This window comes from Falco biarmicus, chromosome Z, assembly GCF_023638135.1.
Source record: "Falco biarmicus isolate bFalBia1 chromosome Z, bFalBia1.pri, whole genome shotgun sequence".
NCBI classification, from domain to species: Eukaryota; Metazoa; Chordata; class Aves; order Falconiformes; family Falconidae; genus Falco; species Falco biarmicus.
The window spans coordinates 12,598,582-12,742,760 of record NC_079311.1 but is presented as its reverse complement, the minus strand read 5'-3'; the positions used below and the strand labels follow the sequence as shown (position 1 = coordinate 12,742,760).

Genomic DNA, 144,179 nt, shown 5'->3' with positions numbered 1-144,179 from the left:
CAACCATGCTGAACCTGCTTATATACATAACTTATGGGTCTCACTTGACTCTGACTGGTAAACCCCTCCTAATCCTCAGTTTAGTTCTGCCCTCCTGTGTCTGGAGACCCTCAGGAAGTCAGAGGGCTAGTCTTGCACCACAGTCTCATATGGGTAGCAGCTTGCAGTGGATGTACGTTGTGATTCTGTGCTCTCTTTCCCATAACCATATGGCCTTAACCATAACCCAAATGCTAAACGAGCCTCTCAATGACCAAATATTTGTGGACTGAAAGTAGTATGAGCATCAGCTCTTGCACTATTGCTTAATTCAGCTTAATGATGCATTCTCCACTTTTAACTCCAGTTTAACATTTTACTTTGATTTCTGACCCTAGCTGTAAATTAGCTAGCATAGCATGAATTTAAGAATAAGTAAAAAGACCCAAAGAGAAGTGCTGCAGAAGCTTTTAATTTAATTAAATGGCCTTCAGGTGTGATACCGATGACACTTAGGATTTTTGTTTATTACAGTCTTAAACCGACACATAATTCTCATACTACCCCTAGATACAGCTTTAGTCTTAAAACAGCTGGGAATCTCAAGCCTAAAAAAACAGCAAGCCAGTAGGACAACAGGCCTCAAATTCTCCTTGCAGACCACTTACCACCCTTTTTTTACCAGAGCCTTTTAATAAGCAGAACATTCTACACTGCAAAGTTAATGTAAATAAAAAATTCAATGTGTAAAAATGCTGGGAGAAGCACCCCACTGTGCCTGGTGGGTCATTTCTCCTTATCAGAAACGTACTTGAAACTGAATGCTGGTTAGGGACCCAAGCTTTGCCAAATGACTGACAAATTTAAAACTAATACTGAGACCTATGTTGTGATCAGTCACAAATTTCCCTCTTTAATGTCTATGCTTTATGGAAGCATTAGCCCCTATTTGTGTCTCATAACATAAAAAATCCCAGAAAGGTTAAAGTATTGCAAGCACTCTTGTTGGAAACTTCCTCCAGGACATCATTAGTATTTCTTTGCAGTATAATAATTTCTGAAAAACAGAACCCTAATCTAAGGTTTCTGTTATTCCTTCCACACTCTAATGATACCTAGAAACTTGAAGTTTAAGAATTAATACATACACCTATTTTGCAAACACCCATCAGTTTTTTGCCACCCAGTAGCTGGTATAGTGCTGTGTTTTGGATTTAGTATGAAGTTTTAGTTGTTGCTAAGTAGTACTTACCCCAAATCAAGGACTTTTTAGTTTCCCATCATCACCTGTGAGCAGGTGCACAAGAAGCCAGGAGGGAGGACAGCCAGAACACCTGACCCAAACTAGCCAAAGGACTATTTCATACCATAGAACATCATGCTCAGTATATAAGCTGGGGGAGTCGGCCAGGGCCTGCCAGATGCTGCTAGGGGACTGGCTGGGCATCGATCAGCAGGTGGTGAGCAGTTGTACTGTGCATCACTTGGTTTTCTTGAGTTTTGGTCCCCTCTCTGTTTTGTTATCTCCCTTTTCATTACAATTATTGCTATTATTACTTGTATATTTTACTTTATTTCAATTATTAAACTGTTCTTATCTCAACCCAGAGGTTTAACCTTTGTCCTGGTTCTCCTCATCCTAGTGAGGGAGGGTGGAGGTGAGCAAGCATCTGCATGGTACTTAGTTGCCATCTGGGGTTAAGCCACATCATTGGGCAACGTGGGAGCAACAAGTCTGTGTTAGGAAAGCATAGAGTAGAAAAATAGTAATTTTTAAGACACATGGGATAAAGCTTCAGGAAAGATTATTCCGCAGTCCTCTCTCTCGGAGAGCACCCATGAGAACACAAAGGAGCAGTATAGGGCACACAGCCGACTGCTGGTGACCAAATAAAGGCTCCTCCACATCCTGGAGGGCTCTGAGCCTCTGCAGGATTCATGCAGGTCCTGCAGAAAGCCAGGGCAGCTGAAAGCAGCTCCCAGGCATAGCTGGGTCTGACAGCAAAAGAGGTCAGTGCACACACTGATGTTGCATTTTCACAGTAGAAAACAGTGTCTTCGATGACAAAGACTGCTAATGCTATCTGGCACCAACTTCTAAGAGGTTCACTCTAAAAATACATTGAAATATATCTCTCTCTCATGTCCTTTGTGTGGCACTTGAAAAAGATTGTACTAGGACCACTACTGCTAAGATACTGCAGAGTAGTTTTGGGCTATTCTTCGTTATTCTTTTCTCATAACGCTGCATTTCTGTATTCACCACATCTCTTCTTTAGCTTGGGGTTGTCTGGTTCTTAAAAGAGCTTAGTCTAAGCTATATTGTCATTGTAATGACAGACTGGATCCCAGTACCAAGCCTGTCTAGGAGAATGTGCTTGTGTGGTTATAGAAATCAGGAGAGGCAAGGCTTGGATTTAGAACATGAAAGGAGTCTCCCCCGAATGCATGAAGGCTGTAAAGAGTAAGATTTATTTTCAAAACAAATGGTACAGCTCAATCATGGCTGACTGAGGATTCCTGAGAACCAGGATGGGTGAAATGTCATTGTCACTTCAATAAGCTTTGAAGGAAGGTTCTATAGTCCTCAAGCAAGGGGAAAGTAACTCAGAAAGCCAAGCCCACAAGGTGCATCCAAAGAAGCAGTACAGGAGATGAGGGGAAGGGGCAGGACCTGTCAGTAAAGGGTCTTTGAGCCCCTGTGCTTCTTGCTCCCATTCTTGTCCAATAAAACCAATGCATCTGCTACTGGGGCCTGTGTGACAGCCAGCTTGCGTCCCCCTTGACAGGGGAGTCCCACACTGTTGGCTGCCACCGTGGGTGATGCATGCTGTGAGCAGGCACTCTCTGCATCCCCGTAACAAACTGCATTCCCCGCTGGATTACTCATACTCCACTGGCTGCTGTTTTTCTTCATGTGCACTCATTTGCAAGCCATTAAACAAGAGGCACAAAGCTGTCTGTAGAATTAGGTCACGTGTGTTGCTTTGTCAAGCCATTGAGCTTGCCAAAACCAGGATTTTCTACCATCACAAGGGAGTTTTTAAAGCTCTGTCCATGGCAAAAGAAAAGAGGAGGAAAATAAAAAGGGGGGAGGCGGGGCAGCGGGGGGGGGGGGGGGGGGGGGGGGGGAGGAAAAAAAAGGAAAGAAAAAAAACCCCAAAAGTAAAAAAGAAAAAAACTTTACCCACCTCCCCCACTCCAAAACCTGTGCTAGCAAATAATAAAGGTGAAGTTAGTATCCTGTGACACTTATGTGAAATACTGAATTACTGTCCTTCAACATGACATTTAATTTCCAACCCAAGCAGATGTTTCTTACCATGCTTAACTCCCTTCTCTTCTAACTAAGCTGCATGTGGAAAAGCAACTCCATTTTATACAGAATATTGTTTTTGTCCAGCGGCATCTCTCCCTTTCATCTTCCGGGCTAAACATGAACTGAACCCTAGGAGCAGAAAGCAGATAAGCATTGACTCGGAACAGATGCCAAACTGGCCAGCTGTTGATATTCACCCAGGACTTCAGACTCAGGACATCCAGCATCTCTGCTTTTCCATGAACTGCATGTCCTTCCTGATCTCAGGACTCTGGCCACCTTTGCTGAAAAACAGCTCAGGTTCAGTGGCGCGAGAAAAGGTGTGGGGTGAGGTAGTCCCTGAGGCAGGCTAATCTTAAGGGGAAGCCCAGCAACGCAACCTTGCAAAAAAAGGATATTGTTGGAATATTTCCGTTTAAAAGTGTTTACACAATGACAGACCCCTAATAATAGGGCAAAGCCAGGAAATTTGGCTGTAAGTGCTGTTGGGAGAGTAGGAGAGTGCCTGGTAGAGGGTGGAAGGGGAGAAGTAGAAACAAAGAGGTTGTCCTGAGCCACACCTGAGAGATTTCACTTTGGGGTGGAGGAACAACCTCAAAACAGGGGCAGCCCCCACCCCCTTGCATGGGTCTAGATTTCACTAGCTTTTGTGCAGAAATCATATGTTAACCAAGTAGAAAAGTTTAAACAAATAGAAAAGCTTTTGCTTCCCACTTTGGGTTGCTGTTGTCCTGCACCAGGGGACTATCAGACCAGAGGTGTGGTGGAAGCATTGGGTCCTGGAAGCAAGACCGCTGTGTTTCCCACCTAAGCTTGGGTGAGAGCAGGCAGTAAAACTCAAGCCTGCATTGCTCTGGACAGTTAAGCACAACCTCTGTGCTGACGGTGGCTAACATCACAAAATTACTTTTAAGACCGAGAGTCCAGAACTTTAGCAATGTCAGATGTGTGCCTGTTGCATAGCACTGAAGCCTCTCTTGTTTTCTGCCTGGCTGACATCCCTTCTGCAGCCGGAACAGAAATACCAGCTAGAAACGAGCGACTTTCTTCATTTCTGTGGTACTGCATCCTAGCTGCTGGGACCAACAGGGGAGCACAATGACAAGGTCTCCATTGTCAGCATGTTCTGGAGAGCCAGAGAAGGCTGTTTCACTTGAACCTGTGCCAGATCACAACCACAGACAGAATCCATCTGAAATTTAAGAGGATGTTTGCATAATTTCAATGAAACATTCAGCTGCAGGGAAACTGAAGATATAGCTTGGGTCCAAAGTGTGCATGGGAAAACCTTCATGGCATTACCTGATAATTGGATGGAACAGCATCATCAGTTTGGTTTCACTCCTGCTGTAGGAGTCGGGCCGGTGTTCCTCCCAGCAAGGTGAAGCTGCTGTTGAGTAGGCATTTCACTGCTCTGAGTGTCATTTTAATTAGTATTAATGTTTTCAACCTTCACTCTGTGGATCAGATTCTTTTTGTTCTTTTATAAGGTAAAGACATTAGTTCTAACTGTTGGATCCATGTACTACGCCACTCTTTATACCTTATTAGCTGTATTTTTCGGATGTAATAAGTTAGTTTCAGCTACTGCAGCTCTGTGCCTGTTGGTTGTGGTGAAGTTACACCAGGAATTAACTTGAGTCAGCGTTTTTAGTAATACATCTAATGTTCTGTGTTACTTGAATGGCTGTGGCTGGAAGGATAATACTAGACATTTCATTTTCTCATTGACAATTATCTCATAGCTTTCCTTTGCTAGGCAGAAGTCTGGGGGGAAAAGCCTCTGGCAGGGCTGGCCTACCCCCACTTACTATCTCTCCGGAGAGATTTTGGAGGGAGGAACAAGCAGCTAGGCGATGCCGCTGTGTGCCTGCACTATCTCTGCTATCGTCCTGGTCCATCAGGCAAACTGCTCCTCTGGCTGTGCTGCAGATGTGTGTGACCTTGGCAGAATCATGCACTCCTTGCTCTTGCTGCTTCATTCCCATTTTGCAAAACTGGGTTTTGGATAGCCTTGGTTTCATTATTAAAAATGTTCAAAAATTCTTGTTGGATGGACTGTCCTACAGCTACTCTTTCTCCCAAGAGAAGCTTTTCCTTATCTCCAGTGGCAATGACAGGGGTCATTTTCCCCTGCCAACAAATAATAGACAACAATAACTTGTTTCTAAGAACAGAGGAGACTGGAGGAAGTGCTTGTGTATTTCTTAGAAATCTGATAACAGGAAAAGCTTCTAAGCATGAAAATACATATGACCTTAAATGTTGTTGTGGAATATCTCACAGATATTAAGCACAACTACTGACCCCAGCATGTAAGTATTGAAAGGGTTACATATGGGATGTGACCTTTCTAGGGAGCGGTTGTGCAAGTTGCCTTGTAGGTCCTGTGTTGTTTATTGAAACACTGGATGTGTAACTAAAATACAGCAATAGATTAATGGAGAAAAGACAGTGTTACCTTAATATGAAACTCAGTCTCATGAACATAGGTAAAATACCTTGACAAGGCAGAAGACCTGTGCCTGAACATCTTACTATCATATACATGTTTTTTTTCATTCACAGTGAAAGACTGACTACATGCATGCACACACATACACACACACAAACACCTAATGCTATTTCATCCTGAAATAATAGCAAATATACTAAAAATATCAATAGGAAGGTGATCAAACCTGCTATTAGGAAGAGGAAATGTTTTAGAAGTAGAAAATGTAAAATGTGCTTGTTTGTTTTTCTTCTCATTTTGGTCGTTTCTGAGTGTGATGTCTGAGATAATGAGCTCTGTGCCACTGAGGAAGTGTTTATCCCTTCAACTTAGGGGTAGTTGTGCATCTGAAATATGCACATTTCCAGGCAGATTTTGCTGTCATGGAGAACAGTAGTGAAACTTCTGTTAATAGGAACAGGAGCATACAGTGATGTCTTAGTATTTTGCAGTTTACAAGGCACAAAAGAAAATAACTCTCCATTACTGCTGTGAATCTAGACATCATACAGGTAGCTGAGGCTTGAAACTAGAGCCATCCTCTTGTGTTTAAACATTGGTCGTAGGCAGCCACCCCAGACAATATGCAGCCCTTTTAGGAGAAGATTGGAAAAAATGGTTTTGTTTGAAGTTTGTTTTTTGGTCCCCAGAGGATGATTCTGAGAATGGGTATGAGCTTTAGGGTCTTCTTCCAAAACTGGTCCGGAAAAAGGTTGATCATCAGTTGTTTGGATCCGATAGCATTTGTCTGACATTGCATAAATTCTTGGGCAGCTGACAAAACACCATGGCTCAAAATAGAAATCAAATGGTCCAATGAGATGGTCTGTTACCTGTAACTTCTTTTACAGGGCAGTCAGTGGTAACCCCTCAGGAACCACTGGAACCAATTTGTTGAACTGCATGCCTTTCCTGGAGCCAGTTTACTTGCAGGACTCTGGCCCATGTCTAGATTACACTTCTCTTAGTAGGACAGTTTACTTACAAAAACAGAAAAACTGTCTTTGGGGAGATTCAGCGTGACTTTCCAAGCCAGGTTTCCTGAAGCTACAGAATAATCACAATGCACAAAATATGCCTGCCCATTATTAAGCTCGTATGTGATCTCTGATCTCCTGCTCAAGTCTCTTAGAAGGGAGAGCTGGATGTGGGTGTGTTTGCAGAGCTCAGACACTTGAGCCTGACCGATCCATGCCCTGGGGAGGCTGTCAGGAGCCTACCAAGGCATCTGCAGCTTCCAGAGGGAGAAATATCATAGTTTTGTAAAAACAGAAGAAAGAAAGGATTGTTATTTTGCAGCTGTTCTTTAGCTTATTTACTATCTGCAAGGGGAGAAAATGTCCTTTTTTCTCATTTTTCTTACCTTGTAAATTTTCCTGCCATTTTTTTATCCTGAGTTACTTAGACTTCGCAGTCTTTATGTCTGTGGTCATTTAAATTTGGTAAGTATATATCTGTTCTGTAAATTTCGTGCTTCAAACATGAGAAATAATACAGGAAAAATGATCACATAGGCATAAAATAGCCATTACATCTTACTCATTTTGAAAACAATGTATAAGGGAATTTTTTAGTTCAGTTTCAAATAAGGATTCTCCCATCCTCTAACTCTCCCTTTCCAATGCCAAATTCAAGCTAGCCATCTATAAAGCCTGTATTTTATGTCTGAAAGTTCTTAGTTTTCATATGTGAGACAAAGGAAAATTAATATTCTTCCTTTTAGCTTTTCGCTACATTCCCATATATATTAAACATATGTGTGGCATGTCCCAATGGTCAGGTCTCTCTCACAAAATCATGCGTGTTTGCATCCACAGCTGTTAAGCGTGTGTTACCTCAGTGTGATTTTGCTGATGATCAACAAAGCAAGGTTTACTGGGAGGGATGTTACCCTTTATTAGACAAACTGATCCAGTACTGACGAAAAACCAGATCTGGTGACAGGCATACAAGCCTTTCTGTATGTCTGAAACAGGAACAACAGACTGGTAGCTAAATGCATGTGCGAATTAGTTTAATCATCTCATTTCCATAATTAAAGACATTTTGTGTCTGTGGCACAGGGTGATGTCAACAAGATTATAGGACTTTTGATGCCTGGGAAGGTCACAGAAAGAGAAGGAGTTAGCTTTTGCCTCTAGACAGTAATTTCTGAAGTGAAAAGACTGTATTTTGTTGAGAACTTTAATACAGCTTTAGAGAAGAAAAATAGTGTAACACACATACTCCTGGGTCAGTCCAGTGGCTTCTGTGCTCTAAAACACATTTGTTTTAAAAGGGAAGCTGAAAAAACACAAGTCAGTCAGATAATGTCTCTGGATAGATCATGTAGGTAGGAAAGGGATCATTAGTCATCATTATTCAATGATCTTTGCAGGATACTCCTTTCCCTTCTTCATGCAAGCTGCAGGTTTCAAATGGCACGTTCACTTCTGCACCAGCCAGGGGACGGCATTCCTGCAGGCTAATAGGAACCAGCTGCTTGCCTACAAAAAAGGACAGAAGGAAGAGGTCATGAAAGTTAGATTTTTGCAGCCAGAGGAGACATCCCTTTAGAGATAGGGATGGCTTTGCCAGCCATATTTACCTCCTATTTGTCATCAAAACTACTGCATTATTTTTTTTCCTGAACAGCTACAAGGGCTAGTGGCCCTATTTCTGTGAAGAGTGAGAACATTTAAGCCCTTTTTGGCAAACAGTAATGGATTTTTTCCCTCCAGAGAAGCAAACCAGTTGATATGCACTTCAGAGGCCTGATTTATACCAGCAGTTTTAGGAGAGCTTGAAAGAGGCATGAATAGTGAGAGAAGAAACTTAATACTAAAGTGTGAGTAGTGAGAGAAGACACTTAAAACTACACAGATTCAGTTGGTGGACAGATTCCTCAAATTTCCTACTTGGAGCTCAGGAGGCCTTGGCAGGAACATGCACTGGCTGCTTCACTTCATGGAAGATGGAGCCAAGCAAGAGCAACAAGATAATTAGAAAAAATTACCTGGGACAACTAGGGGTGCTTACTTTAAAGAAGAGAACGTGCAATGGCACATAAACCTTCAAACAAGTTACAAATAGTACAAAGATCAATTGTTTCATGCATGTGGTAAGAAGTGAGATGGGAAGAAATAACCTTCATTTTCACCCAAAACTTCAGGAGATGAAGCCTGCCCTGGGAGGAGGAACGGGACCTAGCGCAGCTGACAGAGGGATTCTTGGAGGTGGTAGGAAGGAGCCTACGTTTTCAACATTTTGTAGGAAAGGAACTGTGATGCTGCTGTGGTATTTTCCTGCAGTGACTTCTTGGAGCTTGCAGAGAGTGGTACAACAGGTGAAGATGCAGTATCAACTTGGCATTTTAAGCAAGTTGCAGTCAGCAATTACTTCAGCCTTATGACTTCTACCTAGCCAATGTCTGTATGAGTTTCACCTCAAATTCAGATTTAGACAAGCACAAAATCCCATGGGAAACTTTGTAAACACCAAGCCACACATAATTTTGGTTTTCTTTTTTTCTTTCATCTCAGCAGGAGCTTATGCTTTGAAATGAACATGAGCTGCATCTCTCTGATAACAAGCCCATGTTTGACCCAAGTCAGACACTGCTTCTGAACTTCAGCAAAAGCATTCCTCAATTTTAGATTCTGTGGCAGCCCGAAGTCAGGATATTTTTCTTTTGCCTGTGGTTTTCCCTTAAACGTTTTTTAGCTAAGTTGCACAGTTTTGTACCATTCTGTAAATGAACTGTGTAAGGTTTTAGAACTCCTCTGTTGCCTTTGTGCTTTTCACATGTAGTATGGGGCTTGGTCAGCAGAGATGAAACTGTGTATGTCTTGGATATATTAATTTCATGTGTATTAAAAAGGAAAAAATGTTTTAAGTATAGAAGGGCAGAGGACTGCAAATATTATCTGGAATCTAAGCAAGGAGTGAGTAAAGTCGATTACTATCATTACTAGATGACCCAAACATCTTTTCAGTATCACTGGGGTCTGTCCATAATTTTAACTGCAACAGATCATGAAACCATGGATGATGGGAACAAACTGGAGTATAGGGACTTGCAACGTGCTTACAGCCAGAAGTGGGTTATTGGAAACAGTGGTCAAAAAGCCAGGATATGCTGACATGGGACTTAGGTGTTGCTATTGAATTAATGATATCACCAAGAAATGGGAGGGTGGACATGAGTAATGCCCAATGAAATCATTGAAAGCATCTCCCAGGTTGACTGACACCGGCTATATCAGTATATTGTCTGTGGTCCCTTGCAGCATTTCTCTTCCTTTGAAGAAAATACGGAGGGTGTCTTTCTTGACCTAAAATACCTATGCCAGCAGCATTCTGATGCTGAATGTGTATGTTAATCAGAGGAAAAACCTTCAGCCTGATCTCATTTCTATGTCCCACCAAAGGAGATCAATTGGGTACTTGTTGATGTTGTAGTTGTGTTCCTGCACAAGGGTAAAACAATTGTGATAACACACAGTTCTCCCCTGAGAGACACCAAGATGTCTTACCTATGCTAACCTCAAATGTAAGAACTCTGCCTGATAGCTCTTGAGAAAGGAAACAATGAAAGAAACAGAGCAAAACATTTAAGGGGGAAAGCACCAGACAGGAATTTCAGAAGTGGTTCAAAGCATGTTCCAACTACAATGGAAATTTTAGAAAAAAATGAATTAAAATAACTGCTCCAGCATTCTTTAGATAGTCTGCATCGTTTGAGAAAGGATACACTAAAACTATTTATTTTAATTAAAAATAATAAGATTCCAGGGAAAGAAAACCAAAACTTACAACATCATAAAAAAATGGAAAAATACAAGGAGGAAGGAGTGAGCCCAGCCAAAGTTTAATATACAGCATAGCCCAGGGCTTGATTGCATTCATGGAAGACTGAACATAAGATAATGTAATGTGTGTAATAACTGTTTAAGGTTTTCATAAAATAGTGGTTTGGGGATAAAAAATAATGTGAGTGTAGAAGTGCAATAAATCCTTGGACATCACTTATCTATGTGCTTGAACTTCTGAAAGCAATTAATTGTTTTTCAAATTTGTGCCCCACTGTACCCTAACTGCCCAGAAATATTTGCCATGTTTTCCTCATTTTTACCAGTTTAATCCATGCTTACGCCTTGTGATTTGTGTCCTTCACATGTTTAGACTGTTGCTGCTGCTTTCTTGTGGCAGGCAAGGTCACACTTCCAGATCCACAGGTGACAGCTCCCACTTGTCCTGCTCATCACCCCTTCGGATGTGTCATTTCATAAATGGGTAATGAGGTGGTGGTCCTCCTCGGGGCTGGCTTATGACCTTTCTGAAGCCAGAAGATGTTATACCACCTACTTGGGTGTGACAGATGTGATTTTAGGCTGTGTCTGTGTAGTTAAAACATCTGCTAGTGTTTTTTACAAGTGTGTTGGTAAATCCAGTGGAACAGACAGTGACTTTCTTCTCCACCTCACACAGAAGCCTTTGATGTGTCTGGGGTTACTGTTTATCTTTCTAGTGAGGAATAGTCCCAGTCAGGCGATCAGATCTCTCTGTGCTTGATGGTAATTTCCCACTCAAGCAAAAGGCATTTTTTGTGCTGTGACCAAAGTAGAATCCCAGCCCAGAAGTACCCACAACCCAAGGTGGATGTGGAACAAGCCGTTGGCAATTTATGTTGCCCATCGTGACACAAAACCCTGGGACCAACAACAACAACAAAATATTAAAATCTGCAAAAGTTTCCTAGAAGCTGGTGCCTCATGACTGGAGCCCGGTACTGGATCATGGGGTTGTCAATCACATACCTTCTCCTGCAAAATCATGAGCTGCCAACAAGGCATGCTACCTTTCCTGGTGTCAGTGTAGTCTCAGCCTCACCCCCTCTTCCTTTTCTTTCATTAGTGCTGAAGTGGCATGGGGTAAACCGTGCAACAGACTGCTCCCTTGGCCAGGAGCCCACACCTCACATCGCTTAACAGAGGCTCATGTGGGCGGGTACCTCTCCGGCCATTTTTGCACTGAAAAGGAGAGGAGCCAACTCTTACCTCACACCAGGAGTCTGGAAAACATCTCTTCTCTCCTCCTCATTAATTACTTGGAAGGAGACGTGCTGCAGCTAACAGCTTGAGGTAATTCACCTAATTCACAGCTGGCCGGGAGGCACTGTGATTGTGGGGGCTGGAAGATCCATTTTTGAACCCAAAAGCTGTAAAGAAATCTCTAACGGCGTGATTTATGTAGAAGGCTGCATCAATAGTTTATGGTGCAGAGTGACCCCAGATCATGACATTTTGAACCCTTCAAAAATGCAGGAAAAATCCAGGCTTCAGGCTGGCTGACCTGAACTAAAGCATCTTTGCAGACTGACCCTGCAAAATGCTTATTGTGCAGAGTGAGCTGTATAGGAATGTGCTGTAGCCTGATGGAAAGGACCCTCTTAACTGTGAACACTGAGGGACACTAGAAGGCAGGTTTTTCAAGTGTCACCCTATCCAGCCTGCTGCAGTAGTCATCATTTCAAAACACCCCAAAATCCTGAGTGAAAGCCTCAAGATGACTGGATTCAGCTTAGGAGAAAATAACCTGAACAACTTTTGGTACTATGTAGTGAGTTCCTTTCCCTTTATTTTACAGTTGCAAGCCCTGTAGCAATCACTTTACTCACATTTTTGAGCTTTTTTCCACCACTGTGAACAGTAGAAACTCTTGAAAAATACATTTCTGTGAGCTCCATTCATGTTCATTCATTTAGTGTAGCCTCAAGCAAACAGCTGAATGAGACACAGGACGAGCAAGAGAAATACAATATTTGATAGGAAAAATATAGAAGAAACCCAACATTATTAATGTCAAATTGATATTTATCTTTACATTTTCAATCTGATTTTTGGAGAAAATTGATTAACTGCTTTTGCTCGCTGCTGCATGTCATTACGAAGGCAACAATAGCAGCAGCAATACATGGTCTCGTGCTGTCTGTGGAGTTTAAGAAACAAATTCATGGGCATACGGGGGCTCACAGCTGGGTGTTGTGCTCCCGAAAAGGTGACAAACTCGCCTTTTGCAATGATAAGCAATCAGCTTGGGGTCATAGTGCCACAGTGTACTTCCAGTGAAATTACACCAATTTAACCAAATCCATTTCTTCTTGTGTTAAAACAGGTATAACACTTTTGTGAAGTATTTAACTTTTGTTAAGAGTGGTTCAAAATTATTTGCATCTAAAATAAGCCCTAAAAAGGGCATAGTCTTGATCGGGAAACTTTTTAGGATGTGATGTAGGAACTGCTCAATTTTCTGAAAAGACTTCCTATTGACTTTGTTGAGTTTTGATCAAATAGTTGCAGGACCGGCATGAGACTTATGTCTCCTGATTTTTAGTGCCCCTGTTAGTTTGTATTCAGTGTGAGATAGTTACGCTGTGAAATTGATGAAGTGTTTGTAGTTGCACATGCAAAATTAAAGGACACTTTTTGGAATGTTGAATTTGGTGGTAAATTCCTCTGAAAGCTTTGGCTTACACAAGGCCTATCATGATTATTTTATTACTCAATGCCAGGTTTGCTATTCCCTTAGCCCATTTGATCTTAATGAGATCCACATTGCAAAAACCCCATGCAGTCTGTACGGAATATATACAACCTTGCATGTTTATTTAATGTTGCTTACTTCAAGACCACTTAGGATGAGGAGAAAGAAGGTGGCTTGGTTCCTGCATGTGCAAAAGTAAAGGCAGATACAAGCTGTGTCAGGAAATTAGGGGCACACTTGGAATTAATTAGTTTCTGTATTGCTTTGAGAATATTATATGCTGGGCTTGAGGAGTGCTGCTGATGTCATCTGCCATGAAAGCACAGCTGGAGCACAGCATGAAGGCAGCAAATCCCTGAGACAGAATCACACTTGGTATTTCAGCCACAGCCACGTGCAGTTTTCTGGGAACTGATGCTGTCTTACAGGCAAGGAAGTTGGTCTGGAAGCTGAGAAGTAGATCCACCCCCATAGGCAGGAGGGATTCCTGCCCAAAGGCAGGGTGGCCTTAAGAGCTGGTGTGGCATGGCCATCCACTGGCTCCTGTGCACCCACCAAGCCCTAAGTCATTTGGGCCTGCCTGCACTTACATGCTGATTTCTGCGTAAATAAACAATGAATACTTCTTGCATCAGGGTAACAGAGATGTCTCCACAGCTGAATGGTAAAGGTCCCTGCAAAGCATCTGCAGCAATAGGATGAGGCTGGCAAAAGGCAAGAAGGTGAGGAATGACAATCCCAGTTTAGGGACAGGAAGGGAAGGCTTTGGCTGAAATGATATCACTCCAGGTCCTGCAGATTGCCTTGAACCACAGACTGGGAACTGAGCTCCAAGTGGTGGTCAAATCCCCGCTCGGTGTGTAAATCCTGAGCCAAACACTGTCGTTGTTAGGGTAGATCCTAACCAAGGAGAGGAACGAAAGCCCTGGTTGAAATGAAGGCTGAATGTATTCTAATTTTCCTGTTGCTGTCATAGTTTAAAACTTGGAAAAAGAGACAAATGGACCAGGTTTAGGTCAGGCAGAGCTCAGTATGAATCAGAATTAAATAGGCTCTGCATTTGTTCATCTGCACTTAGAGCTCAGTAAATGCAATGTCATCTTTCAGCTGAAATTTGGCTGCACTGTGAACTGTTTTGCTCTCTTTCCTTTCCTGCACAGCTGGAAATGAATTCCTCTTCAGTCCTTTTTGGGATGTGGTGAAGAGTGAAGAGAGAGAGGGGAAAGAAATCTGGCAAGCAAAATGCTTGTTCTAGATAAAGTGAAAGAAGTTGAAGTTAAACAAGGCAGTGTCACCTATTTAGGGGTAAGATGACACTTGAATCAACACTGGACCAGTGCAGCAGCAGCTGAAGTGGGGGAAGCGTAAACTAGAAGCATTCAGCAGTTTGGGGAGAAGGGGAGTGACTGCTGACCGAGGGTTTGGGCACAGGTCTGTGAAATGTTCATGTGCTCTCAGTGCTCTGAAGTGGGGGGGACAGAGAAAAAGTGTCCTGGAGTTTCACGCAAAAAAAAATAAATATGTTTGCATTCATTAGAGGTGGTGGAGCTCTGTCTGGGTATAGCAGTGCAGTCACTTTCCTCCTTCCATGGGAACAAGGAAAAAAAATACAGCCCTAATAAGGCATTTGACACAACTGCAAATGATGAGAGCATGCCACTTGAAGTGAAGCTGCGATCCACAAGGCTCCTCCTGAGCCACAGCTTGATACCAAAAACAACTCAGAGAGTGACTCAGAGGTGAGTCTTTTCCCCATCACCACTATTAGGGCTGCCGGACAGCTCTGCAGGCAGTGGTAGGCAGAGTCACGTTCTCCCTTGCGTTTCATGACGCTTGCAGAGGAAGAAAGGTCAGACCATGAAGCCAGCAAGGTTTTGTTGGGGTTTTGCTTTTAGAAAGTATGCTGTGGGGTTTTGCCAAGCTTGAAGTTTTTCCACAAGTCATCTCAACAGCCTGCTACTTCTGCCAGACAGCTCATTGCAGACATCAACTTGAGCATGTATTCTGCTACCAGCTCACGAAACCTAAAGCTTCCTACAAAGATTTTAAACCTACAAGCAGCAGAAGCCAAACCAGAAAGCCAGAAGCACTAGCCTAATTATGCTGATGCTGTCTGGAGTAATGCTAAGTGACACCAGTTGAGAAGTTTCATGAAGATTAACCACCCACCTCCTAATTGCTTTGAAATTCTTCATTCTCACTGCAAGGGAATTCACCTCTGCAAGGGCTGGTAGAAAGAAATGTGAGGAACCACAAAGAAGAAAAGGCAGGCTGAGTGGAGTTTCTTTTTAAACAAGAAAATGGGGGAAGCTGCCTTGCAGTTTGTGCAAGGCAGTACTCAGGAATTAACAGGACATCCCTAAGGCTCCAGAAAGTCAAAAAAATACCAACTCAGACTTTTAGATATGAAACCATTTTCTTCTGTTTGGCAGCATACAACTTTCTTATCAGAATAAGCAGCATAATATATATAAATATCCATAAAGCTAAGGAGGAAAGTGTATTGCAGCTGTTTGCTCATACAGCATCTCTTTAGACTGGGACAGTTTTCTTTGCAGTGATCACTTGCTTTTGGATCATACAGTCTTGCTCTGAGTTTATAATGCTTCCTGAGTTGTGGGGGTGGAGGTGGGGGTGCAGACAGATGACAACACAGATGGCACGTGGACGATGACTGGCACTACAAGAAAAGAAAAGCAAAAGAACAGAGTATCAGCAAGAGTCAAACACAAAAGCTTAATCTAGAATTGCTGTGATTTGACCTGGCTCTACTGTTGGGGCCATTCCGAGGGGTGAAGAGAGAATGAGAAAGCCTGTAAGTCAGAGGCTCTCGATCCTTCTTGTTTAGACATTCACTAACAATTTAACAGTGTTTGCCTAAAAACACCAACCAAGCAATACTGGCACAGCTCTCTATGCCTACAAAAGCCTACAAAAAGGAGGAGGAAGAATATGAGATAAATATTAGTCTTTAATTAGTCTTTAATTGGATTTCCCACAATACAAAAATCGTTTAATGGTCAAAGACAAGGGGGAATCAGGGAGATCTTGAAAGCGACTGAGATTCACACTTGCGCTGTCTGGCCTACCATGATGTATTACACCATAAAATGTTTTCTTGTCCTTTATTAAAGAATATGTGCCACTCCATCCCACTGCACTCTTTAATACTCCCAAATGAGCCATCTATGACTGTCATAACATTTTAGTAGCTTGCTTCACCTGCTTCAGTATTCCTATGCCCAATTCTGCTTGTGCACCTTCATGTGAGGGACAGTGGGAAAACTCTCATAAAAAGGACAAGTCAAGGGAGAGACTTACAGACAGCTCCCGGCACCTGCAACTTTGCATCTGTAATTGATCTCTTCACCCTGGGGTGGTGGTGCCCCTGAAGAGCATTTGCCAGAATTTTCTTCTCTTTGTAACAGCCCCATTCACTCATGTTGTCTAACTTTATGGTGTCATCCATAATTTCATCTACGTTCTCACTGTTATTTTTTCCTAAGCAGATTTACTTCCCTTTCTCCCAGAGCTCTCAAATAAAGCACTGTCTCCCATTTGCAAGCAGACCAACACACCCACGAGCCAATATAGTCATATAATGGTAATCGTAACTTACAAGAAATCTAGCAATCACCGGCAGGCCTGTGATAGCTGTCTCCTGAATGTCACCCAGTGGGAAAGGATAGGTACTTGCTTCAGTGACCCGCTTGCAACTGGCATGCCTCTTATTTAGGGCCATAAGAAACAAATTTACACTGCACCACAGAATGTAAAAATGTCACTGTGTAATGTTTGGGGTTTATTCTTTCCCCATGGTCTTAAAATCCTCATTGTATTTGCAAGAATGCTTCAGAGTTACAATTTCACAACCTATTCCACTTCCCGTACCGTCACCCAAAATAGTGGTTTTACAGGCAAAACTGTTCAGCAGTCACAAAAGCAGAAAATAAGCAGCATCACCCATGTGTGTGCAAGGAGATATTTTTCTGGCAGCAAATGAGTGCCACCGGGTTCGTTTCCAGTAGAGGGCAGAAATCGACACAAGGTTCAACAAGCACAAATTTGATGTACTTAGGTTTTGCCAAAGCTGCTCAACAGAGATGGACCCAGATCAAGGTTTGCATCCAAAGGAGATTTGAGAGAGTTCAGTGTTGCATATGGAGCTAAACTCACAGTTCGCTGCAGTAGCAATGCTCTAAAGGAAAATTCTGCATCTAAACACCGCCAACCTTTTGGGGGGATATTGTGATCTCAGTTTGAACTTGACCCTTGTCATTCAAGCCTCTCTCAGCTGTATGGTTTCTTGTTTCCAGAGATGTGAAAAGCCATTATTTCTTAAAGCATACTTCTCATTACTCTTAATGCACTTTTAATTTCTTAAACTTAATGCCATCATATGGCCTGCATAGCATACTGTTCAATGGCACCTTTGAGAGCTGTGGTACTGGTAGCATCTAGATCATGGCAAGACTCAGGAAAAGAAGAAGAAATTCTAGTTTGGAAAATAGTGTCTATGTAAATCTGGTGATACAGGGGAAAAAGCATTTTTCATGCAAACAGTACTTCCCAGACAGTGAAGTTACAATACATATGTGATAAACTCCAGTTTGGGAATGAGCTGTGTTTCGAAATCCTTCTTTCCTTATCTCTCCTTTCCCCATGGGATCTTTTTCCCATGTATCTTTGCTACCATCTCCTGTCTACTGGCAGCAACTCTGTCAGCCTTGCACCAGAATGAAAAAAAAGTCCACAGAAGATATTATTCCTACCTTCCAGGACTAGCTGATGGTCTCAGAGAGGCCCAAGATCCTCATAAGGATGTGTCACCCTGTTCCCTGAAGAACATTTTTGCGATAATCTGGTTGAAAAATATGCACAAAGGGGAACATATAAGTTGTCACTATTACCTCAAGAAGCATGATCCTGTAATTAATTCATATTCCTAAAGATTATAACAATTTTCTAAAAGTTTGGTGGTGGTTCTTAATATTGTGTGTAATCTAGAAACCCTGTGGCTTTCGGTTTTACCTTCCCTGTGACCTCAGCCTTACAGGCTTCCTTTCACAAGTGCACTCTCTTGTTTAGACTTGGCAAAGTATGGGATGAAAGACTAATCAATGCATTTGCTTCACAACTTTAATTTGGTTGAAAATCTTAACTGCTTCCATTTAGCGGTGGTAGTGGTGGTTAATGAGAAAAATAAATAGCTGAGTACTTCTAGCAGCTGAGGCAAGAAAATTACTCCAGCCAGGAAGAAGAAAAAATCTTAAAATGTAGATTAGTATCTAGAAAAATGAAGGAAAGGAATATTTTTCTGTTCCAGAACATACACTGGGGAAAACAAGGAGGAAGCATCACACCCTTCAATAAAAATTCTCATTTCTTTATATTTATGATAGCTTTTTGTTACTTGCACGCACACAGCTACTCCCTGAGTATCAATAGCAGATGTTACCCCTACATATAAAGAGGGGAACCACATATAAAGAGGCTGAGGACTGCCTCTTCTGAAATATTTTGCAGAGCTGTGGTCCTGGTGACAGCTGCCTTTTGGAAAGGGCCATGCATGAAGAGACAGGAAAGGTATGGCTCCTTCACACCACACACCCTTCATCCTTACCCACAGCTTATAGCTCTCAGTGACTGTAGCCTCCAGTTTTACCAGGAAAACTGCTTTCCCTCCCACCAGGTCAAGCAGTTAGAGGTGAGTGGGGAGGAACATTTTGCCCACATTGACTAACCTTTTTTGTTCTACTGGTCTTCATGGTTGAGAGCAAGGGTTCAAGGTCGCAGCTGCAAGTGTGCTTGCTGTGAGAAGAGTGACCACAGAAGCAACACTGGTACAGGAACTGATAACTAACACTACCAGAGCCCTTGAGAGCTCAGATGCATAAAGCTGCCTTGTGTCATGCAGTCTCACACTGCAGGGTAGCTCTGTGTGTGGGAAGTCCACAGTGGCGTTGCAATATCCGTAAGCAATTGCTTGGTCATACCTCATTTTGCAAATTAAACCCAATTTTGTTCTCTGGCATTAGTAAGCAAATGTGATGGCAGGTGATTTACCAGATGATGCTCGCACATTTGGAAATTCAAAATAGTTTATAGAATCTGAGAAAATGTACAAAATTCATGGGGGATGATTAAATGAGAGAGTTGCATGATATTACATATGTCTATCTACTGGATTCAAAACCTTACTTCCTTCTTCTCATGATGACTATTAATACATTAGGTTATATACGCTTAATATCCTATGCACACTTACTTTCCTGCTTCACACCATGTGCTGAACTGATCTGTCTACAACTCACACTTGAGTTCTGCTGACTGCTCCCCTTGCTCCTTTGTCCGTGCTGATGGGTTCCACTCATGCTCTGGGCTTTCTCACGAACGTGGGTCTGAGTCGATGGAAGCCTCCACCAGAGGCAGGGAGTCCACCACGGTTTGCTCCTACGTCCCTGGGCTGCCTACTTAGTTCTAGGAGTCCGCCAGCACAGGTTATTTGCAGCAGAGCAGCCTGTTGTTTCAGTGTTGCAGGAGCAAAAGAGCGTTCACTTTCACTGTGACCACCCACCTCCTAGGACAATTAGTACTGCCATAATGACAGTTGTAAGGGTGAGCTTCTTACAATGCTGGAGTGATCTTTAGTAGGGACAGGCTTGATGACAGCAACCTCAAGATGTCTGAAATACCACAGAGATCCTCTAATGGGATTCAGGAATGCCTTTATCCTCATTTGCTGGCTGCAGCTGGAAAGACATATGATTTTAATTTTAGCTAGCTCTCCACCATTTCAGAGACATATTTACAAGAGCACAAACTGACAGAACAGCTCTGCAAAACAACAGCTCATTGAAGTACTGCACAGCATATAAAAACCAAAATGGCACAATATAAGACCTACCAAATAACGTGTGATGGAATAGGCATAAACAAACACAGGATGGTTCTGTGCTTGATATGTGTGCTTTTGCATATTTCTTTCTGGTTGTGTAAGTGGATTTGTGCCTCTCCACCAAACAGCCAGTGGAAGATAACTGCTGGACTGGGCATCTACAAGTCTTTATTTAAAAAAACAAACAAACAAACAAACAAACAAACAAAACCACCAAAAAAACCCACAACAAAAAAGTAATCTGCTTTTCCTCTTATCATTTTGTTGGATATCCTATAATATATATTTTATGTATTTATATATTTATTAATCTGTCTTTCTTTTTCATTTTCTGTGTTAACAGGTGTTTTTGTATGGTTGCCATGGGATTCAAGCAGCATTTGTTATACTAATGAAGACAGATGAAACAACATTCACATTCCATGTGGCCAAAGAAACGATAGGATATTTTGAAGGAAGTGGCCCTACTGCTGCAATCTTGAAGGTTTCTGAGTACATTAATGGTGAGAAGTAGAAAGTAAATCAGTAGGATTAAGAAGAGGATCACAGTTTAGAACAAAGTAGACTTACTGCATTAGCAGAACAACAACAGTGATGTGTCAGGAGGCCTAGAAACACACTACACACACACACCCCTCAAGACAGTTTGGCATTGGAATAGCTCCAAGTCCAGAGCAGCAAAGATACCAAATACTTTGTGAGTTAATCTTGTTAGCCAGGAGTAAGGCACTGAAGGGAAAGAGCCTAAGCCCCACCAGATATTTTTTAGATTTTATTTAATTTTACTTTTTTAACTGGCTGTGTTTTGTCTATATAGCCAAAAGCTATAAAAACCAACAGATTGTTTCTAAATAACATGTTGAAAGCACTGGTCAGGTCCCTCGCTGTAGGGGTTTCCAGCCTTTCAGTCAGGGCTGTTGCATCTGACTGCGTAAATATGGTATGGCTTGCTTGTTAGGGGTTAAACTCTCTTGTTTTCTAAATAAATTCTGGGTGCTGCAAACCCAAGAGAGGAGGAATCCAGAGCTTCAGGGAAAAGAGAAGGCTCAGTCTGAAAGCTCACACTGGAGTTGGACAATATAGGACTTCGCCTCTGGCTGCTGCCTTGTTATTTGGAAAGATATTTAATTGTTCTTAAGCGTTTGATTGTGAAGAATATCTTGAAACTGTGACAGAGGAAAAAGAACATAGCAGGAGGAAACTTGGTTTATGCATCCTTTCAGCAGCCAAGTGTTTTGTAAAAAAAGAAAGCAAACAAAGATAAGTTTTTTTTATTTGTCTTGAACTGTGAAGAGCTCCTCTTCTACCCCCAAAGCCAGCCTTGCCAGCACACAGCTCTTTCCTATCTCATGTATATACCCCAAAAGAAGAGGAAAAGAAGTATCTATCAACTCTTTGACACTTTCTCAACAAAGTACCACCCAATCTGATCCCATCCCAGGCTTGGCCACTGCAGCAAAACCTGACCTGACACATGCTCGGTCATTGCATGCTGTTCCAGTTGTCCTGTGTGTTCATACAGCACCTAGATAAGATGACACGTAGATTGTATGTGGGCAAGGCACCCACCTCCATCATGGACTTGTCAGGCAGGACTTTTATCCCCCAGCACTCCTGCTCTTACCTGTGTGAGAGGGGCAGTAGTACTGTTCCAGTGTGTGAGGGGTTGTGAGATAAGTGACATTACAGGCATAAAAGCGCTCAGTCCCTGTGGTGAGAGAGGTCACAGTGATTCAGAAGGGTCAGCTGAGCTGAAAATCTTAAAAGGAAATCTTGCCTTGTAGATACTGACAGGGATAAGTACATGAACAGCTGCAATTCACTTAGATATGTGTGGTACCTAATGTAATTTCCTTACCTAAAAAGCAGGAAACAAAGCAACAAAATACTCCTTGACATGTGACATCACTTCTTAGCTCAGTTGTAACTCCACACGAGGCTCACTGTGTGAGTGTTGGTTATGCCTTTCTTTTGTTTGGATGTGGATATTGTGAATGTCCCACCCTGTGCACACAGGTACACACGTGTGCATTCCGGAATACACTTGCATTCCCAGGAATGCCGTGGCTTGTCCAGCCAAGCTGCAGGGTCCAGTCCACTCCTAGTAACCCTGTTCACCAGCTAGCATTAGTAGTAATGACAGAGGATTTGCTTCCCAGAAGTACTGAGTTGCTTTCACTTAACATTTAGGCAAACTTACCTTCCCAAAGCGCTACTGGAAAAGTATCTGGAAAAGTCAACAGAGGTGTCAGGGGTTGTGTTAGCTTGTGCTCTTTCAAAGCATTGCTTGGTGCAGCACAGGACTGAGCAGATAGTTGCCTCCCTGAGCCCAATGGCAGTGAATGTTGAACAGGAAAAGGTAACTGAGGTTGACTGCACAGTTTTCTATTTGCCATATTGATAATGCTTCGGTCAAGATAATGCTCTATCTAGTGGTTAAATTGCTGTGTTATCTGAACACCAACCACTGCTGAAAAACCCAAAGGCAAATTAACTTCAAGGTTTCACCACTCAAAACTGTTTATTTTAGCCACAGCAATGTGTACCCAGTGAGACCATCAAACGAAGGCACAATCAGCAGCAGCTCCAGAGGTATCTTTGCAGTGCTCATGATAACAGTCACAGGTTGCAGGCAGCTGACTGCAGAACAGGGTCCTGTGGCAGTTACTGGGTGGATTGCCAAAGGAGAGCGCTGGGTAGAGAGCAACGACATTACGCGGTGAAGCTGCTTCTTTAGGGTCCTTCCTCCGTGCCTTGTCACAAAGCTGCAGGGAACAGTATTGCTGGGGTCCCTTCTACTGGCTGCCCTTGAAAGAACTTGAAAGTGAAAAAACACTCAGATCCAGTCCGAGACAGGGGGCACCTAGATCTAGAAGACAGGGAACAGTTACTTGCTGTATTGGATTTGCATAGCAAGGTTGGGTTGGGTTGGGTGGGGGTGGGGGTGGGGGTGGGGGTGGGGGGGGGGGGGGTGGGGGGGGGGGGGGAGGGGGGAAGGGCACGGAGGCTGCAGGGGTGGCTTCTGTGAGGAGGTCCCAGAAGCTGCCCCCGTGCCCCACAGAGCCAACACCAGCCGGCTCCAGGCCGGACCCGCCGCTGGCCGAGGCCGAGCCGGCAGCGAGGGCGGTGGCGCCCCGGGGGTGACAGCTGGGGAGGGGGAAAGTCGCTGTGCAAAGGCGCTCGCAGGCAGCGGGGAGCGAGAGCGTGAGCGCAGCCGCCCTGCAGGCACCCGGGCCGGGCCGGGCAGGGCAGGGGCAGGGGGGGCTCCAGGCGCCAGAGCAGAGGTTCCCCCCCAGCCCGTGGTGAAGCCCCCGGTGAGACGGGCTGTGCCCCCAGCCCCTGGAGCCCCCGGGGGAGCAGCCCCCCCCCCCCCCGCAGCCCGGGCAGGGCCCCACGCCGGGGCAGGGGGACGCCCCGAGGGGGCTGTGACCCGCGGGCAGCCCGCGCTGGGGCAGCTCCGGGCAGGGCCTGTGGCCCCGCGGGGACCCGGGCTGGAGCCGGCTGGGCCGGGGGGGCTGCGCCCCGCGGGGGGGCTCACGCTGGGGCAGGGGCAGCGTGAGGAGGAAGCACCAGCGCGGGAAAGGTGTGATGAACCGAGCACAGCCCCGTTCCCCAGCCCCCTGCACTGCTCGCGAGGAGGAGATAGAGAAATCAGGAACTAAGTTGAGCCCGGAAAAAAGTGAGGGGGGGGGGGGGGGGGGGAAGTGTGGGGTCGGGGGAAGGTGTTTGTAAGATTTGGTCTTATTTCTCATGGTCCCAGTCTGATTTGAATGGTAGTAAATTAAACTGATCTGCCCAAGTGATGTCTGTTTGTGCATGATGGTAACTGCTGAGTGATTTCCCCATCCTTGTCTTGACCCACGAGCCATTCCTTATACCTTCTCTCCCCTGCCCAGCCAAGGAGGAGAGGGACAACTGACAACTCAGCTTTGGTGAGCGCCTGGCATGCTGCCAAGGTCAAACCACCATACTGGCACTGGCACAGACTTGTAACCATGGGAGTGTGACTCAAGTGTAGGATCTCAGAAGAGTGTAGGAGAATAAATCCACTAGATGCTCAGTTGCTGTTGCAGTGGAAATGCAAGTAAGTGAGAGTTGTAACGGGAATGGACATCACCCATGAGAACAACGCCACCAAAGTACAGCAGGTCTGGATCAAAGTAAGGGAGCAGCTGGAAAGCAAATCCGAATGTAGTTTTAGGCATCATAATTCCTGAAGACATTAACAAGAAAGTTTAGAAAACTTCTTCCATACATTATCTCCACAAGAACAGTGTTTATTGATAAAGCAGTATGTTTACAGCTTGGTAAGGTAGAAGCTATACAGTAAGAATTAGACTGCAATTGGATAATGCACCTCAGGTATACTAAGGACTGATCCATGACATTTCTTGGGGAGAAAATGGGGATTATAGTTCCACAGGGTATGTAGATAGCACCCAGGAGGGTGAGGCTTGGAGACAGAGGAACAAGAGGAGCTGCCCAGCTACCAAAATGATATTGGTGAAGATAAGCACAAAAGACAAGAATTGGTGTAAACATATATCAGCCCTTCCCAGGAAAAAAAAAGAGTAACAAATACAGCCACTTGTGATAACACAAATCAATAATAGTGATTAGACAATGAAAAAACTCTTTTCATCTGGAAAAACACTCTTCTGTCCTCAGGTTCACTGCATGCTGAGCTTCCCAGCAGCAGGTACACTTTCAGCAGAAAGGAAAGATACAGCTGTAAAAAGATTAGTGATCTTTCTTAATATTTAAAACCTTCTAAGAATTAAATCACTAAGATCCTTCTCTTTCTGCATATAGTATTATACGTCCTGGGTATTTTTTCATTAACTGTCATTATTCAGTAACTGTACTCATTCTGTTGTGTTCCAGTTATCTTTTCCACTGAAGAGCTCTCAAAGTCAATTCTTTAGAAGCTAATTACAACATATTTTTGGGACAAGCAAGATCAGGTTTCTCAGTGAAATAATGAAGGGTATGGCTGGAATTAAGATTAGTTTGCAGCTTGCAAACATCAGGGCTGAAGAACAACAGTAACTGTGCCACTGCAAAGTAGATCCACGTTAAGTTTAGGCCAGCAGCCACCAGATTTTGCTATTAAAGAAACACAAATTTTTGTTCCATACTGTATCTCTGGCTCTAGAACAAGCATAAATTTAGGAAGAGAATTCAGGAAGCAGCAGTCAGGATGCCAGTCAGGAGACTGCACAAAATAAGCTCAGGAGAGTAACTCTTAGGTCTTAAAATAACAAAATTAGGAACTATAGTAGGAAGTCCATTTGAAAGGTTCAGCATTAAGTTTAACATTGCAGCAGAGAGACTGTGTCAAAGAAATGTAGTATGAAGCTGCTCAATCTCAAGAAGGGAACTGCAGAAAATGAAGCAAACTGTAAAGCACATAAAAACATCTAGGGCAGAAAAAAATTAGAGCCTATGAGCAGCAAGGGAGCTTTTAAAAAATACCGTGTTAGAAGCCAAAGTAAATTGTGTGCCACAACTCAAAAAGAAAACAAAGCAAACCAAGTCCTTGATAGATCACAATCTACAGAAGTTAAGGAGCTTTCAAATGGAGAACATAGGCATTTTAAAAAAGAAAAAGTTTCTCAAATGAGAACAGCAGAAAAGTTTCCAAAAGGGATAGAGGCAAATTCACAGATGACAGGTCTGTCAGTGTGCTCTGTAAGGCATGGGGAAGTGCTCTCAAACATCCCTGACACAAGCGGACAGGCTGGGGAGTAGTACAAGGGGAGTGGACTGCAAAGTGAGGCCAGGCATGCATACTTTCCCCATGCTATTCAAGACCAAAAACTGAGTTAGATGAACCACTGGCCTGAGCTGGTAGCATATTCCTGAAATTCTTATCTTACCTTAGTTCAGGTTTAAGTTTTTGCTATATTAAAACTTACTGAATATAACTGAAAGACCAATAGGAAATAAGTAGATATTTTTCCGTGGTAGAAGTGCATCCCTAGGAATAATGCTAAATCTCATTCTGGTAACTGGTAAGGTGGGGTTGGGAAAACTTGTTCCTTAAAGCAGAAGTTAAAGGCCTATAGTAACAATGACATTTTTAGTTTTAAATAAAAGTTCCCCCGACAGTTTGCCCCTAGTATCCACTTGAGTCCAGACTAGTCTAATGAGGGCTTGGTTTTGTAGAAGCTATTTCTGTTGAAAAGGTTTGTGCCATACACACAGGACAAGAGAATTTGAATGGAACAGTTTTTATTTTCTAAAAAAAAAAGAAAGAAAAAAAACCAACAAAAAAACCAACCTTGCTTTTTGCAAAAACACCTGATGTGACTGGAACTCTGGCTGTAAATGGTTAGGGCTAAATGGAGAGAAAAGACAGATTCTAAAACATTAATCATGATGCTGCTCAGTTGTGGATTGTGAGTGGGTATATTGGTGAGGCTGTTATTTTCATACTAACAGTTTTCTCACCACTGTCTCTCTGAAGCATTTCTAAGGTGGAGGCTGCAATTACATGCTCCTAGCACACCTCAGACTCTGCAAAACTTTAAAATAAATTTTGGAGGAAGAGAACTCAGGGAAATAAAGAGGGATTTTGACTTCTTGTAAGAAGAAGAAACTAAATTACTCAAAGGAGGGACCTCCCATCCTGGAAAACTGGACTTCTCCCAGGGTTTTCTTAATCTTTTCAGTAACTTTGAGATGGGAATATTAAGATGGAGAAGGGAGTTGTTTCCATTAGACAAGAGCAATTTGTGCTTCCAGCCAAATTAGCCTTACAGAAAAGCCTAACAAGGAAGGATTTGTATGCATGATCCCTAACCCAATTCCACAGACTTAAAGGATCCATTAAACATCTGGATGTTTTAGTGCTTTTTCAAACACAATTCAATTGTGTTGAGACTGCAGATTACTCTAAACCATACACAAATCTGTCCTCAGGTCAGAAGAAAAGCTGCTGCATTCACCTGCTATGCAATTGTTCCATGTCCTCACTGAACTATGCAGCAGCAGGACGTTAAATGGCATGAAAAGCACTTGTGGAACTGTGATTTGTTACACTTATTACCTCTGACCTGCTTGGAATTCAGTGCTGAAGGCATATAGCTTACTTTTACTCAAGACCCTCCCACGTCGCACAAGTCTTCTCCACTCTGTATTTTACTTGCATCTATCTCTGATTTTCCCAGTACTTCAAAAATGTTGTTGACCAGATGCAAAATACCGGAATATCACAGTTCCAACACAACATCTCATCCCCTACTGAGGAATCAGAGTCTGAAGATTACCCCATCCTTTCTTTGCTTGGAGTGTGGCTTTACTCTGGAACATGAAAAATGTACTATCTCCATTCCTCCCTGTTCTGTTCCTGGTCTGAATTTAGAGTCATGCCTGCATGCTTTAGGGACAGAATTATTATTTTTTGTTGGCTTTCATTCTAGCCACCACTCAAGAGCCACCCAGGGTAAACGAGAAGGAGCCATCTTCAATTATGTTCTCTACTTGCTGCACAATAGCAGTAGTGTACATTAGCCAACATTTTGTTACTTTGCTCATGAAATCAATCAGATTCATACCAAAGTGACTGCATCATTGAGACAAACAATATCCATAGAAACAGACTTCTAACTTTTTTGTGCATGAAAATATTTGGGCTTGTTTTCCTCTTTCCACTTCTGAGAATACTGAGACAATTTTGGCTAACACACATGCGCTTTGAAACACTATCTTTCCTAACTGATGAAAGGAAGAAGAAGGGATGGCTTCTTTGCTGGAGGAAAATGACACTTGTCATCAAGAAGGATGTGCAGCGCACTGCTGGGTACAGCAGTTCTTCATGTTAATGTCTGTCATCCTCTCTCTAACCTTCCCAGGTTTTGACTGAGTATAGAATATATTGCTAAAGCACTAGGGCAGTTTTCACATTTTCCTGGTGTCTTGGAACCTTATTTCACTTCAGGCATGGCACAAAGTTTCCTTGCGGAACTGTGTTGTGCAGAAGCAACTGAGGTCAAGTGAGTACATAAGAAATAGTTCTGCACACATGCAATAGGCAAAGCCTTGCTCTTTGAGCTGAAGATCAAGGAAGAAAAAAACTAACAGCTTGCTTCTTCAAGCAGGATATGAGCCAGAGACACAAAATAATTCTGTGTAGACACTATGTTCGGTGCAGAGTCATGAGCGGTGAAGGGTGTGGACTCCTGTGGTGCTGTTTGCATGGAGGACAAGCAGAAGGGAGCTTTACATGACTTCTGCTTGCAAACTGGAATGAGTTTTTCCTTTAAGAAACTGGGTATTGGAAGTTACAAGGAGAGGCTGAGCAATTCAGAGTATATTCCACTCTAAACAGGAGATTCCTTCTCCTACTGACTGATTAAATACAATGGTTAAATATGGCAGCTCCATTGCTTGGGGTTCTAAGGATTGCAAGGATTTAATTAACGTTGGGATAATCAGTTATATAACTGCAATGTATAAGCAATAATTAGCCCTTGGCAAAAAAAGCAGTGAAGCAAAGCAAAAGGAGTTTCTCCCTCTGCTGCATAAGCTTCCACAAAGTGACAGAGATCAGGGCCAAGGAAATCTTCATTAGAAAATATGCTCACCTTTGCTTGTGACACCATGTTTTTTCAACTAAAGCCAGCCTGCAGCTTATAGCTATTGGCAATGGCAAATGGTTGCAATGTTAGCTTTGCCTGTCACTGCAGCGCAAGCAGATCTTGCACTCCAAGGAGTGGCCACACTATTCCCTCAGGATCTGCTGTCTGCATCACAACAAACTGATGGAGGAAAAATATCCATTACAGCAGAATCACCCCCCACAGAAGCCCACATGTTCACCACGTGTTTTCCTGCCTCACCCTTTGAAGATTCTACTGGGAGCATATGTAAAGGTTTCCTGTCCGTATTGGAGGAGGCCATGGAGTCTTACATCCCTGAGTTAAACTTTGCAAACTCTTCAAGAATCTCAACCTGCTACTGAGTTAGACCTCAAGTTGTAAGCAACACTAGCAGAAGGGTTGAGATATGCTTTCCTCAAAACAATGGACCTTCTTACAAATGTCAGTGTGTTGTTAAGGAGTTAACTACACTGGTGCTCTGAAGTGATTGCAGAATAAGTATGAGAAGCTAAGCATCACATGGCAAATCTGCTGATCATACATCCAACCTGTTGTCAGGTGCATAGACAAAAAGAGGACAGCAATGAGTTACATTTGCATGGTTATTCTGCTGGTGGTCTGCCCCCAGTTTTACCCAGAGGTCTTTCAAAGCATTCAGAAAATTCTGCACGTGTGCAGTGCAAACTAAGGTTGCACAGTGGTTTACAGCCTTCAGAGAACTACTAGATGTGTTAAGCACATTGAATAGGTGTGACCACAGCTCACAGCCATGGTATAACAACTGTCTTCCGTCAGCTAGCCAGAAAGGCTGGAAATTTTAGTATGGTTGTTTTTATATCTTCTAAAGAACAATCTGTGTAGGGTACTCTAAGCAGCCATGCAAACATCTAGCTTTTCTTTTCCTGAGAACTCCTGAGAACTTGGACACTGTGACATGTTGTGGCAATGAGCTGTACCTAGGGGCATTTGTGCTGTCAAAATGGAGAGGTAGTGTCTCCTCATAAAAGACGTTGATGCTAAGTGTGGGAACTTGTCTTTTTACCCTTGCTTTCTCCTTAACGGCTGATTCTATCCCTTCTGAAGATGAGGTCAGGTATTTGTTCTCCCTGGGGAAAATTCTTCTTAAAGATTTCTCCTACACACCGTCTTTTCTTTGTGCCTCTGGGAGACTGCTGTGTTAAGCTGACTGAATACTGCAGATATCTTTGCTGTTCTTAATTTCACATCTTTCTTGTGGTTTCTCTTAGCTTTTACTGTACTACTCAGGTAAAAGTTTTATCTTCTTGACATCTGCTGAGAACCAATTTTTAAGAAAAATATCTTTGGCATAATGGAATCTGAGCTTTGCTTGACCTGTTTTTTTCTTTTTCAGGTGTCATTCCTTGTCATTTCTTGGAGTTGTTGTTCAGTATCATGTTCATTATCAGTATCAGGGCAAGTCCTAATATCAATGGAAGGGAAATGCAGCCATGTTTTGTAGGCGTGTTCACAGCACATCACTGCTTACTCTTTCTCTGCTACAGCACTTCACTTTTATCTTCCTTATTGTTATTAATAACAGCGGCCAAGCTTCTCTTGGACCAAGAGACACGCCACAGCAAAGATCTCCTCAAGCTATTTTGGGAGCTTTGAAAGCCACTGAGATCTGTTTTGCATATATCTACAACAGGCTAAGTGGATGTATCTGGTTTATACAGGGCTGAGCCTATATCCAGACTGTTCCCAAAACTTTCCATCCACTGCTCCTTTTACCCCATGGGGTGCAGCGCTTACAGAGAACTTTTCAGATTAAATACAGCTGATAACTGATTTCCAGATGTCATGGTTCCTATAATCCCATTTTGGGGCATTTTGACAATAACTTCATGTTTCCAGTGTGCTGCAGGGATCTCTTTTTTTTTTTTTTCTCAAGCATTGCTGCTGAGCTGCCACAGTTTCTTTTAAGTGATGGATATCACATACCCTTAGCATTACTGCTAGGACTTTTTTGACGGCTGTTCTATTGTTTTTCATCTTTTGAATTGCAGCTTCTATTTCTGACATTACTATTGGAGTAATATTAATGATATCTTGGCTATGTTCCCATATTTCATTGGATGTTGTATTAAGGAGGAACTCACTCTGTTTAAAAGTCTGTGCCTTTTTTTTTTTTTTTTCTGTGTTGTTCTAACTGAATCTGAGGATGTTTTCCATCTTTACTTTTGATTGCCCAAATTCTTCTTTTGCAGATTGTCTGTTGGCAGAAGGCTCCCCATTTCCCCACTTTACTGCAGTTTCTGCTTCAGTCATTAAGTCTTCACTTGTCTTTCTTGTATTGTTTTTCCTTGTTCTGACTGCTTCCCTGGACACTCACCCTCCCCCATCCACACCCCCCTCCAGTTTTTCATTGAGCTTTGCAGGAATTTTCATTGCAGTGCTTTTCTTTCCTAAGAAGTTTTCCATGTCTCTCAGCTTCTCCAGTTCCTGCCCCCTGGGTCAATATCCAGTTGGTCAACATGCAGCTTGGATTGTGTTGTCTCTGGATAATATCAGTTATTCTTCCGGTGTGCCTTGTCTCCTTTCCCTCAAATCTATTCCTCAGTAAAGCAGGAGCTTCTCACACCACTGTCTTTTCTGGTACATGCTCTGCCTTATGTTACTGCATCTACTCTGCATTTTCCCAGGTGTTTTCCCCTGATCTCTAAGGGTTAAATCCTGTTTCAAAAGAAAAGTTGGGGTCATAAAGGTGTGTCCATACATTCAGTCTAAGGAGGTGGTTAGCATAACACAGATCTGATAGCACAGGTTTTGTCACTGTCCCAAGCAGATTAAGTTAGTGCCCTTTATGCTGTAGGAACAAGAAGGTGTAACTTAGAATAAATCTGAATGTTGATACTTGAAGCATCTGATCAAGCATTTTCTATGGCTGTGTCCTGTGGAGATGTGTTTGGAGGTCACAGTTGCCTGGTGTGCTACTCCCACCCGCCTCCAGCTGTATTTTTAAAGACCAAAAGGGGCAAGAGGATCTGACCTTCAAGGATTTTTTCTGATTTTTCTTTGCAGGACCCTAGCTGCAGTGTTAGCTTAGCCCACTCTGCCATGAAAAACTGCTTAAAATAAAATCATATATTTCAGAGAACTGACTGTTCCTCTTATTGTGACTGTGCAACAGTGCAACATGATCTCCTTTGTCACAGAAATCATAATGCCTTCTGGTTGAGGGACAGGAGTTCTGTTTCTGCTTAACGGCTCCTTCTGCCAGCTTTATTTGTGCTGAGTAGTGTCTTGCTCGGCAGATTCTACTCTTGAAACCAAAAGAAGAACCTCAGAATGAGGAAGGGCAAAAGGATTGGTCCCACTGTTGCATACTTATTCCTAAAACTTTTGCTCAAAGTGGTGGAAAATCTGTACAAACCTTCAAAAACAAAACAACACAACAACAACAACAACAAAACAAAAACAAAAAACCCCTCAGCCCCAACACCAGAAACCAGAGCATGAGGAATCTGTTCCATTAGGAAGTCAGCAAGAAGGTGAAAAGTTTAAACAACTGAAAAACAGAGTAATAGACAACAGTTGGAGATTGTGGTTCAGATGGGTATGTACAAAAATATTAATGGAATATGTTGTCAAAGACATAATACCTCTAGTTCAGCCATATGTAAACAAGCACATCTCCAGGGGAATAAACCAAACTTCACCCACTTAAACTCTGAATTCATCTTTGTATGCATCTGTACATGGAATCTGGGTTTGAGAAAGGGGGGGGTGGGGGATTTACTTCTGTGTCTTGCTACATATCAAACATAAAACCATTAGGTTCCTTTTTTAAGTTATATTTTTATTTCCTTTAATCACAGCTGAGCAAATTTTGTACAAGTCTAGTTTCTTTGTTCTGGCACTTGGAAATACCAGTGTTCTGCTTCCAGTTCTTAGCTGTGACAGCAATTACATGCACAACTTTGAGCAAATCACTAAATCCCTCATTTCTTACTGGGGAATATAACCCTTCCTTCCCTCCTGCTCTCTGCAGGTCTTGCTTATTAAGACTGCAAGCTGTAGAGACTATGAATTTCTGCTCTAGCATATACATATCTGGCACAACACAGTCCTGATCCCCACGAGTGGAGCCTGGGAGGCTGGAGAGAGCGTAGGAGGTGCTGATACAGTAAAATCCATTTCCAGATCCGCCAGTAAAGGATTAGGCTGCAGTGAAAGGTAAGCAAGCAGGTAAGAGACAAGCGCTTAAGTAGCCGTGAGTCACAAGAGCCTATCGCTCGCTTCAGCAGAAGGCAAGTGCTGCACAGTTTAAGATTCAACAAAAAAGCAGAGATGTGTAATTGCTTCCTGGTGGTTTTTTTCAACCTAGGCACAAATCCTTTAACATTGCTCTGGTTTGTTTTTATTTATACATTTGTTTGTTGTAAAGGAATAATGGCTTTCCCACCTGTGCTGGTGATGGTCCATTCTGGCAAGGTCAGTACTTGTTGCTTCTGTTGTGCGCACACCTCCCAAAGCCACAAGAAGGAAGTCTTGTCTGTAAGCCACCATAAAGAACTTACTACAGACCATACTCAGTATGACAGAGATGTTTATCAGACTTAGCTTAGAAGTCTTTTACACAGCTCAAACTGACTGGCATTTTTAAATAGACACAGATGAAGAGACAAAGGAGGTCAGTGACTATACGTGCTTTGAAAGGAAGAGATGCCAATGAAGAGGAGGCATGTGTGTCCTTATGCATGTACATTTCTCTTTCAAGCAGTGACCTCAGCCTTTGAATGCCAGCCTGTTTTTTTTCATTGAAATGCTCAGATACACTAATCATATGTTGATCAAATCTTAATGTGTAATCTAAAATCACTCGTGGCTGTAGGGCAAAACATCTTTTGCTGCTGGCAGGAAAGGTGGGGAGTTCTTTTCCAAATTTATGGCATCACTGACAACTCTAGTCTTCAAAAAAGTGTAAGAGAAATATACTTTTTTTAAAACCTTAATCTTAGGGGAGGTTTTCAGGTACAGCAAAAGTGTTCTTTAGAAAGGACAATTCATCTGTGCTGCCCCCTTATTCTTGTAGCATATAGATGACTGTAAAATGGAAATTTTGCCTGTTCTCCAGATAACATTGTTTGCAAGAGGAAACAATGAAACCCATGGGATGATTTTGCAGACAAAAGGCTTTTTATCATTATTGTTTGGTTATTAGAGATATTTTCTTTTGCAAAATTCAGTTTTCTTCCTGTGTCTTTATAAATCTCTGCTTTATAATCTCAGAACATTATATAGCCTTCCAAGATTTCTGCTTTGTGCCTAGTCTTTTTGCTCTGTGTAATTCCATCAAATGCATCTCCTTAGCACAGTTTTTCTGAATAGCATCAGCCAAACTAATGATGGTGGAGTTAGAAGAAGGTTTGATAACAAGGCTTGCATCTTTGGTGTTCCCAGCCCCCAGTCCCAAAATTTCCATATCTCATGTTCTTTGTGGACAGAAGGAGGAGGGATGTTTAAAGTCAAGTGGTTTTCAAATTTGCTGCAGGGTAGAAGGTTCTGGGCTACAGCTGTGCTTATTTGATAGTTTCCTGGATTTTTACAGTTCTGCCACCCGCAAGCCTTCAAGTCTGCCATTGCCCAGTGGCAGGTTGAGATTTTATAGAGCAGCTCCAAGCTGTGACATGATCACTTTAAAATCCCAGCACAAGCTTCGTTTTGTTGTTGGAAATTGGCCTCCTTTTGTCACAAAGGCCCCTATTTCATCCCCTCGTTTTGCGCCCTTGCACCATGCATACTGTCTTCTGCATCACTGGAAGTCAGGAGTGAGACTTCCACTGCCAGTTAGCAAAGTGAGGCAAGTTTCGTGACTATGATGTCATCAAGGAGCTCTAATTCATGTCTGTGACATTACAGCAGTGAAATGCAAGTTTACGCTGAGCTTAAGCGAAACCAGGACAACGTCTGCATTAGTAAGAGTGGGTGAGGGGCAAGGCATGTGGTTAGTAGTAATGATACTCATGGACTTTTTATGTCACTTGAAACTCAAACCCAGGAGTCACATGCTTCCAACAGCCCTAGATGTATGGGGTGGCAGTGTATGAATTGCATTTTTCTTATTTCCTTTTAACTACAATACTTGCAGTTTCCACTCAAAACTGATGTTTCACCCTGCTAGAGACTGGCAAAACACAGTCTGTGCCCCAAAGAGTGTATAACCCCTGCTGTTGCTTTCACTGAGTTTAGCACTGATGCTTTTAAATGGAGCATTTGGAAGGAGACTAAAAGGCCTTGTATCTTTTTTTCACTGTAGAGATTAATTTCAGAGGTTTTCAAAGCTCACCTCTGCACTCCATATCCTGAGGGACTCTGTTCTCAGTTTCACTCTCACTGAAACCTCTGACCCTGAGTTCCTCCAGGAGTCCTGGAAGCTGGTCTGGATTGCAGCAGGTGCCCAGCTCACGGAGGGACCACATGGACATACCACTCTCCTCCTCCACTTCTCCATCCTGCCTTATCTCCATTACTTCTAGCTGATGGTGGTTTCTAAGGGTGTTTTTCTAGAAGGCAGATGCTATTTTTAGAGACAACCCCTCACTATGCACCTGAAGATAATCCTCCTCCAGATGAAATCCATCTGTGAGTAGGAAAGAAGCAGATTTATTGTTCTTTGTAGGCTCTGGGAAGCACAGTGGAAACCAGAATGGGATGCAAGACAAGAGAAGCATGTTCTCATCATGCCATGGATGCTGGGAGGAGCTTTTCCTGCTCTGTACAGATAGCATCCTTACTACAAAAGGAAATCTGCTATTTCTTGTACCCGCAGTCTTCTTGTACTTCCAGCAATGTAAAGCCTATACATCTTTGGCATAACAAAGTTCAAGCTTCTGATTCAGTAGGAAGCAGAATGGAGAAGTCCTGCTACATTTTATTCTTAAACTTCATCCCAGGGAGCACGGGTATTTGTTCTGCTGCATGAGCAGTGTGAAAAGAGTTGCAATTTGAGGAGCAGCACTGCACACAATCCCTGCTTAACTGACTGACCAAAAGAGCATCTGGAAGCCACCCTTCCCAAGTCACAAGTAGTGCATTGCTCCAGACTTCCCAGGAATGTGCTAAACTACTAGGGTGTATTCCTATTTTGAAGATGAGGGATTTTGTTGTCACACTCCTTTCAAGTGCTAATGGAAGTCACACGCTGAGCTACTTAGGCATGCAGACAGTGGTGTGGATGAGGACTTGGTGGTCTTACAGGTCTTTTCCAACCTAAATGATTCTATGATTCTATGTAAAGCCACGTGATTTATGTTAGCCCTTTCCTGACACTGAGAACTTGATTTTGACCTCAACCATTAACTCATCATTGCCTCTATATGACCTGTGTATTTTGGGGGAGTAACGAATTTCTGGAGTTCACAGAAGTTATGCATGTTACTGTGTGAATGACTTTATGGATGCCTTCTTGTTAGGTGTTAGGTCTCCACAAAATGTAATCTTTCACTCACTGCAGTAAATAACAGCTTGGCTGAATCACACTAGGGATGAAGAACGGGTCACAGTTCAAAAGGCAAAAGAGAATAACAGGGTCCAGAAGTGTTTGGCTGACAATATGTCCTCTAATGCAACATATTTAAAAGCTATCCTAACAAAGTTCATGAAGGTATAATAAATCATGGTATTTAAAAAGCTTACGTAGCACATTATACACAGTGTTATTTAAAATGCAGAGACTATACATGATATCAGTCCTTTCATAAATAGGGTTTTTTAGGCATTTTGCCTCACAATTTTTCGGATTTCTTGCACAATATGTAACTTCACTTACTCAGTGCTTATGGGACCACATAAACTCACCTTATCTGAGTTGCAAGATTTGCTGCCATGCATCTGCGTTTACCCTTAGCTGGGACGAACCCAGGCTGAGGAGTGGATTTCACTTGGCTCATCCACCTGTTCATAATATCCAAATGTGCCTTGAAGAAGAAGTGATTCTTGGCATCCACATGAAGGAAATCCTTCTTTCTTGTCCTTACAATCCAATTTCAAACACACATGTATTTTACTCTGTGTCAGAAAGGAAGATACACTGCAGGGATGACCGATCTGTGACCATGAAGCATGTGCCTCAAAATGGTACCCAGAATATTTTGTCTGAAAAGGAGCTGGATTTCTGGTCTTTTTCAGGCTATGAATCTTGTCCCATAGATGCCAGCTGAATGGAAAGAGGCACAGTGACACTTCTGTTTCCAGTGATTCAAGCATTATGCCACCTGAGTCAGGGGTCATCTCTGTGACCAAGAGGTTGTGTCAAATCCCTGGCTTTAGAACTTCTTCCTGACTAGCAACAGCTCCATGGCTTTCAGCAGAAAATAAGCCAGACTGGCCAGATTTTTAAAGCCTCTACTTTAAGTAGCTTAAGCATGTGGCAGCAAGCATGTGTAATTCAGCAGTAAGGCTCCCAGTATATGAAGTTGACCAGCCTTGCACCCTGACCTACTTCTTCCTTGCTCAACCTCAACATTTTACAACTTCCACAAAGCTTTTGCTGGGAAGGGAAAGACAAAATAGTTTCAATATATCCATGTGGGCTGTACGTCCTGAACACCAAACTCCTGGTGGAGCATTTCAATACGGTGTTTTTCCTGACTCCACCTTCCCGTAGGGCAAATGCTTCTGCAGTTCCTGTTAACCTTCACAGGGTGTATGGGCATGCCTCAAAGAAAGGAAAAGTCTTTGTTTTCAGCCTTCATGCACAGCTGGTGAGATGGAGACTGAATTTTGGCTCAGGGTCTTTTATAAACAGATCTCAGGACAATTTGAATAGATCAGTCTCTGTGGTATGCTTATAGTTTTCCTATTGCCTCTTACTGTTCCATCCACCTAATGATATATTTGAATGGCATACATTCCTCTTCATTACCTATACTATTGAATAATAAATAAAAAACCTACATGTTTTTAAAATTACCATTATTCAACTGATTTTAAGTTCAAACACTCAATCGCTAGTCTCCTAACTTCTATGGGGAAAAAAATTAGTGCCTATTTTAATCATTCACTATTAAATTTCCAATCATTAATTCAACCCCCACACTAGTGGGTACCTTCCTCTATTCTGCTGTGTTGAATAGTAGTAGTAGTAGGCAAAACCATACAGCATGGCCTGTTTCTAATTATGCTCTCATGTTTCCTCCTAATGAACAAAAAATCTCTATTTTGTGCGTTGCCTGTTAACCTCTGGAAAGGTCAGTGCCTCTCTCCTGTAATGCAGCACACTTTTTTCCCTTCCATTTAACAGAGTTATTGCTTTCTGGAAGGCAGGGGTTTCTTGCCCAGGCTAATGCAGAAGCAGGCTGGCCCTTTTAATTCAACTTATATGTTTGAAGGCTCAGGGAAAAGTAATTAAATCTGACTTTAAGTGTAGTAGCTGCCACAGACATTGCCTTGGCTACTTGTCCTTTGCATTCAAAACTGATGACTGATAAACATGTTTTCTATAAAAACATCTACATACTCTTGGCTTAAAGATATTAAGCCATGGTAAAGCAAGGATTTGAATTCAGGTATTGTTAGTCCTGAACAGCCAGACATCCATTACTTCCATCAACAAAACTGTAGGAATCAGTAACCCATATTCTGCCTACCAGACAGCATCTTTCTGTCATGGGCCAAAAAACGCAGTTTTGTGTCAGGAAATGTCAACCAATTTAATTTATTCCAAATTAATCAGCTTCTAGTTATTGATGCTGGTATTGAGAAACAAAAACAATTAAACAAACACTTAGAGAAACATCTCAGCTGCACTCCTGACACCTCTTCTCCCTTTTTGCTCTCTTTGCCACATTCACTCAGCCCCTTTGATAAGGCGGCGGGTGGTACAGGGGACTGGGTTGGTGCATTGTTGTTCCTTTACTTTTGCTTTTCCTGTTTCTGATTCCACTGCCCTGGTGCAGGGTCCTCCATGGGCCTGTGTCCCCTTGGAACTGAACACCCTCCTGAGCCTCCTCCCTGCCCTGGCTCAGGTGACTCTTTGCTCTGCCTTTCCTTGAGAAGCTTTTTGCTCCTCAAAACAAAAAATGAAAACCAAAATCTGATGTGGCCCCACATTATTTTTTTTTTTTAATAGCGCTGCTCAAAAGCCAGAACTGGAGCTATTTCTGGCTCCTCTTGGTGCTGAGGAGGTCCATCAAGGCAAGCATGTCTCCAAAGAGTTACCATGGAAATTACCAGACCTCCCTCTGCACTTTGGACACCTTCTACCTACTAAAAAAATAGGAGAACTGGGAATCCAGAAATCTTTGAAAAACCACAGTCCAAGCCAGCTACATTCTGGCAGCTGCTCAAAGAAGCAGATGTGACATCAGGGAAGGTGTGCTCATCTGTTAAAAATACGGGGTTAGACTTTCATCAGTTTTAAAGTGGCTTTAGCTGATGAGGTCAAGGGGTCTGTTCCTTGACTCCACGGGCATCAAACAAATAGCTTTCTGCCTGGTTTTCATTGTAGCCCTTACTCTGCCTGCCCTGTGAAGGCAGCACAAAGGAGCTACAAGAACATTTGCAAACAAATGCTGCAAATATTACGTGGTGGTCTGTAAACACAAGCAGTGATTCAACTGTAAATGGCAACAGATAGTTAGCAGGCAACCAGGCCTTCAATTATTAACTAATGAGGTTGAGCTGACCCCAAGTCTTTCCTCCGTACTTGTATGAGGCAGAGAGAGGGACATTTCACCACATGTGATGTGACACATCACCCTGATGGGAAAGAGATATTGTGGCAGCCAGCCAGCAGAGCACTTGTAAGGGTGCAGCATCTGAGTTTCTGGACTTTATGGGCTTTGCTTCTGTGGTGGTGTGCAAATCCTTGAGATTTCTCCATTGCCCTGGCTTGCTCTCCATTGGCAGGTGACCGGATCTAAACCTACACTTATGTTTCCATCTAGAATGCCTCAGTGTCCTCTCCCCCTACACCAGGAAGGCACAGGAGGGCTTTCTGCAGCTCCCCTGCAGACCCAACTCCCGTAGGCCAGGTCTTAGTGGAACTTAGGGGAACACCCCACAGTGTTCCAGGTGGAGCAAGAAATGAGACGGTGGGGTGAACCCCATCTTTGCAGCCTGGTTTCCAGGCTGGTGGTCAGCCCCTGGCTTTAGTATCCCTGAGACACAATGCTGAAATCCAGGAGGATCGAACCACACAGAGCACCCCAGGAAAAAATCTGTGTTCTGCTGAGGGAAAAGAGGTGCCCAGGGAAAAGGGTTGCCAGCTCTGCTACCTGGTATTCCTGCCTCTCCCCACCCCAACTTGCCTTTGTACTCCTGTGTTCATGCTAAGGAGGCTGTGCACCAAAACCTCCCTCTGCTACCTGACCTCTGCTTCTTTCTCAGTGTGGTCGTGCCCCAGAAAGCTATGTCAGAGACAAATAATCCCTACCAACACCAGAGGAGGTTTGTTGGAGCTATGTGAAAAAGGGGCACAGGGGCCCTGGGCAACAGGATAAAGCAGAGTGTGTCCCCAAGGGTCTTGTGAGCAGTCTGCTTCCACACTCCACTACCTTCCTCTTTTTTCCCCCTTTTATTTTATTTAACTTTATTATTAGTTTGCTTAATAAGTACAACCTTAAAAGAACTGAAGTGGAAGTAAAAGAAGAAATAAGAGACCTGGCTTCACTTCTGGCACTAGAGACTGAAGCCCTTCCAGCATCTCAAAGGTAGGTGTAGAGCAGAAGCCCAGCTTTGGTAGGAAGCCTTTCCTCACTGCTAACCGATATCTAGATTTTTTTTTTTTTTCTTTTTCCAGGCTCCCTGTTCATAAGTTCTGTTCAGACACGGGGATCTGAGAGGAGCCACAGAGGACAGAGATATGTTTGTCACCTAACTATACCAGGTCTGTCTGTGACAAAGGGTGGCAGCAGAGCCACAGCATTGGAGTTGAGTGTTGAAGCCTAGAGCAAGTTTAGAGAGGAGGTGTGTAAGCCAGAAATTTAATGTGCCTGTGGTAACATATACAAGAAATAGATTCCTAGACTGCTTATTAATTAAACCTGGAGACCGGGAAGATTATTATAATAGGAATTATGTTTAATGAAAGAGGCCTGTGCTCTGGAGGAAAAGTGTGTCTCCCAGTGCCTGATGTTACTCCTGTATTTTCACATATTTGGAAGGAATTTCTCCCTATATACACACCCATGATTTTTTTTTTTTTTTTTTTTTTTTGTCCTTCATATTCCTCCCTGGATAACTCCATTGACTCTAATGGAGTGTCACCTGGAATGAATCTTCCTGTGCCTTAGAAGAACATTGTGCGTGGGTCCTGCATACATTATTTAAATGGCGGTACTAAGAAAACAGCATGAAATGTATTCATCAGCCTGACTGCCAGAGGTGTTATACACCTGCAAGTCCCATTTAAGGCCAATGGAAAATGGAGGCAGAGAGGCATCTCCTCTTTCGCATTCTGAGCACTGAATAATTTATTGGGAATTTATTGAAGGTTTTTAATGGTGCAATCAAATCATTATAAGCAAAAAGCTACAAAATCAAATTCAGAACAATGAAAGCATCAGTTCATTAATGGAACAGTTCCAGCCATCTGGCATTCATATGTTCTGCATTGGGGCTGTTATTGTGCAGACATAAATGAACCAATCTTACCTTCAAGCAATAGCTTTCATTAACTAAATATATCCAAATTCTTTACTGTTCAGCTAATATTACAGGTCTTATCCTGTGTTTGAAAGGGTGGGTTTTTTTAAATTTTGTTCAGTTAAAGCTTCAATCCCACTCCACTTCTCCTTTGTGTGTTCCCCATCCCCATGTGGACACAGCACCACACAGAAATGTTTTAGTGGTTCATGGTGCCAAAGCTCTGGAAGAGACAGAAGGGGCAAATTATATTTCAGTGGAAGTAACAACACTTAGACATTAATGATAAATACTGTTGTTTGAATGAAATGAAATTCTAATGTTGGACTGAGTTTTTCACCTGCCATTATTTTTTTTTTTCAAGTGATAGCTCCAGCAGCTCTTCAGAGATCTGACATTTAAACAGACCAAACTGATGTGCAAAGTTATATACAGTGCAGCGGTTTCCATCAGACATTTTCCGAGAATTATTTTTTTTAATCCTGTAAAGTAGTACAGCATTCAATTTCTTGGTGGAAAAATATTATTGAGTTCCCAGTGAAAGGGCACAGACAGGAAAAATTATGTATTTTAGATGCTGTCTGTTAGCTAATGAACTCTGTTGGGACAGGATTTTATGTTCACTGGACCTCACAGCCAGAGTCAGAGAGGTGAGTGCTGGAGATGTGTGAAAGCACGCTTTAACTGGCTGCCGCAGCACTTGCCGGGGTTAAAGCTCTTCCTTGTCTCCCTGTATCCTCCTGAGAAGGGGGATTTCAGTTCTTTCATAGCAGACTGGGATCCTATGCTTTATGAAGAGATAAATCAGAACAACACTCACCATCCAGTCTTTCTTCAACACCCTACAAACAAACGCTGTTTCTTAAAGAACCTGGAGAACAAAATGCTGGCCAAGTAGCAGTGTCCAGGTGGCTACTTGGGCTTTTAGGCATCTTGCATAAAAGCAGAGCTTCCCCAAAACAGCAGCAGTGACCCAGTCCCAGGCTCCAGCCCAGGCACATCTCCAAGCCAAAGGACTGATGCCACGTGGGGCTGTTCAACATTGCTGCCCTCCCATGGGAGACACACGTCCCCAGCCTATCTCCACTGCTTTCCCCTTGTGGATCCTGCAGCTATCCCCATTTCTGCCCTTACCCCAAAACTCACAGCTTGCCCTCACTCTCTCACCTCCCCTGTGGTTCTGAAGCTGCCACAACAGTCAGCTTCCTGGCCTCTGCTCCTAAAAGGCAGCCTCCTGTCCCCGCGCCCAACCCAAACAAGCACCATATGCTTCACACCACCAATTCTTGTGTGCTCTGGCACCTACTGACACATGGGTTCTAAGGTCAGTGAAGCTGAGGCTTCAGGTGTACAAGTTATTACTGGATTTGCCACTAATGCATTGGACTCCTTCACACTTCTCACAATAACTTGCCTGAAGCATCTTACAAATCTTGGTGTGACCATCTCAGAGCAGCGTGGATAGTGCAAGCGCCAGGACAAACCTAAAGCCCCTTTCACAAAGAGCCGACATGCTGATCACTTGGATGGATGCCATTCTTGTTTCTGGCATTAGGCTGCTCTAAACCGTGTTACCTGACCCAGATCTTTCCATGGAGGCTATGGGGGACAGCCATCTCCTCTGCTTTTGTGGGCACATCGCTAACCCTTGGTTTGCTCAGGCACCCATGGGCACCCACTTTCCCTTCAATCACAGCCTTGCAGTCCTGCTGTTAGGGGCTGGATGTGGGCAGAAAGCCATGAAAAGCCAAAGTTTGGCTTGCAGGAGGAGTACAGTTGTGTTAGCTTTTCAGCAACCAGCTACGCTGCAGAAGCATTTAGATGAGCTGAGGTCTGAGCAGCATGAAGCTGAGCCAGGGAGAGAGAAACTCTGCATGGAAAAAGCTGCTCTCTGCCTTGAGAGCTTTCCAGGTTTGGGAGTTCATGGTTCGTAGGCCATCGTGCACTGCTGCTGTAAATACATAGCAGGAGGCCAGAGGAGACTGAAGGAGGGCAGAAGCGTCACAACAGAACAAAGATGTCGTGGCTTTACGGATAGGGCTGCTTTCTTTCTGTGGGACTTCAGATGTGTCTGAAGTTGCTCTGGAGAACAGTGTGTCTTCCAACTGTGGGTAAGGTTATTTGCTCATATTCCTCTGCATCCTGTTCTGAACAGATCCCTTACATTTGAGCACTGGGGTTTGGATAGTCTATATATAACAAATGAGCAAAAAGTCACACTCCAGAGAGCTCTTTATTCTGCATGCATTGCTGGAGCTGTTCTTCGTAACATGTGCTTAAGCAACTCATTGTGGACAGTGATGTTTTAAGAAACTGGAACATACTTAAAAGCTGATCAATAAAAAGTCTACACTGAAAATATTTTTAAAGTTCTCTAATATTCCTATCTCAGATAATGCTGAAGCTTCCCAGTTTTTCCCCACTAAGATACTATTAATTGTGGTCTCATCTAACACTTCCTTCAAAGCATCCACAGCACTGAAAGATGCGGCACATTTCCAATCTGAAATTAAATTATCCATTGTTAAAAGAACACCACAGTATGCTGCATAGAGAAGTGACAATGAAGAGACATCTTAACTGTAAATTCCCTGAATTTTATTTTTTAATTAAAAACACCAGAGGTACTTTCCAGGCCCTTACCAAAGAGGAATTAGATGTTTAACTTTTCTGGGTCTGTATGACTAATCTTGCAAACACTGCTGAAACTCTATGAACACTGAGAATTAAATATATCAATGTGCGTACATGTTAAGCATATTTATGATTTGAATCAATTCACAAAATCGAGCACATGGAACTTAGAAGGTTTGTTCTGGAATCAGATTTTTTTTCCAGGCTGAAAGATGTGAAAACTACTTCCCTATCTGATGCGATTCAGTACATCTGTGTGTGATTACATAAACACATTTCAGACCACGGAGCAGCACAGCCAAGTCTCATAGAAGTTACATTCATTAAACTTAGTCAGACCACATGATCTCCCCTGGACCTTCAGTATTTGCCTGTTTCTAAGATTTACTGAAGATTGCCTATATTTTCTAGTTAGAGCAAGAGTAGGAGACTGAGAATTAATTATATTAGCCTTGAATAAATGAGAAGTCACTGTTTCATGGCAAAGCAAGCTTGTCTGAACTCACTAACAGAAATCAGAGCAACTGAAAAAACATTGCTGCTTTAACTACCTTACTTTACTGAAGGTGGACTCGGAAATACTTTTTTTCTTTTTTAACTTGTGTCATCATTTTGCCTTCATATAATTCCACCTCATGCACAGATCATGCTTTCCCCATGAGCACAGGACTGCTCTTTTCCTTCAGGCGTCAGTAGGTAAAGTCACTAGAGAAGGTCCTAACCAGCAAATCTGAGTAACCATACTAGGTGAGATGTTTTTATGGAGGCTATGCAGTGGTAATTACCAATGTGCAGATGCAGTGGCTCTTCCCACCGACCGTCTTCATACCTGCACCATCACAATGAAACATGCTCCTGCTTGCTTGGGGTGGTAGGTCTTGCCACTGAGATGTAGGTCCTGTCAGCTCATCCTTTGCTTGAAGCTTTGATTATATTTAACTTATTCTTGGTTGTTACAGCGGTACCCAGGCAACTGGCTAAGCACAGGACAGGAATTGTAGACACATGCAGGCAGCCCCTGACTCCCAAAAAAGCTGAGTAAAATCTGGTTTATAATGAAGCTACACAAGAAAAACTTATTGACATAGCATGGGAGGAATCATTTTTACATTCTGAAGATCTGCTTTTCAACCAGTGGGTCATGCAAGTCACCCCATTTCTACCATCAGGGTGTACACGTGCAGTTTGAGCACACTGTTTCCAGCCTGCAGTTGTTGTCCGACCTGGATGCAGCCTGTGCATAGATGGGAAACCATTAAAGACTGTCACAACACTTAGTGTATGGATGCTAAACCATGTATTAGAGCTTGTAAAAGAGCATGCTTCTTGGTCACTCCTTGCAAACACTTGGTAGCTTGCTTTGAAAATGGATAGAGGATGAAATCAAGCATTTGCCAAAGTTAATGGCCTGCTGAATGTTTAACAAGACTTTTCAGCATGTTAAAGCTCAGTCTCTGTGCTAAATCACAGTGCTGAGTACAAAAACAAGGTCTGGTAGCGTGTGGGCACCAAACTTCTGTCTTCTTGAAATAAAGATATATATACACATACATAACCATTTTTGATACACACACAGACAAGAGCATTTGACTGCTTCCTAAAGGGAAAGAGCTCCTAACCAGCCATGGCAGTAAAAAAATGTGCTCACACGGATGATGAACATCTTTCTAATAACAGCGATATAAGTGATACAGTAGATACTGTCAGTAGCTGTAGAAGCTAGGGTCATCATTGTGTTGACAGTACACAAGCAAAGGTGTGATTTGAGGAGAACTCTCTCTGCTGCTTTCTGGCTTCTTGGGAAACACAAGGAGTACTTTAAATGGGCTTGGTCTTTCATTATGGGCTTTTGTACCGCTGGAGGCAGTTGCTGGCTTGTTGTATAGCCGTAAGTAATCTCTCTAAAAATCTCTCTACAGGGGTTAGAAACGCCTAGGCACTTCAGCCTCTGAATGCTAAGTGCCGTGCAGCCTACACTGCCTTTTCGCTTGATGCATGCACATGCAAAAGTGGCCTCTAGATGCTCCCGCAACCCAACGGAATCAGGCTATTCCACAGCAAAAGCTGGTGGGGGGCTGGGGGTAGTAGAAGAAATTTGAATCTGGTTGTGTATAATGAAATAACACTTCTAAAGAAGTCTGGAAAAGTATCCGCGGCGCAACCCTGCCCCTTTCCAGCTACAGGGGTTTGGTGAACGCACGGACTGATTCTTCCAGTAAGAGGATCTCGCACCCGGCTCCTGCCGGCAGCCGCAGGGGGTCCCAGCACTTGCAGCGGGAGAAGTTCGGCTGCTCCAGAAACACCCGCATGCCGCCGCCGGGCAGCCTTTGCCCGCAGCCCCGCAGCCCCTACTCGAGGTAGCCTTCGACCCGGGCCAGCGCTGCCGCCAGGCGCGGCCGGCCGCCAGCCCGCCGCCGGGACAGCCGGGGATGCCGGCGAGCCGGGGATGCCGGGCGCTCCCCGGCCGGGGCCACCGCGGGGCGGGCGCGGGGTCCGGCGGGGCGGGGCGGGGCGGGGCGGGGCGGCGCGGGGCGCACCTGGGCCCCCGCCCGGCGGAGGCGGGCGGAGCGGGGGCGGAGGGAGCCCGTCCCTCCCCGCCCCCCGCCCTCTCTCTCATCCCTCTGTGCGCGCCGGTGGCGGCGGCGGCGCCGCGCTCCCTCCAGCCGCGCCCGCGCAGCTCCCGCAGGTAAGCGCCCCGCGGCGGGCCGCCCGCGCAGCGGAGCAGGGGTCCCGCCGTCCCGGGGCTCCGCCTGCGTGCCGCCGGGCTTTTCCTCCTCTTTTTGGGTGTTTTCCGCGGTGCTGCCGGACCTGGTGCCAACCGCGGCGGGTGGACGGCGCAGCGAGGCGGGCGGCGCGCCGCAAGCGGGGTCCGGCACGGGGCGCCGTGGGAGTGGGCTTGGGCGGGCTTGGGCGGCGGGTCCGGCAGCTGTTCTTGCTGTACTAACGCCGCTGAGGCTGGCCTGGAGTAAGGAATGGACACTTGGCTGATGAAGGGACACTGACAGTACTGCCACTGTTCGCTTACTTAGGGCCTGTCCTAACTTTTTTTCTTCTTTTTTTTTAACTTCTTTTTTTTTTTTTTTTTTTTCCACGAAGTCTCTCTGGATTTATTTATACCAAATTAAGACAGTGGAAAAAGTCCTAGCTAAAAAAATGATTGCCACCTCTCTCCCCTGACTTCCTCAGTCCTTTGGATGAAGAGCCTGCCAAAGTCAGATGGGACATGTGTGCGTGTATCCCTGGTGTTTGCAAAGGTAAAGCCCAGGCACAGGATGAATGGGAAGTATCAGGGTATGGAGTATTAGAGAAAGATGGGCAAGGTGGGAAGAAGGAGGGGAGCTTTAGGTTAAAAGCCATTAGTAAAGTGAAGTGAGAAGAGAGAGGTGGAACCAGAGGGACCAGGTTTCTTCGTCTCACTCCTTTGTGCATGTTCTTTTTTAATAGCTCCACAATGGGAAACCTCCCAGCCAAAAAAGATCCTTCCTATGGAAATGTGTGAAAAGTTTTCTGTATAGCCCTTTATCAGAAAAATGTTGGAATGCCTAAACTTTTTTTCTTGTGCATTTCTCTGTGAAACAAGGTCATACCTTTTTGAGTTCAGTTGTCTGAAGAAATTAGAAAAATTAGAAGCTGCTCAAATCCTCATTTTCTTTTTTTTCTTCCCCCGCTGTAATTTTTCTTTTTAAGGTTCAAGGCAAAATTTCTTGCAGGAGCCTCTGTAGGCAACCTGTGTTCCCAAAGTGTTGGGGAATTAGGGTAGCTGCATTCTTTTACAATTAAAACTGCTGCAATTCTATCTTTTCAGAGAAATTCTCTTGCAAGCTAAGTCAGGTTTGGTGTGTTGTACCATTTGGTTTAAAATGAGTCACTCTCAGGTCTGAGAGTCATGTTTCAATTTGGCAGCCAGGACTGCATGCCATGCAGCCTTTTACTCCTGTGTGAGGATGGGGTATACTGTAGTACTAAAATAATACCTTCTGGCAATTTCAGCAGTGGACTGAAGCATACTCTCTGCGCACGGGCTTAAGTGAGGTTCCGTCCTGCAGCTCGCTAATACCAGCTCTAGGCATGTCATACGTTTTTCCTTAACTGATACGTGCTCAGACTTACAAAGCAACTCGATAGGCCAGCATTTTACTGTTGTTTTTATTAAATATTAACTACCCAAAATCAAATGCTGTGTTTTTCCAGAAAAGATTGACAGTGTCTCATCCTGTGCAATTGTACCTGAGCTGTGGTTCTGGCTTTTCAGCTGCAAATAACTAAGGAAATGTTATTTTAGGAATACGTGGAAACATAGCTTCATGCTCAGTATGCTGTTGTCCAGATCACTCCTTATTACAGGTTGCACTGGTTAGACCCTTGGCTGCTACAAACTTTGTTCTGAGAAGTTACCAGTAATGGTGCTGGCTGGAGAGAGAATACTGACTGGTGTCTGCTTTCTTTTCCTTCCCTCTTCAAAACAAATATTAAGGGTGGAAAGGTTAAACAGCTTTTGAGACAAAACACATGGGAAATGCAGAATTGAAGTAATGCTACACTGTGTACCCAGCTTTAATATGTGAGCTTAATGAGTGATTAACAGGCAGTCTTATCACTGTGTGCAAAGATAATTAACAGCTGCATGATTTTCATCAGTAACTCTGGAAGATTGTAAAAATATGATATATAAAACATATATTTTAATTACTTCTCTGCTAAGAAATAGGAGAAAAAATTTAACTTGGCTTGTCACAAGCTTGTTACACACAGCAAAACCATGTGGGGAATACAGGACAAGGGTATTGATGAAAGTGTTTAGCTCTGGAGCTGAAACTTAGGTAGGACTTCTGTAAGGGCTGGCTTTTGCATTGCTGTGATGGGCCATTAATAACACCTTAATAAACGGTTGTTTCCTAGTAGCATCTCCGTATTGAGCTTGCTTTCTCTGATATTCTGAGGTTTAAACCGAAAGGCACGTCTTCTGAGTAGCTTTTGTTTTTGGGAGACCACCACCATCTTTGAGTACCCAGCAGTTCTGTGCACTGGCTCTCAGAGGTAAGCTGCCTCCTGCAGATATCTGAAGAGCTGGCTTGGAGCACCTCTAGGTGGTGACCTGCCTGCACTTGCTGAGCGCTGTTACCGTGCCATTTGCTGTCTGTGTGGCTTCTTTATTGCATGAGTTCAGGGGGAAATTATGTGCAGCTCTGTCACCGACAGGGCTGGATGGGGAGTTCTCACAGCTGTTACTTATGGTCTTGGTGATGTCCAAGGACACCTAGAAGAATTTGAGAGTGGGAACAGGTTGTACTGTGAGACTGTTGTCCTTTTCATTATCATTTCCCTCCCAAAGCTGGAATCAGCTATGTTTGTGAGAATTCCTCCCTTCCATAAAGAAAAATGCATGTAATTTAAGGGACACTTAAATTCAGTTTAAATCTGTGTAAATGGGTTGTTTGAACTGCAACTGCCACAAGTAGTGCTAGGAAAAAGAAACACAACTGTTTCACTAAACAGCTTGTGGATTAGTTCTTGTGTATTTCACTGCTGCTTCTTCTTCCACAATAGGTTATATTCTTCTTTTTTTTTTTAACAGTTTAGCACTATGAAAAGAAAAGGAAGCAAACTTTTTAAAAGAAGTAAACAGTGCTGTTGTAAAAAAAAAAATATTAAACAAAAGCACAGGAGTTATCAAAAGGCAATGGTAATCGCTGAAAAAACCTATTTGCACTCTTCCCTCGCCGCCCTCCCCCCCCTTCTTTGCTCTGTCCTTTTCTTTAAGGTTGCTTTCCCTTCAGTTAGGGTTCCCATTTGAAGTCTTGTGATGTAATGACAATTTGAAGCCCACTGCTCTCCAGAAAGATCTGATCAACAGGGACTTGAGGTGGTAATGGCCTGGACAGGTAGTGATTACGTAGCACTTTCCATGTATGTTTTTAACTTTGCTTTTCCATGCGTTGCAAGGTAATGCTGTAGAAATGTGACACTCCTCAGTGATGCAGCATTAGGGCTGAACTTAGACATTTTGTGTTTTCCCTGAGTGTCCTTTGTAGCTAATGCAAGTGCTTAAGGCCTCATCCATGGCCCATAGGCATCAATGCTAAAATCTCTGTTGGCACTGAACGGCTTTGGATTAGGTGCAAGGCTGGTGTGTTGCTTTGACAGAAATATTAGATTACTCTAGGGCAGAGGAAAGCTCTATGGAGGGAATAAGAGCTGCTGTTCTGCTTACGTTTCAGGGGACTCAGATTTTGGTTTTCTTCATTTATCTTTCAAGCTTAGTTGCTTTAAAACAAGTAGAAGCATTGCCTATGCATTTTTGCACTTTCATTGCTGTGCTGAAGCAAATGAAAGTGAACATCTGAAGCAGGTCTGGTGCCTTGTTTTGATTTTTAATGAAGTTCAAGAATTCTGAGAAGTGCCTGCCTTTGTATATCCAGATCTCTCCTTTCACCTGTTGCTGTTCCTTGACTGCCTGAAGCTCTTCCTCCACACCTGAGCTGATTAATAGCATGCTTGACTTGTAAAGTCTTGGTCATTGTTTAACTGAAGGTTTCACTCTAGGATCAATTTTCATTTTTTAATAACTGGTGCCTCTTATTCTTGAAAATGTAGCTTCTATTTGTGCAATTAGCACCAGTAAGGAAAAGAACCTAGTGAGTGCCAGTTTGGGTAGTATATGTGTGTCCCTATTACATATGGCAACTCCAAGATCATTCCATTTCTCTAAGAAGCCCTTCAAAAAGACCTTTTAAGGTGGTTAAGACATTACATTTCTGCATAGGGAACAATACCCTTGCTTAGATCAGTGCAAAGTCCCCAGAATTTCCTGACAGGCACAGCCTGGAGTAGTTTGTTAAACACTTTTTTCTCAGACCTGCATCTACTTTCTACTGCATCTGGCTCCTTCTTGACCCACATAATGCAGGTAGTTATGTTAGTGCATGTAAACGGGTGAGCACTGGCATGTTCGCCCCATTGTGAAGAAGTATTTCTTCATAAAAAAAGCAAACCTTCTTCCTCTGCTTCTGGCAGATGAAAACAGCCACAGATTCATGTGGCTGCTGTGGTTCAAGGAGTCTGGGTAAGGCATGCGTGCCCCTGCCAGCCATGCTGCCAGGGGTCAGAAGCCATGTCCCTCCTCCTCAGGCTACTCCTGGAATGAATAGCCTGGACAGTGTCCTAGGCTGGGGCGTGTGGGGAGTGTTCTGCTTTCCAAACGCCTTTAAGATTATCACTGGTGGAGCTGGATGAGGAGCTGGCTGTTGTTCCTGCTAGGGAAAGAGGAGGTAAGCATTTCCCCATTTTTCCACTCGCAGCTCGCATCATGGTCTGCTGCTGAGGTGGGGGTACACAGCATGGATCAGTGACATGAAAAATGCTTCCAGTTGCAAAAGTGGGACGGCTGCATCTCTTTCAGGAGGAAACATGTTGGGGGCACAAGTACTGTATTGGTGAGAACTGCATTACAGTTTTGTGCCAATTGCATTATTTTTATTTTAAATTACTTCAACTTGAGAGGCATTGGCACTGATTATTTGTTTTGGCTCCCACGTGGCGTGTTCTAGACAGAAGGTGAAAACCTCTAAATTCTATTTAAAAATACAAAGATGGCAAGTATTTGAGCCTTGTAATATCTGCTTTTGCTTCTGGCTGTGAACAACAGGCAAACATCGGCTGAAGTGGATTTTTGAAACTGATGAAATAGTGCTGATCATTTTGATGGTCATATATGATGAACTTCAAATGTCTGTAACATGCCCGCATGAGACCTACGCACCCGTTAGCCTTTTCTTTAGGAATCTGTGTGCCACAGTGACCCTCTAAGTAGGGTGAATTTCAGAGGTACTCTCTAGAAAGTACATCCGTTTCTTTGCCAGCTAGAAAATTTATTGCATACTGCAGTGCTTGCAGGAGCAAGCAAAAAAGCATTGGATTGACATCAAAGGGAAGATCTTTCTGTACAGAATGCTGGAGATTTTCAGAGTGGTAAAAATCTGGCAAAGGAAATGCATACTGTTTTTGATTGTAAGCCCCTTTCCCTCCCTCTTCCCCTTCTTTTTAGGGCGTGTATGTCAAATACAAAATGGTGCCAGTACATTATTTATAGGAGCAGTTTGCAGAGACTTTTTCTTAGAACTTCTTCGGCCATTGAGGATGATATTTTTCCATCCAGGCTGAAAACAATATGTATGACTAGAACAGTATCCTTTTTTATTGTGAAGAAGTTGGATGCAGTTCTGCTTAAATTAAAAAAAAAAAAAGTGTTGGATGAGTGTTGAATGTTTAACTGCATAGAGAGATTCAAATTTTCTTTGAATGTGTGTGTGATTATTTAAGAGCACTAAGCTTTGACACTAACTCCAGCAAAGACTTACTGGTATCTGAGAAGTCAAGGGAGATGCTGTTCATTCCTATCTGTTAGGTAGTTATCCTTCAGGTCGGTGTGTGCAGGAAAGGCGAAAGGCTGCTAACCTCTCAAGAGGAAATAGCTACATATCTTGCAAGCGTGGCAAGTGTTGTTTTGTCTGTTGCAGTGGGGCATTGGTAACGGGTACATTGCCACTGCATTTCACTAAATGTTTAGTCATCTGCTTTTGATCTGTTGTGGATGTCAGACCTGCAGGACGGTGTCCCGACGCCTTGAGCTGCTGCTGCTGACAGAGTGAGGGAACTGGGGTGCCGTTACATAGCTGCAGTGTGTGACAGGCAGTGTGCCTTCCCCTTCTCTTCCTGTCCCCAGCCAGGCTGCAGGTGTCACCAGGTTGTTGGTGCAGAAGAAAGCCCGAGGTTTTTTGCTGCTCATTTCCAAATCAACTTTGCCAGCAGTGAGCAAGAGTCGCTGCTGCTGCAGTGGTCACTGTCCCTTCAGCTGGCAGCACGGCAGCCTCGCAGGTGGTGAGCATCTCCACTGTCTGCTGCTCTGGGGCAAGGTGAAGCAAGTTGTCGAGAAGCAGCACCAGGTACAGCTGCTGGCCCTCGACTGCCTGGCTAATGGCAGGAGACCTCAGTGGAGAACTGCTGTGTCGGCAGGAGATCACCTTGCCCCTAGAAGTTGTCTTGAACTGGGAGGGATGGTGCTGGTACTTACTGTGGTCAAGACATGGTATTCCTTCGGTTCCCCTGCCTGTGTCAGGTGCTCACTGAACTTCTTGGTGGGATCCATTTTCTTGTGTTTTTTCCAGTCCCTTACTGTGTGGCTGTGATGACACTTGTTGGGTCCTAGCACCCTTAAGATTTGGTTGTTATTTTACTAATAACTTTCACAGTTATGTGTAAGAAAATACAAAGTAGCAGCAAAGGCTGGCAGGAGTGGGTGTTTTCTATCTATGCATTTCAGAGTGCTTTCATTGACACCTCAGCTGGTAGACGTAAATTTCAGTGATTCCCTGTAGAGATTGGGTCAGTAGTTTTACAAGGTAGGTAGAGTCCTGCGATGAGTTGCAGTGGAGAGGTGTTGCTTTGGTGTGGTAATGAAGCTGTAAGTAGGATGTATAGGGACAATTTGGCTACTTTGCCTCAGGATGTGCTTATAGGATTAAACTTTGTAGTACATTTCTATAGTTGCCGGCTAGTTTTTAACATAGAAAACTAATTATTGAAGTTCAGAAGCATTGAGGAAATTGGTATGGCAATGTGCGATAGACCAGAATAGATTCAGACTGATATAACAAGCCTGTAAATCCCAAAGGAGAATGCTGCACAGTAAATTCTGTATTTATGCTGCATTGAATGTCATGACTATTGTACTTGGAAGATGCCTTTGCAAATGTGTACACAGCTCTGCTGAAGTGTCTGACTGGCAAATTATTGGTACAGGAAAATAACTTGAATATTCCCTGGGTCTGTGCTGAGAATGTTCCTGGGTACTGCTGTCTTGTCAGGAGGAACCAGCTAAGGTACTAAGAGCATGTTGTCCTATATGCCACCTTGGATGTGCTGTAAGTCACACCTGAGCATGTGTTTACCATCCACATAATTGTTAGATTTGGTTGAGGAATGGAGCCTTGGCTTTTGGTGAAGAATTCCTTGGGGTGTTCAGCTGTTTCCATCGATGTGTTCCCTTTGTAAACTGCTATGCTCTTGCAGATGCAAGGCCAGTGCTCCAACAGGGTCACTGCTCCCTCATTGCTATAGTCATGGAAATAGGATTCACTGTGTTCTCCTGAGATGTTGTGATGGGGTAAGCAACTTCAGGCAAACGGATGTCTGGATAGGTACCTGATGTTCGAGGAATACCATTATGAATGTGACATGTTGCACTTGAAAGATAACATTATAAATGTCTATCAGGTTTAGTGGTCTTTACTTTTGCTTGCTGTTACTCCCAAAATGTGGCAGACATGGGGACTAATGCTGTGGAGATGAGCCAGGATGCCTTTGACCTGTCCTGAGCATGGTTTCTACACAGGGCTTTGAGAGCTGTCCTGATGTGGTTCACAATGCACCAGGTTCATTTTGCCCCTCCTAAAGCTTTCAATGGAACTGATGAAAACTTCACCTCGGAGCAGTGCATTTCCCTGTATGGAAACCTTGCAAACTAGAGAAGACTTTTCCAAATTCATCTGTCTGCTCCTCTAGTCTTTCAGCTTCTTGTTTACAGCACTTGCAGTGTCCTATTTCAAATATCCTATGCACGTGAGACTGGAAGCAGACTGAGACTTCAGGGTATTGCTGTGATCAAAGCAATTCTGGTAATTGGTGAATGGGCTTAAAATAGGTCTCTGGAATTATTGCAGTTTGGCAAACAGGTGATAGGAGTAGCATAGCTTAGTGCCTGGTTCTCCAAGAAGTAAAATATATTTCTGTTCCCTGCCTTGGGTTGCTGAAGTTTCACATGCAAAAGCATCCAAAGAGGTTCAGCCTAGAGAAAAAATGCAGGGAGGGATGGGCAAGCTGATGACAACCTGATGACAGGAGGGAATTACATGACTGTAGAACACATAAATGCCTTAAAACTTGTATGCCTGAATGAACACTTCTACCATGGTCCTGCATATTTCCATCTTCAGTGTCTCCTCCACAAAGTTTCTGATGAACAGAAGCCAGTTGCTCAGATTTTAATGACAAAGACCTGTAAAGAAGTCTCTCAACCAGCTTTTTTTGGTTTTCCTCCTTAAAATTTTCTTAATAAGCCTTGAAGATACTGTGAAGGGACTTGTGGTACAATTATTGTGAGAAAGCAGTTGCTTTTTTCCTTCAGGAGAGTGGCACAAAACTGTAGGAAAGGCTTTGGCATTGAAGCCACACCCTACTCCTTCCTGCTTTAGCACTGGCAGGCATGGGGGAGCTACAAAAATGAGGTGATGTTTCTCCGTTAGTAGCAAACTCGAATGCCAAGCTGCTGTGCATCTGCCTCCCGTAATTGTGCCAGAAGTGATCCCATGCCCCATCTTTCCCCCTGACCGTTCTGCTTGTGTTTTAACTTCCCCTTGGGACCCTGCAGTGGGGGCTTTTCCATAAGCTGTATCTCCACTAGAGAGGGATGCTAGTATAGTTATACTGGAAAACTTTGAGGATTTGGTTAGTTACATTGCTTTACTCTTCCTGACAGTCAGTGTTGCCTGTTGGGTTAAGTGGAGCACCCTTGAAAGGAGACTGCTGCAAGACTGAAGGCAGATGGGACCCAGCAATGACCCTACACTGTGGCTGACCAAGTAGCAGCCATTGGGTTTCTCCAAAGTGGTGCCAATTCTGCTGTGTGACACGTTTGTGTAGATCCATAGAATGGTTTTGGGGTGGAAGGGACCTTAAAGGTCACCTAGTTCCAGCCCTCCTGCCATGGGCAGGGACACCTTCCACTAGACCAGGTTGCTCAAAGCCCCATCCAGCCTCGCCCTGAACACTTCCAGAGACAGGGCATCCACTTCTTCTCTGGGCAGCCTGTTCCAGGGTCTCACCACCCTCATAGTGAAGAATTTCTTCCTAATGTCTAATCTAAATCTATCCTCTTTCAGTTTAAAACCATTACCCCTCATCCTATTGCTACAAACCCTTGTAAAAAGTCCCTCCCCTTTTTTTCTTGAAGGCCCCCTTTAAGTACTAAAAGGCTGGGCTGAACAACCCTCTCTCAGCCCGTCTTCATAGCAGAGGTGCTCCAGCCCTCTGATCATCTTCGTGGCCCTCCTCTGCTCCAACAGGTCCATGTCCTTACGTTGGGCTTGCAGAGCTGAAGGCAGTACTCCACGTGGGGTCTCATGAGAGCGGAGTAAAGGGGCTGATGTAGGAGAGGCTGCTCAGCAGCAGGAGAGACTGAAAACCAGACCCTGCATGCCTAAGTGGGCTTTGTCAGGGGTCAGGGGAGCTCAGCATGAACACAGCTGGTGGGTTGCGACGGTGGGGTGCCTAAAAACTCTGGTTTGTGGATGGATTTCAGTACGTTCTCCTTTTGTGGCCTGTGTCCCTTGTACTACTTAGCTTATTTGTGTGGTTGCAAAGAGAATCCTAATGGTTTCCCGAGTAATGCTTTACACCTTATGCTTTTGTAATGAACTGTCTTAAGGAGGCTCTGAAGTGTGTGTGCATTTAATGTTTGTACCCATGCTAATGTGCATGGAACTGAGTTCCAAGGGTAGAGTTTGAGGCAAAAAAATATTTAGGTTTGCTTTTCTTTTTTCTTTAAGAACAATCCATTGCTATTCAGTTACAATAGGATTGCTTTTTCTCCTTTCTTGCTCTTTAAAAGGTGTGCAAAGGGCATGTAGCTTAAAAGTGGTGACCCAGACTAGATAGTACTTTTCTGCCATTGTGTGCGTTAGGTGGTGGTGGTGGTTTTTGCTGTTCTACACTGACTGCATTCTTCCCCCTGGCTTTGCATTTTCCACTTGAATTCTTGGTGTCTCCTAAATGCTCTGATTGAAATATTTGTTGTTTCCATTGGGCAGTATGTATGCTGAGGACCTAGTTGAAGTTGAGTAATCACTGAAGTATGGTGTGAATTTACAAGAACCCACTTAATTCATGTGACCTCTTGTATGCACTAAAAGCTTGTCTGCTAAACACAAATCAGAGTTAATCCAAGTCAATTCTTAAAGTGAATTAGTCAAGCTGTGTGCTAATCTTCCTCAGTGTTTACTTGCTTTTTCAGATAGGCAGCAGCCTAAGTTGCATTAAACTTCACTTGATAATTGAAAGGGGAAGAGTCAGAGAGAAAGGTGATGAAATTTTTGTATGTCCTGCATTTTTCTCCTTTCAGGGCATATTTGAGAACTGCTTTGTGTTTATAAATCTTGAATTCATGGAATGATCAGAGCGAGCTACCTAAGGCCAAACCCCAGTACTCTGCTGCAGCTCTCTGCTGAGCATCCATGACAGCTGTTGCTGCTCCAGGGATATTTTGGGGAGTGTGACTTCCTGATCATCCCTAAAAGTTGTTCCTCAAAAACCGTAACTGTTTGAGCGGGATGCTGCATAGACAGTGGTTTAGACTGTGGTGATAAGGAATTCCGTTCAATCTCTGCCAAGAAAGGAGTAAGCAGCCCTGATTTTACAGCCTGGACTCGCAAGTTCTGTGTGTATTGCCCTAAGCACGCCAAAGACTTGCGTGTGGTGGGCAAGAAGTAATTACCTTTCATTTGTCAACATTACGATTTTTGTTGTCTTGAGCTACTGGGTTTGCTTCCCCCTCCATTGTGGCAAGATCAAAGGTAAGATCTTATTTCTGGGTCACTGCTGTTCATCAGATAAGTAAGTCTGTGGTCTTGGGAAAAAGCAGTGACGTGAGAATAGGGAATTTAAACCCTGTCATTAAGATAATTATTTCTTATTGTAAATTCTAAATTCCTTTAAACTTCATTCAGCTTAACTATGCAAAATACAGCACTGCAGAAATTGCCTGGAGAACAGTCAGTTGAACTGATGCAGATGTTAGAAAAATATTTCTGGAGCAGCATGAATAGTTTGAGAAGTTGATAAACAGTTACTCTGTCTGCATTGGTGCTGGCCTGAACTATGTTAAGCTGACTCCTTGCAGTCTTTGATGTACTTTTTTTGTGGGGGGTGGCCGGCAAGTTTCTGTTTCAGATAAACTTAATTAAACTCTTGTTTGTGCACCATTGGTCAGGGCCTGTGTAGATCTATATTAGGATAGTACATTTGTAATTTGGGGTTTTGGGTTTGGCATGCTTAATTGTGGACTTCCTTGGCTTCAGCATTTCCAGATTATTGTGTTTTGTGGTGGTTCATTCTGCCTGAAGATTGAACATCTGTTTTGTGGATGGAGGGGGGAAAAAAGAAGTATTTGCCTTAACATTGGCCCCCCTCAAAGCTGTTTAAAGAATTGTGACATTCTGTTATCATCCAGATGTTTTCTATCTAGTGAAAAGGATATTGCCTGAATGTTTAAATACAAACTCGTTTCAGAAGAATGACAGCATACTACTACTTTTCTGAGTTTTAAACAAAAGGTGGATGGTGTCAGGTGAGGTTAACAAATGGAGTCTCTGTTGCTGATCTGTGGAAGTATTTAACTGTACTACTTTGTTTTTTCTTCTTGGAAATAAATATTAAAAGTCTGTAAGTTGTTGAGAAGGTTATGTTCTTGCTGCTTTTCCTGTTGAGGAGTGATAGCTGGAGAAAAGCATTCTGATATCTTATATGGTGATTTATACCTTGATACAAGTGACTTTGCCTACTACTGTCTTCTTTAATGATACTGATTAGTAAGCAAAACTGTGATGAGAATGCACTAGGAATTAAATTCTACCACCTACTAGTGTGAGGCAATGCCTCCGTCTTGGCTCTGTGAGGTGAAAACTACTTCTTGCAGCCCCAGTGTTCAGAATGATTTTAATAAACAGCTCCTTGCTTGGGTTTTGGTTTGGGGTTTTTTTGTTTATAATGGAGGAGGACAAAAGCATACACCATACTTGCTTCTTTTACATGCGTGCACAATGCTGGCACCAGTTAATGGTGTGGCTTAAATCGTAAGCTATCCATGGTGACTCTGAACTTTTCTCCCTCTTATTTAACATCTTCAAAGTTAATGTCTGTCAGTAGAAATAAACCATTCTAAAATAATTTAATAAACTGGTTTGGAATTACTTATTTTAGAAGTATTTTTTACTTTAGAAATCATTATGATGAAAGTGCAGATTATGAAAACATTGTCATATGACAGAAGCTTCCTTGTGGTTGTGCTATGAGAGACCATCCATATTGTAGTTACTTGTTTACATAAGCCAGAGCAGATGGGTGTTATTTTCCAGCAGTCTGTGTCTAGCTGTGCTTTTCCTCTTTATTTTCTTGGCCTTTTCTTGGTGGTTCTTTTCTTCAAGTTTAGAGTACTGACATAATGTTGAAATTAAATGATGGCATCCATTATTACTCTGGAGTCTTCCTAGTTCATGTTGCTTTAACTTGAAAAAGAGGAATAAGAAATTAATTTTCCAGGACATCTTATTGTTCCAGCACTCACTAATTCAAAAAATCTAATGGAGCTGCTGCTGCAGTTGTTTCTTGAAGCTGGTGCTGCTATTACAGATGTTTTAAAACAATTTGTGTGGGTGGGTGGGTGTGGTTGGTTTGGTTACTTTACCTTATGCTGACCTGATAGTTTTGTTGAAGAAGCTCCCCAAACACCTGAAGAAACATGCATGTACCAGCCAGCATCCCTTGCATTAAGGCAGATGCTAACTCATTGCCCCAAGTGAGGGTGGGAAAAGGTTCTCCAGCCTTGCGGAGTGGGAAGGCAATGATCATCTCTAAGCAATCCATAATAAACAAGCATTAATGGAGGCCACTGGGAGAAGCTACGCTCCTGATAAATAATGACTGAAATAAGTCTAGGGGTTCCAGGTGGTGATGGGAAGGCAACCTGGTGGGTTGTCTTTAAAGGGGGAGCTGCAGAAAATGAGGCCATGCAGGCCTGACTTTTAAGGCAAAGCTCTGAAGAATCTTTTCAGAGAAGGAAGAGGCTTCAAGAGAAGATGAAGTATCATTTTGGATTTAAAGGCAAGAAAATGCTGCCCAAGAGATGTGTGTTGAATAGGTACAATGTGGAACTAATCAGGAAAGGAGGTTGAGCAAGTGAGAGAATTGCACTGGATGGTGCAAGCTGACCTAGGTCAGGGAAGTACAGAAAAGATTCTTGAAAAGGACAAGTACACAAACTAAAAATGAAGTTTTGTCCAATGATAAATCAGATTTCAAATCCCTCAATGTGTAACAGAGAAAAATTCCTGTATTTAATGAGGAAAAGGAGCATGATTGAGTTGTGGACAGGATGGTGGTGGCATTTATAGCAAAAATGTTGAGATTTGAATAGAAAATGAGTGCCTCTTCTTTTTCTTTTTAATCTCATCTGAGCAGTATGCTGAGAAACCTAGTGTACTACTGCATGCCTTGTGGATTAGACTGCTGCGGATGTGAGTCCAGTTTGTACCGTAATTGACATGATCTAGGGTGAATGTGTTCATGATTTCTCATGTTACAATGCCAAATAATATGGGGTTTTCCCTTCAAAATGTATTTTATGTTGATTAGTGAAAGATGGCATTTTATTCTGATAACAGAAGTCAGAATAGTAAAGATGCAGGTCCCCTAGAATATCCTGAGGGAAAGGAGTTAATTGTTTTGGACACTGAAGACTAGAAAGGCCAAGAAAAATCTCTTTTATTTTTAATCAGATACAGCAATGTTTAGTTTCCTGCCTTCATGATGGGATGTTTATATGCCTTAGAAAAGACCTTTTGATGGAGCATCTTGCTACCACTGACACAGAGGAGGGAAGATGTTTGTTATTTTTCCTTCAAGATGTTTTTGGTTAGTTCCATTAATCTGAAAATGTGTCACAATGGGCAAAATGAGAATCCATTCTGCTTCAATCAATGCTGTAACATCATCTTCTCAAATACCTTTTACCATGAGTAACCAGCTCATGCATGTTGGAAATCGCGTGGGTACGTGCTGCAAAATAATGGTGCTGGAGCTCTCTGACTTCACTTAGACCTGTAGCAAATGCTTGGGAAAGTGGGAGTCCTCCTGCCTTCTTTGCCTGCCATTGAGGTCATCAACAAAATGCATTTGAACTTCATAGGCAGAGGATCAGACTCCTGGTTTCCCTGAATAAACAAAACAACCCTGCCCCGCCCCCCCCCCCCCAAAAAAAAAAAGGCAAAACAAAGCAAAACACCCCCCAAAAAAACCCCACCCCCAAAAAAAGACCCAACAACAAACACAACCCCAAGACAAAAACAATTCCAGAAGGAATGAAAGACTTGTAATTTGAGGAATAATCTACTCGCCAAAGAGCCTTCATGGTGGCCACAGTAAAACAACTGAAGGTCCTTTCTGGGGATAAACATCAGAGCAGGTAAAGGAAAAGGGCAGACATGCATAGGTCAATTACTGACACTTGGACTGTCTGGCCTTTGGTGGAACTCGGCCTGCTTTTGTCAGCCTCAAAAGGGGTATGAGGCACAGGGACAGGCAAAATAAGAGTGGCATATGGAAAACATTTCCCTGCAAGATAAGTGCCTCAGGGTAGTGTACTGTCTACTGAATTTTTTGCATTGAAAATCTGTGAATAGATGTTTATTGTTTGGGATGGTTTTATATACATTCAGATTTATGTGCTTTTTGGGAGGAGTGGGCAGGGGGTCTGATCTTGCCCCCAGGGGATGAGTAGGAAGATGTCTCTCCTGACCCATGTGTTCTCTGTGAGAGTAGATGGCTTCTCAAAGGGAGTGCCACTGCACGGTGGTACTGTTTTATGGTTGTAAATTCGTTCAGTGTGTGGTAAATGAATAAGGTGACAGATTGTCTCCTTACTCTTGCAGTGGGGAAGAGGGACAGTTTCATACAGTGCTGCCTCTGTAGGGTTCATGAAATTGTTTAGCGTGGGGAAGGAGGCTCTACCTGACACGTCTTTGCTGAGCTCGTTACAGGCTGTTTTCTGTCATGGGACGATTTAGCAGCAGTCCTGTGGTACTCATATTATTAGTTATGGAGACCAGAACAATGATCTTTCCCTGATTAACCACAGAGCTCCTATTCAGAAAGATTTGACTGATGTCTTCCCCACCCCCACCCCACCCCAAAGCACAGGCTGTGCTGTGAATGCAAATGACGTAGATTTTGGATCCTTTGTTGATTATTGTGTTGTGGAAGAGTCCTACTGAATGTAAGGACAATTGCTTAAATTTGTGTTGAAATAATTTTCTTTCTAGCCTTGGATTACTGCTGAAAGCTTCGTCTTTTTTCCCCCTTATATGAGGAAAGCTAACAGCTGTATTGCTCTCCTGAAAGTGAAGACTGAAGCCGTGGAAACTGTAAGTCTCTTCTATCTTCAGAAAGTTGCAGACTTCCCTGGAACACCTTTTAAAAACTCTTTGAGGTGTACAGGTGTGAGTTAGCTGAAGGCAGAAGGGAAAGTAGGAAAGACGAGTTCCTTTTTGTTTTGTGTGGGTTTTTTTTTTCTTTCTTGTTTAGTAATACACTTTTGGGCTTCTGCATTTTTATTTGATCTCATTAAGTTAGCTCTCTTATTTCTGATTGTTTGGTAAGATGCTTTTCAGGTGGGTGAGCAAGTTGAGGTTAAATTTCGCAAGTTGTTTTTTTGTTAATATTTTGTTTTGGTTTGGCTTAAGTAAAAGCTGAATGCTCTGGCCAGTGGTTGCTGTTCTCAGTAAAGCAGTCTGCAAAGTGATACACAGCTAAACATGCTGCTGTCCTGCTTTTGATGCCGTTAGTGGCTAAGAGGTGGTTGTGCTATACATATTGTGTGGAATGTAAGCTTTGGCTGAAAAAGTGCAATCAAAGCAGGCATCACACACACAGAAGCAGTGGGACCATAGCAATAATAAAACCCCTGGTTCTGTGGTCTGTCTTTGTGATGCTGGATCACTTCCAAGACAATTTTTTTAGGACACTGTCGTTCTGAAGTTGGAGCAGCGGCAGTGTAAACAGTACTTGCCTTGGCATGTTCAGTGGGTGGGTTAGATCTGAACTTGGGAAAGGTTGGGTTTTTTGTTTTGGTTTTTTTTTTGTCCTTCTGCTTTTTTGGTTGTTAAAGTCGCAAGTGCTCAGATCACGTTTAAAGAAAAAAAGCCAGAAAGCAGATGATGCACACAGGGTAAAGGAAGGATGTTTTTCAACAGCCGAAACAGGGGTTCTCTGCTCTTGTGATCTGATCTGTTGGGGTATTCGTGTTCTTTCATTCTGGTCTCCTAGGAGGTTTCGATGTGGGTCAGGCAGCATGCTGGAGATCCAAGGGCAGGTAGTGATGGCACTTGCTGTCCAGAGGTCTTGCTGGAGGCTGTTCTTCTGCACTCTCTCAGCACTTTGGCAGGAAGCTATCTCAGCCTACCTCACTGCCAACCCTTTTGCAGGTGTTTGTAAGCCTTTGCGCTTGCATGGGATGTCCTGAAGTGCAGCTCCACTAGTGCTCCTGCAGCCCTGCAAGCGTCCCCAGTTCACTGGATCTCGTCTTGCTACCGTATAGCCAAACAGTGATGGCAGGAGAGAGGGGTTAGTGCTAACTGATCCTGGTTTGGGGGCCAACCAGCTCAATTATCCATTGTATTTGCCAGGTTTTTTTTGTTATTAACAAGCTGTTTGATGATGACAGTGAAACATTTAAAATACTTATTGCATGTCTCCCTCCCTCCTTCCCTCCCTTTTAAAGCTTAATGATATTTTGGTTAGACAGCTTCTTTGTTGTTCATCTGTTGTGTCAGGTTGGAAAATTACCTTTTTTTTTTTTAATAATTGCTCTGGAAATGATTGTGCTCGAATAGTGAATTACTTCACCAGTAACTGAAGTTCTGTGAGCAGAAATTATCCAGGTAGAAATTGATGCTGTTGGATTAACCCACTCAGCCTGCAAAAGAAAAGGTCTGATGTCTTAAACAGCATCTGGCAAAGAACTGACATTTAATCTCGAAGGGAATTAACCACAGATTACTGCAAATAAATGATTAGGTCATTTCTCCACCAGGACAGGGAGTTGATGGAAAAATGTTTCTGGGTATAGATTGATTTCCAGTTGCAATTTGGGCAACTGTACGTGCTGTGTTTTTGGGGATGAGGTATTACTTAAGCATCTTTTACTCTGTGTAGTTATTGCCTGTCTTTGTGCATGCAAAAAAGGATTTGTTGCCCATGTGTGAAGTGCTAGCATAACAGCAGGATGGAAAACTCACCTTGTTCCCTGTGACGACCTCAGTTTCTTCTGCAGAAGGGAATGAGTAAAGTTTTGTTGCATCTTAAGTCTGTCCTTGATCTCCAACTGAAAAAAATGGCCAATTTCTTAGGGCTGGTTGTAACTTCAGTGATAGTCACTCTCACTAACGGGAGAGGGCAGAGATCATCAAGTATGTTTTACTCTGGTTTTTGGGTGGGGTTTTTTTTTCAGCATTTGCAAGGTAGAGATCTCCAATAGTTGTGTCTGAACCTTCCCCTGTATTAGCAAACTCCAGTAAAACCTAGCTTTCTAGACAGTGAAGCTGGACTCAAGAAACATCTAGCTTTACTGGCAGAGGCTGTTTCCAGGGGGGGGTTATGGTACAGCAAAGGAAGCAGAGAGACATTGTCCCTTTCCTCTGGCACTCCCCTTCCAGGCTTCAATGACCCTTCAGTAAAACCTCACAAATCCATTTTCACAGTTCATTTATTCATTCTGATTAAGATCTTCCAAATGGGCAAGATGCTATAGCTCCATAGCTCTTTAAAGCAGTCTGTCCAGTCACTAGAGGCAACAGATGGGAAGGCTTTGGGATGAGGCACATTTGTACAACTGGCCTTCACTGGGGCAACAGAGGGTAGTGTTCCGTGTGCTGTAATAACAGATGTAACTTGGGCAATTTGTTGGTAGTTGGCCTGAAGCCATGCTGAATAGTTGCATCCACTTCCTACTATGATGTATATGAACAGTGGTACAACCCAGTCAGAGCTCACATCAGTCCCTGTGACGTCAGAAATGATAATCTTCTTCCATGCTATTATCGACAAAATGACTTCCAATTCCAGCAGTGTAACTTCAGATTCACTGCTGGTAAAGCTGTTTCGTCAGTACCATATACTAGATCTAGCCCAGGACTTACTGCTGTAGTAATAGATGTTGCTGTGGTGGGAGCCTTTATCCTGTTTTCAGGAGAGGGGGATGAGGTGAAAGAGTCGGGCTGACAGCAACGAAGCTGCAGAATTTGTACAGTAAAATGTGTGTATTCAAATTTGGCAGGGACAGTTAATTTTGTGTCAGCTTCCAAATTGTTCTGATGCATCTGCTGAAAGGCGAGATGTCCTTCCTGAGACATCAGAAATTTGATGGGGAGAAGGTAGGGAAAGAGTCTCATTAAGTGGAAGAGTTGTTGCTGTTGTTTAGAAGGACTTTAGGGCAAGAGTATAACAATGGGCGGCACCATCTGTCTGGAAATCTCTTTTATTTCTTTTCTGCTTCTTTTACCCAATACTGAATCACAGCTATTAACTTACTGCAGCTCTTTCAACTGCTGAGCAAGTTGACACCGGGCACAGGAGGTTATCTTCATTTGCAGGCAGAACACACCCTGGAACAGAGAGAGAGGGCAGAATTGGGAGGAAATACGGATTGTAGAGATCATAACTGCTTCAGTTAGTTCACTTTGTCCTTAATGCTTTGGCGGGTCATCGAGTAAAGTTTCACATGTCTTATGCCTCTCCTTCTGCACATTTATTTGTCAAAGTACACCACGTAACAAACTCACTTCCAACATTCAGCAGTCTGGTTCTTGATACAAAACAAGATGTTTGCTGAAATGCCACTCCAGACATACCATGCAAGGGAAGAGGAGTAAAGTCCTGAGGTGACAGGACAGGGAAGTAGCATACGGCTTTCCCCCTCATTTTAACCAGTAATGAACTGAAGAATGGTGAGAAGGGATTGGGGGGGGGGGGGGGGGGGGCAGGAGGAGAAAAATTGAGTGCTGTGTTTATGCAAAGGCTTGCTGAAACAAACTGTTTCAAAGAAGTCAATGCTAACAGAGTTTGGATCACCTTGCAATTTCAGGGAGATAAAGAGCTTCTTATCTGTATTTCTGTGATGTGGTTTGCCCTTTGCCAGTTTGCTAAAACTATCATTTCACAGTTGCAGGTACCTCTGCTCACCTTCAAAATCATGTTGACACATCCTAGGTTTTTTTTAGGATTTTTAATCAATTTGTTTGAAGTATACGTCAATAAAAGTTTTGGTGTTCTGAAAAAATTATTTGTGACTTTTCAAACAGGTTTAAGCTAGTGAATTGCATTTCTGTGAGGATGTACATATGCTGTTCAAAGTGACAGCATCAGAGGTGGTGAAGGTTTTACCTAAAGTAGCATAAGGACTCAAAAGAGGTAGTATCTTTCTATTAGGAAGAAAATCTAGTGCTCTGTAACTTGCAATAGCAAGTCCAGATTTTTGCAATAATTTCTAGCAGTCACTGTAGTAAAGGAAGGAGTAACAGTAAAGCCTCTTCTTTTCTTAGATGCATGAAATTGAAACCAATTTTTCTGCCTTTCATTTTTATTTTCTTACATGATAGAAAATGCATCTGTAGTTATTCTTTTATTAGCTCAGTGGTTACTGGGAGCAGAAAAAACACCTCCATAAGTCCATAGCAGATAACTAACAATTCATGTTATCACCATCGGTTTAACAAGTGGTAAAATGAAGCAGTAGACCCACCAAGTCATTGCTGTTGCTGTTCCCTGGATGGTGTTTGTTTGCCTTTTTGCCTTGTAAGGCTGCGTGGTGGAGTCACAGAGGTTTTTTTTGTGTGTTGAACAAACTAATGCTTAAAAGCGATGGTTGTTTAGTGAAAGAGGCTGCTGGAGGTGAGTGATGCCAGGTGATGACTTTTGGATGGCAAGACTTCAGATGCCATGTGAAATCTGGAATGTCTCTGAAGTGACATCTGGAAGTGGGACACTTAGGCGATCATCTTATTTTCTCATCTTTTTGCATTTTGTTCTGTTTTATTTTCCTTGATGGGTTTACAGGTCCTATCCATCTGGGATCAATAAGAACTTCAAACTGTTCTCTGAGAAACTGTAAGTTAGGCTTTCATTCACTACAGGTGTGCAGGGAGGGTGGCTTTGTTTAGCTAAGTCACATTTAACACTTCATGGCCCTACCAATCAGCATCTTCAGAGTCATGTAACCCAGAAAACTGAGGTCTGTGAAGTCAAGCCATGATACCAAAAGAGTCTGATACGGGTGCAAGAAACCAAAGCTGAAAGGTAGGAATGATGCAGGACACCTGAAATTCTCTGACACAAGAGACAGACACAAATTGTGAAAATCCAATTTGCCTTTCAGTCCCAGCACCTTACTCTAGATGAGGCCCAGATGAGATACACAGTAATGCAGAAATTGTTGGTATTACTGTATCACTCCTGATATTTGCAGATCACAAGGTACTGTGCAAGAAACTGGGGAGGAATAAGGGGTAATAATTTTTGTCATTAAAATGGATTTTCCAGAAGCAGTTCCTTCAAGATGATGCTTCTGTAATATGTGATTGCATTTCTCCTAACTACTCCACGTAATAACAAAACTGCACTGTTCCCCTTCTCTGTGGTCTCAGAGAGCTAATCCAGTAATCGTGGTGCTTAATGATAGCATGTCAGAAAGCAGTATGTTTTTGGTGAGGGTGTGTTCCTGCTCTGCATATTAGATATAAGCTACTCTGCTGAGTGTCAGCTGATTATTTTTTCCCCTCAGTTAACCAAAAACTCAATGTATTACTACAGATGATTTTCTAAATGCTGTAGTTTATTACAATGAAACATAGTTTCTTAGAGATAACTCGCCTTAACAGAGGATAAGAAATTTTATAATCTTCATTTTACAAATTTTTGATACAGATCCAATGTGTTTCCCAGCTTGCAGTTCTGCAGATGCATTCAGTAAAGACAGCAGCGTCTGTGAAGAGTATGTAGGGTGGTACTGACATGCGACACCTGCAGTTTCAGTGTCTGGGAATAATACCTGTGAATCTACTTCCAAATTTTGGTGTTTTGGTGTTGTGGTTTTGGTTTTTTTGGGTTTTTGTGGGTTTGTTTTTTTTTCCCCAGTTACTTTTAGTGCAGCAAGCCATCAAAATCTCATTAGTAAGGAGCCACTCCTGTGCTTGTGCATTTCAGGCTTTCTTTTTAATAGAGATTACATTTTCTGTCATTAATGCCCTTTCGTAAAGTTCATTTGAGGATCCTATTCCCTTTATTCACAGTTCTTGAAAAACACGGGGCTGCACCCTGAACTCACACGGGTATTAAGTTAGAAGCCACCTTTGTTTGCTTGAATGGAGCCAGTCTGTTTTTGCACTGCTGTGAAAGCACAGTCCTCTTTGTACTTCGTTACTGCTGAAGAAGATGGGGCGGTTCGGGAGCCAGGGGAGAGTGCTTTTAGTATAGTCCAACCTGTTTTCAGCTGGAATGCTTTTAGAAGCTTAATGATTTGGCAGAAGGTCCTAATTATTGTGTAGGTTGTGTTCAGGTGGTTGAGAAGCAAGACGCATGCAGAAGACCCTTCCCTTTTCAAGGCGAATTGAGGTATCAGTGCAATATCAGCAATAAAAATACAGCTAAGTGCAGAAGGAAAAATGTAGAATGGTCATAGGCTAAGGAGTTTTTTTATGGTGAAAAATTACTACAGACAAATCTCTCATCTGCATTAAAGTGCTCATTAAATTTTATGGGGTTAAGCTTTTTCTGGCATTTGTGTTCTACCTGGAGTACACAGAACTAGCTAAAGGCTGAGGAGACCTGTTTGTTTGGTTTGGTGTTTTTTTTTCTTTAGATATTTTTTTTCTTCTATTCTGTGATGCTCCCTAGTAAAAATTATGATTTCCTCTCCTTTTCATATGTGGCCAACAGGATTCTAAGTGTACCTTTTGATTTTGGTCTAGTATTCCCTAAAGTCTGCTTTATCAGTACTTTTTTCCCCATCTTCATTATCCAGGAGTGGCAGTGTTTCAGGATTAAGAGAATAAAATTTAAAAGAAACTAACAGTGAGATGCTGTAAAGTAGGTACAGTGACACAGAAGAACACAAACAAAAAGGTCTTCTGAGTTCTTATATTTGTGACAGCTGGCTAGACAGTGATGAAATGTGTTGGTTGAGGATCTTGAGGCTGTTGATGGAGTTTTACTGAAAATCACTCTCTTCTTGGCCAGATAGTCAGAAAAGCAGTTTCAGGTTGATGCTATGTGTTTCCTTCATCTGTCATGCACTGTACGAAAAGCAGTGAATTTCAGAAAAAGGCAAACCTCTGTTTTTTAAAAGAAAAGGGGAAGCCTGAAGGATGTGTAGCTTGGTTCTTCAATTTCCAGTGGAAGACTGCTAAATCTCCATTTTCTGTCCTCTTCAAGAGTATAGTAGAAATTTGGAGCAAGGAGTGGAAAGAATGAAAGGTTACTAGCAAGAAATGAGTAGGAAAGAATAGGGGTCACTGGAAAGCTATATAAAGATGGAAAAAGTGATCCTAGAGCTTGGAAGATGAGACAGCTACATGTGACGTAAGGCATGTGGGGATGTGTTGAAATGTGAGGCAGGCATTTCAAGATGATGCTTTTCAAGAAGGAGGAAAAATTTCCACAGTGGTGTGCAAAGGCTAAGTTTAAATGAATAAAAAAAAAAAAAGACATAACTGACTCAGAAAACCATGTGGAGTGCAACTTTCCTACAGCATGATCTGTTCTTTCTTGGCTTCGTAAGCGTTACTGTTGAAAAAAAATGAACCGGTGGCCAGGAAGGTCACTAGCTGTGTCTGTATGACTACACCATGGTCTCAGTTAGAAAGATTAGTTAGGTTTGACACCATTTTTGGTGCATTTGTTGGATGCTGAATACACTTAGCATGTGTGGTTTTCTGCCATGACTTACAGAATAGGAACTGGTAGATACTGAGAGCAATAGGTGTCTCTGCAAAATCCTTTCTGTGGTGGCTAACTTGTGGGTGGTGTTTTATATGTCTGACCTGACTGGGGGGAGAAAACTGCAGTAGCCTTAGTCCAGAATTTTTAAATGGGATTAACTTCTTGGCCATTTACCATTTTCTCCCCTTTCGTTTAGTTTTCTTTGCACCAAAGAATAGAAACCTATGGGAAGCTGATCTAACCTTGATAAACATGGTAGTTACAGAAGTAAAATTGGATGAACTGATCAAACTTTACACAGCAATTCAGTATATTTACCTACAGCAAATCTGTCAAAAAAAAAAAAAACCCCAAACCCCAAATATGTATGGTTAAAATAAATCAAGGATAAGGATGTCATAATGTTTAAGTTATTTTTCTTAAGACAGAAGAAAAGTTCATGTGATCACCAAACTGTAAAACAATAGTTGCTGAGGAAATAAATGTATCCTAAATTCCAGCAAGTAATTCCATGAGTACTTTTCTGTGAGGGGTTGGTTTTGTTTTGTTTTGTTTTTTCTGGTGTGTAGGGAAAACAAAAGAACTACAGAAAAAAAAATCCGTTAACACTATTCCAGTGCTCTGTAAGCGACCATCTTTCCTTGCAAATGTGTACAGTCTGTGCATTAGCCTACTTGCTGTTACTCAGTTTGTGTAAATTCTAATTTGTGTGGTCAAGTGAATTGTTTTGTTCTTCTGGACCAAATTCCAGTGTGCCCTTTGAAATTTCTCTGCAAATCTGTTGTGAATCGTCATGCAAGCAAGTTGGGCTGTGCAAAATCACAGGCTGGTTTTTGCAGCAGCCGAGGGGCTTGGGTGTTGACTGCATGTCCAGTTCTTTTGTTACTCTCAACACTTTTTTTTTTTTCCCTTCCTACTAGGAGCAAATGCCAGCATGACTAGGGTCTGAGGAAGTGCTTCTGTGTTCCTACCACGGGTTTGCGGGTGCAGAGGAAGGGTGCAAAGGACAGCAGGGATATTTTGAGCTACTATGGATATCCCCACTGATTTGGTGCCGTCCTCCATGATGTCCCAACCTGAGGTAATTGAGGTGAGTAGACCACAATGAAACTGGCAACTAAACTGACTGAACCTCTTTCCTATTTCCTCATTGAATCCTAGATCTTTCTCCTGTCTCACTTCTAAAATTCCCTCTGTGACTCAGCTGAAATATTGTATTAGACAGTCATCACTTGCTAAAAATGTTGTCCTATTTTGACACATGACATTATTTTACTATTTGTAGAAGAAAATATATGGCAAAATACAGTCCTCATTGACTCCATGTAGGTGATCCCTGCGCTATGGTTCATTTTTTTACTGTGCCTAGTGAATACAAAATAGAAGAAGGTCATACTGTGGTTCAGTTGAAATAATGCCACAGGAAATTTCAGTTTCAGTGTTCTTATCAGGAAAGCTAAAGTTTTAAGCTGAAAGCAGTAATAAAATTAATAATGTACTTACAATTACTAACACACTAATCTTGCTATCATGAATCAAAGTGTGTGTTTCAGGCTTGATATTTATAAATACTAAAGTGATTTCTTCAGCTCCACGTACTGAACACCAAGTACTTGTGTCTTTCTGGTGAAGTATGTATTACAAACAGAAAGAGCTGTTAATAACAATCAAGATTTCATCTCAGAAAAGCATTTTTCAAAATCCCTTTGACTTTATAGAGATCCAAGTGTCTGTTACATCCTTAACAGTTCTAAGTTCTACATTTTACTGTAGAAGGCACCACAATTGCTTAAGGCAGATGTCAGATAACAGGAGATTTTATGTTTACTTTGCTTTTGTTTGTTGGCTGAAGATTCTTTGGCTCAGGAGACTATACCTCTTAGCAATCTGCACTAAGAAGTGCAGTAGTTCAGAAATCTCTCGACCCTGTGAATTTACAAAGACCATGTTCACTAGTAGGTGGTGATGTGAAGTGAGCTGAACCCAAAATCCGCTCTGGAGAAACTTCTTTGTCCTCCTCATTCTCCTGTGTTTCATATGGAGAGCTAGTATATTTTAGAAGTATGTTTGTTGCTTTCCAAGTCTCTGTCCCTTTTAGGGTCAGGAGAAGGATTTTGGGTCTTTACAGCAGAACAGAATACCTAGTTGGAGGTGGATGCTGTATGCTTGTAGCCCAGGCTGTCTAGCTGCTTTCTCCCTTTCTGGAGAAAGACTCCCCCAGGGGATCTCCTCATGTGCCCTGAAAGGCACTTGAACCCCCTGCCTCCACGGGTTGTCTCTTCAGACCCTTCTTTATATATGAGAAATTTGTGTATCTAAGGATTGCTGGTAAGGATAAATGCCTTTTTGAAAAGAAAATAAGTCAACTGTGGTGCGAGAATGAGTGGAAGAAAAGCTGTCACTTGTAAAGGACTTGATGATCAGCACAGTCACCACTCTGTTGTACTTGTGGTTCAACAAATACATGTGTCCTGTGACTGCAGGGAGTTTCTGCTGATTAAATCCTGCCATGGACTTGCATCACTAGACCCAAGGTCAGAGATAAATGGATGATTCTGGTCATTGACTTGTAATCTGAACAGCTGCCCTTCTACGCATGTGTTTTAGAGATTATGCATCAATAATGTTTGACTTAGGAGCTGAAAAGAAGTAGCAACAGGAAGAAAAGACTTGTATCTCAGTGTGGGAGATTGTCATAGAACAATGCCGTTCTCTCAAGCTCATGCATAAAAATGGACTTTCATCGTTAGATGGAGGTATTGAAGTAAAGCACTTTTCAGACTGGGACTGCATGAGCTTGCCTTTCCCATTTGTGGTAGCATACAAATGAATTTTGGGTATAGTTTATAAAACTGTATTCATTAAAACACCTTTTTTTTTTTCCTGGGGTGCATTGTTTTGCCTTTTAAAACAGAGCAGATGCTACAGTGTGCTGCAGAAGACATTTAGAGACTAATGTTTCAGGGAAGGATTTTATTTTTTTTAACTTGGAAGTAGCCTTGCATGCCTTTTGCATGAGCTAGATGGCATCTCAGAAGAAGTGTTTTGCTACTTAAAAAAAGATTAAAGATAAAGAAAGTTTAAAGTTTTCTCTTAAAACTTTCTTTTGGCATTGCCAGAATAATTGGTTTCCTTCACATTTGGTCAATTTAATCTTAGAAGTAAATATTATCTATTTTATATACACATGTACATATATCTACGTGTGTATATGCATATCAGTAATAAATATTCCTCTGCCTACCATAAGTCCTTTAACTGCACAGGTCAAAAAGGAATAGACTCTTATTGGCCATAAAGGAGAATCCCAGATACCTCAGCAGGCTCTTTTGCAATCTGAAGCCCACCATGACAGGTTTTCACTTGGGCTTCAATCCTACAGATGTATGTGGTGGCACCACAATAAGTTCCTGCTAATTTAATTGCAAATGGTATCTTACTCAAGCTTTGCCTTCTGAGTCAGGTAACAAAAGATACACATCTTGAGAAAGTTTTTTAAAGTCCCTTCTGGATACCAGGTGGGAAATTGTTACTGTTTTAAAATATTCTTATTGCTAGCATGCCACTATAGAAACTGCTTTTGGTGCTTTCTGCAACCCTCTACTGAAGCAACACATTGTCCATAGTCATGTCTCTTCGTACCCTCCCTACATACTGACCTGTCTGAAGCTCTTTGCTCCTGTCTTCTTTCCCCGCCCAGCATCCTGTTAACAGGCATAAGCTGTGATTAAGAGCACAGAATTAAGGCATCTTGGTCATGTTTAAATGTGAAGGATAAGTAAAGTTTCAGGGTAGTTTAGCTATCCATAGCTGAAATCTGCAATAGAAAACCATTCTGGGACACCATCCACAATATGTCAAAGAAGTCAATGAAATGAAAACTTTCAAGAATATGCTTTGAGTTTTTGGCAACAAGCTTTTATTGTAAGGCAGAGTCTAGTGGTTTCAGAACGGATAAGTCATTCTGCTCTTAAAGAGAGAGAAACAAAATGTAACAAAACTTCTTGACTTTTAAGTTGGGGATATTTTGTGGTACACATGACTTCATACCTCAGCTATGTGTAAGCAAAATTATGTCATTAGAAACCTGATTAGTCTGATAATGCAGTAAGTGGAAAGTTAAATAATTCTGTGAGAAGCATTTAGCATCCCAGAGGGCTTTGCTGTTTGCAAAAAGGAAACATGACAAGTGATGATCTAAACTGATTAATGTACTCTGTAAAGTGATTAGTATCTTCTTTCTTTGTGAATGGCATGAGATGAATTCTGCACTAAAACCTTTGAAGAAGAAATTATTTGAGCTCCAGTTGCTTAATGAACCAGGGACTTCCAACAGTGCTTTAGAAATGCTTAAAACAAGAAAACAACAAAAATTCATCATTTTCTCTTTGCTTTTGCCAGCAGTGGATCCTACCAGCCAAATACTAGAAGTAAATGAGTACATTGAAATAACTGCTTTGCAGCTGTTTCTAAGAGAAATCCAGAGCAGTTTCCATTATAGTGGCCTCTCATTGCTATGTGGTTACCAGAGCCAAAAACCACTTCTCCTGCTCTGGGCCACTGAATGCTTACCTATTTTTCCCTTCTTTTTGTTTGAATTGGAGTGGAAGAGATTTAAACTACCCTTACCACAGGATGGTTATCCTCAGTAGCTTTTTTTCCCTCTTTATAATGATGCTTGAGAACAAGTTTTTATGGAGTCACCCCTTTACCTAACAAAGGCCAACACGATTTGCATTTTGGATTTGGTGCCCAATTCTGCATCAACAAATGGGTGATTATTTTTTTTTTCTCCCCTTCTAGGTGAGTAAACAAATTAACCTTTCTACCAAAACAAACCTGTGGTGGTGGTGAACAAGGTAAACGAGAACAAAAGGAAGTGATGAGACTGGAAGTAGTCATTTGTGATCAGAGCTATATCCATCCAGTTACAGGCGTCATAGGGAATGGGTTTTTTTAATCTTACACTAGAGGAGATTACCAGGAGTTCAAAAGAGATCTCTGTTTTGCTCGAAGTAGACCAATACTGCCTTATAGGCAGCTGCTCAGTACTGTATGAACAAGTTACTGGTAGAGAACCCATTGCTGCCAGAGCTCTGAGAAATATTTTTCTATATTCTGTTTATATGTTTCACAAAACAGTGCATCAAAGCAAAAGAAACACAAACTGTCTAATGTATATTTCAAGAAAAAATTATTTGCCATGGTAAACACAGAATAGCCATCTTATTTCCATTTGGAAATCTCAGTTTCCAGTCCAAAATGAAATTTACTGTGCTCATTAACATAATTTTGAATAAGCATTTTGTTTGTAGGCTAAGCTCTCCCAAGTGCTCACACTGCTGGTTTGCTTCACAAGGAGTAATGGAAGCTGTGCCCTGGAGGTGCAAGTAGCCCCAGTAACCTACAGCATTTTGTCCACATAAAAGGCCAGTCTTTCAGCCGCTATAGCCAAGAATTAATTCCCAGCTTGGCTTACTGAGCACCAAACTGGACCCAAAGGATGCATGAAAGTTCACTTCCATGTTAGAGGTGTTAGAGGCGCAGATCTTTTTTCCCTTCCCATTTCTTCCACTCCTGTGGATTCTAAAGTGACACAGATAGAGGACTGTGTGCTGCACCCCTCTCCAGAAAGCTCTTCCTGGGACTGGGGTCTTTGGGAAAGGTCTGTCCTGTGCTGCACTTGTCCTGCACAGCAGCCTTCAAGGGGTTTGCAGCAGGTCAGATGCCTGGCTGTGATGTTGAGAGTGAGGCAGGTAGGCATTGGGAGTGTGAGCTGGGCAAGATGGTGGAGAAGCCTAGTCTGCATCATGACACAGACTTCTTTTGAAGATGTAAGAGGTGGAGTATTTCAGTCACTAAATTAAGCGATGGACTACAATTGTCTTCCTCTATCTCCCACAAAGCTGGGAAATGTTGAGCCTACAGCTGTGTTTGGCTACTGCTTGTGTAGCTCAGCCTGTCATGAAAGCTCTCTCAGAAGAAAATGAAGCTTGCAGGGCTTGCAGAAGCCCTTTCTATACTCTGTATGGGACATTTAGGCTCAACTACCTGATTTGGGTTCAACATGCCCTATCATGTCTCTCCTAGCGGCAAAGCAAATTAGCTTTTTTTGCAGTACCTCCATGTTGCAGTGGTGGCCTCCCTTCAAGATGAGCTTGAATGGTGGAGATGGGGTGACAGAGAAGTGCTGTTTGGTCTGGGAAAAAAAAAATATCTAATATTCAAAGTGTTTAAGCCACGCTAGCAAAGTAAGTGGGATGTGACGATGTAGAACTATGCTCTGATTCAAACATTTGCTCCTCAACTAGAAAATGTTCATTAGAACATGTAGGTAGTGCTGGCTAGCAATGCAGCTCACCTGAAAATGTGGAAAAGGAGGAACAACACAGCAGTGTCTGAATTATTGGGTAGGTTGCTGGAGGGATGAGTTCACTGTCTTTCATTGGGTATTTTTCCCAACTCTTCTAGCTTTCTAATTTCTTGAAACTCCTTTTGCTTGCAGAATTCTGCAGTGAAAGAGACTTCATGTGCATGTGCTTGTGCATGCATGCTTCCTTTCTGTAGCAGTACCAAGTGCTGCCTCTGTGGGTTCAACTTTTGTAATCTGCAGTGCTGTTGCTCCTGACCATCACTACTCTTCAATAATGCTCTTGTGTTTGAATAGCGAATTTCATGGCTCCTGATTTATCTGTCCTGAAAAGCTGTAGGGCTGAGTCGAGGTATTTCAGACTTGATAGTTACCCTGGCATCTTCCAGAAGAAAGGTATTTTTGGAGTTTGCTGGATTTCCTGCTTTCACTCATGCCTTTTTCTTTTTTTTTTAGCCCATGGAAACTATTTTTGAACTTGCTTTTGTAGTAGTCAACAGTGAATAAGCAGTAGAGAAGGTCAACACCCTCCCTGATTTTATAGTCAGTCTGTGGAGGTCTTAATCATAGTTTCCAACAGGATCTGTGTCACTTGTGAATTATACCTTTCAGTAGTAAAATTGCTTCTTTTTCTGGTATTGCTGGTGTCTGGATCTCTTCGGTACACTGAGTGGCTAGATAGGTTGAGGTTACTCTTTCCAGGTATAAGACACTGAACTGAGAAGTTCTGTTTCTAGTAGTTGGGACACTTGTTAGATCTGAGACTCCATAGTAATACAGTTTACAACAAAAGCATCCTAAAAATGATTTAATACGGTAGCTATTGCCACACTGTCCCTAAGCTTTATCATGTCACAGCAGAGTTAAAAGGATCCCTTATTGTACAAGTTTTTCGTTAAGTGTTGAACAATTACTTCGGAAGATGCAATTCTGAAAAGAATATGTGAGAAGCTGTTGTGTCTTGGTGGTAGGGTTTCATACTTTCATTGTGCAGAGGAGATTGTATCTGTACATAGGCATAGTAGGCATAAGGCTATAATTAATCAGGACCCTTGCCTTGAGACTTTCTGATTTTTTAATTATTTTTTTATTTTACTTGAACTTTGGGTAAATGCCTCCTAAACTTTTACTTTAAAGTAAACACTGTCTTTTCCCCTTTGTTTTTAAACTTATTCTTTTTCTTTGTGCAGTTTGAACAATAGTTTGTGTTTTTCATTAGATAATGGAGAAATTTTTTGTTGCAACTTGGAATTTTTTTCTCATCTGTTACAACTTTATTTTCATAAAACCCATGGTTTTGCAGCTGTGGGTTAAGAAAGTATTTACGTATTGAGTCAATTATTCCTATACTTACTTGCTTATGCTTATATTAAAATATTCTTAATTGATACTCTTATTTGGGGATTTTGAAGTTGGTGCTTCCCCAGAGTTTTTCAGCTCTAGCCTTCCTGGTATATTGGTAAACTTCAGAGTATTTATGTAAACTGAAGGCAGTGTTACTGCTTTTCCAGTCACTGCAGCGCTAAATGTAAGGGTGTAAGACACCTCTTGCTGTTTTGGAGTCCTAGTCCATCATTCCTAACTTTGCATTTCCCCTGAAATGTTTTCTGGATTTCTGGTGGCACTAAGAATGCTAAATATTATTTTTAGGATCCAATACTAGCTACCTCAGAAATAAAATCTCATCCTGTACAGAATGAGTATCCTCAGAGTCCTGCAAACTTGAAGGAGACTGCATGCAAGTTGCATGACTTCTCAAAATTGTGGTCGCTGACTTGTACTTGGCATTTCATTGCGTACAAAATTATAATCTCCCTCAGATTTCCTTGCCAAATAAATTGCTTTTCATCTCCTGTTTGCATTCTGGGTAAGAAAACAGCAGCATGTCAAGGTTAGTTCAGTAAAGGGGGGGGGGGGGAAAAGAGGAGCAGACTGTGTTCAGAGAGCTTAGGTTCAAAATATTTTTAAGAATTTTCTTGGATATGGAATAAGTTTTGTGGTTTCCAAGTTTTAAAAGCTCTGTAGAAGTGAGACCTTAGTATTCTAAGAATGTTCAGTTCTGTTTCTCTCAGTAAGAAATACACTTGTGCATGCGGGGGTGGAGGTGGGGTGTGAGCGTCCTCTTTTCTTTTTCTGTTTTTTGTTAGGTGGACTGAGGAACTCAGCAAACACTTGGATTGTAGTGGGGTTTGTAAACTGATCATTTGCCCCTCAGGCACCTTGTGCTAACTAAATGCTTCATTTAGACGGTATCAATCAGCAGTGTTTGAAAACTTGGTGGTGTTCGTTTTCCACCCTAAGCATCTCTCCACGCACAGACCTCACCAGGTGGGCTGTCACTCACCTCTTAGCTGGCAGGATTCAGAGATCCCCTCTCGCCTTCCCACTCCAGGCAGCCAGTACCTTCTCCATTCTGATCCTTTCCCAAGAGGGAAGAGGTGGGTAAGGGCCTGCTCACTTAAGAACATCCCACAGGCAAGCTGCTCCATGTCTTGGATCCAGATCCTCACCCCACTCTTTAAGCTGTGATGGAGAAGTGGGACAGCAGCGAGACAAATCAAACACAAAACACTCTGAAGATGTTTGCATGGGTTTTTCTTCCCAGTCTCCCCACTGCCACCCCAGTGGCTTGGTTCCATACCACCAAAGGAGAGGAACCAAGAGGATGAGTATAGCATGTAGCGGCTGGAAAGGCCAGTGCCAAGGTGATGTCTGGTCACAGGAGGACTTGGTTTTGACTATAGAAGCAGAGCAAGGTTTATTTATTAAGTCCTGGTGCCAAATTTCCTGGTCTGTGTGTACTATGTTGTGGTTATAACTACGTCATACAAATATTAAGAGGTTTAACTCCATGTGCTCAGGACTTTCTTGTTCTTTTGTTTAGGACAACTGTGTCTTGAGTGTTAAATCAACCTCACGTGGTTAGAGGAGGCTTTGTGTTTAGCCTGCTATTACTCCATTTTGCTTTATCTGTCTTGTTGCTTTATAATCCAGACCTTTCTTTTCTCTACAGGGATGTGTCCTAGAGGTTCAGTTAACATGGGCAATTTGCAGCTCAGTTTGTTTTAAACTTCTGTTGAGATATTCTAAATGGATGAGGTAAATCTCAGGGCATTGCACATCTGGCTTACCCAGGCAATGAAACACACTGAGTGAAACTTCAGGAAATTAAAATATAAACTTCCCTGCCCCTTTTCCTGCAGGGGCAGGAGAGGGGATGAGTCTGCCTGCTTGGATGGCTGTTATGGTATGTTAACACTTTCGGTACTCGGAGATATGTTGTGTTTCTCTCCCGCTTGAGCCTTTCCAGTCAGATAGCAGCATCATAGGTAAATGCAATGCCTTGGGATTTGTACATTCATGACCTGGGAGATCAAAACCTTCCTGTAAGATATATGCTGGCATCTGAGAAAGCTGGTCATCTGAAATTCCCCTGTTAGAACTTTTGTCAGCAAACTATCTCTTCTGCACTTCTTTCCCTTGGGACTGAAAAGATTGTTTTTAAAAGAGTTCCCAGGTTTTAAATTAGCACACCTTAAAAACAAAACTTCTCCAAGATCCCTTATGCAAACAGAGCATTTTGTTCCTGTGTCTTCAAAATGAGAAGAGAAGCAGTGACCCTCATGCTAGTCCTCCAAGATTGCTGCAGTGCTGTCGTGCTTTTAAATAGAACAAGTCTAACTGTAATGTTTTACATACTCATGTGTGTTGCATACGCTCAGCCCTGGCTTGGCATTTTGTGAGGAAGACAAGATATTTTTTATCATATCTTATTTCATATTTCATGTGAAAAGGCTGGGGAAAATATTACAAAATAAGGGAATAATTCACATTCTAAACCCACTTGCAAAACAAAGCCACACAATCACCTTTTTTTTTTTTTATGTGTATCTACCACAATTTAAGTTTCTGAATTAAAAATGTGTTGTCAGGTGTAGCTGGCCTCTGCCTACAGGAGCAACTGTGGAGCAGGAATAGTTACATATGGGCAGCAGCCATCTGAAAGGAATTTAGATGGACAAATATATAGACAAAGAGAGAATTTAGTCAGGAATGCAAAAGTCCCCACTAGATCCTGGAGTCCTGACCTCCTCCATAATTCAGACTGCAAGACTGCATCCAGGTATTCCTACAGAAAGCAAAGAAACCAGGGCATTCACATAATTAATGCAGATGTTGGCAAGCTTTTATAAGGGCCACTAATTCATTCGTATGACTTCCTCTCTCCCTCAAGGGTTCCTATACTTGACCTGTTATTACCACGTGGTCTTTAAACAAAGAATTAAAGCCAGATGTCTTGTAGCTAGGTTCCCCTTTAAGTATCCTTTATAAATTTTTTTCTGTACAACAGAAAAATCTTACATGAGAACTTTTTAAAATTCTTAAATAATTAAGGCTGAAAGGTTTCTAACCTGAGAGTTGATGTATCCTAGAGGAACAATAAAAGTTTTATAGTCACTGTGCTGAGAAATACTGTTTACTCTAGCTTTTTATTATCCTGGGTCTGCAAATGTTTCTGATCAGTGTTTGTGTTGGAGGTAAAATCATTCTAAAAAAGACCTTTTTCTTTAACATAAGTCTAAATGTCATGTAATGCACTTCGGATATAGGTGGAAAGTTTTGTATATTGCTTTATTGAAATTAGCTTAATTGTGTTGACAAACAGATGGAAATAAAATGAAACAGAAACAGCTCTGGGTAATTCTAAGGAAATCTTTATCAGATACTATTTTCACTCAAGTCCAGTTACTAATTCTGTTTCCCAGTTCGGTACATCTTGGTTTCAACATGAAGGTTAGGTTAGCTGTAGCATTTCCTGCAGAACGGCTGGAGCTGTCCAAAACATAGTTTTTTGTTCGCATGCTTTAATGGGAAGAAATTCTCATCCTTTCTTCTTGTTGTTCTGTTCTTTGATTGGTCTTATTACCTGGTTTCTTGCTAAAATTGGTTGTCTTCTTGTAAAAATTCAAATTTAGTGGAGTTTCACAGCCATAAAAGTAGGGTGTCAGAGCCAAGTCTCCTGGGTCTCTTTAGAAAGAGACTTTTTTGACGTTATTTTCTTGGTTTGGGGCTTTTTTAATTATTATTATTACATCTTTGTGGTTAAGCTGTGCCAAACAGGGAACCAGGATGTCATTCAGAGGGTTTCTTTTTCTAAGTTTTGCCTTTTGGGAATTGCACCTTGAGTAACTGATTATAAGTGAGGAAGGAAGCTCGTTAAGCATTTTCTTGTTAGCTAACAGCTTTATGCAAAACTTCCACATTGTGGTGGAGTATAAGGCTTGTATTTGCACCTGTAGCTGTGCTCAGCTGAGTACTCTGCGAGGAAAATAAATTGTGTATTCCCTAACATAGCCGTAACAATACTTAATGCAAGAAATAAGGCTTGATGCTTTTAACACTGGTTAAGTTGAATACTGTTTTTCTGATTTCTTGCTTTGCTCCTATTTCAAATTGGTATAAGCCAGTTTAGATGAGTTATATTTCTAACCCTGATTTGAAATTTGGCTGATGAAAAAAAGAATGCTTGCAGAAATACACTGATATGCTTCTGTTGTTTGTAAATGCACTGCATGTTTTATGGACATGGCTCCCAGCCCTGGCAATTCTGTCTTGGAGCATATTGATGATCTTAGTCTAGGGTATTCTTCCCAGTTTTTAAGACAGAACAACAAGGAATGCCCCTGATGGAGATGTGAATGAATCAAAACCTGCTAGGGTATGTAATCCACTTCTTCTCCTCTTTGAGAAGTACTTCTTTTAACACCACTCCAGCCAAACAACAGTTTTATGCACTGATAATGTAAATAAGGTGCCCTGTAACAACGTTAACTTTTCCTACAAATTGCATGCCCTTCTTTTTAAGTGAATTTTCAGCAGGTCTGCTTAGCCAGAAGCTCATTTGCAGTGCAATTTACAACTACGTCAGAAATCGTGCTAGCTCCCAGAGCAGATGGAACCATTTCTGGATGTTTCTAATCTGGTTGCTGTTACTGGACTCCTCAGAGCAATTGTTTGCGAGTTGTGGAATGTCATTTGGTCTGAACAAATGAATTTGTTCTGAAGTGTGTTCCCTTCCTGTCCCCCTCCCTGCTCTCTGCGCGTGTCTTGTCCATGGAAGCAATCATATGTTTTCAGTTCTGATGTCATTCTTTTTTTTCTCTCTGTTGGTTTTTTCCTCCCCTCTCTTCTTTCAGTCCACAGCCATGAGCGAACCACAGTGTTACTACAATGAAACCATTGCCTTCTTTTATAACCGAAGTGGAAAATATCTAGCCACGGAATGGAACACTGTCAGCAAACTTGTAATGGGACTGGGGATTACCGTCTGCATCTTCATAATGCTGGCCAATCTCTTGGTTATGGTGGCTATTTATGTCAACCGCCGATTCCACTTTCCTATTTATTACTTAATGGCCAACTTAGCTGCTGCGGACTTCTTTGCAGGGCTGGCCTACTTTTACTTAATGTTCAACACAGGACCCAACACTAGAAGACTGACTGTAAGCACCTGGCTTCTCCGTCAGGGTCTCATTGACACTAGCCTGACAGCTTCTGTAGCCAATTTGTTGGCCATCGCTATTGAGCGGCACATAACGGTTTTCCGAATGCAGCTACATACTCGGATGAGCAACCGGCGAGTCGTGGTCGTAATTGTTGTAATCTGGACTATGGCCATCGTCATGGGCGCCATACCAAGTGTTGGATGGAACTGCATTTGTGACATCACTCACTGCTCCAACATGGCACCACTCTATAGTGACTCCTACCTGGTCTTCTGGGCTATTTTCAACCTGGTCACTTTTGTGGTCATGGTAGTCCTATATGCTCATATCTTTGGGTATGTCCGCCAAAGGACTATGAGAATGTCCAGGCACAGTTCTGGACCCCGCAGGAATCGGGACACCATGATGAGCCTCCTGAAGACTGTGGTCATTGTGCTTGGTAAGTGCTTTATTTGCCTCCCCTGTTCTCCCCCCTCTGTTTCTTATCAGGAGATTTCAGTAATGCATGTCCGGCTTCTGGGAGTTCAGCAGCATTTGGAAGACACTACGAGAGGTGGTGGTAAATAGAACTCCCAGCATTCATTACTGTGTTTGGACTAGAAATTTTATTTATGTAAGTGGGCATAAGAGACTTGGCCACTAAGCTCTCTGACATGAAACTGATGAAAATCCCGAGCCTTGAGATGTAAGCAGCAATGCAGTTTTAAAACCTGTTGTAGCAGCCTGTACTGTGCAGTGTTGGCTCTTTTGTCTTTGAAGATGCCAAATGACTGCAACCTTAAAATAGTACAGGGAAGGCTCAGTCTTCCACTGAAGTACCTCTCACTTCCTTTTTGCCAGCCAAAAGCTGTCGTGTGTATTCAGGCAGTGCACTTGCATTTCAAGAACAGTGAGGGGCTACAGGCTACTGAAGAAAAAGGGTTTGCATTTTAAGCAGGGCTGCGTGTACAGTTTGCTCAGGTCATTAATATTTGGCACATCTGAGCACTTGACAACTTTCTAATGCAGAAAAGTAGCATATGAGGCACTGGTGTGCTTCAGCACACTGCTCAGGAGGTGCCTGAACTTCAGGGCCGTGGAAAACAGGGAAACGTGAGGCAAATGTCATGACACACTTTGGAGTCAGAAGGTTCCTGTCTTTCTGTGAATTGCTGTATTTGTTTTTTGTCTGGGACTCCCAATTTTCTTATGCAAAAGCATGGCTTGGATGCTGGGTACCATTCCCTGGTGATGTTCTTTGCAGTTTATCCTGCTCGTTGTTGCCACACATAATAGCGAGCTGCAGGCAGGCAGGGATGGTGCTAGTTTTCTCTTTGTCCCAACCTGTGTTCCCACCCATGAGGTCCTCCAGCACTGTACACAGGTCTCTTGGGACCCTAGTACCCTGTTGTATGGTGAAGTTGCCCTAGTAGTCCATAAATAGCCCCAGTTCTTGCTTTGACATCCTGATTTCTATGGCTTTACACTGTGACTTGTGGTTTTTTAGCAGTTTCTGTCTACACAAACACAGCAGAACAGTTGCAGAGATTTGATGTGAGTCACTGTGTCAACTCATATGTTAGTTTAAGAATGTACATGTTACTCTTGGACCTAGTGATTAGTTTTGTAACCAGAACATGAACTGTGTAGTTGACTAACCTGTTCAGCCATTGGTAAGATGTATTCCTACATGCCTGCTCTTCTCTTTAGGGAAAGAATCTCTGTGAGTTTTGCAAGGGAGGCTGTAGTGGTGGGTAAAACCTCTCCTGACTGCCTGGTGTTTTGGAAATCTGTCCTGTCCCACCTCCATGATCCTCCTTGCAGAAGGCAAGAGGAGGTTAAGAACACAAAGAAAATTCATGTTTTGCAGTCTGCTTTCTAGGAAGTAGATCCTTGTTTTCCCTCCTGAAGGAATTGCTGTTCATACAGCAGTGGAGTATTTCCTGTGAGGTGAAAAACTAGCTCAGATGTTAAAAAAAAAAAAAAAAAGTTGGGAAATAGTAAGCATTCATACCAGTGCAATGCAGAGTTATAGGAATAAAAAAGTAGTCACTGAATAAACAGTACATGGCAGCTAATCGCAGGCATTCCCAGTATGGGACTAGAGATATGTATGCAGCAGGAAAGTGAGATAGTGACTGCACCCTTCTCTGTTCTCCTATGAGCAGAGGTCACAGGGAAGATCACCCAGTGTGGCCACAGCAGTGATGTGTACAAACAACATCAAGTAGCCCTTTTTCCCCCCCCTAATAAGTACCTTATTTTTCCCAGGTATTATTCTGGAAACAGTGGAACAATTCCAGAGGTTAAGTAGCTTTAGCCAAACTGAAGGTGACTCAAGTTTGGGTGCTGATGTAGTTCATTAATAACTTGATTCCTCATTGGGGCTATCTGGAGTAAGATTTTTTTCAGGACTGCAGGTAGCACATGTTGAAGCTCTCTTCAAAAGTCAAACAGGACCTTGCTTCTGGTGCAGTTAAGTTCATTCAGTATCGTGCACATGCTCTGCTTTAGCACCTCTGCTAATCTGCACAAAACTCCATTTACAAAGAGAGGTAACATATTACTTTATTAAATTGGTTTGAGGAAAATAAAGGCGTTCCCAGGCTGTGACATGTGTCATCCTGTATTCGAATCTCCCACTTTGGTATTATTTTGAAAATTGACTTTTTTGTTTGGGTTTTGGTTTGGTGTTCAGTATTTTTCCCTCCCAGAGTAGTATGGTTTCTTTGGTTAGAGGAGGTCAGTCATAGGGCTATATGTAAAGAAGCAGCAATGCTTTCACTGCCTTACTACCTGTGAGTCATGGTTGTAAGATAAAGGTAGCTGGCAAGTACCTGTGGGTTTGTTGTGGATTAGGTTTTTTGGCTTTTTTAATAAATAAAAGAAAAAAAAAAAAAGCCTGAACTCAAGAAGCAAGCCTAGGGGCAACCACAGGGACTTTTGTGAGGTTCAATGTTTGTGCATCAGGGAGTTAAGCAGACTGCTAAATAAACCCTGAGAAATGTTTGTCAGTTGCCATCAGCTGATGAGTGCTGTCCCATATTACTGGATTTGCACTTCCAGTGAAGGAATGTTTTATGGTTCTAAAGAAAAAAAAATGTTAAGCGTCCCTTCAAAGCACTGGTTAGACAGTAGCTCAGCTTGGAGTAGACAGTGCTGTCAGCCTGTTGATCAGGCCAGTGTCCTGGTATTCTGGTGCCGCTTGCGGTATGCTTGTAAGTGTGGCTTGCAGTTTTCACAAACAGAAAATGTAATTTCAAGTGCCATATTTCTGAGTGCCCTCTTGCAAAGGTAGTCAATACATACCACTGCAAGTTTATCTGCTTCAGTTTTGGGAAAGGCAGAAATGGTGAGTGTCTTAGGCTGCTGGGAGCAACTTGCTGAATGCTTATGTCCTGCAATCTCTCTTTTTTTTCTGCGTCAGTGAACCTCGATGACACAGAGGAAAAGACACCCTGCCTTTCTTAATGGTGCAGATCAGGGTAATATGTTGCTGTTTGAGGCAGAAAGCACCATTTTGCTGGAGGGGAGATGGGGAAAGGAAGTGTTTCAGTTTATTCTTAAGAACCCTCTCCTGTCTCTCCTGCCCCGCAGCTGAGTGGGGAAGGGAGCTTATGTGTGTCAGCTCACTTAGCCAGGAGGAGGCAGTTCATTCTGGAGGAGAGGGAGGGTGGCTTGGGAACCAAGGAAAAACAGAGCTAGGAGTCTGGAGTAAACCTATGAGCATTGGCAGAGGCAGGCAAACTGGTTCTCATCTTAGGATCATTGTTAAAATGCTGCTTAGCCATAAGTAACCCCCTTGTGACTTGGGCAGCAATGAACTGTTCGTTTGACTTTTAAACTTCCATAAACGGCCATCCTGAAGTTCTCCTGCTGGCTGTACTCCCGGGCAAAGCCTCGCTTCTGCAAGCGGAAGAACATCTTTTCCCCTGTCCCCATCCACGCTGTGTTTCAGGGGGCAGGAGGGGGAGGGAAGTAACACAAGAGCTTCTTGTTCGTTAGCTGCCCAGCACTGCCCGCCCTCCTCACGCCTTGCTCCACGAGGAGAAGAGCCGCCCCGAAGGGGGTGCAGTCCTCTGGACGCGATGCTGTCAGCGTGTGCGGGGTGGACGCCAGCCGCCGCTGACAAGAGGGTGATTGTGTGGGAGGACTACGGGCGCTTGATGCCCTGGCTGGAACGGTCGGGATCTGGCACACTGCGTCATCCCGCAGAGCGGGTGGGATGCTGAATCCTAGGAACAAGTCATAAGCAGAGAGCAGATTTTTCTTTTTTTTTCTTTTCATGCCCTTTTGGGTTTTTTTTCTTGAATAAAATATTTCAAACAGAAGGAAGTGACTTCATAGTTTAGCCCTTTTTTTCTTTTAACAAGGCTGCTTTTGAAATCTTTCGAAAGTAACAAGGAACATAAAGCTCCTTCTCTGGAGCACGCCTTCCCTTTGCGCTGGGGCTAAGGCAGGACTGAACTGTGTTAACACACATAGCCATAAAATCTGGTTGGGTTTGGCTTGCAGCTCAATGACACTTTGCCTTTCACCACTACCATGTGTTATGTTTAAATGAGCAATCAAGGGAACAGGCAGAAAGTTGGGTGACAGCTGAAAGTTGGCATCCTCTCTTCCATCCCCCACATTTTCTCATCTTATATTTAAAGGCAAAGCTAAACAGTTTTTCTGGTAGAGGTCATAGTTAAGAGTCTGAATGCATTTGACTTGGCCCAGTGCAGGTTTGGCCCCAAAATGGATGAGAGTAGCTAACTACGGTTTTATAATACTATGGCAAAAGCACTAAGAAAGGATTTCAGAGCTCAGGGCTGGAAAAACTAGCTCTGCTCTGGATTTCCATCGCCTGGAATAAGTCATGAAAGGCTAGTCTTTTGTGGGTTCTTATATACCCACATTTGTAGACAACTACCGGCTTAGATTGTTACTGTTGGAAAGTTACCCTGTATATTTTCTTCCTAAATGCTGGTTAAGCAGCCATCCTTAATTCGTGAGCTCTTGCTTTTGCAATGTGGATAACTGTTCCCCATACCTCCACACGTGTCTTAGGGCATTATTCTCTATTTAGAAGTTAGACTGTGAGATTATGACACCGAGGTTTTATCACTTAATTTTAAATAAGAAGGGTTGTTGCTGCTATTGTTACATGCATTTTACCAGTCCTGCCAATTAGCTTTCTGTTGGGTGAGTTCCCAATAGTATTTGGCCAAAATCAGGCATGCCTGTTGAGCCGAGCACCACAGCTAGCTGCCAGGATGTAGGGAGAGCAAAGAAGGAATTCACAATTGCTTACCCTTTATGTTCCTGGGAACTAAAAAGACACTTGGGCCTTTCCCTCCTGTAAGACCATCCACTTTGTTTGGAGGAATGTGGTTTACTCTGTAAGATTTAGAAATTAATGTGGGCACAGATAAACAAGTGAAGGCTCTTTTTTTATAAACTGTTTTGATTTAAAGGAGTCTCACTGTGTTTGAAGACAGTCCCTTACTTATTATAACGAAGCAATAAATGCAAGGAAAACATCTGGAAGTTCAGTATAAACATCTGGGAGGGTGGAACTGCTCAGCAACAGCTTTTTTCCTGCCCTCTCTGCCACAGTTATGAATTGCATGAGAGACTTATTTTTGTACTTTTGTAGGTTTTCTTTCACATCTAGCTACCAAATGGAAACAGAAAGCAGCAAGTAACTATGGTAATGCACTTGAATGTCAACATGTGCTGTAGCCAGACAGTTAAAGCAAATGAAGTGCATTATTGATAACTTTAACCTTTCTGGGTGATTGACTGATATGCAGCATTTCATGCCAAGATCAAAATCATGAAGTTCTGAGGAGGCACATTTTTTTTAAAACGATGTTTTCAATATCTACTCTGTTTCTTCTGGCACGCAGCTTGCACCTTTTCCTGCTTCCTTTCCTCAAGCAGTAAGAGTGCTTGATTTTCAGTAGAAAATAAAGACGCTCTGAAATAGTGCTACAACCTGAGTGGCAGTACCCTGTGTTTTGCCCCGGGTATATCTTTATGTCCATACCCCTCATGCAGTGTCAGGTGGTTAACTGGGATGGCCTGTCTTTTTCAGCCCCTGAATCATAAGGCTTTGACCTACCTAAGCCTTATTAACTATATTTCACTGGTTACCAGGTTAAGTGATACTGGACCGAGATGAAGATGGTCTTGTCTAGACAGAGCTTAGTCATGTCATCGCTTGAACTTCAGCAGACCTTCCCAGCCCATGTAAAGTTATTCTGGTGGGCCAAAGCAAACATCATCCTTGGTAGCCAAATGCAGCTGGTAAGAGGAACTTTTGGGGAAGCCAGGGTTTACTTCTTAGCCCTGTGACTGGAAGAAGACAACTTCCTTCTCCCTGAAGAGTCCTGCTGGCATGGAGAGAGCTGAGCTCCCCAGCAGCATTTTGCCTGCGATGACTAAGAATGAGGATGACATCTTAACTTTGAGATGTCCTTCCACCAGGCAGCAGTGGCCCCATTTGCAGAAGAGCAGGAACCAGTTGGGTTTCTTTTGCCTGGACATTATTACGTTTTTATTAGAGAGCTGGGCTGGGCAGTGACATCAGGCTGGAGTTCAGATGACAGTAGCACATTTTCACAGCTGCATCTCTGGAAGCGAGGGAGTGAAGTTATAAATATTGGGTTACCCTGTGGTCAACACTGGGGACTCGTTCAGAGTCATCAACCCTGCCTGACCTCTACATCACAGTAATGTTGCTTGTGTATTGATTTAGTTCTGACAGAAAAACAGGGCAATAAATTCTGAAACTGGCACTGGCAATACAAGCCTGAGCATCAATGAGTTTCTGTTCTAGCACACAGGGTGCAGTTATGTGCAGTCCCAGTGTTTTTAGATAAGTATATTTTAAAAGTGCATAAACTGTGAATTTAACACTCAGTCAACTAAACCAGGAAATCGTGGCTGATGACTATAGTCTATATGGAGTGCTCCTCACAGAGGAGGACTAATTGTAGTATTAGTTCTTACTATCATTATAGGGAGAGGGTAGGTTTATAATAAGTGCTTTCAGAGCTGCAATGTAGCAGCAATACTTTCAAGCTGTTAAAATTATTCTCTAAGTATGGTTTGGGGGTTTTTATGGCATAGCTTATCATATAGGATTTTTGATGGTTTTTGATATCTTTCTTTTCATGGAAGTCCTTAGGAGTAGGTGTGATTTCTTCTCAGAAGCTTCCTTGGAGGAAAATAACATGTACAGTTTGGGGTGGGGGTGGCTCCTAGGGCTTGCTGTTACTACTTAAAATATTTTTGGTGTATTTTTCCCATGCATCTTAACAACGTTTTGGCATTGACTTAAAAAATGGCTTACATTCAGCTTACGAGTAGGTGAAACAGAACGGAAGGCTTCATATTATCGCTTATATTTGTTAGAAGGTTTCTTTGTGAAATCTTTAGATTTAATAACAAAAAATAGAATTTTCCTGATGTCTATTTATCCATAACAAGTGGACTAATATTTTTATGTTCATATGTGTAAATATCCATATTCTTATTTTCGTGATAAATATAGCTTGATTACTCTATTAGACAGATCTAGCTCTGTTTTATAAAACAAAGAAAAAATTTCACAAAGAACTGTTAAAAATAAGTTAGGATCTAAGCTATAATCTATATGTAGTTATGCAATGGTTGGAGTGTGTCTTAAATTTAAGACCTTTTGGACTTGCATAGGATGTTTTGTGTTTGCTTCATTTTTTTTAATGCTTCTAGTAAAAGTAATACTGGCTACGTTCTCTGACACTTAACCTGTCTGTCTAAATCTCACTGCTCCCCGATCATTTTTATTGTCACTTATAGTCCTGTAAATGAATTCCAGTTAACCTTTGTGAGTTTTGTCTGGTAGCCCCAAACCAAACCTGTTCCCAGTACTGCTTGGCTGGTGAGGATATTGAACAGAAAAAGAATAAGGAAGCACAGTATTTGAAAATTACAGTGTAGTCAGTTTGTTTGTGTGATAAACCTCGTAAGTAGCTTTCTTTTTTCAAAACCAGCCTGTGCAAGCTCTCCTTGCTAAAGCAGAAGTTACTGGTGCCTTGGATCCAGACAGCTCTTCCTCTGAACCCAGAGCATGGTCGGGTGTGTTGGGAGTCTCATTCTAACAGTTTTGCTTAAATTTCTTCACTGACCCTTCCAATTAAATTTGCTGCATTCCCAGCTAAAGCTTATTATGTCCCTGGTAACTGTCTTTTCTCTGAAGTATTCCAAGTATCCCTGTGTAATTCATTGCTTCACCCTTGGGGAAACCATTTGGAAGTTTCCCCCTTCTTTCCCCCTTCAGTTAAGAATAAGTATTATTTATTTTCACTTGGGTTCCTTTGAAACTGTGCTTTGAGGAACTTCCATCATTTCCCAAGGCAGGAATGTGGTTTTATTTTATTTCACTTTTGAAGGGGGAAAATCCCTCTAGTAAATCCATTCCTTTACATACAATGGAAATGAGGTCTTGTTTAATAAAAGTCTTTCTCCTGACTTCAGTATAATTTATTACCTTTTCAGGGAAGAAATAAATTTAAAGGGTGAAGGAAAGCTCTCTGCCTTCTTCCAAGAATGGCCAGAGAGCGATAAACCTTGAGTAGTTCTCTGTTTGTACTCACGTTCAACTTCTGATTAAAAAAAATAAAAAATAATTCTAATTGCTTGCATAGGTTGTCTCATTTCCAAAAGGCTTCTGAAACTTAATTGTAATGGCAAAAGTTAGGTACTCTTTACAACAAGGCCAAGCAAATTGATTTTTATTTTTTTCATGAATAATAGGACTTTGAAATCACACCCTTATTCCAAGCAGTAGAATCCAACCTTTTCTGTTGGATCCAGGTGAAATAACAAACTGCTGGCTAAAGAAAGAAATTCACTTAGTGAAAATCTGCCCTAAACCAAATAAATTAGTATCATAGCTCACTCTGCTGCTTGACTCCACTTAGCCATGCTACGTCCACAAGTGAGTACTTATCAACCTGGGCTCCTCCAAAATAGCGGAGGTGGGGATGTGCTGTGGGACATCTCCGCTAAACCAGAGCTCTCGGTAAAATCTGAGAAAAGCTGAAGGCCCAGGGTTGAAATTGTTACTGAGGAAAAAACTGGAAAATCAGCATCTGCAGGAAGGCTTACATGTAAAATGTCATGACATTATCTATTTATCCTGGGCTTTTTGAGCTGAATTTTTTGCAACAAAAGATGGAAATCCATCTTTTAGAAGGGGCAACAATAAGGCTTTTGCAGAATGCCTGCTTGCAAGATAACTTTTTGTCCTCTAGAAAGCATGCAATTGCATGGGGAGTTTGGTTCTAAATGTTTTGCTTAATTTCTTCGCTAACTCTCTGGGTTAAATTTCTTGCATCCTCAGCTAAAATTGATACGGCCTCGGTAACTGTTAAAGTATTTGCAGCCTGGAAGATCTTGGGTGATGTCCATGTCCAGCCACCCTTTTTTCTTTTTATCTCTGAGATACAGTTTTTCCTTGCCGTGTTTCAGTGAAAACGGCTCAAACTAGACCTTGGCTTGAGAAACTATGTGAACAAAAATGCCAGCTGTTAACTTGTCGCATTGCAAAACGGCATTCAATGAGGCGTTGAACAATCATTTGTTTCCACCAGTGGAAAACATTGAAAACAAGAGATTGTTTTGTGGGAGAGAAGAAGTGGTGCTCCTTCTTGTGCATTGCTTCATTGCACATGAGCAGCGTGAGTAAGTATTCTGGGTTGTCTGTTTTTTGGGGTAATCTGTGAATACACAAGAATATGATTTTAAACCCCAAATTACTTTTTCCTTTATAGTTTCAATGAAACTCTGGCTCTTAACATCAAAACACAAAGCTATGGTCAGTGGAAAAGCTTGCTGAGACATCTGAGGTACAGCCGCTAGTCAGTGGGTGGGAAATGGTCAGCACTGAGCGATAGCTTTCAGACAACAGCTTTTGTGCCTCCCTCCTTCTAATCTCAGCATGAAAAGTGTTGTCAAGGAAAAGGCTTAGTTTCTGCATTTTTTCAATAAATGTATTTTGAACCTGAACGTGAAAGAAAAAATTGATTCTGAGCTCTTCTGGTTCTGGCTTGATTAGCAGAACAGCTTCTTATTTTCCTGTTTCACTCAGCTGGGGATGCAGTCACTGAGCTCACAGATGGACTGCTTTTTATTTTTTTTTTCTTTCACACAAAGGTCTTTTCTGCTTTTTTCTGGTTTTTTTTTCCAGCCCTTCCATGAGTAAGTATCTGTTACACACTTACACATTTTACATCGTCCTTTAAAGCTGAAAGCAACAACAGCAACAGAAAATCCTCATGCTTTCTGCAGTTCTCATTCAGCAAGCCTTCGTGCCACCCCTCCACTTTGCTCAGCCTAGAAAAGTCACTGAAGTTCATTCTCTCCTTGTATCCACACAGAGAAACACTGACGCTATGTTCAAGTGTGCTTCTTGTCCACTGGTGGACACATCTCCTTTCCCACCAGTGCCTGGAGAGCAGGTAAAAGGACTCAGAGCTTGTATGGAAGGTCATGAGAGTTCAGAAGCTATGACATAATTTGTTAAGTCTGAAGTGCTTCCTGTTTTATTTCTTTGCGATGGAGTAAGAGCTATCTGCTTGGGTCTTCTGCTTTAATAAAGTACATGGTATCTAAGTATGAGTTGGCTAATATAACCACAGATAAATACAAGGACAGTTAAGATTTTTGAACCATCTTCCTTCATGAAAGAAGTCGTTGGCCCCCGAAGAAGAGGGAGGGAATTTAGCTGTTACAAGCAGGAGAAGCTGCCAGGCTCCTGCATTTATCTTCTTTTCATGGAAATTGTTTTCTCTGACTCTGGACTCACTACCTTCCTTGTTCTCCTAAAAGAGGCTTTGGAGCTGTTTCCCATCTTCTGATATTGATGTAACCTCAGAAAGAACTTGTTCAGACACATGGCATTGATAATTCTTGTCTTCCTTTGTTTGAAGTTGCTTTTAAGTGCCCGCTTTTTACCTTTGTACAAGGAGAAATGTAGAAGTGAATTTTCCAAGCAGAAGCTGTGTATATAAGAGTTAAGAAAAAAAGCCTGTGTAAATCGATTGTGTTTTTGTAGGATGGTTGCCGTTTTCTTCCATTAAACAAGCTAAAATTGAAAACTGTAGTTCATAAAAGGAAATCTAGAGTAAGTCTTCAAATATATATTAAATGTGTTTAGATATGTAACTGGATTTCCTTCATGATATGTTGGGGTTTTTTTAAGTTGGTTACCTTAATGAGTTATCAAAATAAACACATTTAATGACATTTTCTACCATAACAGCATCCTGCTTATATAAGAGAAAAGGGTGCAGTGGAAGCTCTGTTTACTTTTCCCAGGTTGTAGTGGTTGTACTAACGCCCCAAAACAGGCTGAGGTACTGCACCAGGGACCCAGCATCACTTGCAGGTCTCCTGTGCAACATGCTGCCCCTCACAGCCCGCCTGCTTCCGTGCCAATGCTATTGCATGTGCATTTTGGTTAGCTCCCATGAAGTGGGAGAAAAAGTTGGGTGGTTTTTTTTAGTAATTTCATAGAAAAAAGTTTAATTTCAAACCTTGAACATATGAGGAACAGGCTGGTTTTTTATTTATCTCTTCAGCTGGTGAGCAGAGCAAGGAGTGAAGAGTCTGGTGAATAACGGTATTAAAAAGTCAGTAATGTTGTGCCTATTAATCAGCAGCTGGTGCTACAAGGTCTGCTTTTCATATAGGTGGGTTACAACTCAAAAATTACTAGCATAGCCATGAGTTTGGCTATGTACTTTAAGCAATGATGTTTCTACCTTCAGGTTACAACTGTTTAAGGGGGAAATATATTTCTTTCAATACATAGTAAAAAAATGTCAACTTTAAGTGATGTGTGAAACAGCCCCTTGCTCTCAGTTAGTTGGCAAAGGGGCTAGAAAGAGTCACTTAACTCCAGGCTGGGAAAAGCCTCATGGATGTAGAAAGGCAGAGGCTGAAGGAGAAAACTTGTGTCTTCTCTGCAAATAGAAATGCATATCAACTCCCATCTGCTTGTACCACGCTGTAGAAAGCAGTGTGGGAATGATGTGTGGTTTTTCCTAAGCCCTGCTTGAAGAGGTCAAAACAGAAATTTGCAATAGAAGATTGTTTGTCTTGAGCTGGCAGACCTGCAAAGCACGTCTGCTAATGCCTGATGTTCAAAGTCACATCAGCAGGGCACAGCATGTTCTCGTTCCTCCTCTGGAGGCGAATAGTCGAATGGATTTCAGTGCTGACCAGTTCCTTTTCCAGGAGATCCCTTGCCTTTGCCATGCATGTGCCCAGGCAAAATAAACTGTAAGGTTTGCATGGAAGCCAAATAATATGAAGAGGACTGCCTTTCCACCCTGTAAAATGTAGTGGATTTTTAGATTACCATGGGTGATTTCTGAAGTGATGTCAACACAGAAAGATACCTGGCTCTTCAATATCTGAATCAAAAAGCCTTTGCTCTGTCTGGATTTCCTACTGGTGTTATCCAGTCTCGCCTCCACAGCAACGCTCTCATTTACATGCTGCTGCACACAAAAGCAACTGCTGTGTTTCTTTGAGTTCTCATCACCTTCTGAGCTTTCCAAACACATATTAACAGTGTGCAACTTTGTAACTTTGCTCTTTCTGCTCCTTGGATATGGTAGAATGCATCTGAGGGGACCACGGGCTATTCTTCTACCTTAAGGCAAGAGGTGAAGGTGGTATCTTGTGGTCCTGCTGACATCCCCAAGTGTTTCAGTCTCATCCTCCGAGACTGAGAAATTTCTGTCATTTTTTTCTGCCTTTGAAGGAGATGGAGAGGGCATGCTCTACATTTTAGATGGGTCACAGTTAAGCCTCCGGTTTTCGTATCTGTTGCTTTGCTTCAAGTGTATGATTTGTCAGGTGGATATTGAGAGGTTTTATGTAATTGCAGAATAACAAAAGGCTTGCTTGGTCAGTTACTGTTCTGCTATAGGCTTTCAGGCATGTGCCATTTGAAAGTCACACTCTCCATGTGGTGACTGCACTAGGCACAATTGAAATGTTTAAAGTTAATCGCAGTTGCAGGTGCGAGTGTTGGTCATTGGGTCTTCAACCTGACTTGCCACAAATCACCTGAAACATAGGTTGTACTGCTAAAAGCCACACAGATGCCGGTGGGTTACTGAAAGGGTGTCGCATCTTAATGTGCAGGGTGGGTGTCATGGGGTGGTGCACAAGCTCTAAATCAGGGGTCCTCAAACTGTTTAACCAGGGGGCCGGTGCGGATGCAGTGGCAGGCAGCCATCTGCGGCTGCTTGGTTTCCCCCACCCCAACCCCCAGCGGGGGGTGGGGGTGGGGGGTCTGTAAATACCGGGGGCCGCATTGAGGACTCTGGGGGGCTGTATCCAGCCCATGGGCCATAGTTTGAGGACCCCTGACCTAAAGGTTTGAAAAAAAATAAAAATCTGTAAGATTGACAGTAACAGGAAGGAAAGACTTACATTCAGGCAAGATGAATAGGTAAATTGGTAGAATTTTAATTTGTGTTGTATTTTGTTTAAGAGGTTGACTACTGATACGGTTAATCTGAAGATTGTAGTTGCATGATGATTACTTTTTTTTTCCCTTTATTTTTTTAATTTTTTTTCCTGTATGCTGTGGCATTTAGGAAACTGAAGAATCATTTCCCAATTAAGTGTGCGGACTAAAATTCCTGTTCTGAAGCTGATGAGTCAATAATTTATATTAGAGAAAAGGAGGTAACTGTCACTGTTAGATGAGAGTGGAAGAGATGCGGTACCTCGGTAGCTGAAGCTGATCCCCTGGGTACATCGTGAAATACAGAAGGAACTGGCATTTCTAATAATGCTTGGCATGGGTTTTGGAACTTGTATGAGTTCTCCATGAAGATTTATTAATTTATTTCAACAGTACATCTTTTGGAAGTACCTTTTGTAGTATACAGCAGTGGAATGTATTAATTGTTCCCTAAAGAGATCACATGTTTTGTTATTATGAATTCAATATAAGTGATTGCTAATACAACATAGAGAAATGGGAAATTAAGAAAATTGGCTTTTCTGTTCCTCTGCTTTTCTTCTGGTGCCAGAATATAGGGTGGTCTGCAGGATTTAGCTATGAAAACATTAAGATCTGGGGGTTCCTTCCTTTTTCTTTCTCAGGCACACTAAGGGCTTAATGAGATCACTTGAAAAAGCCTACCAGCCCCAGGTGAGGACAGAAGATAAAGAGACTCCCCGAGAGAGCTGTTAATCCAGCAGCTGGTTTCAGTCACTTCTCCATAGGTTTCAGCAGCGGCTTCTGCCCTCACCATTCCCATCCCCAGGGAGGGTGCTTGAGTCTGCCCCACAGGGATGGGAGGTACACAGAAAGGCCACCTGCAAAAACTCCTTTGCCTGCTCAGCCCCCTTGGCATCACTCTTTATGTCCCTGTTCTGCATTTTTACATTTTGCAACCCGATTCCCAGAAAGCATTTTCCCTAGGTGGAAGCAATGTTGTGAGACGTATGTGTAGGGGTTCTGGATGCCGAGGCATCATCACTTGCTGCTTGCTTGCTGCCTGATGCTCAGCCTCGTGGACGGGCTGTGCCTCCCAGTTGCGTTTTGGATTTGCTTTCCTTCAAGAAGGAGAGAGTAATATCAAAGTGTGTTACGTCCTTCCTATTGTTAAAAAAAAAAAGGAAGGGGAAAAAAAAAAGGTAAAAAGAATGCTTGTTGGTTAGGAGACTTATACAGCTTCTGTAGACCACGAGGATTAAAAATGGTCCTTTACTGAGGATAGTCAGGATCCAACCCTTGGCTGTTTAGCCAGTCTTCTGCATGAAATGAGTTCCGCTGAGTTCTTTCCAGCAGAAAACCTTGGCTTGGTTCAGTCTAGAGGGAGGAGGGGTCAATTTAAATAACCCAACAAAGAAAACTAATTAACTGGGAATAATTAACGTAGCATTCTTTCGATGAACACTTCAGCTTTCAGTCTGTTAATCTGTCAAATACCCATGTGCTGCTGTGGGAGGTGTTAAAGAGTGGAAGGTTTTCAGATATGCAGCACTGGCCCCAGTTGCCCCACCAAGTTAAGCATAAGAGTTGTTTATAAAGCCATATGCACTCAAAAAATGTGACCTTTTAAGCACATTCCAGACAACACACTAGTGATTGATGCGGCTTCCTGTGAGATTTTCCCTTTTATTTATATTTCTTTAATTCTTCACCTGCCCTCCTGCTGTTCCCATCTCTCCACTCCCTTTTGTTATTTATAACTTTATTTCTGTAGCCTTGCCCCGTTCAGCTGGCAGGCAGGAACAGCACCTCTGGGAGCCAGCCCAGCCACCAGGATGGTACACAGGAGCATGAGCTGTGGGAGGATGTTGTGGGGCCATCGCAGCCTGGACCACCCTGTCCCACAGCACTGGTAGCCCCATCTCAGGTGCCTCTGAGCTGCACTGGGCTGCCAGGCTGTCCTGCCTTGTGGCACGGTGGAGAAAAATGGTTCCAGGTCTATTTCTAGAAAACAAAGTATAGATACCTTACAGGAAACCATTGTCATAGATGTAAATATCCAGTGTGTTGAGATTTACTACTCTAAGAAGAGAAGATATTTTCCCTGAGTTTTTGCAACGAGGCCGTGAAATGGAAGAACCATTTGATGCATTTTTTCACCCTGCCAGTGACAATACTTCAGTTTTTTCAGTGTGCATTAAAAAAATATTGAAGCGTATGTTATTAGCAACATGCATTGAAGATTTAACCTCTTACACTTCTTTTATGGATATGGACGTTGATTTTACAGGCATGCATGGTTTAATTAACAGGGAGCTCTTAATTCACTACACTTTTGAGAAATTATCTAATTTTTTTGTCTAGTTTTTTGAATGTTTCAGGTGGGATTTTTTTGGTTTTGCTGAAATTGCCTGTTTCATACCCTGCAGCCCATCTGCAAGTTGCTTACATTCCCAAGAAATTCTGAATCATCTAGAAACTTGGAGTTGCTAAGAATTAAAACCAAATGAATAAGTAAAGATACCCCATTAATTTTGGATATGAAACTTAAAGGTTGGGGTTTTTTTTCCTTGGAAAGTTTAGGAAATAGTACAATTAAATATTCATCATTGAGCCCCCTTGTTGATTTATCTCTGACTGAGAGACAACTACCTCAGTGGGAGGAGTATCGAGTACCTAGCTTGCAGAGCTGGCTTGGCAGGCATTTGCTCCCCAGGGAGCAGAGCACCAGGGTGCAACAGAGCCTGCTGCCCTTGGCCACTGCTGGCACAGGCTATTTTACTGTTGCTGCTGAGATCTGGGGGGGCTTTTTTGGTCCAGCAGAGCCCACAGAAACTGAGTAGGACTGGGGCACGCCCTCCTGCATGGCAGTGGTTTGTAGTGTAGGGATACATTTTTTTCCAGGCTTCCCCAAATTCTGCTTGTTCTAGGAAGACTATAACCCCTCCTTAGTGCTCTGGGAAACTTGACACCAAAAAGGTACTTTTTTTTAAAAAAAAAATTATTTTAACCTAGTTGTCACATACTTCCAGCTCCTAAGCTAAGCACCTGACAGAGCATCAGTAATTGAAAAAGTAGATTGCACAGAGATAACAACCAGTCAAGGCTTGATCAGAAATTTGTGCCTGCTTGAGTATTTCCCTTTGGGAGGGATGTTCAGCCGCCAGCTTAGCAGTTTTCCAGGATACAGTGCATATGACAGTGCCTCAAATTTCTAACACCTCCTCCATTTAAAATAAGCAGAAAGAGCTGGACCCAGAGCTGGGTGAAGCGCTAGCTCTGCATTTGGCTGTGTTAACACCAGGATTTCACCAAAAACGTTGCTGAAATCTTAGCAGGAACTTGAACCAGATTTTAAAACCTGACCTTGACCTTAAAAAATGATGAAATTTATTTAAATTCATGACTGTGATCCTCCATAAGCTTTGTACGTTATGCACTTTGCTTTAAAACAATGCGCTTTTCTCCCAAAACTTTTAAGAGTGTTCTCCTGCATCCACAGGCTAACTATCATGAGTTACCCTTGATTCGTACAGTAGAGGGAATCTTGCAAAGTGTGAGCAATGGGATGTCTCCATTGCGTATTGCATTGTGGAGTACCGATCTCCTCCAAAATAATAAAAATTACTAAAGAAAATGTTATACTTGCTAGAGATTTTATTAGAGAAGCTTTGACCCCCATCTTTTCATTTGAAGTTTAAGTTCACTGCCTCTTTTTGTTGCAGTTGCTTTCAAACAGGAAAGAGAAAAGTCTGTTGGGTGGAGCAATTTCATTGAGCATCTCTTCAGATGTATGTAAGAAAGAAACCACAACAAACAAAAAAAGTCAGCCCAAGCAGAAGGCTTCTGACACTGTGTTAAAGAGTTAAGGGGTTTTATTGTTAAGAAAGTAGTCTTAGCACAGTGCGTAGAAAAGGTACTAGTATCCTGACATAATTGCCTGTAAAGCTGCACATATGCAATTTTGCAGACAGCGTTTTGCAATAGTGTGATATGATGGATTTCTCTGTGTGCTGAAATCTGCGATAATAAGAGATGTATGTTGCCACATCTTGAAACCATCTCCTCCACTTCCATGACATGGACTGACCACTATCAAAAGCAAAAAAAAAAAAAAAAAAAAAAAGTCCACATGCTTGGAAGCTTGGAAGTATATTTTCTTTGTCTAAATACCTCTATCTTTCATGCCCCAGGAAAATAAAACACAAAGTGCTTGGAAAAGACGGGCACATTGCCAGCATTTTAAAGAGCTGTAAGAGAAGAGTTGCTAGACTAGCAATAGGTTTGGAAACTTCCTGAACCAGCATGAGAGATACCAGTAACAGAAACATCTGGAAATATTTAATTATTTGTTAGCTCACTTCACGTATGAACTGTTTATTCATTTAGGTGATATTAGATTATTTTCATCATTTGAGATTAAAGGGCATATACGCATACTGCAATTTGTGCCCTTGGTGTGAGGTTTTTCCAGGGGATCCTCCATTTCTGCGAGCACCACTGCCCCCTTTGTGGCAGTGTCAGCTCTGGCTCCAGGACTTGCTTAGAGCTGATGAGCTCTCAAGAGCTGGTAAATGTTCCTTTGGTCTGCATGTGATGCATGTGTCCTTTCCCTTTCCCAGAATTATACAGATGCTTGAGAAAAAGAACCAAAAACTGGCACAGGTGGTGGGCCTGCACTTTTTGTGATGGCACAGGTGGTGGGTCTGCACAATTTGAGATGAACCCTCAAATTCTAGTCATAGCAGTTGTCTCTGAATGCCAACAAATGGCTGGGGTAGAGAGTTTGTGTTGGGGCTTGGGAGCGCCTCCAGTGAGTGAGGGTTTTGGCTCACTGGCTGTGCCGTGATGCCAGGGAGCATTATAGAGGGTGGCCATGACTCTCCCTGGGTGACCACTGTGAACTGTTTGGCCTTTTTCTCTGAGGAAGCCAGAAAGTGGAGGCTGCTCTGGCTCCTTCTCCTGGTCCTTCCAGCAGGGACTCCCAAAGAGTCCCATCACTTCCCTTGGCATGGAGGTGTGCCAGTATTTTTGTTTTCACCGCTCCTCAAAACAAACAAAAAAACAAAAACAAAAAAAAAGGATTAGCTGTTCTTGAAGCCAGGCAACACAAACACAATGCCACAGTGGCATTAAATAATTTCTAAAACTGTGGTAACAACATGCTTTTGAAAAGCCAGGCAGCGGTAAATGAGCCAGAGAGACATCAGTACTGTTCCGTAATTCACACTCTTTTCCTTCTCCCTGCTTAGTGTGTTGCAAGTTGCTTTAAGTGTGAATGTTCCCCGAAAAATCACCTAAGAATTGTGGCAAGAAAGGATTTCATCAGCAAGTTTGTGCTCTCAGCTATTCAGCACAGGAAGGAGACAGCTCATGCTCTTGTGATGCTGGCTTGATGGGACAACTTTCGTAGTGTCACAAAATTGAGAAAGCACAGCTAGGGAGAAGGATGGAGAGGTAGCAGGTCATATGGCCCTCTTCTGCTGTTAACAACTTTTGGGGTTGCCGCTTCGCATCTTTTTTACATGTCTCGATAGAACATTTCTGGGGAAAAGATTAAGTTTTAAATTGTATCTGTCAATGTCTACACCTGCCTGTTGCAGCAATATGCAGCACTCTCACAGGCATTGGCATACTTCCTCCGCCTTTCCCTTTCCTTGCGCCCATTGTACTGTATGTAGTTATCTCAGTATCAAAAAGTCTTCTGACAGTGTGTACCGCATTTTGTGAACAAACTCATTTTGTTGCTTTTGATGTGTTTGCCTTTGCCTGCGCCCTGCACCATCTACTGTGAATGAATGAATTTTCCACTCAAAATGCTTGCATTGAAGTAACGTTCCAGCTCAGACCTGCTGCTAGCAGCAGTATTTGACAACCACAACTGAACCCTAAGAAATGTCTGCAGTTCAACCCTCTCCCATCAACCCTGAACTCCTGCCCAAAGTAACTCTGATGAATCATTATTCTGTCATGAAGAGTAAGGAGGAGATGAGGAACTTCCAGGCTGTAGATCAGGTGCAGACACCATTTTTTGCGCCTTTTTTTTTTTCCTTTTGTGACTGTAAGGTATAGCCAATAGTATAGTAACTGTACTACTTTATTATATTATATTCTTATATAACAAATCATATTATCATGTATCGCATAATGATTATTTTAATTATGTTATTAAACTCTATATTTTATATAATTTATATATTATAGATAATTTATTCTAAATTAAATATAAATATATTATTAAATATTTAATTAAATGTATTATTATGCAGTAGCATAGAAAGCATTGATGCCAGAGGACAGTCACAGTGATAGGCAACAGTAGCAGGGTTTGATCTCGAGGGATCCCTGGCCAGTTTGGAGGGGGAAAAAAAGAGCCAGCACTGTCTGTGAAAGAGTGACACTGTTTATGGCTTGCTAGGGAAAATCCCTCCTGGTTTTGGGAAGGGTAAGAGGGGAACAGTGTCCAGCAGTGCTGCTGCCACCCCCCTGTTCTCACCCATTCCCCTCCCCAGTCACGCACAGCTCGGGTTTTGCAAAACCCCCATGGTCAGGCACTGGTTCGGGCTTCTCCGGCGGTGGGTCAGGCGTGAGGAGCGCACACTCTGCAGGTAAGCCATGTCAGTAAGGGAGGAGGGCGGCTGAGTCACAACCAGGAAGGACATCTTGTGCACCAGCACACAGAGCTCACCGACCCAGGTGGCTCCGAAGGGATCCCGACACCGCAGGCTTTGCAAAGCACTCAGTCGGCTTCAGACCTGAGGTCAGCCAAAAGCTGATGAAATGAACAAGGAGCAAAGACTCTGTCCTGCCCAGACCACGTTACCTGTCATGCGCCCATAGCCGTGTTCAGCCTCATTGCGTACACCAAAACTGCATCCTTAAAAGTATTACAGCTGGTGAAATGTGCTTCCAGCCTTCTCTGATAAATGCTGTTTAAGGCAGGAGAGTAGTGAACAATAAATATAAATAGTGAGTGTTTTCAGAAAAATACATGCTGGAAGTACTATGGAATCATCAAACTTGCAGTAGGTTAGTCTGGAAAACCTTCCTGGTCATTATCCCATTGTATTCTCACACACAAAGATAGCGCATTAATGAATGCAGTTACCGTATTAGGGTTCAGATGGCAGGACAGGGGATAGAGCACTGGTGCCAGTAAAAACACTTCTGGTGTCACCAGGTGACTAAGGAAGCTGATTGCTCATTAATTTTGAGGAGGAACAAGTGCACTCATCTTTTGTCACTTGTTTCTCCAAGAAGGTATCAGAGACAGAAAATCTGTGCTGTTCTCCTCCTCTCGGTTTGCAGAACGGCTAGCAAGAACCCAGCAGATCTGAAGCTTGTTGTGTCGCTTGGTTTGGCTTTTTGTTATTTGAGCCACAGCTGTGATCAATCCCGAGGCTACAAAGCCTGCCTATTAAAGACAAGCAGCTGGAGGCATGAGCTTTTCCTACATCACTGAAATGGCATCGCTGCTTTGCTGCATTCATCCCTAGTTTTGCTAGCCTGGCTTTGCTTATGGCCGCTGCTCTGAGCTCTGCAGAAAAGTGGTGAGAAGCCAGCAACTATCACCAGGAGCTTTAAATGAAGTCCAGCAAAGGTTGATCTGAGTTTGTATCAGGGCTTCTCCTTTATGTGCCTCCCAAAACACTGCTGCTGTGTTGGGAGTTTCCCTCAATATTCCTTCATTGTTAAGATATTTTAAAAGAAAATGAGGTTAGGTATGATTTTCTTCCTTCAGTCTGTTGCTAAATTGTTGGGGTTTATTCTTTTTTGAAGAAAAAAAAAAAAAAAAAGCTGTGCATTTCATTTAAAGCAGCAGAGGTACTTCTTAGAACCAGTTACTTTGCTGAATAGGATTTTGCAACCAATCTGCTTACAATGTACTAATTGCCCTTTCTGCCTTTTTTTTAAATCCAAAAATTCCTCAGTGGAGGGCCTTTTGCCTCAAAGGTCTCAGTTTATCTCATGCAGCTTCCCATTTGCTTTAGGTGCAAGCCCACAAACAACTGCTACAAAAACAACTGCAGAAATCTTGTGAGTTCGTCTATTGGTGTGTCTGTCCCAAAATAATCTGACTTCAACTCCTGTGAGCAGTGCTGGATGAAACAATCTGAATGATCATGCAAGCACTATTTTGAGTGTGTCCTGGAGAAGGAGTGTTCAATGTAGTGCTTTGATTAGTTCACACTGCAATAAAACATATTTCCTGTGTCCCCAGGTTTCACCTCCTGGACACATGCTGGTACCATCGAGCAGTGCCAGTGAGCAGAACCTGTCTCCTTGGTGCTGTAGGGTTTTTTTTTTAACATGGAGCAATTCAGAAGCTGGCAGCAGTGATTTGAGGAGGTGTACTTTTAATCAGCATGGCCCTGTCTCATCCCTTTTGCTAGCCCATCAATTTACTGCCTTCTCAGCCCCATAGCTGAGCTGCAGACCTGTGCAAGATGCCGAAGGTAATCCAGCTGGAAACTGCCTTTATGATTTGGTAGCAGTCTTGGTCATTCAGCTCTTCTTTCATTGGGGAACTACAGCTGATGTTATGCTAGTTAGGTTTTCTATTTTGCAACCTGTATCCATGGTTGCAACCCAGCATTGTTTAGAACAGAAAGATGCACTACAGTAGATGGCTTAGACATACTAAGACCTTCTTTTAAGGGCTGATAAACTTGCAGAAAGTTCTTGTGGTTTTCCACAGAGAGTATGGAGGAGCCTTTGTTTTTCTTTTGGAGTCCTGCTTTCAGTGCAGCTGTACCATTTGCAACTGTTTGTTTTTACAACTGCTTCTGGAAGTCAGTGGAGTTATGATTTCTTTGATGGCTGGCTCCCTGCTTGTATGCTGTCCCCTTTCTTTGAGCAGACATCCCAAACCTGCATCTAGAACCTATTCTCACTGACGGATCAGAGCAGCATGCCGTGCAGATGTGGCCAGTGGGCACAGCATATGGGATCAATCAGTGGGGATTAGACAGATCTAAGGGCCATCAGAGCGTGGATAAAAAATGAGGCTTGCTTTTTGGATGCCACTGCTTTATCATTCTCTGCATGCAGTCTCAGGCTTTCCAAGTGCGAAGCAAACGCTTTCAACAGGTATATTCTGCTTCTGGCAGCCATTGGTGTGGCCTGCATTGTACTTAGCTGATGTGCTGCATCTGATGGAGCTGTTGTTAGTGGTTATTTTAAAAAGTACTGTCCTGCCGCATATAATGGTGAGGTGAATTATTACCAAATCCACTCGGTTTGCATCTCAGATAAATGTCTTGTATTTTGAAAATACTAGATGGTGTCATTTACAACTGCCAAAGATTTTACATTGAATGGTTTAAATCCCTTATCCCCTGAAGACTGAAGTCCCTGGCAAGCAGAGAGTGCTAAAAGGGAAGAATTTTCAAGATCTTGCCCTGCCGAAGCAGCACGCTCCCCGGCATGTCTGTGGGGGAGCACAGCCATGAGCTCTCCCCTGGCAGCAGCTTGCCTTCTTTGTGTCTTCCTAAGGGATGAGGTGGTTTCACCCTTTAGTCTGGAGACAGGTAACCTTAGAAAAGAGAGGCCAAGAGTTCGGTGGGAACAGAGCTTTTTCCGTGCCCAGCAGGAGAAGACCCAGGACAAAGCCGAGCTGGGGTCCAGGCATGCTAGAAAGAAAGCAGCAGTGTTGACACCTCTTCCTTCCTCACTTGGTAGATAAGGGCTGGATTTAAATGACCTTTGTCTGGCACTTCTTGTGGGCACCCCTGAAAGAAATGGAGGTGGCTGGGAATCAGCCCAGTTTTGGTGTTGAAAGTAGCTTAGTATTCTGCTGCAATAAAATTGCTCTTTCATGAGTAGGTGGGAGTAAGTGAGCTGAAAGAGAAGACCGCTTTTTTTTTTTTTTTTTTTTTCCTTCGTCGTTATTGTTCCTTTTTATCATAGCCAAAATCTACAGTCTTTTATGGGGACACTGGAGCAGACTGTGTGCCAGAGGTCAAAGGAGTCACATCCTCAGAAACATGCAGATTGAGCAACCTTGAAAATAGTGTGATAGTGCTTCTTTTTGTGGTTTCAGAGGCTATTTATATAGAAATCTTTAAGCCACAGTGACGCAGGATGTGGTGCTAACACAGTAGCTGAAAGGCAAGCGCTATTCTTGGACACTTCTAGGTGCCATACTTTGTATAGCAGGGGTTAAATATAGCACAGGAGAGCAGACTGCCAAAGGTAGAGCGCTGCTCCTGAAAACCAACTGAAACACTAGCTTAGTTCAGTATGCTGAATCAAACTCACATCTCAGATAAATATGTGGAGTCTGTGAAAACTCAGTCGTGGTGAGAGGATATGTCACTCACCTAACCCAGAAGCAGTTTTAACAGCTAACCCTTTAGGTGGATCAGACTGGGGTTCCCTCGCTAGTAGTGATGGAGGTGTCCAATGCATTCTGAATTTTTCCCTTGCTTTGTCCTGACCTAATGACATGGAACTGCGCAAAGGATCTCTCCCCAAATAGCTGTGTTCCCAGGATTTTCCACAACTGTGTACTGGTGAGAGAGGGGGGCTAGCTGCATACACACTCTTTTTTTCCCCCAGTAATACGTGGTTTGGCAGTGTGATTCTGGAAGCTGAGTTGAAATAAAGGCTAAACTTTATCAGTGCTGTCTTCTGTGTTTGCCTGAAGACTTTAAATCAATATAGATTCTGTAATGCTAAATACAAAGGAAAACACAGAAAAGCTGCCACTGGAATCCAGACATCTACCATCAGCAATGAAACATTTCCAGACTTGTTTTGCTGTATTTCCCATTTTAAGTATGAGAAATACTTTCATTACCACAGTAAAATTATATGCTGCAGGACAGTAAACACCCTTCTGACAGGGAAAAAAGTACCTGCTATACCCAACTGCATTGCTCCTTTCTGACTGATAGGAAAGAGAATCCAGATTTTGAATATGAAAGAAAAGCCAGAGGCTGGCTTCAGTGTAGTTGATAAAATACTAATCTTCCATTCTCGCCTAAGACATAAGTTACACTATGATGACATCTTGTCCAGACAGGGAAAATGAGATGTTCCAAGGGAATTCAGAAGTATCTGTGAGAACCAAGAGGTAGCTGCATCCCTTTAAATCATGTCTCATCTTCCTGTAGAAATATAGACCACAAGCTGCATTTTCTACCCAAGCTGTCAGCCTCATAGAGACAGGTTTAAACAAGTACATATGGAATTAAGTGCTAAAACCTGGAATTTACCCTTCTGATAAGCTGTCAGAATTTACTTATCAGAAGAAAAATTTGGGTGGTTCGTTTTACTCAGTGCTTCTCTCGTGAAGTGTTATGCCATATCTGTCTGCTATCCCTCTGTTTTATCATTGCTATTTGTAGACACCTTACTGGTAGTCTGATAACCTGAGTAATATCTGTATGACCTAGACGCTGCTTCAGTGCAGAGGTGTGCAGGTGACTTACGGTAGCGCTGCAGTTTGTGTACAGCCTGTCCAACACTGCTGCTGCTTTAAGGCAGTCTTTTCATCTACTCAGATGAGGAGTAGGTCTTTTTGAGGAGGAGGCTATCCTAACATATCTAAAAGACAGACTGATTTTCCAGAAGTTTTATTCTGGAGTGACATCCCTTTAACGCAGAGGGGTTTTCCCCTGTTGTCCACTGCACCCCGGAGCTCATGTGCTTCATTTTGCCAGAGGAGCACTGCCACCGGTGGATTCTGATTCTTTAAACTGTTTTGTGTAACTGGTCTTGATGCAGTTCCTTCGAGGGGTGTCTACCACAGCTTAACCAGCTAGCTATAATGAGATAAATTGTCATATGTCTATGCAAAAATAAAAGCACACACAGTTTTATTGTAGTTGAGGTAGAGCTGGAATATAACAGTCATTTTAAGTATCTCTACCTCTTTGTAACCCTTTCTCCTGTTCATAGTCTGGTACTCGCATGGGAGAAACAAATTTTATTGCTATTAAGGAAGCAGATAGAGGCTAATATTTTTCTTCTAATATTATTAGTTTCATCTTATGTAAGAATCAAAGCAGTCCTTTACATATTAAATTGCATCCACCCATGCTTCATTTGGAAACTTGTGTTGCAACTGGAGCTTATCCAAACATATTATCAGTAACACTTAATGCCCTTAACAACAAAAGAAAATACAATTAAACAATCTCTTGTACCAGAGTTGTTTGAAATCTGCTAAACAAACTGTATTGTTTGAGTGTAGCATTGTGACTGTCCATGGGAAAGTACCAGAGCACCGCAGGCGGTGCATGGATTTCCAGAGGAAAAGTGGGCAAGACAGGGTTTTTTTTCATCATGGCTGTGAATGATTTTTCTGTGATTGAAAACTGCAGGTACTAGAGAAGTGGGGAAACACCCAAGTCCCAGGCGCGCTAAATATACCTTGTGGAGACGGGCAGAACAGTCTCTAGTTTGTGAGCCCGGCCTGCAGGGTGCCAGCCGTCCCACTCCCGCCTCAGATGACCTCTTGTGGCGAGCCATCGTGCTTGCCTAGGCGTGTTTGTCTACACACCGCATCGCCGCCAGACCTGGCCACCTCCAGCTACCCCGCATCCAGGACCTGAAGGCCTCACCAGACTCCTAGGACAGGGTCTTCTTGCTGTTCAGGCATGGGTCTGTCACCCACCTGGCACCCCCAGTTATGACCCTGCGCAATCAGTGCCCACAAAGAGGATCCTGGCTGAGTTTGGGCTAGGGGATGCAGGTAGGTTGCCAGAAATGGACTGAAAGGCAGTTTCTTGCTTCTAGTTCTCCCCAGACATCGGTTGCCTGCTTTTCTTTGTCCTGTGTCGAAGGGACCAGGAGCCTCAGGAGCCTCTTATCAGATGGGCTTTTGTGTTCCTTTTCCAGCCAAGCTACTGCCACTGATTTGGGACTGTAGGAGTGTTTGTGTCCACAACAGAGAATAAAGGCTCATCTAGAACGGCTGAAAGCTGAAAAAGACACTAAAATTTCCTCCATATGTCAGGTTTTTGGCAACAGCAAAACTCCACAGGGACTACTGTTTGTCTTTACACAGAGATAAATACTCAGATTGCTTTGGCAACAGCCAGGCTTTTATTCAGAGATTAGCTTCACGTATCTTTATGAATTTAGAAATCAGTTGGAATCCTGACCATTGGTGTTTAATGACTTCCTGTTTTTGTCTAAAATGCTTTTTATAGATAAAAGGCTTCATTTCTTCTTTTGCAGGGAGTGGTGAGGGGACCACTGTCTCTCTCCTGCAGTCACTAGATCAGTGGTGAATTCTGTTTTCCTTTAACACTTTTTGATTTGAGGGATTCAAATGCACGTGGATAAATTGCCACGGGCCAAAGCTTTTGCTTTCTTTTTGGAAAGTGGTTTGCACGTGCTGCCTTTGCGATTTGTTCTTTAAAACCACAACAAGCATAAGTTTGAAAGGCGAAGGTATTCAAACGCCTTTGGTTTGCAGGTGTCAGTTGAAAAACAGTCCTGGTCTCCTCCATTTGCATTAGCACTTGATCTCTCCTTCAGACGTGTCAGTCAACAAATACTGGGGAGGCGCTGGATCAGCTGGCCAGAGACCAGCGAACTCATTTTGCAGGACTGCAAGCAGCAGGCAGAGAATGACACCAGGCAAGTGTTAACCTGGGCTAGGATTTAATGAGCACCCATGAAATAAACAGATCAGTTCTGACTGCTTGCTTCTGCTCACGTCTCATTTTCTCTTCAGTTTGTTTTGTTTTGTTATCAGTTCTCTCCAGGCTTTTCTGTCTGTTGCTGTTTCAAACTTCAAAAGCTTCGGATACTACAGAGATAACACAACGGCATGGAGACCTATGTGGTATCTGAAACATCCGCAGCTGATGCCAGGCTCTATGGAAAGGCCACTCAGGGTCCAGGTGGAAAGACACCCAGCAGCTAGGACCTTCAGAAGAAGAGGCAGGAGGCCAAGTGTCAGCGTACCCTGCTTCCCGCACTTGGCAGCAAGCACTCAGGCGTGGCGAGCTCAGAGTGCTGCAGGGAGCAAGCTCACGAGGACTCCCACAGCTGCCATTGGCAAGTCCTCCTGAGAGAAACCTGCTCTTCATTACCCTGGTCTGGGCTTGCAAACCAAAACACAAAGATAAGACCGAAGGTGTCGGCCACCGTGAGAAACGGGGAGGTGCAATGGCTGTAGATGCAGTCGTACTGACCACAAGCTTTTTCCGTCTGAGCATCCCCATGCTGAGAGGCAGCAGGCATGCGGCTGGTGCTACCAGCACATTTGTTGGCTGTCGGTTGTTGTCAGCACCCAGTGAAATGCTGCAGTGAGTCAGGGGTGTCTTCAGCTGGCCCTGTGTGCAGCAGGTGTAGATGCAGAAGTGTGTTTGATTTAAAAGGAAGACTTTGACCTGAAGATTTCACCGAGGAATTTGTAAGATCAGTGTTTCAATGACAAATTGTCAAGAGCAGTGTGGTGATGTGAAATGTGAAATGATGTGAGCACTGGAAGAGAACAGGGAGAGCAGAGGCCAGCCTGTAGCAAAGGAGTCTGTATGCCATCAGGAGTATCAGTTGTGGTCAAGGATGCATGTCCATTTAAGAAGAGGTTTTTTACTTTATTTTCTCTGGAAAGAAAGAAGGTGAGGAACATTAAAGAGATTGAGAGACAGGTGAAATACTAAATATTAAAGCCCAGAATGAGGTGATGTTAACATGCACTGGAACTTAACTTGTAGGCAAGGCTTGCCGCTCCTCCCAGCCCAGCTAGAGCACAGGCAGAGCCCCAAGAAAGCATTCATGTAAAGTTATCAGCTTGTTTTAAACCAGATGAATGGTTTGAGAGGGAAGCAGAAAGGATCCTCAGAGAGGGGGTGATTTGTTGACAAAGGTGGCCACCCCTTAAACACTGAGTAAATTCTGTGCACAGGAGTTCAAAAGTGAAGACATGTTAGAAGCAAGCACTGTATTCCTGCTGGGAAGGGGAAATAGGTTTTGGATCAAGGCAAGATTTCTGCGTTCTACATGATCCACCCATTATTTTGTGCAAAGCCTGACCAAACTTGCAAGCTCAGACAGGATTCAGGAAGAAACCGGAATGTGCTGGTGCATATAGCTGTAGAGAAGGTAGGAAGTCAGAGAATGGATGCAGTACTAGCAGAAACAGATTATTTAAAAATCCCTGTCCAAACCATGGATGCAGTATACTGAAAAATCTGGCAAACCTGTCAACTTCTCATGTGGAGTTCGGGTCCTTGGAAAAGCTGATGTCTGGATTTTATCTGTAACCTGCACATTCAGAGCTATTCAGCTCATGGAAGACTAAAACAGGGGTCCCCAGGGATGGGTATGTATAGTGTTGTGAAAGAGAAGCTGATAGCTCATACCACCCAGCTCTTCCCATATGCCACATAGTTGTGTATTTTCTCATATTTGCTTGGGTCATCTTGCTCCAAATCATCTTATGAGATGTATATTTAAGATACCACTGCATGAATATGCATGTAGATGTTATTTAGTGTTGTTTTGTTTCTCATCTCCTGTTTCACACTGCTGGAGGTATCCACCTTTCCTTTCATACACAGTTCCACCAGAGAAATGTTTGGCTTGAAACCCAAAGGGGGCCATCACATCCAAGTCTCCCAGACACATGTCAGAGAAAGCAGCATTCTGCCCTCAATCAAAAATGGCAGGAGTGTGCTACAAATCTCTCACTAATTCAAAATTCACACAGCTTCCTTAAACACAGACACCTTAAATAAATGAAGGGGTTTTGATAGCACCCTTTCCAACAAGACCATTCTTGCTGGCCTGCTGCATGCTGCCCTCCTCCTTTTTCAAGGATTGTCTTTCACTAGCATCTTCCACTAGTCTTTTGGAGTCTGTGGATGGAGAGAAAAGCCTTGTATATCTGAGGTTCTGCAGAATTTGCCAAATTCAGCATAGGATTATGTTACATTTGTTAATCTGGTCCATATGTGGTAGCCACATTTTATTTTTTCACATAAAAATTCCATGCGTGGAAGCACACCTTACCCCAATATAGACTATTTTCAGCAGAAACTACAAAAACCAGCAACAACTGTGTTTTCATCCACCTAGAACTATAAGCAATATTGTAGTAATATTGTGGCAAAATTGGGGAAAATTATGTCAGACTAGAATTAGAAGAACAACTCATATACTCTGTATGTTTACAGTGTGATAAATGATCTTCATGGATCTTTTGCATATATAATTATTCAGCATTCATTTTAGATTTCATTCTCTAATATTTGTATCTGGGGAAAACAATATGTAACTAAATAAGCACTGTTTCATGCAGTACTTATGTCTATTCATGCTATGCACAAGACAGTTATGCAGTGTGATAAGGAGGGATGTTGATACAGCTTACAGATGGCTAGGGCATGAAGAAGTGCAGTTGTGTTGTGGCTGATGAGCTTGCTCCTCAGCTAACACAGCAAGTGGATTTCCCTGCTGAGGGTGGGATTGTATCAGGGCATGGAAGTTGCCAGGCATTTCTGTAGGTCTTTTTGGCTATAGTTTTGTTAAATAAAACAAATCATCTCCCCATAGCATTGCTTTCAGCCTGCAGAATGTGCAGCAAGACCCTTCTCCCTGTGGGTAACTGGCAGTGATGCTCGATGTCCTTTCCTCTGTAGGTCACCATCAACCCAGTGGAAGAGATGGTGTAGCCACCTGTCACAAGTGCCACTGACAACAGGAAGGGATTTGGAGAGGACAGTGTGTGGGCAAGAGTGGCAGAACATAAATGTCGCTGCAGTTCAGCTGGAGTGGGTCTTTTCTGTCTTTGATATGGTAGTGCCTTACCCGGTTTCTGTAATCTTTACAAAACTGCAAACACAAGTGAGATCTTTATCCCCCCTTCTCCTCTCTCACTCCAAGAGGGCCTTTCTATAGTTTTTCACCTCCATATGGACTTCTTCTTACAAGGGATTTGCAGGGTGGGTGTAAGGCTGTGCCAGAAAACAGCAAAGTCAGGGTCAACATCAAGATGGGTAGAAAAGGACACACAAAAGGGACATAATATGGTTAAGCAGGAGAAAAGGGGTGTTTCAGAATAGGTGTGCATTGACAAGAGCCGCATCCCACTGGAGCCTCCCAGGGACAGCAGTGTGTGACTTGGCAGGAGCAGAAACACTTTTTTGCTGTTGTGAGTTAGAGGAAAAGAAACATTCATAGAATAAACACAGATTTAGGCTGTCGGGGGGGGGGGGGGGGGGGAGGGAAAGTTGCTGCTTACAAAATGATTCACCTGCTAACATGAGAAGTTTCATGAAGTTTCATGAGTAGCCATCCAGTCTGGCATCCTAGTAATGAGTGACTAGTTCATCCGTGCTTATTCTCATGTAGCTTGTTTCCTTTCTGCTGCTGGGTTTTGGAGTTTTCTCTTTTATTTTTCTACTCACTTATTTTTGTGTCATCTATCATGGTTGGTTTCATATGCCTACTGCCCACAACAGTTTTTACTGTCTTGCAATCAAATCTTGCTGTGAGGCCATGCCATGCTTACCCAGGAGTTCCCAAGCATCCAGCTACTATGGAAGTGCAATTTGCTCTGGTGCACCAGGTTCAGGGAGATGTGATGAAGTCATATTGTGGTGATTGGAAAGCCCTCGGTGGACTTCTGTCACAGCACAGCAAGACAGGGTATGCATGAGGAGCTGGAGTTTCAGCCATGGATGAAAGTACCACACAGCAACAGAAAGTTTGGCCTGTATCAGCCCTTCTCCTCTTGTCTCCTTAAATCTTTTTTTAAAATGTACAGTGGCATTTTTCTGGTTCCCTCAAGCTTTTCTGTCTCATGGCTAGCCAGTTGCCCCTTCAGCCTGATGGCCATTTCTTCCCCACCCATCCCTCTTGCCAGACCTGCAGGGCAGAACTTGGCCAGGCAACACAGAGATGTTCCTCCTTCTGCAACTGGACAGCTTGGTCAGCCTTGTGCAGTGCCAGCACCTCTAAGGACTGCCAGGGTTGGAGGTGTCACCCCAAGGTGCTATCTTTCCAGGCCATGGTGCTCTTCAGCCACCCAAGGATTTTATTTGTACATGTTGGGCTCTCCTAGTGCCGTGGCGTGACAATGACATACCCATGAAGATGAACAAATTAATTCACTGAATGCAATAGAACTGCTTTGTATATCATTGCTTTGACCATGTTTGTAAAATATTAAGGTACACGTGGAAATTACTCATACTTTACTTCAGGCTACTCTCAGTTCTGTTCCTGAGCAGAAAAATACATCAAGATTTTGATGTACGCTTAAGGCTTTTCAGTATTTGGTAGCAGGAAGTTTTTGGATCTCATAGTTTTATTAGATGTGATATTCTTAGATCTTCATTTTTGGTGAAATCAATACAGAACAGATTTCTGGAAAGGGGAGAATTTAACCTAGCTTTTAGCTTAGTATCACTTTACTTTGACAAATATTCCAAGTAAGAAGTAGGAAAAATAAATTCCAAGCTTGTGTTTCCTTTCAGAGAAAGAATTCAATGTTAACAGATGATTCCTAAATCTGAAGTAATAGGAGCCTGACATTTTTATGTTCCTTGCACAGTACCTAACTCAAACATGCCCTTACCATGAGTGATGCTTTCCAGTATTTTCCAGGGTACTGACAGTTACATAACAAGTGAGAAAACCCAAAGCATTGTTTGTGTCACCATTTGCAAGCACTTAATAAGCTGCAGGAGCCATTAGCATGATGGGAAGTTTTGCTAGGAAAATCCCAGGGGCTAAAATAAAATAAAACCCTCTAGAATGAATGGGGCTGTCTTCAGTGGGTTTTAGTTTCCAATAACAAATGAGCTGTCTGTTCAGAGACTTGAAGCTAGCCCTGTTTGCACAAAGGTGAGGTCCTGGATGCTGTGTGCTCCTCTGCTGCTGCTGCTGCCACATGGGGGAAAGGTTGGAAAATCAGCCTGGCCTGTGGCTGGGGGCCAGGGCAGAGGAAAGCCCATGTTACCCAGACAGGTCTGGAGCTGGGCAGCGTGCGTTTCTCCTTCTCTTGACACCCTGGCTGCCAGCACATCATTGACCCAGCTCCATGTCCAGTGTGAGCAGCAGGGTGACAACTTGCAGAGTAATTACTTCCATACCCTTCCAGAGCCGTGTGGGAAAGCGACCCTTTGTTTTTATCTTTTTTCAGCGTAGCATTGAGCTTCACAGGGCATTTAGTTGCTTGCTCAGTCACAGTTCACTTTGAAGTGCAGTCATGTCAAGCCTCAGCATATGAGTTATTGGACCTATCTGAGATACTGAGGAGCCCAGAAGGGCTCAGAAACTCTGCCTGAGACCAGTGTCAATGCAGTGGGCCACATGTGGACTTTTGTCAAAGAATTTGGGGCTTTCCCAAGGGCAAATGCCTACCTGCCTCACAGTACTATTTCTTCTTGTTGATGCTTTTAACATACCCAAAAAATGATAGCAACACCGTATCCTGTTCGGCATGTTCAGATTCTCAACAACAGATCTGGGGGAAAAGAAACAAAAGAAAACCAAAAAATTGTTGAAAAATTGGAAGCTTTCAATTGCAACTTTGAACAATGCATTGAGAGCTTTCTTGTCAGCTCTATTGTTCCCGCATTGGACTTCTCTGCTACAGGCCTGGTGAGGGTGCTGTCATCGTCTTTGGTACTCAACTGTAGGTCCCAAGACTTGCACTGTTCCCTTCTCTGATGTTCTCCTGAGGCAGACTGTAATGAAGAAAATACATGCTCAAGCTGGAACAAAGTCTACCACTGCCTCGCTAGCTAAGAGGTTGAACACACCAGTTTCAGGAGTGAGTGGTTGAATTGGGAAGTTTAGCTTGGTTTCTGCAGAAACCAGCTCAGCAGAGCTGCTGCATGCAGAGGACAGCCTCTGTATCAATGCAGACAATCCTGCAAATAAAGAGGTGACGTTTTCTACTTTTCTGGGAACTGGTACAAGGAAGGGACAAAAGACTGTAGTCCTTTGTATGGGTTTCAAGTACTCTTTTCTAGGACTGCTAGAATTCCAAAAGAGCTGCAGACAAAAGCTGTGAAGTGTATTCTTGTGTTTGATGCCACCTTGGCGTGGGAGAGTTTCATCCCTATGCTGTAAAATTGCTGCCAGCCCCTAACAAAGTCATTTGGCCAAAGACATCGATGCTTTGTACTGTCAGCCAGCAGTTTGCCTAACAGCTTCTTTCCCTTTGCAGTCTTAGTTGGTCAGCAAAGTGATAGGCATTGAGTGGCACTGTGGCACCATCAGTTGCGAGCAAGCTCAGTATAGGGATGTCTTCTGGTACGTAGGAAGCCTGTGTGTGGTTGCCTGGTTGGCAACCAGTGTCTGTAGCGCAGCACACCACGCATGTTTGCAAAGCCCTTCAGAAAACATTTTTCTGTTTGATCTAGGTGAGTTTGGTATCCAAACAGAAAGGTGTCTGCACAGCTTACAGGCGCTGCTGCCCAAACTGGAAATAGCTTGGCACCTTCTTGGCAGGCACGGCAAAAAGTCTGCATGCTCCAGAGGCTGACTGTAGTCAGCTGCTAGACCTGCAGAGAGCATCACTGCAGAAAAAAACAAAGTCAGTGTGTTAGCAAATAAATACCACAGTGACAGGAGAACCTGTCTGAAAACAGCGCTTGCCAGGTAGTGCTGGGAAGCCCTTATTGCTGCTGCCTGTGCTGAGCCTGCCCACTGATGATAAGACTTGGTTTCCACATCAGGCAAGCATGTCAGCCTGGAAAATCTCAGGAGCACTGTCTTTGTTCTGACATGACTAGTGTGTAAGGGCTTCCCCAGCAGTGCTAATATTTAAAACATCTATAACCTTGGAAGGGGTTTTCATCTTTGCTTAACTGAGTACTCCCAAAAAAGTGCAAGGCATATGATTTCATTTCTGTATTGAACTCTGAATTTTGTTCTGGGCTTTACTCCCCTCAGAGCTTTGCAAAGCAGTGAAAGGAGGGGGAAGCATTTTAATCAGTGTGAGGCATTTGGCATTTACGCTATTGAAGCCTGAGGAGCCTCTGAATTTCTAGTGAATAGAGCCCTAAAAAAAGAAGTAGATCTGTTGAAGGCCGGCATTTCAGTGCAAGAAGGATGTGTGTTTAGGACTTTCCGTTACATAATGGGGCTGAAATGGATTAACAAGACCCAGTCTTTCTTTTTCTTGAGAATTGCTGCCTGCACCACTCTTTTTCTGTTACTGATGCTTCAGTCACAGCACTCACAGAAAGGTTTTCTTTGTTGTTATTAGTTTGAGAAGTAAACTACTGCATTGTTTCTCCTGATCAAGAGATTGATTAGTCAGAGGTCTCTAGCTGAAGGGAAAGTGTTCCTCATTATCAACTTTAAACACAAAAGTATTTGCCAAGCAGAGTTTTGGATGGTGAGTGTGTGTGTGGGGAATGCCTTGCTCTTTTGATGTGCTGCCCATAACCATTTACAGATCTTTGAAACACATCCCTCTCATCAGGTCAACGAAGAAATAGTGTGGGAACGATACTCTTGGAAGAGAAAACCATTGTCACTTCCAGTTGGATGGTTCTCTTAGTGTTTTGACAAGTAATGGTGCATTAGTGTATTTGTGGGGTTTGTTGGTTTTTGTCCTCTCTTTCTCTTCCTAGGTGCTTTCATAATCTGCTGGACCCCAGGATTAGTCTTGCTGCTCCTTGATGTTTGCTGTCCCCAGTGTAACGTCCTGGCCTATGAAAAATTCTTCCTGCTCCTGGCGGAGTTCAACTCCGCCATGAACCCCATCATCTACTCCTATCGGGACAAGGAGATGAGTGCGACCTTCAAGCAGATCCTCTGCTGCCAGCGCAGTGAGAGTGCCAACGGCCCCACCGAAGGCTCGGACCGGTCGGCATCCTCACTGAACCACACCATCTTGGCTGGTGTCCACAGCAACGACCACTCGGTGGTGTAAAACCGCAGCCAGCCGCGTGGCCGACAAAGAGCAGAGGGCTATGCCACAGAGCTGGGTGGGAGCACGGCCCCAGGGAAGGTTACCCACTCACAAGGTTTTCTCAAACACTAATGGACTACAAGTGCTTCTTTTCCAGGGAGCCCAACACACTGGCGCAGTCCACCCCATCTGCAGGACTGGCCGAGCTGCAAGGCTTTTGATTTCTGCTTTCAAAAAGCAGAAGGCAGGTGCCTTGTGGTGAAAGTCATCGATAGCTCATGGAAAGCCTCACTGAGACTTTGTCGGACTTCGCTGCATCTTGGTGCCAGTCTGAATCAACTCCGATTAATTAAGCTTATACCTGCTTCACTGCATTTACATGTAGCCACTTAGTCTTTTTAAAAAGGGAGTAAAGGGGATAAAAGTATGCCTATCATTTAATAGACATGTAATATTTATCATCATCAGCATGCTTGTGATGAACATTTTCTGTGCAGGGAGTAAAACTGTGCTCTAGTCTTCATATCCTTAGCCACTCTGCCATAACTACATTAAAAACAAAAGTATTTTTTTTTCTAATACAGGCAACAGAAAGATGATGGAAACTGACTCTTCTTACCTTCATTACTGGTGTTAGAAAGCATGCATGCTCTGTGTGTATGCAGATTGTTTTAATTAGGTAAAAAAAACAAAAACAAACCCTTGTTGTAAAGTCTTCAGGAAAGTAGAAAAGCATAGACTGTATTCCAGTGTTTGTTTAGATTATGAAATAAACAGTACTCTAGTCACAAGGTATTTAACGTTGTTCTTTGAAGAGCAGTATGCAATGTATGACACATGAGGGGTCCCAAGTTTTTCATGGACAAGTTCTTAAAGTACAACACATTGCTAAGGTCTGAAAGGGCTACAGTCAGGTTGATAGATTTTAAAATATATATATTTATGGCATTGGGAAAGCAAAGGGATTTTTAATGTAAAAAAATGGATATGTTTTAATGGTATTTTTCTTGTAATTAGAAAAAACAAACAGCTACTGCATTTTTGCACTGAGAAACATTTCTAGGCTATCTTTCAAAAGATGTATGCTTCATCCTACAAGCCATGGACTACTAAGAACCAAGGTACAATTTTATTTTGTAAGGTGAAAACGACATAGGTAGTCAGCTATTGCAAGTGATGCTTGCAATATATATACCTATATATTATAGGTCTGTATACCTATAAGACCATGCTACAGGTAACAGCCACACATGCACATTGTTATGAACAGCTAACCTAACAGACGGATTTTTTTCATGTACATGGCTGTTTTGAAGGGAAATGCCAATTGTGTGAATCTTCGTTAGCAAGAATCAGTGACATTAATCAAAACTCCTTGACAGGGGTAAAAGTGAACAAACATGGGATCTTGCTAATAAAAAACTTGGGACCTTTCACTGGGAAGCTGTGTGTTCTCCTGACAATGTCAAATATATCAACAGTAAATTCCTGGGGGCATTTTACTCATCATAATTTGCCTCTATATCAACAACAAAAAAAAAAACAACAAACCAAAAAACAAACAAAAAGCCAAAACCACAAAACAAACAAAAAACAAACAAAAAAAATAGAGATGTATCCTTCAAAGTACTGTCCTGGAATGTAATATAAGGGGCAATATTCTCCCATTCGGGCAAGGAGGAAATGGAGGAGGCAGGGTCAGCCCAGCAAGCAGCAGAGTTTTTAGCATCCCTTGCTTTGAAGAGATGTATGGATTTTATGCTTCCAAGCATAAAATAGCTTGGGAAAGGCAGTTCCTCACTGAGGGAGGGAAGAGCAGCAAGTGAGCAGAAACTGTCTCCACTGAATAAAGCTGGAAGTTTTGCCATGGCTTTTAGTAAAACTGAAATTCATCTGTACTGTCAAGCCAAATTTGTGTGGACATTGTGGAAGATGGAGCGGGCAGAGAAGATAAACACAACATTATCTGCCATTTGACCGAGTTACTGAATGTCACACTTACTTTGGACAAACCAGCTCTTTTTCCTGACTCTATTTGAGAGCAAGTGAATGTGAAGGCCGATTTGCTTTTTATCCACATAACAGTACTGAGAAAGAGAAGAACAAGCTATATGAACTTTTTGATTTAAAAACATCTTCTTGCTAAGCCACTCATAAATTTTCATTACTGCTTGCATGGTGTTTGAGCTATTGCAGGTAAGCAGAAGAAGGGAGAGGGTAAGAGTGCCTCCAATGACCGGCAACATCTGACTAAAAAATAATTTCCTTTTCTCAAGAGTGCTCATAGTTGCTTTCTTCCTTGGATCAGGCAGAGCACTTTTTCCTGTCCCCAACTCCCTCACGAAAGAAGGATATCATAGACACTTCCTTTTTTTTGGGAGGGGGGGGTGTTTTTTTTGGGGGGGGGGGGTTGGGCGGGGGTTGGGGGAGGCGTGAGGACAGTGTGCCCTTTCCAAGTGTCCTTTTCACTGCTGTTTGCATGCTGTTTAGTGAATCTCTCCTGGATAGGGTGGGGGGATGATGATCTTAAGAAAAGAGCAGCAAATAATTCACCTTAGCTTACTGTGCTGAAAGTGCAGTGATTTTAGAGAAGTTGTGGGTGAATAGTTTTAAACCATGCAATTGTTCATGATATGCAGGTGGGTCCAGAGGCCGCTTGTGAATATATGTGTCCAGGGCAGCTTTTATTTTCTTATTGTAATTGTGACAGGTGGCAGTTGCTGCCCAGGTACATCGATCAGCTCTTCTCCAAGGAGGCATTTGACAATTCAAGAAGCTGGACCATTTGAACACTTAAATTTAAGATTTAAGTTAAATTTCAGTTAAAATTTCAGTTGTCATGTAGATTAATCAGAGCACTTCTAGCAGCAGGTGGCTTTTTCTTCCAGAAGGTGAAGTGCGATGCTTTAAAGCAAAGGCAACAGAACGCAAACGTTGCTTGTACGATTCCACTAGAGGAACTCACTGAGCGTGTGGCTGCTGTTTAAAAATTAATTAGTGCTTTATTTTTTTGACATGATCTCTCTATATCCTTGAAAAATCTGATCTGTGGATTGAGTGTTTCTTTGCAAGCTAATGAAATTAAAGCTGCTGTGAGCAAAGAGAATAAAAATCAGAGCTTGGAATAGGGTTCATTTGCTGTCTTCTTTAGAGTGTTTCCCATGCCACTTCGTTTCATCTCAGATTTTAACTTTTGCTTCTCTGTTCAGATTTTCCAGCTTCATTGTGCAGTTGTAGAACTCACTCCTGCTATGTGAAAACATGGTGCAAAGTACTTATGGGAAAAAAAAAAAATCGCTCCACTTATTTTTACTTATCTCAAATCCTTCAAAAGGTTTTAGAAGACTTCTTAAAATACCAACGATCCTCCCACAGTCATTAAAATTCTTTTGTTGCTGGCTGCCTCTGGTCCAAGTAAATCATCTTGAACTTCAAATGTAATGGTATTTGTTTCAGCAATTGTAGTGGTGGGGAGTTGTGTATTAAAAGGAATATGGTTGATGAAATAACTTGTAGGTCAAAGAAAATGTATTTTTCCTACTTCATTTTTTTGGTGGTAGCACAAGTCTGAGAACTAAATTTTTTTTCTTTGAATGAAGTATTATTAAGTAGAATTTTAACTCCTTGTTGTTATCACATTTATAGAGGCTGGGTGACCCCATTGGTCCACAGAACTGTTACTCACAGCATTTACATGAAAAGTTGAAAATGTAATCTGTGTTTGACACACATTGCATTTCTTGTCAACCCCTTTTTTGCTCTGTGTTCTCTGATATCTCTTGGTAGCCTCAGGCTGGCTGCTCACTGGGATGTTCAAAGCTGGGCAGATAGCTGGCACAAGGAAACAGGGCAGACCAATTAAGAGCTTTTTCAGTGATTCCTAAAACCAAGCACACCTGTCTGCCTGTAGTGCACCAGTAATGGCATTTTTATAATAGTTGCCCCAAGATCCACTGTTGTTTTTTTAACTCTGTCTTACCCAACCAGTCAGCTGTGGCACTGCTTAAACAAGCTGGCAACAAAGGCTTGGTGTGGGTCACTCAGTGAAAAAAGAAAGGGCAGGCATGTTCATGGTGCAAAGCCTGGGCAACTTGGGTGTCAAAAGAGGAATGGAGATATTTTTATGACCAGTATCTTAGTTTTTCTTCCCCTCCAAAGTAACTTTTCAGTATTGTCATAAATTTCTCCCAGTATGGCACTGCAGTTAGATGAAACTTTCCAAGTCACTCTGGGGAGTATGTCTTTGGGTCTGTACCTTGGTGGTGGTCAGGAGGGGTTGGCCGCAGGCAATCTGTCCCAGGAAACTCAAGTGGGCACTGCTTCTGAGGCAGCTTTTGGTAGCTTTTTCTGACCTCTGTGTTGCACCAGAAGTATGCTGCCAGATACCAGGCATAACTACTGTGAAGCCAACTGGGGTTCCTCTCTGCGATGCAACCACCACCAGCTCTATCTGTTGTCCTGGCAGCAGTTATCCATGGGCTAAAACCACACTGCTTTTTCCATGAAAGAAATAAAAGCCCACCCAGCACATTGTTCTCCCCAGGTGGGATTAAAGAGGACACTGCCAGATGGAGAGGCTGTGATGCACAGACCTGTAGTCTGCCTTTCAGTCACTGTGAATCAAGGTGGTGCAAAGCAGAGCTGTCAAAGGCATTTCTCTAGGGCATTGTCCCCATCCTCTGCTGAGGTGTGACCCCCATCCCTGTTGTAGCTGTCATTCCTTTGGGTCCCTTCTGACCATGAGACAGAATGGAGCTGGCAGAGGTCAGCGTTAGCAGATGGCTCTTTTCCACCTGCTGCAGAAGTAACATAACCCAAACAGAGACTTTTCCTTTCTGTTCCTCCTCAGGGCTTTCCTGCTGAGCAATTTACAATAGCAATTCTACCAGTCATAGAATCATAGAATCATTTAGGTTGGAAAATACCCTTACCTCTCCTATCAGTTCGATCAGTTGGTGATCAGTCTGTGCTATACACTGATGTCTGTATGGAGGAGTTTTGCAACTGCAAACTCATTTGTTCAGGCGGATTGCCCGAGTTTTACTATTTGATTGGAAAGGCCACTTCAAATAGACAGAAAGCTTAAAGAGTATTAACTCTTACATCTGTCCAACTATGCCTCCTCAAGAGAAACTGCCCTTTTTCTTCCTCCTGTTTTCTTTTTTTAGAGGATTTTCCCACAAAGTTATTCACCCAGCTCCAGTTTTCTAAGTCTAGAAGGAGAAGAAAAGAGGTTGACAAAAAAACAAAAACAAACAAACAAAACGCCCCCCCCCAAAAAAAAAAAAAAAAAAAAAAAACAAAACCACCCAAGTACCAAGGTTATTAAACTATGCTGCTGTCTTCTGTGGTATATGGAAATCCAGCACTAATAAGCAGCCAGCATTATAACAAGAGCCTCTGTGAAATGTTCCCATTTGCATGTGATACACTTCTGATAACCAGAAGTGTTGGGGGGAGACTCAGGAATCTGTTCGTTTGTTTTCCTGTTAAAAGAAAACCATGTTTATAACTCACAAGTATGGAGAGAGCCAGTGAAGTCTGGCAAACAATTTTGCTATTAAGTGCACTTACTGTAAATGTTTAGAGGTTGTATCTAGTACAATAAAGTATTTAGCATGTGTAATACAGAGTGTGCAAGAAATAACCTTCATCGGGAGAGCTAGTATTTTGGGTGTGGAGGGGAATTACCCAAAAAGCGTGTCTGTGTAGAGGCACGGCTGGCCTGTTCCAGGAGATGGTGTAGGGCTGAAACACGGGGACAGTGAAGGGGTGGGTTATTGCCAGTAAATCATCTAATCAGTTCTATTCCTGATTTCTACCTGCCCCACTTCCTTCAAGTCCACATTTGTACCATTTAACCTCAGGCCTCCTATGTAATTGTTGCTACATTGAAAAGTTTTCCTGCATAGAGAAAACAAACCTGCTGCTTCTTTTCTCTCTCCCTCTTTCCTTTCCTTTCTCCCTCTCCCTTCTCCCTTTCCTTTCTCTCTTCTCGCTTACCCTTTCCTTTCTGGCTGTGCAGGGACCTGTTTCTTTTAGAATGAGTCCCCAGTTTTTGTTATACTGTAGAAGGTTGTACATTGACTAAACCAAAGTTGGTTGGCTTATACATGGAAATTAATGTGTCCACACACACATTTGCAAAGCCATAGGAAGGAGGAAGAACTGAAAAAAAAAAAAAAAAAAAAAGTGTTATTTCAATGTTGTTTGAGCATAGCTGGCTTAAGACTCTATTTCTTATGCCAATTCCTGTTTCACATTTTGAAGAAATGAGGTCCTAAGTAAAGGGTTAACCTAGGCAAAGGATTAACCCCCTCCCTGCCTTTTGTTAGAGAAGCTAATCACTTACATACTGAAAGAAACCAAGTGTCTGCTTCAGCAAAGTAACAGAAAGTAAAGTTGGCATGCCTAAGGTAAAATTGCAGTACTAGTCACTCAGGGCATTACTAAGTACAAAAATACAAAAAGGGATGAGTTTGGTTTTTTCTTGTCCCCAAACCCTGGTGATTCATGACTAATGCCATGGTGCTGAGCTTTCCATGATATGGCATGTGTAATGTAAAGCAGCCCCACAGAGCTTGATTACTGGACATAGCAAGCAGAAAGCCAAAATACACAATTGCTAAATAAATCACGCCTTGTGAAAACACACTGCAATGCCTCTGGGATTTTTTGTTTTAAGCCCCGGATCACCATTTGCTGGCAAAGTCAGACTGTTTATATGGTGATCTGTTAACATTAAATACACAACACGTGCAGCAATGCAGGACACAGCTTCAGCATGCAGTAGGCAGCATGCAGAGCAGGAGCTTGGAGAGCCAGCACATTTGGGATGACAATGCCCAGAGCCGGCAGCACAGTCCTCAGCATTGCATGGGCCAACCGCTCCATCCTGCTTTGTGCCTTTTGAGATCTGCGCCTCCCAGGCTGGGAAGACAGGACTGCTTCAGATGAGCTGGTCCGGCAGGAGCAGATGTGAATCAGCCTCTTCCACTTTTGTCTAAAGCCATCCTCTTCTCAACTGCTTAGCTTTGACATGGTTATGAATCTGCTGCTCGCTCCTTTAGTCATTGCAAGCTCAATCTCTTGCCAGACTCTCCTGTCACCTCTCCAAAGAGCCCTCCCAATTCCTCCTCATTTGTGTTGCTTTTCTCTGCAGCTCCTCCACATACTAAACCATCTCTGAACCAAGCTGCAAGGTAAACACCAGGTACTTTCCATCACAGATACGGTTTCTTTGTAATTCCCTGGGGGATGATGTGGGAATGGAGTTACATCCAGCTGGCAGCTGGTCACAGGTGGTGTTCCCCAGGGCTCGGTGATGGGGCCAGTGCTGTTTAATATCTTTATCGATGATCTGGATGAGGGGATTGAGTGCACCCTCAGTCAGTTTGCAGATGACACCAAGCTGGGGGGAGTGCTGACCTGCCTGAGGGCAGGAGGCTCTGCAGAGGGACCTGGGCAGGCTGGAGCGATGGGCCCAGGCCAGTCGTGTGAGGTTCAGCAGGGCTCAGTGCCGGGTCCTGCCCTTGGGTCACACCAGCCCCACGCAGCGCTACAGGCTGGGGCAGAGCGGCTGGAAAGGGCCTGGTGGGAAAGGGCCTGGGGGTGCTGGGTGACGGCCGTCTGGGCAGGAGCCAGCAGTGTGCCCAGGGGGCCCAGGCGGCCAGCAGCACCCTGGCTGGTGTCCCCAGCAGTGTGGCCAGCAGGACCAGGGCAGTGACCGTCCCCCTGCCCTGGGCACTGCTGAGGCCGCCCCTCGAACCCTGTGTTCAGGTCTGGGCCCCTCTCTGCAAGGGGGACGTAGAGGGGCTGTAGCGTGTCCAGAGACGGGCAGCGGGGCTGGGGAAGGGGCTGGGGCACAGGTCTGGTGATAGAACTGAGGATGTTTAATCTGCAGAAAAGAAGGCTGAGATGGGACCTTACTGCTCTCTAGAACTGCCTGACAGGGGGCTGTAGGCTGGTGGAGGTCACTGTCTTCTTTCAGGTAACAAGCAACAGGACAATAGGAGACGGCCTTAAGTTGCACCAGGACAGGCTGAGATTGGACATTAGGAAAAATTTCTTCACTGAAAGGGTGTTGAAGCATTGAAACAGGCTGCCCAGGGAGGTGGTTCAGTCATCAGCCCTAGAGGTGTTTAAACGATGTAGCTGTGGCACTTAGGGACATGGCTTGGCAGTGTCAGGTTTACAGTCGGACTCAATGACCTTAAAGGTCTTTTCCAGTCTAAATGTTTCTATGGAAAATAAAGAAACAGAATATATAGAGAACAGGGAGGTGAAAAATTGCAGTGAGGGAGGGACAGCAGAGGAGACAACACCCTCTGTCCTTCTGTGCAGGATTTGGTTTGTATGATCCTTTGAAAGGCTTTCTGGCAAGTTCAGAAAGGATTTTGGGTTGTGGCATTTTTTGTCTTGGAAAGAATAATGTCCTTTCCATGGCATTGCCTCTTGGGGTTTTTTTTGTTGTTTCCCGCACACGCGCACGCACACACACACACACAGACACACAGACACACACAGGCACAGACACACAGACACAGACACGAACACAGAGACAAACACACACACAGAGACACAGACACAGACAGACAGACAGACACACACACACACACACACGCACAGACACACACGGCCATAGAACACTGTTGTTTTAGGTGTATTTCATTTATTAAGAGCTCAAAAGGCCAATTGAAACGAGAAGCTTTCCCATTTCCCACCCACACTTCAACAGAAATTTAAACTGGTTTTATATAAATGGTGTTTTACCACTGAAAGGTTGAAGGATGCTTCAAGGACTGACACAGATTATTTTTTTTTCACTTCTTATTTCCAAGGTTCATGATATCTGGATATTTTAATGCTTATTCTGCCGCAGGTTTTGAAGTTTGTACATTCTTCTTGTCCTCAAGTGTCTCTTTGCAATCCTGCTTTTTCAAAATAAGTAAACACTCCCTAGTTCAAGGGAGTTACTAAAAAATGTGCCTGCTTTGAGCTAGTCCAGCTGCCATTGCCTCCCAGACCCCTATCTTGTTTGCTCACAGTGAGGTCTGATTTTGAGCCACAACTAGATGCTAGCAAGTGACAATAACTTTGTATAGAAATTCTTGTGTCAGGGGACATGCTAATATCATATATATATGTCCTTACAGCTAACGCAATATGCTGCAGGCAAGCTGGTTGCCCCTGTGTTATTTCTTAAAGAAGCACATCAGGGAAACAGAGTTTCCTCTGCTGGACAGGGTTAAGGGTTTGAAAAAGATGACTGACCTTTCTTTTATTTTTGAAATATCATTCCTACATCTTTGCATGAACATGTTTAGGCGTGAGCTGTTGCTTAGCCTTCAGATCATCTATCCTTTCACCTGCTGTTCAGTGATACACGCACTCCTGTCCATGGCTCTGCTCCCTCCAGCGGTGTCAGTGGAAAGAGTGGTGGGATGAGGAATGCTCAACCTGGGACAGGCACAGGGGCAGAAGGAAGAGAGCGTCTGTCAAAGGGCTCAGGAACGGTCCGGCTCTGGCCAGGACAGGCTTGCACTGCCCAACCAGTGTCAACAGTGCCCTGTGTGTACATGGACCCCAAGCCTGGCAGTGCCAACCACTCATTTTGGAGGTGGTCAACACACTGGGGAGAAGGAGGAGAAGGAGGAAGAGAAGGACAAGGAGAAGGAGGAAGAAAAAGAAAAGGAGGAGGAGAAGGATGAGGAAGGTTCACAGCCCATGCCTGAGGAAGTGAAGGATGAAACCATGCTTCTGTGGATGTCTGCAAAAGTCTGGTTCTTGGCACTACTTTTACTCATGGCTGTTTTCCCCTTCCCATGTCATTTACTTTACCTTTAATGTCCAGGTGGGGACATCCCTCCAGGGTTATAAACTACCAGGCACACTGGATCCCAGCAGCAAACTAAGACTTTTCAGGTTGCTGGCCAAAGGGTCGTGTGCTCACAGGCAGGGGTGGTGGCAGCAGCAGCCCAGGAAACAGTAACCTGGTATGCTTGTGCCCTCTTCCCCCCTTAGCCAGCAGAGAGAGAGAGAGAAACCTTCCACATTTTGGGGGAGGAAAGGTAATTTTGAGACCCCAGATGCAAGGGCTTGCGGGGAGCGTTGCAGGTGGACTGCTAGCTATGTGGTGCCCACCTGCAAGGGAGGGCAGCCATGTGCCAGGAAGGGGCAACCAGGCTGGGGCATCTGGCCATGACCACACCAAGCTCACACAGACCCACGTGCTGGAAATGACAGCTGCTGGAGGTTCAGAAGCACCAATGTTCCCTGTGGATCATCATTCCTCAAAAACATAGCTCAGGGTTAAAAAAAAAAAACAAAAAAAAAGAAACCAACCCAAAACCCTGCAGATTTTCTATGAAGTGGAAATCCTCCTTTTCAGTCCATGTGGTTAAAAGCACAAGCCATCCACACTTCATCTACCAGAGGGAATGCACAGGAAAGTACAGCAGGAACTGAGACTCTTGACTGGCAAGACCTCTTTCCTCATCAGCTGTGCTATGATGTATATTTTGGTCTGGAAACACCAGGCATGTTTAATTTCTTATTGCAAATGTACAAATAAAACACAATTGTGACACAGGCAATGATTTTGCTTAGACAAACTTCATGAAAACTTGCAGAATTAGAAGACTTTAAAGGATGTATTTTTTTATTATTATTTTATATTTCTGTGCAAAAAACTGACAGACACTGGGCAGCATTACTTTATTTTTTCCTAAGCAGAACACACCCTGAATTTGATTAAGTGCATACTCCAAAATCCTGGAAAGGCACAAAGAGCAACTGCAAAGGGAGAAATGATGATTTTTTTGTCATCATGCATAGAAGACAGCTTTCTTTTTTTAAAACAAAAAACCCCAAAAAACATGTAAACCTACCTGCTAAAGAAGGATTGCAGTCCTTGGAAACTGCCAGCACTAGCTTCCGAATCTGACATGTACCCAGTGAGCTTAAGGAAGGGGATGCAGTTGGGGAAGTTTTGTTCTCCCTCCCCAGTTTCTGCCCTGCCACAGTTGCAGTGGTGCAAAGGGAGGCAGGGACCAAAGGGGCTGTGGGGTGTAGGGGGGACCCCCATGTCTATCTGAAGGGAGAAGTCAGCCTGGGCAGGTGGCAGTGCCAGGGGAGCCTTGCTAGGAGCAGCAGCCACAGGTGAGCCACATGGCCATGTTGCAAGAAGAAGGTGTCAAAAAATTCTTGCAAGTAGTTCTATGAAATAGAGCCAGGCCGGGCTACTTTCCCTGCCTTTAGCATTCTGTAAAGAGGTGAAATCTCTGTTGGGATACAGCAGAAGACCACTCAATTGGAGTGGAAGGAATTATGTGATTATAATGAATCCATAGCATGGATTATAATGATCGCAGACCTGGCCCAGGGAGCAAGGATATAAACGTCTGGGCTGAGGCTTTAAGGCTTGTTGTTGGGAGATGTCAGTCACAGTGCTTCACGGTGAACTCAGGATGGGCTCCTCAGCACTAGCTTTACCTTGTGCTCGATGGCTATAACTCAGCCAAGAAGGACGTGTCAAAGAACATATACGGCTTTGTTAGTATGAGGGGGTCCTCCCAGAAGCATAGAAAAAATGGCAGCCTGATGGCCCCTCTGCCTCTCCAGTGGCTCCTGGCCAGTGGCATTTCTGCCTTGCATTGCCTAGCCGGAGGGTTAAGCTGCTGTGGAAGAATCCGTCCCACAGCAGATACTACCAGCAGGATGTGCACATCCTGTGCTTTGCAGCAGGCTTTGGGATTTTCTTTCACTCCAGCATTTGAATAGCATTTTGGAAGTTTCCTGCAGCACAGCTGTAGCCAAGGTAGATGTTTTGTTAGTTAGCAGACACCAGGCAGTGGTGTAAGAAAAAACATCTAAGTCATCTATGCAAAATACAAGTTCCTGTTTTTTCTACCCATTTTCCAGTGCACAGTGGTATAAGAGAAAGCCTTTGAAGCACAGATTTCTTGTTTTATAATGATAGTGCTCTGTCTCTTTACTTGCAAGGCTAGCATTTCCCCAGAGCTATCTTGTAGCTGAAGAAGCACAGTTTTGGTAGAATACTTTGGCTTAAAGTCAAAAAGACTTTTCTTCCCAAGTGCCCTAAGTCGCTCACAAATGTGGCTGCTTCCATTTTGCTGAATACAAGGGAAGAGATGCAACTTTGCTTGAGTCAATGTATCTGTCCTAGTCTACCATTGCTTGTGCCAGTACAGGTTATTCTCACTCTGGAACCAAAAAACTGCACTAGTAAAAGGCATCTTTGTTTCAGTGCCTTGTATTACTGTGTGAAGGTGCAACCATTGACGGAAAAATATCACATCCAGTTCAGCATGCACCAGTGAAATTTTCTGGTGCAGGCCATGGACTCCTAAGTAGCCTAGACACTTTTCAAAATATTACTCTTCATCCAAATAAAGTACAAGAGCAGCCAATATTCAGAGTAGGTGGCTTTGCTAGTAATGTTGCTTAAAGCAACCTCCCACATGCTTCCACCTCGGTGAGTAACTCCATAACTGAAAAGTCTGGAGGTTGTCCAAACAAAACAGTGTGTTTTTCATTGAGTGGAAAAAAATTACACAGTGTATAAATTTGTTATGAAGCCATGTTGTTTGCTATGAACTAACAGTGACATACGTGTGATTTCAATAAAGAAAACCATGATTTCATTAGTTAACACTGTGTGCAAGTCAAGCGTACAATGAAAAACAAAGCAGATCCAGTCAGTCATCAAAGAATTGTTCATCAATAAAGCTACACAAGCCTTTGCAACCACACCACCAGACTGGGTGGGCTTCTGCCCCCTCCTTCTTCCCTAACTGTCCCCAGCCCCTTTGCAGCTGGGTTTGCCCCTGCGGCTGGCAGCATAGGGCTGTGCTGAGAAGTGCTGTGGCTGTGGTCCCACTGCTTGTCTCTCTCCCAGAGCTCAGTGCCCATGTATGAGGCCACCGCATGGTATGATGCAGCAGTCTGGTCACTGTACCATCCCCTGCCTTCTCTTCTGGTCCTGCTTCTAACACAGAGACCCAGGACACATTCAACAAATGCAAGGAATGATCAAAAGAAAGAGGGAATATAGCCAGCTGAGTAAAATAGTGCACCAAGACTCCAGAGGTAGAAATGATGCCCAGTTCTGCCACAGACTGTATATGACTAGGCAATTTCCCTCAGTGTCTGAGTTTTCCATTTCAGTAGGAGATAATAGATTTATTCTCTCTGCTCCCTTTCCACTGTGAATTCCACAGTATGGGGAATGCCGCCTTGTAATGTGTTTTTGCAGAACCCAGAGCAATAAATGAACATCTCCACGGGACAGTATTTCCACCAGGAGATGAGGCTGTTTCTGGGGCAGGACTCAATAGCCTCTCAGTTAAGTAACTTGGTCACCCAGCTGACTCATTGTCAACTCAGGCAGGAGCCGGTTAGTAATGTATTTACCTCATTCTTGGAGAAGAACTTGGACAGGAAAGCAGAAAAAGAGAATTATGTCAGAATGCAGTTGGACACCAAAAACTAGTAATGAAGGAAGAAGGAAAAATATAAGTTCAGTGATGATAAACCAGGAGGAGAAATGTGGAAAAACGTAAATGTAATGGACTAAATGTAAAGTTGAAAAACTCCTTGTGGTTAAGCTCTGCTGGACCACAGTCTGAAAACTAATGGAACTGCAAATCTTGATGTGCTGCAGGACTGGAGATGAAGAAGCCATCAAAGGACTTGCTGAAAAGTAGGATGCTGAAGTAGTGTCCAGCAGGAAATAGCTGTATTTTCTGAAAGCCTGGAAGGCTTGAGTTAGTCAGCAGGTTTATCTTTTAAGCAAACCCAGACCCTTACAGCTGCTGAGGAAGGTTATGGCAAGTCACTGGGACCATGTGGACCTGTGGACTGCTGTTACAGATGAGCCTGTGGTGCTTGGGAGGAGAGAGAAGGGAATGGGCTTTGCCTGAAAAACAAGGAGCAGAGCCATACAGCTCCAAAATATGACTACAGCACAGAGCAGCATTTGTAAGAGCAGACTAACTTGACAAGAGATCTATTATGGAGGATATTGGCTGGAACCTACAGCATCAAACTCACTAGCGGCTGAGGTGGCTGTTGGATGGGAGCATGAAACAACAACACCCTATGAAAAAATATGACCTGGCTTTTCCTCTCTCCATTTTCCCTGTTTTTCTCTTCTGGGTCTATGGTCCTTTCATGCCTGGTAATTCCCCAGGGGAAACAAAGAGATTTCATTCATAAATACCAAGATTAAATGTCTAATCCAGGGAGGAGAAGGGCTCCAGTGACCATGTTGAACTGACCTTCTGTGGGCCAGCTGCCAGCTCACTGGGGCTGGTTTCCATCATGTTTTGTGCAGGATGGACCCCAAGCCCTCCAGCTGCCAGACCCTCTGTTTCCTGTTGTGTTAACTTTAGTTGGGATTCTTTCTTTCCTCACCTTTGTGAGAGCTGGAAATGTGTTCCTGGTTTCCCTCACCAAAGGCAAGGCCATGGCCATAGCTGTTTTGCTGAAACAATCAGCCTGACACTCTCTTGCCGAATTCTGTTGTAACAGTATGCTGAATGGATGTAGGACAGTGGCTCAAAATCTGCCTCCTGGCAGAGCACTCATGTCTCTGCGTAGAGACAGAAAGAAAGGCAGCATCGATTTTCTCTTGCAAGTGCAACCATAAATGAATGGGAATATAGCATCCAAGAGTGACAAGGCTGGTACCATTGGAAGGTATCTTCTTCTAGAATAACTGAAGTTACGGAGTGCTAACAGTCTCAGGGCACATGCAAGCCTTCTCATTTTAAGTTGTTTTGAAAGATCATTTTCAGGGGTCTGCTGCCTTCCCCCAGGCTGCTAAAGGTGATGGAAAAGAAGTCCTGCCGACTTCAGAGAGGTTTGTGTGGGAATGTCCCTGACGTGGAAGGAAGTGTGAGTCTCACCGATGGTCCCAGGGACTCAACACAGAATAGAACTTTTCACACTGCCCAGCAAGCTGCCTCACGGTGGGATGACTAGGATGCTCAGGATGCTAATACCCACCTAGCCATTGAACATCTCCTTGGAGGCAAAAAAGAAGGTGCCACACCAGTGATTTAAGGAATGCACAACGCCAACCATTTGCATCTATTTCATAAGAGCATTTGTTCATTACAGCAAACAAGTGCTTTTCAGACAAGCCAGTGGCCATTCTTAGGAAGGAAACAGCATTTGTTTTCCATGCAGTCTCCATCAGTTTTGCTGCAGTGTTCAATATACTGGTAAGAAGTACTTCTGCAGTAAGACCATAACTTGTTTGCACAGATTTGCAGGTCTCACACCCTGGAAAAATCAGTTTTTGCAGGTTAACAGCTTTAAATTTTTACTGAAATAGATCATTTAAGCTGTTTCCAGAAGCATACGAGGAAACACAAAAAGTGGTGTTACTGTCATCCATAGAATCACAATCTTGTCTCATTTTCCTGTTAAAGCCAAATGATCCTATTGCCATCAGAAAAGCAACTCCATAGGCATGTCTATAAAACCAGAATCAAAACGTGGGCACTGCTTCTACTCTTCAAATGGGAGCGAAACCTGCCTTTGACAACGTGTAATCTCTGAAAACTCATGAAAATAAAAACAAAGGCTAAAGTCCATATTAACATTCAGGTCAGGGACCAAGTTCCCCTGTGATAAGGACTGGTCTCTGAGCTGTCTCTGCATGGAAAGGTACAAGTGTGACTGCAGGACACTGGTAATACTTGCATCAGTATTGTCTTTGAACCTTGATTTCCTACTGTCCTTATCATTATCCTCATAACATTTTTGCTTTTTTTTAAATTAAAGATTAAGTTCTTAGCTTGAAATCGTACAGATACAATGGCTGAGATTTCTAAAGGAAAGATTTCCACACTATTTTGAACATCTCAGACAGATTTAGTGCTAATGATGGGGGGAAATTAAAGCTTGTTCACAACCAGTACGAATCATAAACTGACACTGCAAATGTGTTTCTGAGAAACATTCCCATCCAGCTTCACCATCTCCTACAAACCTGCCACTACAATTTGTGGGCCATTCATGTCCTATATGTTTTGGAGACTTTTCAGAGTCAGGAGTAAGAAAATTTTCTGGTTATTAAAAAACTGGGGCTCTGAATTCAGGTAGTGATCCACATCCAGTGGGGGAAATGCCTGTTCCCTGGCATATTATCCTCCCTGGATAAGCCCATGTGAACTCTTGGAGATGCAGCAACATAATGGCAAACTTGCCAATAGACAGGGGGTTGTTCATGTTTTCAAAGGTAGGTTTCAGAGTAAGCAGAGCAGCCTGCTTTTCCTGCAGCTCCTTTTAAACGCTGTGGACATTTAAAAGCTCATGTTCCTGGACTGTAACTGCTGAAATGCATTTACCTTTCAGTTTTTCAAAGGTGTTTCACTATCCATTGCTCCTCTCAAAATAAATAAAAACAGCTGAGAGTAAAACTAATTACTATTTAGTTTGATATTTATTGGTTTTACCTGCTACCTAGCTGGATATTCAACTATAATAAATTTTACACTACTAGACAAAGCAATTTTCTTTAGGATATTTCTTTTCAAGCAAATAATTTGACATCCAAAAGAAAAGTGAAAAGGACAACCAGAAATACAGGTGCAATGTTTGTCCGGTAAGTCGCTTCTTCACCTGTTCAAAAAAACTCTCCAGTTTGGCTCTGCAATGGGTTATTCTCAGGACATGTCTGCAAAGTCTGTGCACCTACTCAGGGGCTACTCACTCCCCCATGCAAAAATCCTCACTGTGTTGTGATGTTTACAATAAACAGAGGTCATGGGGTGGTGTGGAGAGCTTAGGAAATGTATAGGAGACTGGCTGAAAGATGGTTTTGGCATATGCTTTATTGGCCAAAAGGGATGATCTTAAACAGCTGGGGAATGCTCACAGCTCCAGGCATGAAGATGGAGCTGCCTTTAGAAAATACCTAGCATTCTTGACCTCCAAGAATTATTTCTGGGAGTTGCAAGGCAGGGCCCAGTATATCATCAGCCTTTACGAATCCCAGAAAGTGCCTCTCCCAACTCCAGCTGCAGCAGGAGGGCTGAGGAGCCAGGGCTGCTGTGTGACCAATTTCCATTAGCAAACTCTGAAGCAATAAACAGCAAATTCTGACAGAGTGAACAGAAGTAATTTAGGTGAATGAAGACGTGCTGCTGGAAGTCTTTCCAGAAATGATCCATCATACATTAGCACAGACATGTTAGGAGCGCTGAATGCATTTCCTATTATTTTGTGAATGAGCACTAGTAGCTGATGTGGGAAGGCTAGCAGTGAGCTGAACAATGATTCTAGGAAAGGGATGGCATGATGACATTCACAGTATGGAGAGGTGTTAACAGCAGGAAGCGAGAAAATGTTGGGAAAAGGAAGTGCAGGGGCTGTAAAGAGGAAATGGGAACTGAAAGCTGAACCCACATGGACAGAGGGGTTTCTGTCTGTCTGACCCAGGGAGTGGTGTCACTACAAAGGGGTTTCAGAACTAGTGCTTTGGATATTCCAACCCCCTGCATACACTCTTTGCACCCAGGTAAATACCTCTCTCATACAGCTGTTTAAAACAACAACCTCATGGTTCCAGAGGTGTCATTTTCCATAGCCCTCGGCACTATCTTGTCTCTGAAATTGACACTAAAATTCATGGTGGCTTCAGAAAGAGAAGAGTTAGCCCAACACTGGACAGTTCTCAAACACCCACCCCCCATGCTCTGATTAGCTATAGCCAGTGACATACTATGACTCTGTAGGCTTCAGTGGTAGTCACAAGTGCCAGGGTTTCACTAACGTAAACCTAAACAGCAGCAAAAACACAGTTGCTGGTCTATTCCCTCTTGTTTTGCCAAAGAAGAGCTGACACCCCCTCAAAATCCTACTTCGAGGCAGTGGAAGGTAAGCAGATAGGTACAAGCAGTACAAGCAGCTTCAGCATGAGGACACCAACCAGTGTCAAAGGTTAATAGCTCCACAGTTTGCTGAAAACCATCATTCCTCTTCCTGCTTCATGCACATCTCTGTTGTGTTAGTCTTTGTATGCATCACTCCTAAATCCTGGTGATCTTAAGCAAATCCTGGTTTTGCTTTAAGCAATGCTGGTTTTCTGTCAGTGCTGATCCTGTGGCAATGCACAAAGTTTTGACAGAGCTCCTTAAGCTCAAACAATATGTTGAGGCAAACGTCTGGTTGGTAACCCCACCTGATACAATAGCCCACCTTAAAGTGTTTTTATGTGTTAGTGTGTAACATTGTTAATACACCTCCACACCTAGACAACTTGAAAAGCATTAAGTGATTATTGCCTAGAGGAATTAATTCAAACAGCACATTATTTTGTAAAGGTTAAAGAAAAGAAAAAAAGCTGACAAACGGAACAAAAAAGAAGCAGCCAATGTAGATTGACACATCAGTTTGACTTTTCATTAATAATCAGGGGGGGTGTGGGGTGTGTGTGTGCACGTCTCATTCACTGTATTTTCTTACGTTTTATGACACAGAAGTCCCTTTCAGAATGCAACTTCTCAAGGTCTGGCTGGAAAAAGAGCTTCTGGTGGCTTAAAGACAGTTCAAAACAATAGGACTTGGAGAGCTGGAAGACTCATACATCGGTGTGGGCGATCCAGAGGCAGCATTTCTAGGAGCTGTGTGAGCTGCTGTTCACAGGTCCCCTGATGCCCCTGTGTGTGGAAGCACTGGAGATGTGGTGCAGTTGTTTGGTTGGATGCTGTGTCCCGAGGCTGATCCCTCTGCCCAGGAATGGGGGTCCGGGAGCACACTGTCCAGAACCCCGTTGCTCTGGCTCTGCTGTGCCAGCGTCTGCCGCAAGGCTATGTCAGGAGCCTATGGCCACACAGGGCTGCACCATGAAGGAGGAACAAGAGGCTTTCAGGGTATAAGGCAAAAAAACCCAACCCTTTCTGCAAGCCATAAACACAAAAACTGACAGGCAAAAACATGGGAACAACGTGTCAGCTGTGTTCCCCCAGAAGTAATGTGAGGTTCCACCACAGGAGTCAAAACCAGCAAAACCAGCACAAAGACCTTTATTTTCCTTTTTTTAGAAGTGTCATTCATTGGTTACTATTGGATGGAAACAGCTTCCAGCCCCTATGCTGACACAAACACCAGTAGCCAGGAAATGCTTGTGATCACGACTGAAACCTGAGCTACTGGCAGACCAGAGAGGGGGAAAGGCAGGCAGCATCTGTCCTGAGGCACCTGAGAGGAAAAAAGAAACATCAATGCAGCAAGGAGAAAATGTCACAGTCTTCCACTGGAAAACCTTTGCACCCCACAGGGGCCAAAGCACTTTACAGACCAAGTACCTGTATGCCAGCCCTCGGGGTGGTAATGACTGCAGACCATGGGGGGAACAGACCAAATCTTGTGTGTTGGTAGAGGAGGATCTCTTCATCCACAGCTGTTGTATCTCTGTGGTGAATCAGGAATCTGGAAATCCATTAACATTGCGTATCTTAGCTCTGTGTCCAGAACAGGCAGATTAATCATCTAGCTTATCTTCTAAATTATCTTGAAGTTAATCAAAACATGTGATTCTGAGGAAACTTTGAAAAGCACCAGAGGCATGTGAGTTGTGCTTTAAAAAGATATTTGGGGCTAATCACCTTAACAAGTCTCTTCCCACAGCTGGAAAATCCATATTTCAGCAATGCTATGGCCAAGGGATTACTGGAAATTCTTGTGGGATGGATTCTTGGAAGAAGGGGTGTTATTAAGTGACCTTTTCTTCCATAAAAGTCTAGAGGTGGTCTGGAAAAATCTAACTGCCTGTAAAAAACTCAAGGCAGCTACAAGGTAGTTTGACCATTGCAGATGCAAAGTGTCTTCCTTGAAAGCAGAGGAGAATTCCTCAAGTTTCCACCAGCTACAGATGCTGACTGTTTCTGTTGCCTCTCCACCTTACCTTCTCCTCATCTCTCTTTGACCATCCTTCTCATCTTCCAAGCGCTTCCTGACTCAGTGGTGCTCTTGCCAGTCAGTTCTGCTCCCTATTGTGTTACCTGCTTTGACCAATACTCCTCCAGGTTGCTTTCCATTAGCAAATTTCTTGATTTTCTGGGTCACACCATCTGCAATAGCAGGACTGAAGATGAAACAATACCCAATGTTCCTGTCTTTCAGAACTTCCACTTAAGGTACACCTCTCTCCATTTTGAGCTCACCTCCCAGTCTTGTGAAAGAAGCTCAGCTGTAGCTCCGGTTGTCCCAAGCATAATTCCTCAGGAACATCCAGTCTCAGCATGTCTTTGTGTCCAAGTGACAGGATAAGAGCAGAATCGGTTTGTATGAACTAGGAAGAAACACGTCGGCAGAAGATTGACTTTTGCTGACAGCTCTCAACAAATTAGCTGCACTTCTCTACATGAAAACACGCTTATATTACTGTCCTGCTCTCTCCACTCTCTCCCTGCCCTCTTGTTTCCCCCACCTGTTGCATGTTGTGATAGATGTGGAGCAAAAATATCCTCACCCTTGCATGTTTCTGCAGCACCTAGGACCATTATGTCCTAACTTTAAAGAGAGCAGCTGTGCATCACTCAGAATTTCACAGCAAATTTAGACCTCTTGAGTTAGAGTCAAGGGATATGTTTTGAGGATTTGCTCCAGCAGGAAGAAACAAAAGTGAGTTTTGCATGTGTGTAATGAACACAGCAAAATTATATTTTTTTTGTTATAGATGAGCCCACTTTACTGAAATAAGTATCTGACATGCTCTAGTCTGCCTATTCTTGATGTTAAAGCGAGGGAAGAAGTCTGCTGTCAGAGAAACGGCATGCTAAACTCATGACCTGCATACTCGGTGTAGTGGAATGTCACATATGAAGTTCTGTCTCTTTGTTTCTAAAGCTCTTTAAAATGCTTTTGGACAAATACACATTTACACCTTCAAGGACATTGATACAATTACAAAACAGTTTAATGGATTAGTGAATATATGAATCAGGCAAGATGTTTTCTGATGCTCTCTGGATTCCACAACTTGAAATAATTTTGCTGGAAAGAACAAAGTCAGGACTGTGGGGAGCATTTAACAATTTGTGAGGATATATGATAGATGTGTATTTACTGGCCAGTTTTTCTTCCTCTTTTTTTCACAGTGCTTTCATTTTGTTCGTGCACATCAGAGTTTCTCCCTTTTCTACTTCAAGTTTGCCTCTTCTGTAGCTGTATGCCATTAACAAAGGAGCAGCAGAAGAAGAAGAAATAGTTGTGTAAATGGTAATATAAATATCTTACCATTTATCAGACTCATTTGACCTGGTCGTCTGTGGCAGCCAGTTATACTGGTTTTAGTGGGACCAAATGAGCAGGTAAGTTTGACCTGGACAAGGAGTCCCAGCTTGTCTCTGTTGTAGGTATGGAATCACTCCTGCAGTCCCAGATAGAAGAAGAGTGGTTGTGCGCACACAGGGACTGTTCAAATAATATGGAAAGTTTGGGGATTACTTCATGCAATTTATTCAAGACTATTCCCAGCCCACTTCCTATCAGCAGTCCTGTTAATGAATCAAAACTCTTTGAGCTGGCAACTGCTTTCCACAAAACTGTTCAGGGAGGAATTTTTGGCTAGTCACAGAGGCCCTTTAGTTAGAAATAAATTTTCTATGTGTATGTGAATTTTATCACGTTGCAGTTGTACAACCATATGCAAAGATGAAAAATTGTTCCCAAAGTGACTCTAAAGAAGGGAAAAAACCAGAATGACCCCATACCAAGTCACTTCTTACAGCCACATGCCTTGAAATCAAAACTTTAGGATATCATTAGCAGGTTTAGTAATAACCCCTATTACTTTTAATGAAAAACTGCTACAGGGCTACAACCGCAATTCCTATAAATCAGCATAGCCCCATCAAAGTCACTCTTCAGTTTCTGAAACCTGAGGTACTACCCTGGGGAAGATTACAGGAAAGGCAGGTCATCTTATCCTGTGTCATCCTAGTGGCATTGGTCGATTCTGCAGACCGTTTAAATATCTATCCAGACAGGAAGCACACCATGCGCTGCAGAACAAATGCAGTCATCACTTGCATGAAAGTTTTGCTGGAAAAGGTTTATTACAGGTTACTGCAAGATTTTAAATGTTTCATGACTAATATGTGTCGTGGTGGTTTTCAAGTAACTCTGAGGTAATTGATGGCTAGAGGCAGTTCATTGCCCTTTGGACTCCTTAAAAATTGATTGCCAGTGACTAAGGCAAACTATTAAGCACCTATTAATAACTTCTTGTAAATTATTTGTATATAAGCCTCAATGAACACTATGACTTACATTTAATTTCCAAACCTCCTTTGTCTGCAAAACTCCATTTTGCAGCAAGCAATTGCTGCCTTTACTATTTGGAGCTTGTGGCACAATTCACAGATTTCAAGGGAGCTGCTCTCCAAGGATAGTATAACTTACACTGATCAGGGAAGGCAAAATCTATCTCATATCCCCTGTTATTCTAAAAGATTTTTTTTTTTCCATAAAGGAGAAAATTGGCTGTATATTCAAGAGGAGATAGCAAGCAGGAGAAGTTTTCAGCCAGTTGCAATGCAGGAGACAGAGCCAGGATGGGTGAGGCACTGCGCCTGCCAGGCACTGGGACAGGAGCAGATACATGCTCCTTCAGATGAAAAAAACACTTGCTCTGCCCCTGGAAAATGCATCTGCACTCTCACTAAGTCATTAAACCTACCCTGCCTTGTCGTTACTCCTCTGCAGTAAAGTAAAAGCAGCTTGTCCATCTTTGCAGAAGGAAAGAGCATAACAGAAGGCAACAAGGTAGTTTTAATAGCTTGGCTCACAAAGTTAGGAAAAACCCCAGCACACAATTAGGAAATCAGATTTTCTGCACAACAGTTCAAGTTATTAGAAAACGCTCTGCAGAAAGCTCATGAAGAGGTGTTTAGCAGTAAACTACTTTCCATCTTTTTCTATGCACAGCTGGGTGCACTTTTTCAGGACTTAACCATCTTGTATCAGCACAGCAGAGCACCAAGGATGCAGCTGGCCAGCGAGGACCTCCAGAGACCCACTGTGGGAAGGGAGGTGTTAATAGCAAAGGCTGGCACAGAGCAGCAGTTTTGTGAGGAGGGGTGTGCTTGGGGCTCTTGAGCAGCGTGAAAGGGAAGGTTTTTTTTCTCCTACTCATATTGTGTTCAACTGTAGGTAGAAGAGAGGAGCTCCTGTTTTATTATGCTGCTTTTTCTGAGCCAAATCCCTCATTGAGAAAGGTGTTAGGTTTTTCTTTTCCCCCTTCTGTTTCCTACTCCTTCGTTTGTTTACAGTCCCTTGCATGAAAGCCCAGGAGCGCTGGGTAGGGGCGTTGCTGAGGAGTGGTCTTGCAGCTACACAGTATGGGGTTTTGCTCAAATTAGACATGAGGCATAGTGCTTTGGTTTTTTAGCTGCACCCTGCCTTTCATTCTCTCCCTGCTTATGGACCCCTCCACTGTGTGTCACTCGTGATCCACAGCTGGGCAGTCCATGCATCCAGACCTTGAAAAATGAGCCCCTGGCACACTGACTTCACACTGCCCCTGCTTGCCTCCCCCAGCCCAAAGTGGGCACACACCACCCTTCAGTCTTCACAGGTTTCTAACGCAAGCACCTAGAAATCATGGGGATACAGGCGGCCATTAGCTTCCATGTTGGGTTTTGATGGCCCTTTTTGTTTTCAGTTGGATTTCTTTCAGTAAAACTTTCCAGGGCCTGGAGAACTTGGAAATGGTAATGGCTTCTTTCCTCTTGCCTCTTTCCCTATATACACTTGCTCCATCCAAATGCATCCGAACTAGCAGGCAAACGATGCAGACTAATGTGACTTATGTCTTGTGAAAGCTGGGGTTTGGCCAATAAGCCACGTTCTAAAGCTTTTGAGAGGACATCTAGCTGGCATCGTGGTTAAACACCATGCACTGGCATGTTTTTTCCTGCTGTCAGAAATGGAACTGCACCAGCAAAAGCAGCAGGAGAAAACCTGAAAAGGAGGAAAAAAAAAAGCTTTGTACAGAAAAGGCCAAGGAGTATGAAGCACCTGGCTGCCTAGGACGAATGATCCAGGCCTTGCATATCATCTGCTTGTAATAAAATAATAGAGGTCCTGAGCCATTTGCCATGTTACAGAGCCTGGTGGAACAGCTTGGCCCTGCCATTTGGCTTTTCAGTATTTTTCTGCTCCAGTAATTTTCCGTATCTTGCCTCTCTTTGCTTGTATCTCTGCATTTAGCTTTCCCTCTCTTCTTTCATTTTTGCATTGTGCATGAGAAAGCATGGTGCAGAGCAAAGTGAGCAGAATGATGGCTGTAGCTCTTTCCCATGCAGGCTTGGTGCAATGCAGCCAGACAGCAATAAAGCTGCTGGCTTTCATGCAGGCAGATAAGTGTTTTGGGTTTTGTTTTTTTTCTTGGAAACATGTGGTAAGGTCCTGTGTGGAGTTTGCCAGTTGTGAAATTTCCCAAGCTGCTTTATACATTCATCTATTATTTTGTAACATACTCTTCAAAACAGTCCCTGGCTGCCTTTGCTGACTCCCCTATGATTTAAGTCAGACATTCTGAATAATGGGTGCCGGTGTTTTTTGCCACTGAAAGACAGAGCAGGGATCCATTTTTCAGTTGGATCATTCTGTTATTTTGGCCTTAGGCAAGAGGGAGAGAAGGGGAAAAGGAAAGTATTTGTATGTATGCACAGACTTTCAACCATTTTCTGTTTCTGCTAGGAATGTATCCTGCTACTTTTCACCCATCTCTGCACTCCTGCCATGGATTTGCCTGTTCACACTTGGCAAAGATGAGACACTTTCTTTGTAAGTGGCAATAAGATTGGGCCCAATGCCCTCCAAGTCAGTTCTGGACCAGACCATTTTGCTGAAATAAGGACCGTTCTGGCGATGCACCAATATTTTTAGCTTCTCCAGATTTGCACTACATTCAGGAACAAAAATAGCTGTGGTTTCCCAACACCACACCCCCAACCTTAATTTTCTAGGCTTGTTTATGGGTGAGACCAGAAATTGATGGAATGAAATAATCTGAAAGAGTAGCTTCCCTAGCTTGCATGAATCCAGAAATCACACACATACCCCAGAGATCAAGCACAGTCATTTATGTACATTTCTGGAGAGAACAAAGTTTCAAGTCTTCAAGGTTTTTTGTAGTATCCCTAACAATTTCCTTAATACCTGCTTCTTTTTACATTTTGTTTCATTTTAACACAATTGTTCAATATAACTGCAGCAATTAAATTGGCTTGGAACATGTGACCTTGTTACATCTTTTGAAATAATTTAGCACACTAAAGTTTGATGTGAACTTAATATTATTTCTTATTCACTTCCTAGCGTGACAAGAAAATATATGTGCACTCCTGTGCTTTTCCTGTTCTGTCCCAAAGCAGTTACGTCAACATTTTTTTGTATCTTTGGCAACATCTTTCTCCAGCATTTTGTGATTTAATATTGATAGCTGCTCTGACATGACTGTGTGTAATGAATCATAGTGTAACTGTATATGCATACTGTGAGATACTTAAAAACTGGGTGAGCAAATACTTGAAGACATTCAAAATCTGTGGTGTGAAACTCAGCATTAAAACCCTGCAGTGTGCAACTGCATCTGTGGCTAATTGTCAGAGGTTTGATGTGAGATCACAGCCTCAGAGCAACAAAGACCATGCTTGTTACACACAAAATTTTTGGACAACCCAGAGTTTAATGCGTTGCTTTCATATCAAAGCTTAGTGGTAATTCTAGACTCAAATATCCACAAGTCATGGCGTTGCATTAAAAGCCATGAATAGTAAAACAAATACCTTTGGGGCCTGCTGGTTGTCCCTCTTCCAGGTATTCCAGTATTTTCCCAGCATTTTCCTATCAGTTACAGGAAGGTTCAGAGCTCATGTCTGGACTTAGACAAATTCTCAGATCTATCCTAGGGGTATCTGGGGTGAAGACTTTAAGACTTCAACGGCAGCATTTGCTGAATTTGTAGTCTGAAATGGAATGATTCGGGACCCTTGTATTTGAAACCAGATGGGGAGGTTACTTTGGGTTACTTTTTCATCTCGTCTGTGGTCTACCCCAAGTAATCCCT

General features: G+C 42.9%; 1 protein-coding gene and 1 long non-coding RNA gene across 5 annotated transcripts; one reads left to right on the top strand and one right to left on the bottom strand.

Annotated features, from left to right (window-relative positions):
• Positions 1-15,497: 15,497 nt before the first annotated feature.
• On the bottom strand, positions 15,498-19,210 carry LOC130142855 (uncharacterized). Its single transcript, XR_008819551.1, has 3 exons — positions 19,061-19,210; positions 18,089-18,177; positions 15,498-15,996 (listed from the first exon to the last, which is right to left on the bottom strand). It is a non-coding gene; the product is annotated as an uncharacterized LOC130142855 (long non-coding RNA).
• Positions 19,211-46,249: 27,039 nt separating this feature from the next.
• Positions 46,250-123,337, top strand: LPAR1 (lysophosphatidic acid receptor 1). 4 transcript variants are annotated; one of them, XM_056324910.1, is made up of 5 exons: positions 46,655-46,746; positions 47,157-47,314; positions 70,796-70,965; positions 82,443-83,190; positions 117,786-123,337. In XM_056324910.1, the coding sequence occupies exons 3-5, from the start codon at positions 70,906-70,908 to the stop codon at positions 118,085-118,087; spliced, it is 1,110 nt and encodes a 369-aa protein (XP_056180885.1). In that variant the 5' UTR covers positions 46,655-46,746; positions 47,157-47,314; positions 70,796-70,905; the 3' UTR covers positions 118,088-123,337. The 4 variants fall into 4 exon arrangements, with proteins under 4 accessions (XP_056180886.1, XP_056180883.1, XP_056180885.1 ...); XM_056324909.1 differs by lacking the exon at positions 47,157-47,314 and adding an exon at positions 62,207-62,308 and having other exon boundaries at positions 46,679-46,746; XM_056324911.1 differs by lacking the exons at positions 46,655-46,746; positions 47,157-47,314 and adding an exon at positions 46,250-46,417.
• The last annotated feature ends 20,842 nt before the right edge of the window (positions 123,338-144,179 follow it).

What these genes read in the sequence shown, in the direction of transcription:
- LPAR1 (XM_056324911.1), top strand. Translation starts at nt 70,906, where the DNA reads ATGGATATCCCCACTGATTTGGTGCCGTCCTCCATGATGTCCCAACCT. An exon ending in CCCAACCTGAGGTAATTGAG is followed by an intron (nt 70,966 to 82,442) that starts GTGAGTAGACCA and finishes CTCTTCTTTCAG; the next exon opens with TCCACAGCCATGAGCGAACC. An exon ending in GACTGTGGTCATTGTGCTTG is followed by an intron (nt 83,191 to 117,785) that starts GTAAGTGCTTTA and finishes TTCTCTTCCTAG; the next exon opens with GTGCTTTCATAATCTGCTGG.